General features: G+C 45.5%; 1 pseudogene; it reads left to right on the forward strand.

The window, feature by feature from the left end:
• Positions 1–39742: 39742 nt before the first annotated feature.
• On the forward strand, positions 39743–116188 carry LOC138489412 (zinc finger protein 420-like; annotated as a pseudogene).
• The last annotated feature ends 17198 nt before the right edge of the window (positions 116189–133386 follow it).

Genomic DNA, 133386 nt, shown 5'->3' on the forward strand with positions numbered 1-133386 from the left:
TCCTGCTTAAGTGTGAATGAGTAAGGACTAGGGGTGACTGGTCTTGATGAATGGACTGGGCTTTAAGCACCCCCAGTATACGTTGAAACACGTGTAGGGTAACTAGGTGGTCAGACGTTGATGTATTCCCCTGGGTGTTTTGTGGGCCTTTCTGCTTAAGTGTGAATGAGTAAGGACTAGAGGTGACTGGTCTTGATGAATGGACTGGGCTTTAGGCACCCCCAGTATACGTTGAAACACATGTAGGCTAACTAGGTGGTCAAGAGTTGATGTATTCCCCTGGGTGTTTTGTGGGCCTTCCTGCTTAAGTGTGAATGAGTAAGGACTAGGGGTGACTGGTCTTGATGAATTGACTGGGCTTTAAGCACCCCCAGTATACGTTGAAACACGTGTAGGGTAACTAGGTGGTCAGACGTTGATGTATTCCCCTGGGTGTTTTGTGGGCCTTCCTGCTTAAGTGTGAATGAGTAAGGACTAGGGGTGACTGGTCTTGATGAATGGACTGGGCTTTAAGCACCCCCAGTATACGTTGAAACACGTGTAGGGTAACTAGGTGGTCAGAAGTTGATGTATTCCCCTGGGTGTTTTGTGGGCCTTCCTGCTTAAGTGTGAATGAGTAAGGACTAGGGGTGACTGGTCTTGATGAATGGACTGGGCTTTAACAAAACAGTAAATATTTTCCCCCCAAAAACTTGCCATTGTGACAAAATCATGGTGAATTCTGAACCATTGTTTTGTTAATGAAATGCATGTATTATTTCTGTTACAGAAATTGATGTATAAATGTATAGTCTTGTGAACCTAGAATTAAATATTCTTTGATAACTGTAACAAGACTAAGAGGCGTCTATCGTGTTCTTAAAATATGTTTACAGATGTCTATTCTTGTGGTGAAAATAGTTTTAAAACTACTGTTAGATTAGTGGTCATCTACCACAGTGGTTAGTTTGTTCATTTTTTCCAGCTATGAGAGACATGGGACTCATTACGAGGTATGCGGTAAGGGGTTAACAGCGCCAGTAAAGATGCCGGAGCCGTTAACCCCTCACCGCCCCATTACGAGGTCTGGTTGCAGGACCCGCCAAGGACGCCTGGTTTTACCATCCGCGAGCAAACCAGGATGCTAACAACGAGCCCGTCATTAACAAGCCCGTTGTTAGCATCATCCCCATTCCCATTGAGCCCTATGGGGGCTGAAATGGGGGTGTACCGGGTCCGGGTTCCCTGAATGGGGAAATACCGGGCCCTCCAAGGTTGGAATGGCCCGGTATTTCCCCATACAGGGAACCCGGACCCGGTACCCGGAATGGAGATAGCCATGCCGCAAAAAGCAGCATGGTTACCTCCTTCCTCGTAATGAGGCCCACACGGTTGGTTTGTTCATTTTTTCCAGCTATGAGAGACATGGGACTCATTACGAGGTATGCGGTAAGGGGTTAACAGCGCCAGTAAAGATGCCGGAGCCGTTAACCCCTCACCGCCCCATTACGAGGTCTGGTTGCAGGACCCGCTAAGGACGCCTGGTTTTACCAGACGTGCATACCGCCATCCGCGAGCAAACCAGGATGCTAACAACGAGCCCGTCATTAACAAGCCCGTTGTTAGCATCATCCCCATTCCCATTGAGCCCTATGGGGGCTGAAATGGGGGTGTACCGGGTCCGGGTTCCCTGAATGGGGAAATACCGGGCCCTCCAAGGTTGGAATGGCCCGGTATTTCCCCATACAGGGAACCCGGACCCGGTACCCGGAATGGAGATAGCCATGCCGCAAAAAGCAGCATGGTTACCTCCTTCCTCGTAATGAGGCCCACACGGTTGGTTTGTTCATTTTTTCCAGCTATGAGAGACATAGACATGTTACCATCTATGGCGCCTTATTGCAAGACAACACAGACCCCCAGTCCTCTTCTGGATCAGTGCAAGATCCTGCACGTGCAAAGCTTATATCCACACCCCAAGCTGGCAGGAGGAAAACGACTTATTATTATTATTATTATTATTATTATTATTATTATTATTATTATTATTATTATTATTATTATTAATAAAAATAATAATAATAATAATAATGATTATTATTATTATTATTATTATTATTATCGTTATTATTATTATCATTATTATTATTATCATCATCATTATTATCATCATCATTATTATTATTATTATCATTATCATTATTATTATCATTATTATTATTATCATCATTATTATCATCATCATTATTATCATCATCATTATTATTATTATTATCATTATCATTATTATTATCATTATTATTATTATTATTATTATCATCATTATTATCATCATTATTATCATCATCATTATTATTATTATTATCATTATCATTATTATTATCATCATTATTATCATCATTATTATTATCATCATTATTATTATTATTATTATTTGTATTATTATGTTTTGTATGTGGTTTATTCAAACCTTTACAGCCATAGAAAAAGAGCACATCATAAAAACACACAATGTTAAAAGCAAATACAACATTGATTCATAAAAAACATTTGAATTATTAATGCATTACTAAGAATTTGAACAATTCTTAATAATTTGTGGTTAGGGAGCCCTTGCTGTATCATCTGGCAATTCCCCGAGATGTTATGAAAAGCTGCCACCGCTAAAGCTTCGGAAGGCAGTATTCTATACAAACATCTGTTCCAGTGTTCCTTCGCGTCCAATCAACTGGACACCCCTAATACTTTATTAAAGTATGATACTCTACTTTTGGAGTGCATGGCTGGACATTCCATAAACAAGTGTCTAGCAGATTCAAGGACCTCTGCGTTCATACAGAACCTGCAAGCAGATTCTGATAGATCGATCAGCCCCATCTTTAGAAGTAGCTCCTTCCAGCGCAGATGCATTATGCGAGAGCAATAATACAAGTTTGGAAACAATAATAAATAAGGTGCAGTCGTGCCCCTGGTTTTGTACTCGTGGGATAGGTGCTGGAGGGATGGATCCATGGAACAAATCAATGGGATTAGTCCAGTCCTGTTTGTGTAGCGCTTCTTTGACTTTCGTCGGTCTTAATGCCAATGAATCCGTACCAATTTCAAGATCGCTTTAAAGAGATTCACAGTAAGTTCTCAGTAGAACAAAATTTGCTTCAGAATACAAGGTATCAGTGCCAGAAGTAACAATCTTTTGATATAGAGACAAGGTCAGCCACTGAACCTGAACCTTAAGAGATAAGAGCCTGAGCTCGTATCTCATTGCAGCCACTGGCACCACATTAGGAACTTTTCAGTCCACGTCTCCACATCCTGCCCCTGATCGTATCCAACCAAGAATGCAGTTAGGTGGGCCAAAGCTTCGGACCATATATTCATTTAGGGATAACCTTTCCCTCCTAGAATTTAGTGGTTGCCTTTATTGAAATCATTGTTAGTTGATTAGTCCGGTTCTGCGCTTTTAAAGTGAGCATTGCCTGTATATCCCTCAATGAGGGATAGGCTGTAATATGGCTTACCAAATATGTTAGGCTAGGTGTACTGCCTTCTGACTGATTTTGGAGCTGCCGCAAGCAGAACCCTGGTTTCCTGCCCTGCGATAGCCCCAGGAGTTTTGTTTTAGAAGGGTTCATTATCAAACCATTTTCTTTCGCATTGGTAAAGAAAGCGCAAAGGAGCCTCTGCATTCCAATCCTGCAGCCATCAGCGAGGAGGAAATCATCCCCATGGGCCATCCACAATGTTTTCATTGACCCAAATTTTGGAGCAATGAGAGCAGCTGGATTCAAGGTATCCTCTATGTCAGAGACGTAGAGATTAAAAGGCAGGAAGCTAGAACGCATCCCTGCCTTAGTCCCGAGTCAGTACTTATACTAGAGAGATCCTCAGCTTGGTTCAAATGGACATAGATTCACGGGTTTTCATGGAGGCCAATGATCAGCCGAAGGAGACCCCATTTCTCTAGTTTTAAAAAGTATCTGCCTCGGACAACCCTGTGAAAAGCCGCCAAGAGGTCTGTGTGTGACAACTGCGCCACTGATGTTCGTTGAGTGCCCTCTGTGGAAACTGGTTTTGAATCTATCCAATCTCCCCGTCGACGTAGCCCAGTACTCCAACTGTCATAGCAGGACTGCTGAAAATGTTTTACTTTCCGCGTCTAGGAGTGCAATTGGCCTATAATTGTTGGGGTCCAGCTTGTCCCCTTTCTTATAAATTGGGTCCACATAGGAAGATCTCCATGACTCTGGGAAGCACTCTGTGTCTATCACACTGGAAAATAGGAGAGAGAGAATCATTGCCCAAGTACTGGGATCTTTCTTTGGGACATCATTTGTAAGGCCATTCTGACCGGGTGCCCCCAAAGCCTTCGACTTCTTTATCAAGCCACAAATTGTTTCGGGATAGAGGTTTGGAATATGGTTACCACATTCAATTTCCACTTAGACTCTCTTTATCTCAACAGGAAATAGAGGGTTTCTACAATACAGTTCCTCAAAGTGCTTTACCCACACTTTCTTTGAGACTGCGTTCAGTTGACCAAGAGGTTGGGGGGGTGTCAGTGAGTTCACTGTAGCCCAGAAAGATCAGGCATCTATTTCAATCAAGATCTTAAGCATTATTTCTGCATCCCCCTGTAAAAGGGCAGCTCTATAATTTCTGCCAAAGTTCTTATAATTTTGCTTTAATAGTTTACATTTCCAACTTTTCACTGCTTGGTCTTCTGAACTGTGCTCTATAGCCCTAATCGCCCTTCTCCTAATAACTAGATTTTCATTGTACTAATGGGCATGGTTTTCCTTTCTTTTCCTCCCTTAGACTGAGCTATGAACTATGAACTATGAACTATGAACTATGAACTATGAACTATGAACTATGAACTATGAACTAAGATATTATGCATACAGTTAGCAATTGTTTGTTTGAAATTGCACCAGTCAAACAGTCTAGTTTCCATTCATATGTGGTGGTTTTCAAAAGATTGAACAGGTCTCTATTTAGTTTATATACGGCCCTAGGCGGTCATCTCAGCCTATTCCCCCCACCATTCAGATCAAGATTAGTTAGATCACTATTCACTATGTGCGAATTTACTATACTGTAATACAAACTTTGCGCTCATCATACTGCAGTCGCTCCAATTGTTATCTAATATAGATAGATCTGAACAGGCCCAGAATAATACATTGTCGATAAAAACATAGTTGAGTGTAGAATGGGTGTTTCTTCTGTGCCAAGTAGGAGTTTGTTTACCCAGATTCACATCAACATGGCTACGCATATGTATTCCCAACAATGTAGCTACCCATTTAAGGCCTGCTAGGGCTTTTGGGTTTGATGGGATGGATTGGGGGGTTACTTCCCATAGGTCATCACCGGGGAAAGTGTCTGGCCAGTCAGCAACCAAAACCTGCCCACTCTCGTTGAAAATCTTCCATTCAATTACACATTCTTGAATGTACTGCAAGAAGACATCCAAATCAGCCACGCCCTTATGCCAATAGATGTTGATCAAGAGCAATGAAAGTGAAGGATCATTGCTAAGTAGCTGAATGGCCAAGATCCCGTAAGAGAGGTTGGGTATTGCGGCCGCTTTCAGGCCATGACCAGTCTGGATTGCCGAAATTAACCCACTTGCTGGTCTACGAGTCCCACTTGTTTTAGCTGCTTGTTGAAATACCTCGTAGCTGTCCAGTACTGGGTGGCTGACTAACCATGTCTATTGTAAAAATATGCATCATTTTCTTTAAGGCGTACCCAGGCTTCTATGTTTTTGCACACATGAGGAGACCCTTGCCAATCCTTACTTCTAAATACAAATAGTTTCGGAAACAATTTTATGCAAAAGAAAGATGTTCAAGCAATGATATGTCAGGATATTTAAGCCATTGACTTCCCTTCCCCACGTTTTTAGCACGGGACAAGGTTGCACCCAAGTTTAGCACGGTCTCTGGCTTCCCTAGCACAAGGATGCAGTTAAAAAACCTCCACATCAGGCCCTTCTGTGCCAAAGTCTCTTTGCCATTCAAAGTCTCTTATTTCAGAGGGCCTGATGCAACATGACAAACATTCAAGTGTATTTCTTCTTAGGATTTCACACATACAACTTCTCAGGTGATATACTGTTCACCCCGGGAACCCCTCAGCCAGGCTCAGACCCACTTTGACACAAATCTTCAATTGGTCTCCCTCCGCCGGGCTCGGAAATATTTCACATGTACAATTTCGCAGGTGATTTACTGTTCACACTGGGTCCCCCTCTGCTGAGCTCGGACCAAATGTATCTACTTTATCAAAATTGAAGACATTCGACTGTATGGAGGATTTTACTGGACCCGTCGCAGAACCACTTCGATTTACAATGACTCGTTCTCTTCTTGATATAACCTTTTCTTACTTTCACTTGTCAATTCTCAGCTGGATACCTTACAGAGACTTACGACAGAGCGCTCACGTGGTACTGGACCACTCTTTCAAATGTATTGTATCTTGCTTTTAAAGTTCAATCACTCATTAGCAGTTCAACTTTACATATGTCTCTTATCACAAGCGTTTTAACAATGTTCATTGCAGCGCTCGCCATACAATGTTGCTGCTTGCAACCTCGGCTTCAACATGGACCGGTCTTGTATCGTTCTCCCAAACTCACTGGCTGTGTTGATTTCACTGATGCTGATTTGTTCTTGGAGCCAAGGACAGTACCAAGGCGGCTGGCACTTCTCCCTGCCTTGATTATTGACGCAGAAGGGCTCCGTTTACATCCGGCACACAATGCAGGATTCTTCAGCGTGGTTTCCTGGTCTTACACTTTCTATTCTCGAGGTTTCGGGAAAGTAACGCTTCCTTGTCGAAAAGGTCAAGGGAACGTCAATCTTTGAGATCCCCTTCTGTTTTGCCATCTTTTCTCTCTCGTTCAGCTGCTATCCTAAAACATAGGTTTCCTGGTGTGCTTTGCCTCACTGAGAGTGTGCTCTCGTGCTCCACCTTTTATCCGTGTGGGGAAGCTTAATGGAAGTCAGGTGTGTGTGATGGCCAGTAATTGTCTGAACTCGCCTAACCATTGTATTGGGACATGTCAGGTATACTGCTCGGGTGTTAGTCTGTTTTCTCCCGTAGCGGGCTGTCTGAGAAAGTTTTTGTGTAGTAAAAGGGGTAGGTGGTAGAGTTCCTAAATATCCTACCTGGTAGGATGGGGTAAAGATATTATAGGGAAGGGGATACCACGTCTCACCATCCTGCATCCAACTCCAGCGCCCGAAGACCCCTCACCCAGGTGATCCTCCCGCACAGATCCACCCCCAGGGACTGGATCCAAAAGCGATGGCTGTGTCCTGGCCACCTGGATGACAGATCCCGAGGACGAGTGGGTGAGGCACCTTCTGGTTTCTCACAGGAAGAAGAGATGAACAGAAGAAGGGGACTCAAAGATGACAAGATAGATTATTTAATAGGAGTATCATCCCGATCGAAGCACAAGAACGAGTTGAGGAAGAAAGAGGGTCACAATTGCCCCACAGGAAGCTGCAAGCGATACCAAGAATACAGACATGGGCTGACAAGCATGATGCAGAAAACACCGGAAAGAGGATTGGGGATTTATATAGGAGAATAAGGGTAAAGATGCATGTAGAACCAAAGAGAATGTCAAAGAATGTTCATCAAGGGAAACAGGATGTAGGTCAGATGATAGCCTCAATGATATTGAGAGGGATGATAGCCATACAAGTTGGGGCATAATGATGTCAGATGAAGAAAGGGAAGTAAACGAGAAAGCGCGAAGATAGGATGCAGGCGGCTTTTTGAAAGAATCAAGTGTAGAAAAAGGGGTGAAATTGTCATATCTAGAGGACCCTAAAGAAAGAAACAACCAACTCCATATACTGAGCTCCCACAAACACCATCACACAGCGCAGGGGATGTATCCCTACCTTATGTAAGCAGGTTGAGGTCACTACCAGGATGGCAACAAATGGGTGAAACTAGCCACTCTTGGAAAACAAGAAGTGTACGTGGGTATGATTATGGATTGTGGGTTTCACAATTCCCATTATTAGAGAAAGGAGGAGGGCGACCACAATATATTCCGTGGGCACAAATGGATAAGGATAATTTGAAAAGTAAATTACCTAGTTTGACTTCAGGTGCAGGGAATTGGATTTATGAGCTCGAGAGAATGATATCAGGAATGACGTTATCTATAGGTGACGCAAAAGCCTTGTTAGCAGCCATCCTGGGAAAGAGGGCTGATGACATTTGAAAGTGAGCAGGATATGCAGGTGTTAGTGCACAAAACACAACACACGATGGAGCACCATTTAATAATTGCAGAGCAGATGTAGGGTGTGTGCTCAGGGTACAATATCCCAATAAATCAGACATGGCTGTGATTATAAGAGAGGACGAAGACCCTGTTGCTTTTATTCTAGATATTCAAACGCAATGGCATCTACAGACAAGAGAGCCTTGGGACACAACGGTGGCATTATTTTACCAAATTTTATGTCGTGGAATGCCTGAGCAAAGACAAATGAAGAGACTGGGATGGTAGCAAAGCCATGGTCAGAAATCCAATTGACTATCATGCATCATTTCCGATTGTTACAGGAGAATAAGAAGAAAGCCGAGAGAAGAGAGCAGGAGGAAGCAAAGTTAGTCCAGAAAAAATTGTCAAAATTTGCCATAGAGGGAGCAGTATTGGCGAGTGGTGAAGGTGAGACGATACATGAGATTTGACCAGCGCAGCAAAGCAATTTAGTATATCCTATGGATCAGAGTGAGTATAACATTTGGCCAAGAGGAAGACAGAATGGACTTGGGGAGGATGAGATGGATTACATAACCCACAGGCGGGAGGAGGATTTAATGGCGGACAGCTGCCACAATGTTGAAATTGTGGAAATATAGGACACATAGCAAAAACATGTAGAAGTAGAAAGGGTATGCAGCAAAATGGGCAAGCTCCGAGAGGAGAACCACATGTGTATTATGCCCAGGATCACTCACAGAATCAGGCATGTGCGCTGCAACCACAACAAACACTGCAAGCTCCATTACAAATGCAATTTCCACAAGGGCAATCACAGCAAGTGCCTATGAAAGCACAACAGATACAAACCCAGCAGACACTTACGCAAAAGGCCATGGTACCACAATGGAACAGGAATACAGGAGTATTTCAAGCACCCACACCTAGACTAGGGAGTGGGACCGTGGTGGGAGGAAATGCTTTTGCAGGTACAGGGATGAATTATATCCACAATAAGACAGCTCACAGGGTGACCTGATGTGTTCAGTACTATCAGTGACACCATACCCCCAAGAGGAACCAAAGGTCAAGGTGACAATAGGAGGCAAGACATTTTTGTTTCTCGTAGACACTGGAGCAGCTTGCCCCTGTGTCCACAAAGGAAGATACCCAAAGTCAGGCATTGCCATGAATGCACAGGGATGTCCTAGGGCGATGAGCTTATTTCCTTTTACATATCAATTACCAATCTCTATGGGAGAACATGACATGACTATGCCATAATTATATTCTCGGCAGACGCCAGTTAACATATTAGGACATGACTTGATGACAAAACTTAACATGACAATTGGCCTCATTAGGAGTTTGGAGGTAGCCATGCTGTTCTTACCGGCATGGCTCCCCCCAAACTTGGTACCGGGTCCGGGTCCCAAAAATAGGGAATTACCGGGCCATGCCGACTTTAGTGGGCACGGTAATTCCCATTCTCAGGACCCGGACCCGGTACATCCCCATTCCCATTCGAGCCCCCATAGGGCTCAATAGGAAAGGGGAGGATGCTAATAACGGACCCGTTAATGGTGGGTCCGTTGTTAGCATCCTGGTCTGCTTGCGGGTGCCGGTATGCACATCTGGCCAGACCACACGTGCAGTCCCGCACCTGCGAGCAGACCTCGTAATGAGACCGTAGAGTGATAACGGTGCCGTCAGCTCTACCGGCGCCGTTATCACTCTACTGCCTGGGTCGTAATGAGGCCCAATCTCTTTTACTGATGACGGGATAGTGTGCTTCACTCCAGGGATACATTACATGAATTTGAAACAGTTTATATTGGCCTTTACAGGCCTGAAGGCATTGCAAGGAGTACCTTTAAATCCAGAAGTATTCTTGTATGGAGTGACTGTTTTACTATCGTGGTTACCCAAGTTGGTAGGTAACATATTGAGAATACCTGTAAAGTTTTTGTTTAGGTCATAAATACCTATGGATGATGAAGAAGGACCAGTGATTCCCCTACAGCTAGAGGCAGCAGTGGTAAGAAAGGAGAGGGTGGTGTCCATGGAACAGATGACGAGGGGATGGAGAGAAGTGATAGCCCTCAGTGAAGGATATAGATTGACAGACGTGACAGATGAAGAGCTTTTTAGGGATGATTATTCAGATGATGAATTTGTGTTTTCATAAGTCTCACTTATTGGATCAAAGTGGAGAATAGAGAAATACTGCAAAGAATGGCGATGGTAAAAAAGAAACCGTCATTTTTTCAGGTAGATTTGGAGAAAGTGCCAAGCCTTCTATGGAATACCGATCCATACGATGTTGGTGTATTGAAAAGAATAGGAGAAGTTCAAATTAAGCTTAAACCAGGAGCAATTTTGCCACAAGCAAAATAATATCCCATGTCCAGAGAAGCGGATGAGGGTACATTTGAGACCATTTCCACTTTAATGAAGCAAGGAATATTGTTGCCATCTGAGTCCCCATGTAACACGACTGTGTATCCAGTGAAGGAATCGACTGGGGGATGTAGAGATTTATTCAGGATCTTCGCCCCCTAAACAATATTGTTGAAGCAGAGTTCCCTTTAATTCAAAATCCTGCTACAATATTATGTAATATCACATCCAAGGCCACATACTTTACAGTTATAGATTTAAAAAAGAACACAGATGAAAAGAGGGTCTCAAAAAGCCAAATTGCGCTCTAACTGGTGTTTGTCAAAAAAGAGACAACACAGAGTGGTTGTGGTATTCCAAATGCAAGGTAACCAGTTTATTGAACTAGACTGGTGAAAAACCAAGATCAAAAGCTAAGCTCTCACTCCAACATTCTCTAATGTTTGAACAGACAGCAGGAGTTTATATATTACAAATGAGCCATTGTGATGTCACAGCTATGAAAACATAACACTCCTGGTAATTGGCTCCCTCTACTAAGCTACATATGGAATCCTATCTGTGTACAACTACGGATTGGACAATCGTTAACTAAAATCCACCCATGGACCTTCCCCTAAAAAGTGCTACCTCATCATATCTGGAAATTAATTGGTAGGCCAGAAAATTACTTCTGCAGTGAAAAAAGAAACTTGTACTTTATCGGTCAGGATGTGGTCACACTATCCATGAACTGGCTGCATGATGACACATTTATGTAGGTGAGAGAGCGAGAGAGACAAGATCATCGCCTTATTTTAATTAAATCAAATAGCCCATGTTACCTCCCATGCCATGAGTCGCCGAGGCTCAAGGCCTTGTTCGCAATCCGTGATCGCCATCCTGCTCTTGACATATTTATGAATAAATATTTTGTGAGTCATCCTGCTTTTACCCTGCTAAGATCTTATTGCTGTAATTAGTTGTTATTTCTTTAGTCACTTCTTGCTCCTTCTGTCACACCTAGCCGACTGCAGAAACATTAATCTGCCAACTTCTAACTTTCTGGGATGCCTAGTTCATCCCATAAACTTGAAACAGTTTGCCATGTCTTTGCAACTCATTTTATCTGACAGCTGACCGCACACAATCATTTCTTGTTACTGAAGGCCTTGGGATGTTGACATTGCTTTTAATGTAGCTACCATCTAGCTGGCTACAGCATTTCCCCTGAATTAACTGTATTTGTTGGAGAGTGCTTAACTGTGCTTTTCTTAAAGCAGCTGTGCTCAATTCTCTGCTGCTGGTGCAATTTAAAATGGCAACTTCTGTTCCTCTGCAGGACACATTTGTTCTGCATTTATTTGTTGCCTACCGACGTCTGGTGCATGCCTGGCACATAACATTTCTACATATGGGTACGTTGAGACTCATCCCTACCTATAGAAATGCTGCCCTAATAGTGATGTGAGTCCCTCATCCTTGGTACACGCTTACCTGTCGTCTAGTCTATTCTATTTAAAAAGACACAGTCATTGTGCAAGCTAATGCCTCCTCTGTCCCTATTTTTGTAGCGAAACTAACTATTCTTTGTACCAGCTGCATTTCCAGGTGATGTTAAGGTGCAGCTTCAAATGTCTTCTTTCTGATTTTGTAATTCTGTGTTTTCTGGGGAAGGCAGGGGGGCACCTGCTCTCTAGCCAACAATTGCCCCACTACACATTCTTTTCAATTCCCCTTCCTGAGGACTCACAAGATTTTACCTCATTTTTTTGCCTGAAACGTACTCGTTTGCCCCAGTGGTACTGTAAGTCCCCCTCAATCTTTAATAGGGACCTCCAGATGGATCTGGGCAATGTTCAGCTCGAAAGTGCAATTATTCAGTACATGAATGACATTTTAGTGTGCATTGAGACAGAAGAAAGATGCAGGGAAGACTCAGTTCGACTCATGACTGTACTAGCAGAGAAAAGATACAAAGTGGATAAAGAAAAGCTACAATATTGTCTGGAAGAGGTCCAGTATATAGGACAATGAATCTCTCCAGAAGGGAGAAAAGTGACACCTGAAAGAGCAGAAGCAATAATGGAGACTTTAGAACCTAAAACAGTGAGGGAAATGCAACAGTTTTTAGGCCTATGTGATTATTGTAGGGCCTGGGTTTTCGATTACAGTACATATATTTAACCACTTTTAAAACGACTTAAACAAGCACAGGTGGACAAGAGTAAAATAACATGGACAGATGAAAGGACTGAAGGTTTTGAGGAATTAATAAAGGAGACCAGTACAGCCCCTGTGTTAGGGATTCCAGATTATCATGAATAGTTTACTTATTTTCCCATTGAAATGGAGAAGTAATGTCAACAGTTAGTTCTCACGCAGAAAATTACTTTAGGAAATGGATACAAACCATTGGCCTACTACAGTGGGATTTTGGATCCAGTTATGAAAGGGCATTATCTTTGTGAACAATCTTGAGCTGCTGCTGCATTTTAAATTGAAAAAGCTTCAAGTATTACCATGGGGTTCCCAGTAACATTGTTTGTTGAGCATGCATTATTTGCTGTTTTAGAAAAGCCCAAAAGTACATTGACTACACAAAGAGCATTAGGTTATGAGGTTATTATTTCGAACCCTGCGATCAGAATTATTAGGTGCAGAATAGTGAATCCAGCGACATTTATAGCAGAACCAATGGTGGAGGATGATTATGTACATGATTGCACAACATATCATTTTATCATGATATTCCAAGTGTTAAAGAAAAAGCCCTCAGAGAGGTGTGGGGGATTTCTCTATAGTGATGGTTCTTCAAAAATGGATCAAATAACTGGCAGAAGGTATAGTGGATCAGCAGTAGTAAAGCTGAACTTAGAGGGTGAATTTGAAGTAATCAAATGCGTGAGATTGCACTCGCATTGTTCAGCCCAGGCTGCAGAATTAGTGGAGCTCATCGCCGCCCTCCAAAGACACGAGGATGAGGAAGGGACAATGTACTCTGAGTCTGCCTATGTGGTGTCAACTGTACACACAGGTCTGTCACAGTGGAGGAGGAGGGTCTTCCTCTGTGCAGACGGTACTCCAGTGCAACATGCAGCACTATTGGATAAGCTTATTGAGGTGTTAAGGCTCCCATTGGATATCGATGTTGTGAAATGCGCAGCACACACTAAAAGAACAGACGCCATTTCTCATGGAAACAAAGCCACAAATTTAGAAGCCAAAAAGGCAGCATATTTTTCAAATATTTCTGATTTTGAAATAAAGAGTGCTAAACGGATGACAGGGTGGTGCATGCTGGTAAAAAAGTGCTTTAACATGCTGTATATTGTTAAATTGATTGAGATACAACGCCAAGCCTAACAGGAAGAGCAAGACCTGTGGAGAAAGCTGAGGTGTTCTTTATCCCCTACTAAGGCAATTTGGAGCTAAGATAGCACTGGAAAGTCAGTTATGCCTCTAGCATAATTGAAGGTGGCACTGGAGCAGCTTCACCACCCAGCGCAAATGAATCAAGAGAGTCTTGCTGCTACAATTCCAGAAACTTGGTTTTCACCAAATTTATTAGAACATGTGGCACTGTTTATTGTGAATTGCATCGTGTGCCAGATATGTATTGAAGGGTACACTTTGCGAACAGTCAGATTAGCAATCCCTAGACCCAATGGCCCATTCAATAGCCCTCTGAAAGGGATTTTCCCATTTACCTGCATTGGCCCTGCTGTTTGTGGTCTTTTTGTAGATGGCTGCCCTCTTTTCAGGCCTCAGGAAGCATCCTCGGGCCTGAGCCTGGTCCCCCTACTTTGGCTGCCTCCTTCCACATTAGCCAACCAGTGTAACCGGGAGGTGGGAGCCGGCCCATCCACCAAAGGCCCACATCGAAGGCCCTGTCTGCTCCCTGCCTGTTGCCTGGTCGGGCCTGGGAGGTCTACCTGCACCTCTCACTAGCGCATTGGGGCTGGCACTCCTACACTCCTTTGAGAAGCTGGAACTAGCGTGACACTTTCACTTCACTGCACCATGGGTTAGTCACCTCTACCTATAAATGCTCCTACCCTTCTGGCTGTCCCACCCTCATTCCATCTCACCTGGACCCCCACTCTTATTGCCTCCAGCTGTGCCCTGTGTCTGTACTGTGGTTCACCTTTTTGCTAAATTTCAAATCTAGCTGTGCCCTGTGGCTGTACTGTGTTTCACCTTTTTGCTAAATTTCAAATCTAGCTATGGCCTGTGACTGTACTGTGTTTCACACTTTATGATGATTTTGATTTTGGCTGTGCCCAGTGACTGCATTGTGCTACTCTGTCCTGCTGTTCCTGCCCTGTTCTGCCTCTACTGATGCACCACCCTCGCGCTCTCCCCTAGTGTTCCTACCCCCTCTGCACTTTTCCAAACTTCCTTCCCACCCCCTATCTCTCCTCTTCCCCCTCCTCCACATCTCCTAAGGCGCTCTCTGTTTCTCCTATCTTCTCTAAATGTTTCTCCATTGACTATCCTACCCTTCTCACTAAGTCTGGTAGGAAGAAGTCCAAAAAGGATATCTTGGTGTATAACCAGGTCTCCCTATCGCCGATACCTACAACAGTGCATCCTCCAGACAGACCTTCACCGACATCCTCTTTTTCATTCCTTCACCAGACTGATGGACTCCTCAGATGGTCTCTATGCTCTCTCCTTTCTCTTCTTCTCCCTTTAATGGCACCATCCTGGTCCAAGGCCCTCAGGCCAACCATCTCCTCTTTGATTAGATGCTTCCTGTGCCTCATCAACTTCCTTCCTTCTCCTGCTGTGCCTTCACTCTCTTCTCCGGCTTCCTTGCCTCCCACCTCTGCCTCCTCCTTGGCTACCTGTTACGCTCACCTGGTCTCTGCGGAGGCGTTGGGGCATGGTTGCAGCCCTCCCTGAACTTGAATCACCCCCTTCAGGCCTCTCCCTCAGTAGAAAAACTGTGTGCGGTGGTACGTGGTGATACTGCTCCTGCGTGGAGATAACAGTGTGTGCGTGCGCCAATCTGTTATTGTTGTACCTCTCAAACCCTTCACCCCAAAGTACGGTTTCTGTGAGCATACGCTGGCCCATAAAGCTCACCTGTGAATTATGGAAGATAAGCTCTCCGTCCTGCTACTTCTGGCAGGGGCGCGTCAAATGGGATCTAGTTCCTTCACTGATCCCTGCTAAGGATTAGTCCAGTCCAGCTGCGACTATGCTTCTCCTTATGATTGGTAGGTCTTTTTTGAGCTCTTGTGATGCTGTTCGTTCTGTTTAATGTCTTCATATGTTGCTTCTATTTATGCCCGCAATAATGTCTCTCTTCTGTTTTCTTCCCTTAGATGGAAATGCAGCCTCAATGCAGCTGTGAGACGCGAGACGCGTCCGGATGGAAGATGGATGCTACTGCAATGTTCAACAGCAGGTAAGTGATGGTTTAAGGAAAAGCGCAAAGTATGGCGAAGTCAACCTTAAACTGATTTTTCGATGTCTAACCTTGTCTTCTGTTTTTCCTTGCAGGCGCTGCTGTCGACGATGGAGCGTGTTGTGCTGCGGTGCCAAGATGAAGATTTAGGCGTTCCGGAAAGTGTAAAGATGAATACTTGGTTCGCCAAAGAGATGTACAGGTAAGAACAGCTTCCCCCAGTTGGTAAGTATGCTGGCAGGAAGCAGCATGTCCAAAAAGCAGGATCTTCAAAGGTAAGTCTGACCTCAGGCGACGGTGAGCGTTACGTTGCTTGCAAGTGAAGAATAACGCGAAGCGTCTGTCTTGAGGATCGGGGCAGCTTATATAGCTGAGATCGTGGGCACGCCCATTAGGGCCGGCTTAGCAGCCACACCCTGCCACTCCGAGAGAGTGAGCACGTGCGACGGCTATCCATTAGCAGCTACACCCAAGAATACACTTGGGGCTGCTTAATGGATGGAATGTTCAAGGTTAATGCATCCTGCTTAATGGATGGAATGTTCAAGGTTAATACATCTGAAGTGCTATGTCCATAATAAAAGATTTTAGGTGTTACATGGATGTTCTTGTTTACTTTTGTTCATGAGCCTGGTGCCAAAGGTGCCAGGACAGTGTCCACCCAGGTCCCCTGTGCATGCGACCCCTGCATGCCTGTGCCCCTGACTCCATGACCATGACACTACCTTGCCCTCTCCTCCTTCCTCTTCTGCCACCTTCGGGCTCCTTCTACACCTCCACAGGACGTACCTCTGATTTGTACACCTCCCCATAAGTCTTTCAAGGTTTGCAACCTTCTCCATTTTTCCATTCTCAACACATCACTCAGCTAACACTCCTCTGACTTCTGCTGCCTCCTGGAAGAACTCAACATCAATGTCTTCAGTCTATCCGAGACATGGTTCACGACCAGCTCTGTCACAAACTTTGACACTCTCCTCCCTGATGGCTACAAGATCCTCTCTGTGCCCGGATGCAACTGTCCTGGAGGGGTGTAGCCTTGATCTTCCCGGAGTGGATTCCTGCCTCTGTGATTCCTATGCAGGCCTACTCCTCCTTCAAATGACTTGTCTGCAGGCTTTCTCTCTCTCCTGTCCACTCTCTCACCATTGCTACTATGTATTGGCCACCTGGTCACACTACCTCTTTCCTCTCTGAGTGGGCTGACCTCTCCTCCTACCTTCTGTCCTTGACTACTCAACTCCTCCTCCTTGGACACCTCAACATCCACCTGGATGCTCCCTGTCCCTCCTCTGGACTCTTTTGCGACCTCTGCGACCCTCTCTCTCTTTCTATTCTTCCCTCTGGCCTGACTCACTCTGCATGGCACACTCTGGATGTTCTCATCTCCTCTGACCTCCCCCTCTATAACCCTCTCACCACTCCTCTCTCCTGGAGCGATCACTCTCTCCTTTCCTCCCATCTCTCCCTCTCTACCTCCCAGGCCTAGCCAGCTCCAGCGCTGTCACCTACGTTCTCTGTCATCTTGTGCATCCTCTGACAAACTGGCCTGCCACCCGCTTCAAAGGCGATACTGGCTCTCTGTCCGCACTAAGAAGAGAGTCCACATCCAAGCCTGCATCTCTGCGGCATCTAACAACTCGGCCCTACTCTTTAGAATCTGCAAGGAACTGGCCAATCCTGCTGCAGTCTCTACTTCTCCTGTCCCCTCCCAGTCCCTCTGCATGGCTCTGGCTTCTCATTTCATCTCTAAAACCAAGGACACCCTGTCCACCCTCTCGTCCTCTCCTCCTCTTCCCACTTCACTCTCCACTGCCTACGGTCCCCCTTCAGCTGCCTCTCCTCCCTCTTTCTCTTCCGTTCTTCTGTTCTCCCCAGACAAGATTTCTAGACAAGTCTGATCTATGAAGTCTCGTCAAAAAAGGTTCCTCCCTGTTCATCCAAAACCTTCAAGGTCCACATTGACAGCCTCGCTCCTGCCCTGGCCGACTTCTGCAACCACTCCTTCACCTCTAGAGCATTCCCCTCCCCCCTGAAGCACTCTCTTGTGCACCCTCTTCTCAAGAAACCCTCAGCCGACCCCTCCTGCCCAGCTAACTATTGCCCGATCTCTAACACTCCTTTCCGGGGCAAACTCCTGGAAAAGTTGGCCATCTCCCAGCTTAACCTACACACTGATTCTGTTGTTTGTCTCCAGGGCCATCAGTCTGGCTTCAGAGCAGCCAAAATCATGGAAACTGCTCTCCTGAACATCCGTGAAGACCTGCTCTCCAACCTTGATTCTAATCTCCCCTCTGTTCTCATCCTACTCGATCTCTCTTCTGCCTTTGACACGGTCAACCATGCCATCCTGCTCAACTGCTTCTGTGATACTGTGATAACCTGGGTATCACAGATCAGGCCCTGGCCTGGCTGACCTTTTTCCTCATCTATCGACCTTCTCAGGTCCAACGTGGGTCCTTCCTTTTTATCTATCTCACTCTCCACCTGTGGTGTTCCCCAGGGGTCTTACCTCTCTCCCTGGCTTTTCAACCAATAACTGGGATCCCTTGCCCACCGCATTGCTACTCTCTGCTCCAACTTTCAGTGCAATGTGGATGACACTCAGCTCGATTTCAGGCTCCCCTCTGCCACCTCTTCTCCCTCTCTCATCTGTGACTGCCTGTCTGCAATCCAAGAGTTGTGTGCCACCAACGACCTCTGCCTTAATGTCAGCAATACAGAGATCCTCCTCATTGGCACTCCTGCACCTTCCTTTCCTGTCACTCTATGGCCGGCCTCCCTTGGCCCTCTTCCTGCTCCTACCTGTGAGGCTAAGAACCTCAGTGTCATCTTCGACTCTATGCTTTACTTTTCTACACATATCTCTGATGTTGCTAAGAAGTAAAACTACCAACTGCAAATCTTCAGAGGAATTCTTCCTTTCCTCACCTTCCCCCAGAACCTCACTGTCTCTAGAGCTCTGGTTCTCCCTAGGCTGGACTACTGCAACAGCCTCTTTCTAAATCTGCCTGCTAATACTCTCCGCCATCTGCAACTTATCCAGAACATGACTGCGAGAGTTGTCCTTGGCCTCAAACCAAGGGATGGTATCTCTCCAGCCCTGAAATCTCTTCATTGGCTCCATGTGGCTGCAAGGATTAAGTTCAAGACCCTCTGCATTGTCCACAAGGTCTTCTGGGGCCTGGGGCCGCATTTCCTTCAACTCTCCCTTCGAAAATACCTTACTACTCAAGCTCTTCGCTCCTCCACCTCCACCTCCCTTATGGTTAGTCGCTTCACCAAGCAGCGACTTGGTGGTATATCTCTTTCTTCAGCAGGGGCCTCCCTCTGGAACAGCCTCCCTGCCTCTCTGAAACTTGAGGAACACCATCTTCGGTTCCGAAAGCACCTCAAGACCTTCATCTTTGCTTTGTTTGTTTGTTTGTTTTATTTATATTGTGCACCTGACCCGCAGGTATCTGGGTGCATTTGTAAGAAGGAACAAGTCTCGAGTTACATATATCGACAACAGCAAACGGTCTTAATACAATAGCTAAATGCAGAACAAGACAACAAGCATAGTGACAGTTCGGGCAAGATCAACAGTATTCATATAGCAGACAAAGTAACGGAGGCAGTCAATGGTCATTTGACACTATCCATTTTTTGAAGTTAGTCCTAAAGTTAAGGAAAGTCTGATTCATCCGAAAGTGTGTTGGGAGGGCATTCCAACATTGGGCAGCCTGAACAGGAAAACTGGTGCCTCCAGCCTTTTTCATACTGAATCTAGTGACTATGATGCAGTTTGAGTTAGCCGATCTGGTAGGTCGTGACAAGGATTTCTGTGTGATTTTATCACTTAGATATTGTGGGGTAGCATTGTTCAGATATTTATGTGCGATGGAGGCAATTTTGAGCTGGGTTCTGTACTTGATAGATAGCCACTTGAAGTTTCTTCTCACTTCAGAAATGTGGTGGTTCCTCGGGATGCTTAGTGCCATTCTTAATGCGTTATTTTGCAAGATATGCAATTTCTTCAGATCCTGTTTATTAGCGCCTGCATAAAGGGCATTACAGTAATCATGTTTGTCCGAGATTAAAGCCCCTGCTAGTGTGATGCAGCTATTGTTAGACAGGAACGGTTTACAAGCCCAGATCAACTTGCACGTATATGCTGTAGCTGATGCTGTAGCATTAACTTGTTTCCCTGAATTCAAAGTTGAATCCAGAAAGAAACCTAAGGTTTTCTTCTCCTTGGCGTCTTTGATGACAGTTCTGTCTATGATGAAAGACATATATTGACATACAAGTTTGCTAATGTTGGTTGGGGCACCTAGGATCAAGATCTCAGTTTTGTTGTCATTCAGGCAGAGGCCATGTGTGGCCATCCATGCCTGAATGACTGAGAACATGTTATTGACTAGAGCCAAGTCTAAGTCGTAATCACCCGTCAGGGGTAGGAGTATCTGAGTATCATCTGCATAATGAGTGTAGGTGATACCCAGATGGTCCAGAACGTCAAACAGCAGCTTTGTAAATATGTTGTACATGGTTGGTGAGACACATGAACCTTGTGGTACGCCACAAGTAAAGGGCGAAGGATCGGTAGCGGCCGAAGGAAAAAAGACTCTCATAGTCCTGTTGTTAAGGAAGGATTGGATCAAGTTAGTAGCTTTTTTAGAGAAGTTGGCGGCAGTGGACAGATGATTGCAAAGCACTTCATGGTCCACCAGGTCAAACACTGCTGATAAGTCCAAAAGGAGCGGTAGGGTGCATTGTCTGTTGTGTTTTAGGGGTCAATTTGCGTTTTTAAATCAATCAAGGCAGTTTCTGGACCATAGAGAGGTCTGAAGCCCGATTGGCATAGTCCTAATAAATTGTTAGACTCTAAGCATGACTGAATTTGGATATATGCAGCTTTGCCAATTATTTTAAGCAGGAATGGGACAGTAGTTATGGGCCTGTAGTTCGTAGGAAGAGTTGGGTCCAGTGAGGCCTTCTTTAGCAATGGCAACACCCAGGCGTCCTTAAGGTTGTTTGGGACATTGGAGTTATGGAAGGAGGCATTTATTAGTTTAGTGATGAATGGTGCTGGATCCTTGGCAGCCTCTTTGATAATTTGTGCTGGGCATCTCGAGGGTTTAAGTGAGGCAATGATCGTTGCCACCTCTTGTGTAGTGACTTGAGAGAATTCAAATTGTGGCAGGGAGTTCTGGGCACATTTCTGTGGGTTGTCCTTAGTAATTTATTTTGTGAGATTGCATCTCTTTGCCGCCATTTTTTTTTGTAGAGAAGTAATTTTGTTAGATAAGGCATTTTGGATGTTAGTACACCATACTTTGTCCTTTGTGCACACGTCCTTTGATGGGATCAGAGTTTCCAATTCCCTCAGGATCACAAAGAGTTCCTTGGTACTGGGACCAGCTTTGTAAATCCTATTGTTGTACATTTCACGTTTAGTTTGTAAAATTTATGTTTTGTATTTAGTGGATACTTTGGTCAGATTTCATTTGTTTTCTTTAGATGGCAAGTTTTTCCACAAGACGTCCATTTTTCTATTCTCAGCTCGGAGGAATTTAAGCTGAAGTATAAACCAAGAATAGAGATGAGCTCTAGCTTTAGCTTTGTGTAATTTGACAGGGGCAATAGTATCTAAAGCTTGAGTAATGGAAGAGTTACAGAGGTCTACTAATGCAGTCGGGTGTAAGGACTCTGGTGCAGCATTCAGTTCAGGGATCAGGAGAGGCATGACATTATCCACTGTGATATCTCTCTTGTTCCTAGTTGTGAGTGGTGGGGCCATTGGCATATTTTTGACTAGTAGGCGTGTGGCCGAGGTGTGTTGAAGGAGACTAAATAGTGGTCAGTCCATGACTGGGGTTCAACAGATGTAATTTCTGTTTCTCAGTTTAAGTCTGCGACCCAATCTAGTATTCTACCTTTCTCATGGGTGGGCTGGTTGACTCTTTGCCTGAGGCCTAGTTCGGTAAGGGTCTCAGAGAGAGTATTGGCTGGTTGGTCGTTGGGGTCACTGAAACCTAGATTGGAGTATTTGTGAATTAGGTTTAGTATCTGACAGTAAGGTCATGATGTCTTCCTCAAAGCAATCGATAGGCCCTGGAGGTCTATAAATTAGGTGAATGGTTAGCGTGCTAGAGTTAGAGGTGGCAAGTTTGGCGGTGAGTATTTCACATGATTTTACCGTGGGGGGACTACCAATTCTAAGACCTAAGTTGGATTTTGAAATCAGGGCAATACCGCCTCCTTTTAAGGTTAATCTGTTAGATCTAATGACGGTATATTTGTCAGGTATGGCCAGTGATAGTGACGTCCAGCTGCGGCATGTAACCATGTCTCTGGTATGTTAAGGAAATCTAGGTCTCTGGACCTGAGTAGGTCGGCTATGTCTATAGCACGAGCGACCATAGATCTAGCGTTTATTAAGGCACCTTTGATCTGATGGCTGGTGATCAGTGGGTGGGTCGATGATTCTGTTTTGAAGTTTTGCCTTGTTCTTTTTTTTGTTAGCCTTAAGGCTAATGTTAAGGGTCGTCCTCTGTGGGCAACTCCGGTTGTGCACCATATTAGGTTGGGTTTGGGTACGTAGCTCGTGGAGCCTAGTTAGTCTAGAGCAGAGTCTGTTATTTCTCACTAAGGTGAGGCAAGGTATATTAGTTTTGATCGGATCCAAGGTAATCTTAGGGTTAAATGAGGCCATGGGGTTGGTGTTCTGATTCATTAGAGATTCTGATAGGGGGGAGTTGAAAGACAGGTTCAGCTTAGGTAGGAACCTGGTAGGTTTGATAGGTTGAGGTAGGCTATTCTGCTGGAGCTGGGGGAGGAACGACATAGGTTTGATTCCCATGTGAGTCTCAGCTAGATTAGTCATGGTCCAGTATTGCCGGGTAGTGTGATTAGAGTGTATAGTACTTTCTAAAGTTGCAGGCCGTGAGATGTACACTAAATATGCCAGCAGGTAGGTAGTGGCATACATATTGTTGAGAGGATTCATAGAGAATGGTTATGGATGAAGGGATCTCTATGCTGGCAGTATAATTGATACTGCGCCAGGTTCCAGACAAGTGGTGGCATACAGTCAGAGGCAATGCTGAGGGGCTTGCGGCAAAGGACTGAAATACATATACTAGCAGCAAATGTTAGCAGGTATGGCCAGTGGCATGACAGGGGCAGCTGACCTTAACCAAGGGAGGTCTTGGAACGTGCAGAAACAGCAACACAAGTAGCTTACTTGGGTGTACTTAGGCTAGGCAAAGCAATATATAGTCACACCATACATAGTGTTGGGATGCAGTGCTGGGCACTATGAGTGCATGGCGTGTTGTAATACAATAGAAAAAAATAGTGCTCAATTGTGTTGGCACAGCATAGTAAGACAACAGGGGCGATAACGTGCCTGCCGCTGTAGCATAGGAGCATATAGGTAAAAATTAGTCCTATTGCTGGTTGTGCAAAGGACCGAGGCAGGCAGTCGTGTAAGCAATGTCTGCAAGACCAAATATTAATTTCATAGGATGTTACAGCAGTATGTACAGTATATGATCAGTCATACTTTCGGTAGTGGTAGTGCCACACAATAGGGCCGGGACAAAGACAGTGATTTCTGGTAAAATGTCTTAAGTATGTAGTCTTGAGATAGTAGCATTAGTCTAGGGAAAGGGTAGGTCAGTATAAGGCAGGAGTAGAGACATACCTTGTAGAACGTAGTGGCAGAGAAAGTAGTCATGCGCCCAGGATGTGAAGAGGGGCAAACAGGGCCTTTATCTGGCCTTCGTCGTGGCTGGCTCCTCCACCTGGAGCCTTGATATGGTGCTGCATCGTGCCCCTCATTTTGAGACCAGGCAATCTAATAAGATGCATATGGGGACACGGTCCTGCTTGCAAAAAGCAGGAAAATGGGTGTAGGTGTCTGGCAAGCCCAGGTGGGCCCCCAGGAGGCTTCAAGAGCGCAAGGCTTCACCGGAGATTGGTTGCTGCAGATGTCCTAAGATCAGGTGCTAAGAGATTCCAGAGATAGTGGGCCAGTGTTAGGGAGAATTCTCTGCTTAGGCTGAATTTCCTAACCTAGTGAGTCCCCCAGCAGCTTTGCTGGATTTCTGGGGTTTATTTTTTTCTCCTGCCAAGAGTGAGACTCTTTTACCCTCACTCTTGGACATGTTTTTGGTATGTTACTTTGATTCTCCTTGTGTTGAATGGGCTATGGGGTGTTTTACTCCATAGGCCCTCATGTGTTTTTGTAATGTGGGTTACACAGCACCTTCAGTGTAGTAACCCAGGGGTGTCCTAGGGACCCCCCAACATAGACTCCATACCCTGGGACTGACTACTGTCTCCCAGGGCATGTAAGGTCACCATTGACTTTGCTAGTCACAAATCCTGAACAGAACCAGTACAAACCATCATATTGTGGACGTACTGGCCGGGGCAATTCGATTGCCCCGGGGTCTGTTAGTCGAGGGGGCACGTCTCCGTCCCCCCTGATCGAGTTTTGGCTGGTGGCAGTGGAAACTACTTTTTATATTCGACCGCGAATATTTCCCTATGGGATCTCCCATTGTTTTAGGCTACTACCTTTATTTATTTAATTACGGTAGCCTCGAACACCGCTGGTTTATTTATTTAATATTTATTCTCCGGTTGGGAATTTTTGCCAGAACTCGGTTTTAAAATGGCGTTTGTGTTCGCCTCTGTAACTCTAACCCGAAGTTGAGCCCTTTGTTCCACTTTTGGCGGGCTTCTCCACAGAAGCCCTCCAAAGTGGTGCCACTATGTCTGGGTCCACAGGATGTGCGGGGAGGGGGATTAGGCACCCTGGACAGAGTTGCCTTGCCAACTCATGTCGCACTCTAGTGTGATTTGCCCAAGTGGTGAGCCGCCCGGCTCACCACTTAGCATGTTTGAGTGACAGCTAGGCTGGGTGAATGGGGGTTTCTGCATAAAAGCAGGGCTTTTGGGGTTAGAACTTCAGTAGTCGCCACAGGACCTGAAAATCCGACGAGGGAGAAGCTGAGCCGACGAACCACGACGACACCACCGGTGGAGCCCTGCTGAACCGACTCACCACTTCCCAACGACAGAGGAGATCTCCCTGCTGGAGAGTCTTCTTCCCTTGACTGGTGGGGACAACCAGTTTTCCTTCTTTCTTCACATCCCTGGACGTCTCGAGGTCGAATTGCCCGTGCCTCGCACCCCGGCAACCGGATAGCCCTTGACCCCTGAACCGCGAATAAAAGGACTGCTCCTTTTAATCTGGGAAACTCCGCGGCTGGTTTCTTCCCTGGCAGTGCAACGGACTCCTGCTCTCCTCCACGACGAGATCGTCTCCTCCTCTAGACGAAGCACTGACTTGCACCTGCTGCCAGGAACAACTGCCACCGCTGGACCCTTGTTACCACTTTTAAGGTACCGCGTCCGCCAGGCGTCCCTTTCTAAAGATTGCTACAAGGTAATAATAATCCCTTAACCTTCTGGACTGGGCTGCCGCCTTGACCTCTAACTGGTCCCTTTCTATTGATCCAACTCTCCCTGAACTAAGTTTGAGACTTTTTGTGCACTTTTAAACCGTGTGATCTTGGACACATTTTGGACCGGAGCCTCTTAAAGTGGGTCCGGCCACTTGAACATTGACTTTTCGGTTATAACCTGCCTTTCTCTCCTCCTGTGTTCCTCAAAGAGTGTTGGGATCTGTTTCTATCTTTGCTGTGCCTTTTTCTCCCTTTTTTACCTAAGATATTAGAGTGCCATCTATGTTAAGCGCTCACCGCTGTCTGAAAATAAGTGGGGCTTTACTTTAGACTTGTCTAATACTTTTTAAAAGGGAGTGTATATCTTTTAGTGACCGTGTTTTTGAACTGCTTAACCCTTAGTGCCTGTGTGTTTATTAGATGTGCTTTTAAATAAATAATTATATCTCTTTTACACCAAGCTCTGGTCAGTGTTTGCTTGTTCGACTGTGTTTATTTGACCTATTGTGAATACTCTGTATACTGCCTAACTCTTCTTGAGGGAAGTCTGACTGCTCAGCCACAGCTACCAAGTGAATCTGTGTGGTACAGACTGCTACCAAGTGGGTTTACTGCCAAACACCTGTAGTCCTAAATCTTTTGCAGTGTTCCCAGAGGGAACTGCACAGGTTTCTGCCTAACAGCCGTCAGCTCCACATGGCAGTAGGGGCTCCAGAGGCTGGTGGGGGCTCCTGCCCTCGCCACCACAAGATGAAGGCGCTTCTGGGTGAGACAGGCAAACAGGGCCTGTATCTGGCCTTCGTCGTGGCCGTCTCTTCCACCTGCCGGTGGATGCTGCTAAAATTATTCTAATCGGTTGCTAAGCAGCTGACGAGGTGGAGCCTCGATATGGCACCGCATCGCATCTGACATTTTGAGAACAGGCAATCTAATAAGATGCAGATGGGGACACGATCCTGCTTGCGGAAATGGGTGTAGGTGTCTGGCAAGCCCAGGTGGGCGCCCAGGGTGCTTCAAGAGCACAAGGCCTCACTGCAGCTTGGTTGCTGCAGATCTCCTAAGATCAGGTGCTAAGAGATTCCGGAGATAGCGGGCAACGCGGCTTGTTGCAGTCGGCTTCATTTGACAATAGGGGCTCCAGAGGCTGGTGGGTGCTCCTGCGCTCGCCACCACGTGATGAAGGGTCCTTCTGCTTCTGCCTTCTCTCTTCCTCTCCCTTGCTGATCTCTGTCTGTTGCTGCACTGGGCACCTGGCTACTCTCTGAATTTGGGCGCAGATCCCTGCCTACCCATCTGCATACCCGCACTGCCTCCTGGCAACCCCTGCACTTGGATCTGTATCTGCATCCCTACAGCCCCCTTACATGCACTTTTTAGACACCCGTTGTCTGCGCTTAATTCTTGCACTTGCCTGCTGGCCGTACTACCTGTTGTTTATTTTGATCACATGTTCAGCACTTTCCACTCCTCCCCCACCCCTTGCACTTCCCCCTTCCCTCTCCCCTGCCCTTGTGTGTTCTCAATGTCACTGGGCCTAGTAAGATCGCTGTCTTGTCCTCCGTTGTACCCCTCCCTTGCCTCATCAGGCCTTGAAACACTTGTGTATGGGTGCTCTGTAAATACAATATCATATCATATAATTTGAGCATCAACATATATATTATATAGACATGCTACAGACATGCAACAGCTACAGATATATGCTGGTCATGGTATGCCCTTTTTCTAGATGGATCAAGACAGGTCCATGTTAGGCAGAATCCTGTGCAGTTCCCTTAGGGAGCACTGCAAAAGATTTAGGACTACAGGAGTAAGCAGTAAACCCAATTGGTAGCAGTCTGTACCACCCAGATTTACCTGGTAGCTGTGGCTGAGCAGTCAGACCTCTCTCAAGAAGGGTTAAGCAGTATATAGAGTATACACAATAGGGCCAAAAGTACAGTAGAGCAAACAAACACTGACCAGAGCTTTGTATAAAAGTATAGAGTTATTTATTAAAAACACACTTTAGGCAATACACTAGCACTCTCAATCAAAAGCAAGTTAAAACACAGTCAAGTAAAGTATATACACCTCCCTAGATAACAATTAGACAAGTCAGGGTTAAAGCACTACTATTTGTTAAGACAGAGTGAGCGCTTAACCTAGATGGCACTCCAATAGTTTAGGTTAAAAAGGGAGAGAAAAGGCAGAGCATAGAATAACACAGTTCCCAACACTTTTAAGAGTTCAGAGCAAGGGAAGAAAGGCAGGTTATACTGTAGAGCCATAGTTCATAGGCCAGGCCCACTTTAAATGGAGCAAAGCGAAATGTGCCCAGGATCACACGGTTTAAAGTGCACTAAAAGTCTTTGCAGAATGTTCAAAAGAGGTTGGGGTGATTCAAATGATATAGTTAGAGGTCTGGAGCCAACCCAGTATAGAAGTCAAGGATTTAAGGGTCACCTTGAGCAATCTGTAGAAAGGGAGGCCAGGCAGGACACAGTACACTAAATGGGAAAGAAGCTCCAGCGGAGGCAGTTGTTCCTGGCAGTGGTTGCAGTTCATTGTTTCAGCCAGGGGAAGAGAGGATCTTGTAGAGGAGGAAGTTTGGAGTTGTTGCACTGCACAGGGATGAAACCAGCCGCGGAGTTCCCGATTACAAGGTGCGATCCTTTTATTCACGGTCAAAAGTGGTGAGATTGGCTATCCGGCCACCGGGTTGCTTGGCACGGGCAATTTGACCAAGAGACATCTTTGGAAGCGAAAAAGGCCGAACTGGTTGGTCCTACCAGCTCAAAGGAACAAGACTCTCCAGCAGAAGATCTTCTCTTGTCGTTGGGAAAGTGGCGAGATGGTTTACAGCAAGGCTCCACCGGTGGTGTCGTCGTTATAGATGGCTCAGCTTCTTCCCTCTTCGGATTCTTAGGTCCTGTGGCGACTTATGAAGTTCCAGTCCCAAAGGCCCTGCTTTTATGCAGCAAAACCCCCATTCATCAGCCTAGCTGTCAATCACACATGCTAAGTGGTGAGCCGGGCGGCTCACCACTGAGCCAATCAGAGTAGAGTGCAACTTGGGTTGCCAAGGCAACGCAGTTCAGGGTGCCTATTCCCCCCTCCACCCCTCCTGTGAAACCCAGACAGAGTGGCACCACTTGGAGGGCTTCTGTGGAGAAGCCCGCCAAAATTGTGGAACAAAGGGCTCGACCTTGGTCAGAGTTACAGAGACGGACACAAACGCCATTTTGGAACCGAGTTCTGGCAAAAAGACCCAACCGGGGAATTAATATTAAATAAATAAACCGGCAGTATCTTTAACATTGCACCAAAAAGTGGTGCGTTTAAAATCAATGGGAAAATCCCAAAGAGAAATATTTTGTGTGGTAACCACTGCCACCAGCCAGAAACTCGACAAGGGGGCTTGACAGTTCCCCCTTGAAAACAGACCCAGGGGCAATCGAATTACCCCTACCCAGTACTTCCACAATATGATGGTTTGTACTGGTTCTGTTCATAATTTTGGACTAGTAAAGCCAATGGTGACTTTACATGCCCTGGGAGACAGTAGTCAGTCCCAGGGTATGGAGTCTATGTTTGGGAGTCACAATGACACCCCTGTGTTACTGCACTGAGGGTGCTGTGTAACACACATACCAAAAACACATGAAACCCTATGGAGTAAAAGACCCCATAGCCCATAAAACACATTCACAGTCACAGGACACTCTCAAATCATGTCTAAAAGTGGGAGTAAAAGAGTCTCACTCTTGGCAGGAGAAAACAAGAAAATCCAGCAAAGCTGCTGGGGGACTCACTAGGTTTGGGAAATCAGCCTTATAAGAGAATTCTCCCTAACAGTCCATGCACGCACCCTGATGCGACATGCTGTGCGAAGTTTCTTATGCGTGAGATGTTTCCAAGACGGGGTGTGTGCAAGATTATGGTGGTCTGACAATGGACTACATTTTGTAAATGAATTATTCGAGCATGTCACTCTTTTATTAGGGATACAGAACAAGTTATCTTCTGCCTATCACCAACAGGTGAATGGGATTTGTGAACATTTGAATAGATTTCTTAAAGAGATGATAGCCAACATTACATTAAAATTACATTAAAGAAGGGGTGGTTACATTCCTTATCTCTTGCGCTATTTACGCTGAAAAATCAGCCTAGCTCAGATCACCACTTAACTCCTCATGAGTTGGCGACTGGACGTGGAATGAGAACACCTCTTGCTCCTCCGGCTAGGGTAGAAACTGATGCCCACAGTGTAGGGAAGACATTAGGTGATGAAATTCATGATTACCTAGCAACAATGACTGCACGTGTTTGTTTCATGTCGCAACAGCTCAAGAACCAGATGACCAAGAACAAGGATAAAGAATTCATGGCGTACAAAAACACATTAAATTAAGGATCAACATTTTCTAAAATGAATAAGGAATTAATGGACTTACAGTTATCCTGAAACTTTTTTTGATAGGTTCAGCAAATAATTTGTTAATGTACCTGATTCAAAGACCAGGAGCAACACTGCATCTTCTATGTTGCCAATTGAAATAGCATTACACACCTTCTTGTGTGCTGTTTTCACCTACATATTACAGTTTTACCCAGCTTTGAATAGAAGACACATGAACATAGTGACATTCTTTGGCAACCCTAAAAATAACAATAATATTTTCTGAATTATTGGGCAGTCGTTTTGCAGTTTTTGATGTAAAGGGGGATTTACAAAACGGGATAACAAAGTTACATATTGAATCAAAACAAAATGGGAAGGTTTCAGCGTGTGAGTATCTCACTGCCATCAAGAAAATCTGAGTTTTTCTGGAATAATAATTAGACTTTTCTTATGTATTATGATGTTACTGTTTTTCTTTATAATCATGGCATTTTAGACACATAATAGTTAAAAATGCAGATACAGTGGGTAATAATGAAACATTTCTCATGATCCCTAACAAAAGCACGAGCAGCATTTTTCCTGATTTTATTTTCCTGACTTTACTAATCAATTGTTGGACTTAAAAGGGATGCTGGTCATGAAAATCATGAAAATATAAATACATATCTTGATAATTTGGTTAATTTAAAGAATAATTTATGGTATCAGCACATCAAGGAGGTGGGGGAGAGAACGTCATATGAATGTGTATGAAAACTTCTACGTATGTTCCCTCATCCCCTATGCAATGAACACAGCAAGAACATTTATTGCAAAAGAAATGCTTGCACATGAGCAGCGTGCACAACCATAGGGCGATTCGAAGTAAAATGGGCAACTCTACGATGGCGATCAAGGAGAACATTTCCATATGAAGATACCTATGTACAAACACAAAGGATGGAAAAAAGGAATGGGGCAAAAGATTAACTGGCACCTAGTTTGCCGGTCCGACAGGACTTGTAATGTCCAGGTGGCATTGGTAAGCTAGGTACCGGTAAAATGTCACAAGTCTGGCAGCAACCCACCGGTAGCACCGGCCGGGTTACTGTTGGACTCGTAATGAGGACCATAGCCTTTACGTCACTGCCAGGGGTCCTGATGTCCTGTTAGACGATCATCCTCTGGCGGTACCTCTACTCCATGGGGGGCCTGAACACCTGTCCTCTTTGCTGCTGCAGATAAACTGAAACAACTCTTTGATGAACTTTCCTGTTATCAGAAATGAACGTCAGGAGTACAATGCAGTGCGCACTTCCACGGAATGTGATGAATATGATGAAATGCACATCTGTGACACGCTGGGGTGAAGCAAGCAACTGTTTGTAAGAGTGCAGATGTATGGCTCCGACACAGTGGTGACGGTTCTATGTTCTTTCATCATGAGGCATTTTTCTGATTGCTTTTTAAACGTGTACAAACCTCCATCCACCACCTATTTTAACTATTCCCAACCCTTATCTGCCCTTCCCCACCCCCCAAAAAATGTCAATAACCTTTTTTGTTATTTTGTACATGTTTAAAATGCACCCGCAAAAATTGCTGGCGATGAAGGGACGTTATACCGTGGCGACATAGTGGTTGTCAAAAGCCTGCATAGGCCGACGGCGCAGTGTGATGCAGGACCACAGGAGATGCTGACCGTTGATGCGTAGCATGTTGCGCTACGTTCATGCATCAGATTCTTTAAGAACCGAGGAACGGCCCCTTTGCAACAAAGCTTGTGTAGGCCAAGGGCGCAGTGTTGTGAGATGCATGACCGCAGGAGATGGAGGTCGCTGATACATAGCACGTTATGATAAGTCCAAGCATCAGATCGTTTAAGAACCAAGGACCAAACCCTCTGTGGTAAAGCCTTCGTAGACCAAGGGTGCAGTGTTGTGCAATGCAGGACCGCAGGAGATTCTGGCCATTGATACGTAGCATGTTGCGCTACATCCACGCATCAGTTCCTTTGTGAACCGAGGACCGGACCCTCTGCAGCAAAGCCTGCGTAGGCTAAGGGTGTGGTGTTGTGAGATGCAGGACCACAGGAGACACTGGCCATTGATACGTAGCATGTTGCACTATGTCCATGCTTCAAATCCTTTAAGAACCACGGACCCGACCCACTGCGGTAAAGCTCGCGTAGGTCAAGTGTGGGGTGTTTGTGACATAGGACCACAGGAGATGCTGGCCATTGATACGTAGCATGTTGTGCTATGTCCATGCATCAGATCTCTTACAGACCGAGGACAAGACCCTCTGTGGCAAAGACCATGTAGGCCAAGGCGCAGTGTTGTGCAACACAGGACCGCAGGAGACGCTGGCCGTTGATGAATAGCACATTGCGCTGCGTCCATGAATTAGATCCTTTAAGAACTGAGTACCGGACCCTCTGCGGAAAAGTCTGCATAGGCCAGGGGCGTGGTGTCTTTCCATGCAGGTGTTTGGCGACAAAGGGGGTGCAACCCAGATTGTGAGTGCACAGCACAGTCATCAACCATCAGCGACCACAAGTAAGAAAGGTGCGGTAGGGGGAACAACCACTACTGTTCTTTACTAAACTACTCTGACTTAGCACGTACTTCCAATTAAATGCCTGAACACTCTTTACGTGCACCCATTAGGCTTTCCTTTCCCACAGTTAGCCTCACATTGTGTTCCCGCTGTCTCTCTTCATTTTCTCCCTCTAGGTGTGACCTTCCCGGTTGTACCCTACACTCTGCCTTTGTCGTGCTCTGTTGTGCTCTTTAGGCCTTTTTCTCTCCTCTAGGTTCTTCAGTATTGTTGGGGTCAACTAGGCTCTATCTGCACTCTAGGTCTTTTTCCCTCTCTAGGTTCCTACCTCTGTGTTACTGTTGGTTTACTGTTGTGCTATTCTGGCCCATCCAGCACTCCGGGCTGGGACTACACCTTTGTAGTCCTTGCCATCTTCACACTTACTCAGAGCACTGCTGCCCTGATTGCACTTCTCCTTACCCTTTCCCTGCACTTCTCCCATCACCCTCTCCCCTGCACTTCTGGCTTGCATTTGCACGATCTGAATGTCACAAGGCCTAGTAAGATTGTTTGTCTTGTCATCCCTCTGTCTCCCCTCTCTTGTCTTGTCGTGCCTAGAAACACTTGTGTAGAGGTGCGTTACAAATACCAAATCATATATTATTGAGTGATAAAATTAAAAGAAACCCCTATTTTGCCCTTAGTCTAAGAGGGGTTTCGCAGCCTCAATAAAACTAAAGGGTCTGTCAGAATGTCCAAGAACTAAGAAGAGTCCACCGTCCTGTGTCAGAAGCCTATTTCCTACCCTTACAATGACAACTAAACTAAAAGGGGTTTGCTTTCCTCTTGGTCCAGAAGAAGCAGTCTCTTCTTCTGGACAGGCACAGTTCCATATATGAGAGAACTGGTTCCGGGAGGGAGTGGCTCCCTTCCCCAGGTCGACGTCTCTTTCCAAATAGGTCAAAGCAAAATTCCAATTTGGGAAAAAGAATGTTCAAAGTCAGCTTCTTGCACTGCCGAGAGAATGCCTCCCTTCTCTTGGCCTTTCACAATGTCCAGACACACACCAGAGGGTCTGGTTCCCTTCCCCTGGTTCTCTCTCAGGTTTGCAATGCCAAGAGTATGGCTCTCCTCTCTTGGCCTTTCACAATTTATCAATACACCACCAGGGGGAATGACTCCCTTCCACTGGCCTTTCCCATAGTGCTCCAGCAAAACCCTGGCTCACTATCCTACCAGGTCTTGCTCTGCATGACCCACCTTCAGGTGAGCAGGTATGCGCCCCAGACCTGTAGTTCCCCTTTTTGAGAATCTGGCATTCACAGTGCACTAACCTCCCAGGTACTGCCACAAGGACGATACCTTTGGACACAACTTGATTTCATATGTCGGTCCAAGATGCATTACCTTTACGTAACACCTTTCGGAAAATGAACTCCATAGTGTTTAAGGAGAGAAAGCAAACAACTATACCCAATGTGATGTGACCAACGACTGACCTGTAAAAGGTCCCTTAAATGCCTGTTATACCTTATATGGCTTTAAAAGAATGTCCGTGTACGTCATGGTGTTCACAATATACAAGGAGCATCACGTGACGCGTGCCAGTTAGAGCACGAGCAGACGCTGATAGTAAAACAAACCTGTACCAGTGTCTTTTTTGACCCCCATGCATTATTGTTCAGCAACATGTGCCTGGGGCCGTGAACCACAGACCCCCAGCTTTTGCAACATTGGCGATGAGGGGGAGGATTTCTGTCACCTGCTGAGGTTCTGACGCTGAAGAGCCCTGCTAAGCGCAGCCCGCAAAGTGGTGTGACACACACACACACACGATGAGCCCACAGCCCAACGGTGTCTGACTCAGATCTGGAGGCATGCCGTTATAGCCATGCATCCTAGACACTGTACAATAAGACTCCTTGTACTGCACTTGGGTTGGGCAGATTTCTGTGATGCAGGTTGCAGCTCCTCAAGGGAGTGCTTGTGTGCCTTGCAGGGGTTGTATGAAAGGAAAAAGGAAAGAAAAACTCAGAATAGCCAAGCAATTCCTAAAGGTGTTTGTTAAGTGGACTCTTGTGCTGTAAGAAGTACTCCAGAGCCACAGGTAGGGACAAGCTTCTTTACTAGGTTCCGGGTTACAAGTAGAAGGTACAAGAAGGACACATAGGAAGACATCCACCGGCCTCCACTCTCACTGGCAGCTCACTCTGACTGAATGTCATGGAACACACAGGGCACTCACACCACAACATTCCACAGCTAACATTCCACCAGGCATTCCATCAAGCAAGCATCCATACAGGGCCAGAGCAAAGAGACACAGGACATATCAGTGTGCTTCCGAGGAAGCCTGGCTGGTCACACACCATGAACTCGCTAGTCTCAGGGTCATCTCCCTTAATTGGTTAATGCCCACTTGATGTTGTACGAAGAGTGTGACGATTGTGCAGCATTACAAGAAGTGTGTCATTACATGGTGTGTCAAGAATGAAGAAGGGGGTGCTTCTGGCCAAGCAATGGCACCCAAACAGGGGTCTTTGGCCCCTTTGATGGAGTTTGACCTTCTGGGTGCACCATACAGCCAAGGGCCAAGAATGGCTGTCTGTGTGGAGCGCCTAGTGATGCATTTTGAGGCCATGGAAGGGATGAATGATAGTGCTGAGCAGCCCCCCACCCTTCGTATTCAGCATGTCCTGCTGTGCACGGGATCTTCAAGGCATTGAAACCCATGACAACTCATATCAAGCTGTGAAAGTGGGGCTGAGTAACTAATTCAGTCACATGGTTCATGTGGAGATGCTTAGCATTATGAAGGGGAGATGTTGGATGTGTTTCATGCGCACTTGAGACAACTTGCCTTCACTTGTGCTCCTCTGAACAAAGAGGATGAAATACGTGCGTGAATAATTCAAGGCTGCTACTCAATAAAATGACGCAAACAAATCTTACAGGTATCAGTCTAATAAGAATACTTGGGATTGGCAGATCCCATGGACTGGCGGAGGTGACAGCGTTCTTATTGCAGCTATACCCTGCCTCATACTGAGGAGTGCCCAGGTGAAAGAACACACAAAGCGTGCAGAGCTCAGCTGCCACCACCTCCCTCACGAGGAAGGGTCAACAATGACAACCTTTCCCAATAAGGAAGCAAAAGGTTGCACAGCTGGAATCATCATGACAAGAAGGTGACACGAAATGTACGGATGAAGATGGCGATGTTTCTTCATATCCACTCTTCTGGGAGCAGGACATAAAACACTAATAAAATACTAATATCAGCCCAGATGTGTAGCACACATTCAAGACACACGTACTCCTGTTTGTGTTAACTCTGGTGTATCTGTCAACAGAGTGTCTAATAGAAGCATTTGCTAAGCCCTACCCAGACAAGTATAGGGCACAAAATAAAGTAACTTAGATAATGTAATGCTTATATGCTTATTTAAAAAATGTCAAGTAAATATTTGAAGCTGCCTATTGAAACCAAAAAAGTGGTGGGTGGAAGGTTTTGAATTAATCTGAACCACTGGCATTGCTCTGGGCAAGATTCCACACTACACTCTTTTAGCCTGTCTGCACCATTGCAAAAGGGTTCCAGCAATATGCATATCAGTCAGGTACTGCTACCAATCGGCATGGGTAGTTGTTTAAAAAATGTATTCGCTTTGATTCCAATGTAGAGTCAAGATGAGAGGCATTCTGGGAACACCCGTGAACATTAGATTTCAGGGTTAAAGAGAAGCCCATTTCTGAGCACAATATGCATTTGCTGGAGTCATGGAAAGACAGCTTGTTTATATGTTCAGACAAAGCTTGTTTTGCATTATTTTAGCAGCCGAGAGCAAGGTCTGCTGGCTTCTCATGAGAAACCGGAAATCATTAATATATTCAGTCGAGTCCAGTAGCTGCAACGGCCACGCAGCTGTGGGGTTCTACTGACCGTAAACATCTCTGGAAAAATACCAGATTACATATTGAGGGAAAGACATCACACAGAGAACGAGCAAGTCACTTTTGACTTTTCACTTAGAACTCCGGCTGGGCTGACCGAAGCAGACGTGCTTCCTTCAGCCTGTTCCCGTTGTCGAGTGACTCTCTCTCCTACCCTGGTGGTTTCCAGGGAAGACTTGGCAGAGATTAAAAATGTTAGAGAAATGCTAACATTGATGTATTCCTGCTTTATTTCTATTAGTATTTTGCTGTGCTAATCTTAATTGCAATAATAAAGATCTCAGGTCTATTGAAAAATCTACATGAAGTGTGAATGAATTCTTGTGTCTCAAGAAAAGGCACATTGCCTTCCAGTCTTTTTTTAAGTGCAGAGGGGAACCCCTTAAGTAAAAAAGATATCTTTAATCTACTGAGAAAAAGGAAGGCAAAACAGTAGTATATCTAAGTGGCAACACGCTCGTCTTGGAAGCAAGATGACGCAGAGGAACACGGGTACGAATCCCGGATCCGCGCTTAGATACCTCTTTGGTATTAAGCACGTTATAAAAAAACAATTATAATTATAATGGGAGCAGGCTTGCCTGACCCGCTAGGCCAGGTCCCCTCTGCACGGAAACACAAGCAACCCTCTGCATGTTTTGGCCTTGTTGGACTTCCTCAGTGAGTGTAATGAGTCCCCCCTCCTGGGAGCTTGGTATCGCCGAGGGCTTGTGCTGTCATTAATCACGTGACTTAAACAATAAAGGCAATGAGCGGCATTCCGCTCTTCAGTCTTCGAGTATGCAACCATGGTGTCCCGTGTCTTTATTGTGCAGCACCAAGCTGGTGCTGCGTAGCTGACAGAGGGCCTGCCCTGCAGGGTCCTTCACCATGACAGTGCCTCTGCAGGGCAACGTTGTCCTCAATGGCTGCCAGCCATGTCTGTAGAGCCCCTGACGGGCAACTCTACCCTTGTTAGCCGGTGCCCCTGCTGGGCAACACCGGCATCATCTGGCATTGCAGGCTTGGGTGCCCCCAGGCCTTGGAGGAGCCTGTGTGCCCACAGGTGGATGGGGTGCCCCCAGTCCTGAGCTGTCTGCTGGGTGTACCCTGCCTGGATGTTATGTAGGGTGCTCCCGACATATGCAGGGTGATCCCTGTATCTCAACACGCTGCGTGACCGCAGCCCATGCTCCGCTGGGTGCCCCCAGTATGTCAGCTGGGTGCCCCCAGCCTTGGCTGCCAGCCATGTCTGTAGATCCCCTGCCGGGCAACTCTACCATTGGGAGCCGGTGACTCTGCCGGGCAAAACTAGCGTCATCTGGCATTGCAGGCCTGGGTGCCCCCAGGCCTGGGAGGAGCCCGTGTGCCCACAGGTGGACTGGGTGTCCCCAGCCTGGATGTTATGTCGGGTGCTCCCGACATTTGCAGGGTGATCCCTGTATCTCAACACGCTGCGTAACTGCAGCCCATGGTCCGCTGGGTGCCCCCAGTATGTCGGTTGGTTGCCACCAGCCTTGGTCTGCCTGGCCTGGGTGCCCCCAGGCCAGGACATAACAGTGAGGTGCAGCTTTGTTCACTATGGCATAGCTCTCAACACATCCGCTTTTGGCCGGTGTCACCCGCCTTGAAAGCAGATGAATCACCCGCCAAGTCCCTCATACGCCCATTCACTTCTATGGGCCCCTCTCCCGCCCAAAAGAAAATTTGGTGTTTTCACCCGCCTTGGTGACAAAAAAGGTTGGGAGCTATGCCTATGTCACAGTGAGCAAGGGACCCACGTCTGGGCATACCCTCTCTCACATAGCGAGACCAACTGCTTATCAACTGCCTATTATCAAATCCTATGTAAGGAAGCAGTTAATAAGACTGTGGGCCTCATTACAAGTGAGGCGGTAAGGGGTTAACGGCACTGGTAAAGGTGCCGGCGCCGTTAACCCCCTACCGCCTCATTACGAGGTTCCCTCACAGGACCCGCTCTGGACGTCTGGTCAGACCAGACGTCCTTTGCGGGTCCCGCGAGGGGACTAGCATGCTAACAACGGGCCCGTTGTTAGCATGCTCCCCATTCCAATTGAGCCCTATGGGGGCTCAAATGGGAATGGGGATGGTCCGGGTTCCCTGAATGGGGAAATACCAGGCCCTCCAACGTCGGAAAGGCCCGGTATTTCCCCATTCAGGGACCACAGACCCGGACCCGAGTTTGGAGGCAGCCATGCCCTTATTAAGGGCATGGCTGCCTCCAAACTCGTAATGAGGCCCTGTATGATTTTATAATTTAATACACATTGGGCCTCATTACAAGCATGGCGGTCCGGGAACTACGGTACCGGTAAGCATGCCGGTACCGTAGTTCCCGGACTGCCATACTACGTGCTCTGCTTGCGGGTGCCATGGTTTCAACCGCCAGGTTTTTCCTGGCGAGTGTAACGGCACCCGTGAGCAGAGCAAGTTGGATGCACCGGCACAACTCTGTATGTGCCGGTGCATCCGACCTCCCCATCCCGATTCAGACCTATGGGGCAGAATGGGGATCGGGAGGCCCTTAATTCCGGCACCCGCAAATAGGCAATTACCGGGTCCGCCAAGCTCGGCATGACCCGGTTCTTGCTCATTCGTGGGTGCTGGAAAAAATGCAACTCCGGCATAAGGGCACGGCTACCGCCAGAGTTGTAATGAGGCCCATTTTGTAAGTGTTTAATACATGCTAAGGAATAACATACCTCTCAACTCACATACTTTTTTGTGCGTGTCACCCGCCACTTAGGCAGCTCCCTCACCCTCCAAGCTCCCTACACGCCCATAGGAATCAATGGGCTTTCGCCCGGGGGTCTTCACCCACCCAAGGGCCATACAAGTTGGAGAGCTATGGAATAAACAGTCAGTGAGCATTGTATGAGCAGCTTCCTGATGCTTAAAGAATACATTAACTGCTCGTAGGAGGGAAATGCTTAGAACTGCTTGGGAACTGTTACTCAAACATCACACCTGCACCTGCCCGAGGAGTTCTTGGTTAGAGATAAGCAGCATGTCTCTTTGCCCAGGAGAGAGAGCGCAAGAAAAAGAGAAAGAAGGAGAAAGAAAGCGAGAGAAAGAGAAGCAGAGGGGGAGAGAGAGAAAGAGAGCAAAAGGGAGAGGGGTGAGAAAAAGAGAGAAAGAGAGAGAGAGGAAGCGAAATAGCCGGCCCGTAAAAGCGGCATTTAACCGATATCTGACCAATGAGATCACTCTCACTCTTTCTCAGAGTGGTTCCTGAGGGGTCACAGGGGCGTGGGGTGCTCTGGGAGCCATTAACATGGGCTTGATGGAGCTTCTGTAGGGCCAGTCTCTGCGCATGCTCTGGAGAGTAGTGTCTCTTGATCTTGTGATTAGTGTCTCTTGTTCTGCGCAGCCTCAGTGCAGTCCTGGGACCCTCCACATCATGGGTCTCCCAGGACGCTCCTCTCTTCCTTAGTGGGTTTGCTCTGAATCCTGCAAGAGGTCCCTGCAGAGTAATCCATTCAGGATCTCTAGGAGGGAATCCAACCAATATCACTGGAGAGGAATCCACCCAAGATCACTGGAGGGGAATCCACCCAAGATCACTGGAGGGGAATCCACCCCAGATCACTGGAGAGGACTCCATCCCAGATCACTGGAGGGGAATCCACCCAAGATCACTGGAGAGGAATCCACCCAAGACCACTGGAGGGGAATCCACCCAAGATCACTGGAGGGGAATCCACCCCAGATCACTGGAGAGGACTCCATCCCAGATCACTGGGGATAAATCCACCCAAGATCACTGGAGAGGAATCCACCCAAGATCACTGGTGAGGAATCCATCCCATATCACTGAAGAGGAATCCATCCCAGATCACTGGAGATAAATCCGCTTAAGGTCACTGGAGAAGAATCTACCCAGGATCAATGGATAGAAATCCACCCAAGCTCACTCCACCCAAGATCACTGGAGGGGAATCCACCCAAGATCACTCTGGAGAAATGGCTGGGAAAGAGCCAGATGAGGTGAGTTGCCTCCAGGGTTGTTTCTTTAGGGACAGGGGCCATTGCTGCCAACTGGACCCATGTCATGGGGCTCATCTTCAGCCATCCCAGGCATTTTAGCCAACAATGTGGCATTCTGGGAGTTGTAGTTTCAGGTGTCACGTTAATTACCGTCCTTTACGTGTTAATATTCCCAACCTGCAGCGTGATGTTGTCTAGACAAACGGGACAGGCTGAGGGGCCCTTTATGAAATGGGGCCTGTTTCCAGGTGTGCAGCACGTATAATTGTATTTATGGAAGAGGAAGCTGAGTGCTTATATCAGAAACACGGTGCATAAATTATAAGGTTGGTGAGTGGAGCAATGGTCTAACAGGGCACTTTACAATGGCAGTGAATAGTGAGCAGGAAATGATGGAGGTGGCACAGGAGGAAAATACAAGTGGACAACCTGGGCAAGGGGCATTATAGATTGCCAGTACACCATGAACATTATTTATTCTTACTTCTCCTTGCCCACCGCATCGCCGCTCTCTGCCCCCACTTCCAGTGCTATGCGGACGATACCCAGCTCATTTTCAGGCTACCCTCGGCCTCCTCCTCTCCTTCCCTCATCTCCGACTGTCTGTCTGCTATCCAGGAATGGAAGCACGGAAACTGCTCTCCTGAACATCCGTGAGGACCTGCTCCTTAACCTCGATTCCAACACTCCCTGTGTTCTCATTCTGCTCGATCTCTCCTCTGCCTTTGACACTGTCAACCATGCCATCCTGCTCAACCGTCTCTGTGATAACCTGGGTATCACTGGTCAGGCTCTGGCATGGCTGACCTCTTTCCTTTCCGGTCGACCCTCCCAGGTCCAAATGGGCTCCTTCCTCTCTGACATCTTTTTCTCCACCTGTGGTGTCCCCCAGGGATCCAACCTCTCTCCCTGGCTTTTCAACCAGTATCTGGCACTCCTTGCCCACCGCATTGCCGCTCTCTGCCCCCACTTCCAGTGCTATGCGGACGATACCCAGCTCATTTTCAGGCTACCCTCGGCCTCCTCCTCTCCTTCCCTCATCTCCGACTGTCTGTCTGCTATCCAGGAATGGTGTGCTGCCAATGACCTCTGCCTTAACGCCAGTAAGACTGAGATTCTACTCATCGGCACACCCACTCCCTCCTTCCCTGCAGCTCTCTGGCCGGCCTCCCTTGGCCCCCTTCCCGCCCCTACCTGCAAGGCTAAAAACCTCGGGGTCATCTTCGACTCCACACTCTCCTTCTCTCCCCATATATCTGACGTCTCTAAGAAGTCACACTACCAGCTGCACCTCCTCAGAGGTATTCTTCCCTTCCTCTCCTTCCCCCAGAAGCTCACTGTCTCCCGAGCCCTGGTTCTCTCAAGGCTGGACTACTGTAACAGCCTCTATCTTAATCTGCCTGCCTCCACTCTCCGCCCTCTGCAACTTATCCAGAACAGAACTGCGAGACTTGTCCTTGGCCTCAAGCCCAGGGACCGTATCTCTCCAGGACTGAAATCTCTTCACTGGCTCCCAGTGGCTGCGAGGATTAAGTTCAAAACCCTCTGCATTGTCCACAAGGCCTTCTGGGGCCTGGGGCCTAAATACCTTCAACTCTCTCTTCCTAAATATCTTCCTTCACGAGCCCTTCGCTCATCCGTCTCCAACTCCCTCATGGTCAGCCGCTTCTCGAAGCAACGAGCTGGGGGTAGATCTCTCTCCGCAGCAGGGGCCTCCCTCTGGAACAGCCTTCCTGCCTCCCTGAAACTTGAGGAGAACCATCTCCGGTTCCGGAAGTACCTCAAACCCTTCCTCTTCGCTTCTGCCTTCTCTCTCCCTCTCCCCTGCTAAACCTGCTTAACTCCCCACTGAATTCTGCACTAAACCTGCATCTGGGCCACTCTCAGCGACCTCGGTCCAGGGCCCAGCCACTCTCCACTTGCACTGCCTCCCTGGCTCCCCCTGCACTGTGGGACTGTCACTGTATCCCTACAGCCCCCCTTCCCAGCACTTCTCAGCACTTGCTCTGCACTTACCTCGCACTTGCCACCAGCTGGCCCTTTTTATTTATTATTTATTATTTTATTACGCTACTTACCTTGTACTGCACTTCCCCCCCACCTCCTCCCCCTGCACTTTCTCCTTTTCCCCTTACCTCTGCACTTGCGCGATCTGAATGACACCTGGCCTAGTAGGTTCGTTTGTCTGTCTTCCCCTTGTTTCCCTCCCTCCCTGCCTCGTCGCGCCTTGAAACACTTGTGTATAGGCGCGTTACAAATACCATATCATATCATATCATATCATTATAATCTCCTGTAATTGAAGGTGAAGTTGGGGATTAATAGGGAGGGATGATGGTACTGAAGCAAACCTACATGTCTCCTGCAGCTCAGGTGAGTCTCCAGAAACAAAACACTGTCTCCCAGCCTCTGCTATTGGCTTTAATAATGACAATAAATGCACTGTCTGGCAACCACACCCTCAGGCGTTCTGCAGGGCAGCACCAAGGAGATGGGTGGGGGGTGCTGTGCTGAGCACTGCACATGCCACATTTCTCTGCTGGCAGCGACCCTCACATATGGCACTCCAGCAGTCCTCCAAAAGTAGGTTCATCATTCCCAATAAAACCAAAATCTAAGCCTCTTTTGTCCAGCAACATTGTAACACATTAACTGTGTGTGCATTCTCATCTTAAGCGTATCATTCTCTGAGGATTTCTGTGCATGTACAGATCCCCAAATGCACACGCATAAATAGCCTGAGACCCGGCCTATCCTCTTCTAGAATTCTGTGGGTCTCTCAAACATAGCGAGGCCCTCTTAACATGGGAGAAGAAACGCGAGAAGGATGGCTACCCCAACTGAGTAGCAGATGCCAAAGCCAGGTACCAGCAAAGCCAAACTCTGAGGCTCTCTGAATGAGAGATTATGGCTCAGGGCTATAAACACCTAAATGTATGGGTGAGCGTCTGGAAAAATGAAATGCACACCAAGTCCATTGTGTGTTATGTACGTGGCGGTTCAAGCATAAACCCTCATATTACAGAGATACTTGACAAAGAGAAAGCTCTGTAGTCATTCATATGTTCTCGAAATTCCCTTTATTTTTTTGTAAAGCAGCAAGGATCCCTCATTAGTGCCATTTGTCCCATTACCCATTCTAAGATCAGTATTTACAGTACAATGGGAGTGTACAGGACTGTGCATCTTACAGTGAGATTCTCATATCAGAATATATTGTTTGTGTTTTGGTTTGCAGCAAACCTTACACAGATTACAAAAAAATAAATAACAATACATACACAATTCATTGCAATCCATTCAAAGCAAATATATCTATGATTTAGAAAGAGAAATCATCTATATCATCATCATCAACGTTTATAAAAAATCTATAAACCGAAATAAAAAACAACATTGGGGGTCATGAATGATAAAGTGACCGTAGACCAGGGAAGGAAGGCAACTCCATTGCCATCGAGGAAGTTGGCCCATACAGACCCAGCCCCGGCTCCATTAATTTATGTGAGAAAATCCAGAACATCGCAAGGGAAAAATAAAGTCACCAAAACAAAAGTCTAGACCCGCGGGCAGTCAGGGCAAGCCGAAAGTAAAGGTGAATACCCAAGAAACATCAAAAGTACTGGAAAAGATACCTACCGAAAAAGCCCTATTAAAAATGAATCTGCCATCAAACTAAACGGGAGATTCCAGACCGACTAAAAGAACCTACAGAAAAATCAAACCCAAGGGCCAGCTTCTTTCTGAAAGTCTGAAACTTTTCTTTCTGAAAAAGAAATTACATGCGGAGGAGTCATCTACGGGATCAGCCCACGAAATTTCAGACACCGAGCTTCTAGAGGGTGCACGTGAGGCTTTGGATACCGAGATACAAGCTCCGCCTCAACTGCCAAGTGTCGAAGCAACTGATAAAACCCCTCGAAGGAACGATAGTAACAGCTCACCTAGAAATGGCCCAGGGACGTCTATGGTGGGATCGGGAGGGAAATAACTAATCTCAAATGAGAATCCGATGTAATTAGAATCTTGTTGCCAAGTAAAATACCAAGGGACACAGTGCTGGGAATACCGTACCACATGAACAGTACGACAATTACGTTTAGAGAGAGGGGGAGATCGCATGGAGCTGGAATGACCATCGAGGATGAACTAATGGAGTCCAGAGGGTTAAATCCACCACAAATGAGATCACTAGAAATAGATACCCCCAGATGAAAGTCTAGAGAGCCACATCATCAACCGCGTAGGAGTCATGACCCCCCGGAATGTCCACCAAAATAGGAGAGAGAAGATCGCATGACTCCCAGGAATCAAGACCGAACGACGCAGCAAGGAAAACAGATCTAATGTCAATTATGTCTACGGTCACAATCGCCCTGGCCCCCTTCTCAAAATTGTACAAAGCTAAAGTACACCCCCCTTTTTGACTTTATCAGAGAAAAGGAAAAAGATCACAGAAAGGCCCTGAGCATCTCCCAGAACTTAAAGTCCAGTCAGTCTCTCGAAGTACAGCAAAGAGGGTCATCAGAGAACAAAAAGGACTTAGATAGAAAAGAGAATAGGAAAGATCGGATCCCACAAACTCAGACTACATCGGTAGAGAGGAACAGGCCCTCACCAGATAACAGGAAAAGGAGGTCTAAAACTGAGGCAGAGGAAGTGAGAAGAGCAAAGGAGAGAAAAACCTCCAAAAGAGCATAGAGATAAACAGACCCATCGAAAAAGCTCTACCTTAGATCGGAAAGATCAAAGACATAATTGCACATTTAAATTAGAATGTCTGCTGGAGAAACAAGGAGCACCGTAATGCAGATCCTTCACTCTGTTCCATATTTATGACAAATACAGTCGGAAGATATAAGGATTGTCGAATTTGGAATAAAACATCGAACAGACATCGTATACCTACACATACCTTCACCAATTGCCAAAGGAATGTTGAGAGATGCTATAGAGAATCTACGCACTGTAGGCTTTGATCTTACGCTTTGTGAATGAACAGACTGCAAAGAGGCAGAGAGAAAAAGAGTCACAACGCCAAGTTAAAAAGAGAGCGAGCCATTCAAGAGAAAAAAAGAGCTTGCCAGTTCCAACAGAAAACCTATCTAAGACTCCGCCCAAATATAGTGACCCATTGCAAGTTGCCAAGAAGCCATGTGGTCCAAGCACCAGTATAAAGGTCATCTTTGAAGTAGACAACACGAAAAATTGACCCTCGGCGAACGATGAAGAATCTGAACTGGAATGCAAAGGGTTACAGGGGGAGGACTGGTCCTGGATAAAAGAAGCACTATCAGGGGCACAAGAATAGCCATCCTGGAAGAAGTTCTATGAGGAAGTGACAACTCAAAAGTTGTTTTACCTTCAGAAACACACTTAAATCAAGGCATAATCATGGCATCATAGAGCATCAGGGGATTTACCCACCTGACGAGACCTAGCGATGTGAACTTGTGAGCATATGACATCCTACGCCTACAAGAAACTTGGCTGTTGAAGACCCCTCATTTGGATGGTTTTCGTGTAATCACAGCCAATGCTGCAAAAGGTGAAAAAGGCCATCCTTCCTCATGTCTAGTGATAGCCTTAAGATCAGGATCCGTCATGAACACGCGAAAGACCCTGCACTCAGACCTTTACTGCCTGGCTACCCTTGTGGATTGGCAAAACACCCCAGAAAACAGCAGTGAAAGCAGAAGTCAAAAGATGGCTATAATTACTTGCTACTGGAACCCTCAGGCTGTGACAGAAGCTAACTTCCTCGAACTAATTACAACTACAATTGAAGCTGTCCTGCTAAATAATATCGATGCACATATAATAATCTGTGGTGACCTTAACACTATCTGCCCATTGACTAGGAAGAGAGGAAACAATCAAAGGTCAAATTCAACAGCTCTGAAAAGGGGTAAATCATGAACAAGACTAATGAAAACCAGAGATCTACATCAAATGAAACTGAAAGAGGGAAGGGAGAAAGAGGTTGTTCCAACTTGGGAACGAGGGGATCAAATGGCTGACCTAGATTATATCATTGTCTCTACCGAACTACTCCCGTATATTCGAGGCTATAAAGTCATCAGAACAGCAAACAGTGACCACAACTTATTGAGCATGACTCTTAGTTTGGAAACATCACCTTGTAATCAACATATGAAGGCTGCGGTAGCAGTGAATAACGGGTGGAACCGATTGAGACTCAAGTCAAAAGACCAAGTAGCCCTAACAAAAGTCTACACCAAGGGAAAGGAAGGAGACGGAAAGCCATGGAGGACGATCGATTTTAGACCGCTCTTAGAACCCTTCAGTACCAAGAAGTTGGGAAACAACACAATAAAAGAAACTGGCTGTCACAGTTACGATCCTACTCTGGTGGAAAAAAGGAGATCAATGAGACATCTGAAGAGAATGGCAGCTGGGTCTAATCATCCTGACCTCAAGGCTCAAGTCCTTAAAGCAATTCAAGAGAATAAATCCTGGATTATCTCCTATAGGCACAATCTACTCCAACAAGACTCGGAAAATATGTTAAGAACTCTAAGCGGAAAAAAGTCTGAGGACTTTCATTAAAACACAGAGATAGGTCTGCAACGAGACGCAACAAAACTGCCTGAGTAACCAAGCCTGGAAAGAGTACTTCCTATCTCTGTATCATGGGTCTATATAAAAAACCCTGCCACGGATTCCCTGATACGAAGATAAACTGTGGGATTGTGAATACGAGGTGATAGATATCCGAGAGAAGATAAAAAAACTCAACAGATCAAGAGCCCTTAGTCCTTACGGACTCACCAACCTAATGCTATTAGAACACCCAGAGGAATGGTCGATCTTCATACAAGCAGTCTTCAAGAACATTTCAATACAAAGGAAAATTCTGGACCCATTGAAGCTAGCCACAATAGTTTCCATCTACAAAAAAGGGTGATAAGACCAACCCACAGAATTCTAGACCTATCGCATTACTTGACGTGATAGGAAAACATTTTGGGTCCTTTTTATTGGCGAAATGTGTGGACTGGACAATGGCGGCAGACACAATAGATCCTTTCCAAACTGGATTTGTTAATTCAGTTGGAACCTCGGTAAGCATCATGCTACTCATCATACGCAAAAGCAAATCACATCAAGGAAGGGGGGGATATTTATCGCGTTTGTGTCCCTTGACCAAGCCTTTGATTGAGTGAACCGTAAACTGCTAGGGGCAAAATTGGAGGAAAGACAATGCCCTAGTGAGTTAATGGAGCCTCTAATTGCCCTCCACACTGACACACAGATCAGAGTTCACCTAAATTGTGCAGGACTACTCTCCTCCGCTATCCCTACATCACAAGGGGTAAAGCAGGGGTGTCCCTTGGCTCTGTCTATTTACAACTTCTTTAAATCGGATATTCAGGAATTTGATCCTGAGCTGAGAACCTTTCCACCAACAATCGGGGAGAAGAAGATCACGCAAATGCTAAATGCAGACAACCTCCGTTTAATCAACCAGACCAAAATAGGTCTACAAAGGCAGTTGGACAGTTTACAGCGATATGTTAACCTCAACCAGCTCGAGATTAACCAATCAAAAACAAAAATAATGTGCTTCCAGCAACACACTTCTGAAAAAGATCCCTTTACTTGGACGTTGGGGACAAATGCAATAGAAAAGGTAGAGATATTCAAGTACTTGGGAATTACGGTAAACAACAGCTGTGCCGAGATTCCGCTGCAAGAATCTCTTTTGGACAGAGCAAAGACACTGGCCACGAAAGCCAAGCTTATGGACATGAAATGTGGGTGCTTCTCTTTGGTAGCAGCATTACATTTATAAGGGAAAGGTGGTGCCCTCACTTACATATGGCATGGAGGCAACTCTGGCCATACCTGAGAAGATATGGCCGAGTCTGGAGGCCATTATCTGGAAAAGGATTCTTAACTTTGCCGAAGTCAACTCCCATGGCAATAATTAGCAGAGAACTGAGTATTACATCTCTTCACGCATTTGTCAAATGGAAAAGGCTGGCCCTTTTTCGTAAAATCATTCTGCTGAATCCCCTGCTGGTACTGAGGATCATAAACCAAGAGATAATGAAAGGATTCTCATACCAGCTGACGCAATGGGTCAGCAACAACAAAAAGAAATTGGACAATCTAGGTTGCTCAGAAGACGATTTAAGAACGAACCCCTTGAGAGTGAAAAGAACATTTCTAGAGCTGGACTGGATAACTACCTTAGATAGGGCTGAAGGCTGCAAACTCGTTAGAGACATACCAACTGTACACACAAAGCTGAACCAAGTATGTCCATACCTCTTGAAGTTTCCAAATAGATCACATAGAGAAACATTCATGCAAATAGGTTTCAATTTGATGGAAACAAATGAGATTAAGGCAATCCGAGGCACGAACCAATCCAACCTGTGCAGGTTCTGTTTGGATCCAGCAAAAGAAGAAACAATCCGACACGATTATGAGCTGCCCAGGCCTGATTGACCTGGTGTACTCCCCAGCCAAGAATCCCTGGTTTGCTTCTCTGCCAGGTTTCCTTTCCCCCCTGATGAGATCCAATGGTCTGCTCTGATTACATGAGACGAAATGTTTGTCAGATTCCGATTAATAATTACATCCATAGGAATTCCAGGTTGGTGTTAGGGCTTGGCCCACTCTGAAGTGGACTTTACGTATATTGCAATCTTCTGTTTCATATGAGTAATACAGTGTAATTGCGCCAATTTTGCTGATTGTTTGACCGAGAGTTGGAGGATTTACCTCCAGCATTTTTCTCAAGGTAAATACTCAACTCCAGGACTCTACTTGTAATATGGCAGAGCGGGAAAAGTGGCGGTAATTCCAGGACCCTTCCTGTAATATGGCAGAGCGGGACCAGGACCCTACCTGTAATATGGCGGAGCGGGGCCAGGACCCTACCTGTAATATGGCGGAGCGGGACCAAGACCCTACCTGTAATATGGCAGAGCGGGAAAAGTGGCGGTAATTCACTCATATTGGTTTTGTCATGGTGTATGATAAATAAAGGGGAGTCTGCACGCCGGAACTCAATGCTGCAGAGGCAAGGGCTAAGCCCCCTTACAACAGTGTAGTGTGAGCCATGCTTCTACCTTGGTTGAATGATATCATGGCTGAAGGTTAAGGTTGTGTCCCGGGTACAGCCTACCTCTGTGGCAGAGAGTGGCCTGTGACATGAGCAACATGGAGATCAGAGAAGTGAGGGACGAGCGGCGCATTGGTGCCTAGCGCATAGAGTAGAACACAGATGGAGCACTGGACTGAAATGCTGTTTACTGCACAGGCAAGCTGCAACTCTGGAAGTGCTTGGAAGAAAGACTACCAGCAAACATAGCAAAATGGAGGACTTCTGTTTATTGTATTGGGCATGTGCAAAGGAGTGTTCTTCTGGAAGGGCACACGATCAGTTCTGTGGAGAGCTCTCTCCATGCACATTCCAATCATTGAGGCGCTGATTCATGATGCAGTCACTTTCTCAGCCTTCATCATGGAGCAGCCCTTCTGCATATCATGGCATCGTCCTTCTGTGACCTGGTCCTCTTCATCATGGATCAGCCCTACTGCATATCATGGCATCGTCCTTCTATGCATTGGTCCTCTTCGTCATGGAGCAGCCCTTCTGCATATCATGGCATCATCCTTCTGTGCATTGTTCTTCATCATGGAGCAGCTCTTCTGCATATCATTGCATTGTCCTTCTGTGAGCTGGTCCTCTTCATCCTGGAGCAGCCCTTCTGTCTAGGTCCCTTCGCTCTTCCTTTTGCACGGTCTTGTCCTGGCTTCCTCCCTTTGCCTTTCCCCCTTTCCTTCCCCTGTTACTTGCCGCTTGCTAGGTGGCTCCCTCTCTCTCCTTCGCCTTTGCTGTCCGCTTACTGGCTCATCCCTTGGGCTGGTCTGTACTGTTTCCACGGCTGCTTTTCAGAGTCTCATACTGCGGTTCTCAGAGTCTCAAGCTGCGGTTCTCCCCTTGCTTGGCCCCTCCTCTGTGGGCTCTCATTCAGTCCTGTGATTCTCCGGCTACCTTGTCACTCCTTGCTATTTTGGACTTCCAGCGGATCTCTTCCTGTGGACTACATCCTCAGGGGTTTTTCTGCCTTCACAGGATTTTCCCCTAAATGGCTACCTCGGGGAAGGGCCCACTAGCTTTCCAGTGCACAAGGCAGGCATAGTGGATTCCCTTTGAGGTAGGCCGTATCTCTTCAAGAAGAAAAGATCCTCAAGAAAGAAGAAAGGGAGAAACAAGGAGCCTACCTCAAGTCAAGAAGATTCAGGTTAGGAAAAGGGACGACACTGACAGCATTGACATACTGGGCCTTTGTGCTTCATGGTCATCCTAGGTGTTGGGAAGTTAAGAGTGGAGGCATGTCAGAAGTCCTCTCGCCAGGAGATACCTTGGAGGCACTCCCTGTTGGGTTAGTGACGGAGCTTTGCAGGGTGTAGTTCGGGAGATGGGAAGTGGATGGCAGGGGTTAGGATACTGCATTGAAGAGGTTATTGGGTGGCTGTTCCTTCAAGCACACAAGCTGGTATCCTTCTCCCTGGGTATTCGGTTTCCTACAGCACTCTGCAGAAAATACAACCAGCTTTGAGACGGTGTCCAGGTGGCTTACGAGTTGATTGGTCCAACCAACTCAGGGGAAGAAGTCGTCCTTGAAGGTGCTTCTCTGTCGATGAGAACTTGGAGATTCGGACCTGCAGCAGGGTTTCACCGGGCAAACCAACGGTCCAGGAGTTGCAGCAATCGTCTTCGTTCAGCTCGTCTTCGGTTCTTTCGTTCCAGTGATCGACTCTGCCTTCCCGCAGGGTCCATGGCGATATTTTTGTATCGCTATATTTTTGCAGGGATATTAACACATGGAACCCCCTTCTGCATATGGTGGCATCATCCTTCTGTGACATGGTCCTCTTCATCGTGGAGCAGCCCTTCTGCATATCATAGCATTGTCCTTCTGTGCACTGTTCCTCATCATCATTGAGCAGCCCTTATCATGGCATTGTCCTTCTGTGCACTGTTCCTCATCATCATTGAGCAGCCCTTATCATGGCATTGTCCTTCTGTGCACTGTTCCTCATCATCATTGAGCAGCCCTTATCATAGCATTGTCCTTCTGTGCACTGTTCCTCATCATCATTGAGCAGCCCTTATCATGGCATTGTCCTTCTGTGACCTAGTCCTCTTCATCATGGAGCAGCTCTTCTGCATATGGTGGCATTGTCCTTCTGTGACCTAGTCCTCTACATCATAGAAAAGCTCTTCTGCATATGGTGGCATCTTCCTTCTGTGAGCTGGTCCTCTTCATCATGGAGCAGCCCTTCTGCATATCATAGCATTGTCCTTCTGTGCACTGTTCCTCGTCATCATTGGGCAGCCCTTATCATGGCATTGTCCTTCTGTGATCTAGTCCTCTTCATCCTGGAGCAGCTCTTCTGCATATGGTGGCATCGTCCTTCTGTGAGGTGGTCCTCTTCATCATGGAACAGCTCTTCTGCATATGGTGGCATCGTCCTTCTGTGAGCTGTTCTTCATCATGGAGCAGCCCTTCTGCATATGGTGGCATCGTCCTTCTGTGAGCTGGTCCTCTTCATCCTGGAGCAGCTCTTCTGCATATGGTGGCATCGTCCTTCTGTGAGGTGGTCCTCTTCATCATGGAACAGCTCTTCTGCATATGGTGGCATCGTCCTTCTGTGAGCTGTTCTTCATCATGGAGCAGCCCTTCTGCATATGGTGGCATCGTCCTTCTGTGAGCTAGTCCTCTTCATCATGGAGCTGTTCTTCAGCATATGGTGGCATTGTCCTTCTGTGAGCTGGTCCTCTTCATCCTTCAGCAGCCCTTCTGCATATGATGGCATTGTCCTTCTGTCAGCTGGTCCTCTTCATCATAGAGCAGCCCTTCTGCATATGGTGGCATCTTCCTTCTGTGAGCTGGTCCTCTTCATCATGGAGCAGCCCTTCTGCATATGGTGGCATCGTCCTTCTGTGCGCTGGTCCTCTTCATCATGGAGCAGCCCTTCTGCATATGGTGGCATCATCCTTCTGTGAGCTGGTCTTCATCATGGAGCACCCCTTCTGCATATGGTGGCATTGTCCTTCTGTGAGCTGGTCCTCTTCATCATGGAGCAGCCCTTCTGCATATCATGGCATCGTCCTTCTGTGAACTGGTCCTCTTCATCATGGAGCAGCTCTTCTGCATATGGTGGCATCGTCCTTCTGTGAGGTGGTCCTCTTCATCATGGAACAGCTCTTCTGCATATGGTGGCATCGTCCTTCTGTGAGCTGTTCCTCTTCATCATGGACCAGTCCTTCTGCATATCATGGCATTGTCCTTCTGTGAGCTGGTCCTCTTCATCCCAGACCTGCCCTTCTGCATTTTGTACTGTTGAAGTTCCATGTGTTGAAAGTTCCCACCTTGGCCTTCTACTGAGCTAAATATGGGAATACACATGTGTAAGTTGTTCTTAAAACACCCTTTACTGTTTATGGTCTCCATCTACCACGAGCAGTGGTTCTTATAGGTTAGAAAGAGCATTCACCCTGAGCCCTAGACCACAGACCTCTATGTGCTATTGCTTATTTCCCTCTAAATACCCAAATGAAATACAGTGATCGACAGTGGAGCCTTTGAAATCATCCTTAGATTAGCCTGAGCAAATGCACTGTGGCATGTTGGCAAACTCCCAGGAACCTGTCTATCCCCCCTTATCAAATCTGTTCACATCAAGTGCTTTAAAGCAGTGCCCTTATTACATGGCCTGCGGTATGCGCCCAAGACTCTAGGCCCTGGCCACAACCACCGCAACATAACACACTCATGCAAGCAAATATTTTGACTGTGGTATGTGGGCTGCATAGGGGGTATGTTTTCAAAAGTTTGTGTAGGGATTGCTAGTAGTGTAATAGTGTTTATAGGATAGTGGACATGATGTTTGGTAGTTGGTTTGTTGGATTGTGTTCAAAATGTTGGTACCTAAGACTCTAGGCATTTTGGGTTGTAGTTAGTGGTCAGGGGTTCGTTTGCATGGGTGTGTTATGTTGTGGTGGTTGTGAATTTATTGTATACTTATTGTTTGCTTTGTTGAGGCTGTATGCAGAGTTTGGCCAGGCCATGCAGTCAAGACTGTAGGCCTTGGCTACAACCACTGCAGCATAAGACACCCATGCAAGCAAACATTTTGGGTTGTGGTCTATGGTCAGGTGGGAGAAGGCCGTGATGTGATCCCGGTGTCCGCGGTCACCGTAGTTGTCCACGGATATACTAAACACTGGCCACACTCCTGGGTATTTTACTATGCTCTGATGTATTGGTTTTGGGTAGTTAGTAGAGTAGTGGGTGAAGAGGGTATGTATTGAAGAATTTGTGCATTGGGTGTCATTTTTGTTTTAGAATGTTAATTGAAGTGGATAGGTTTTGAGGTGGTTGTGTTATGTTTTTGGGTTGTGGTCAGTTGGCAGGTGTTTGCTTGCATGGGTGTGTTATGCTGCGGTGGTTGTGTCAGGGCCTAGAGTTTTGGGTGCCTGGCCGAAGACCTTCGGCCAGGCACCCAAGACTTTAGACCCTGGCAACAACCACCGCAGCATAACACACCCAAGCAAACATTTTGACTGTGGTATGTGGGCTGCATAGGGGGTATGTTTTCAAAGGTTTGTGTAGTGTTTGCCAGTAGTGTAATAGTGTTTATAGCATAGTGGACATGATGTGTGGTAATTTGGTTTGTTGGATTGTGTTCAGAATGTTGGTACCTAAGACTTTAGGCATTTTGGGTGGTAGTTAGCGGTCAGGTGTTCGTTTGCACGAGTGTGTTATGTTGCAGTGGTTGTGACTTTATTGTATACTTATTGTTTGCTTTGTTGAGGCTGTATGCAGAGTTTGGCCAGGCCATGCAGTCAAGACTGTAGACCTTGGCTATAACCACTGCAGCATAAGATACCCATGCAAGCAAACATTTTGGGTTGTGGTCTTTGGTCAGGTGTTTGCTTGCAAGGGTGTGTTATGTTGCAGTGTTTGTGACTCCAATTATTATATACTTACTGTTTGCTTTGTAGAGGCTGTATGCAGTTTTTTCATGACATGGGAAATTGGATCAGACATTGTTTTTTCATTCTCTGTGATGAAAGAAAATATCACATTAGTCTAGGTAGTTTGTCATGAGTTATTGCATTGCATAGTAGACATTTCTGTACTTTGTCAACCCTCATAGTTAGTACTCAAACCACTGTACTGTGCTATTTGCTCAGTTCCTGTGTGTGTTCGTAAAATCATTGGGTCTGTAGGAAAAAAAATCAATGCAGGATTTTAAAAAAGCTCTCTACGTTATGGCACAATATTTTTCTGTGGTTGATTTTAATAGGAGGGGCTTCCAAGACGCTAACATGTATCGGAAGCTAGGCGAGCGCTTCATTGGTTACCAGTGGAGTCAGGAATCAAGTTCAGAACCCTGGTGATAACCTTTAAATGTAGAACGCAAATGATGCTGCTTTATCTTCAGTGCTACATTAAAGGTGAAGTAAATACAAGATTGTTAAGATCAGGATCTCAAAATCTTCTTGAGCAACTCAGACCAAGAACTGCCAAGGCAGAGAACGGCGCTTTTGTTTTCAAAGCGCCTTGTGTGTGGAACCAATTACCAGACCACCTGCGTAAACACAAACTCCTTGCAACATTCAAGAAAGAGCTTAAAACCTTTCTTTTTGCATAAGATCAGCTCTAGGGGTAGTGCCGTTGTATGCCTTACCCCTTTTAGCCAGATCCTAGATAAGCTTTAATTGGTCTTCAGAAGAGTAAGCTGCGTTCACAGGTAGCCATAATTGTCTTGTGTGTCCTCTCCTTCTGTTTAGCACCATCATGCCTGCGGGCCCATAGTTGCGCTATATAAATACCATGTAATGTAATGTAATGTAATGTAATAGGTGCATGGTTTTTGGTTTGGAAGTGGTGATAGTATTGTTGCAATTAGATACCAGTTGGCATATACTAATTTTTTATTTCTTGTTGCATTTTAGCAGTATTCATTTATCTGTTTGGTTGTTGCAGAATTTTGGGGCAGTTAGATACCTGTTTGCGTATTCTAACTGTTGTTGGTTTTGAAGTTGTTGAGGGTATTTTTATACGTAAGAAGTGTTGCAGGGCTTCCTTAGAAAAATGTATATTGCCATTTTCTGGTTATAGTTAGATACCAGTTGGCGTATTCTAACTGTTTATAGTTTTTCACTGTTAGATAGATGTTGTCTTATTCTATTATTTTATGGATTTAAAGGTCATTGAGGGCATTTTGTAGATGTTTATATTCAGATTAGTGAATACATTTTGGTTTTAAGAATATTAAGTTAGCGTTTACAAGATTTGCTGGTAATATCTGCTTTAGAGCAATGGAAGTATCATCACATTTAAACCATCCACAATTCTTCTTTATATATGCAGTGTAGTGACCTCTATTGGTTGTGGCTCCTGTGTGGTAGATTATGCCTACTGTTGTGAAGGTTTTCTTACCAAGTGGTACTTGTCCATGTGTGAATTCAGTCAGCTTGCAGTTGTTTTTGGTACCATCTGCATTGTAACACAAAAGCATTACTATTACGTATTCACCATGTGACTGTATTTGTAAGGTGGAACGATTATCGGAATTGCAAGTAGTACATAATCTGCCATTGTTTGCATTGTGTACAAGTTGCTGTAATGGAATGGATTCACAGTTAGGTATGGATACATACATGAAGCGTTCATTAGGGGCGTGTTCCTGTGCAACATGGCTGCAGTGTATGACATCTGGAAGATTTCATTTATAGGTATGTTTTTGTTTTCCAGAACTTGTAGTAAGTAAATTAGACATTCTTGTGGATCTTCTTGTGTGTTTATAGTGAATCTGACCATTCCAGCACAGTAGCCCAATTCCTGCCTTATTCCAGAAACACTGTAAGTGTTGTCAGGATTGTTGGTTGCATTTCTGTGAAGGACTAACATCTGCAAACATAATTGGTCCATACCGTTTAAGTAAATGTTTTCCTACAATTGGTGGTAATTGGAGTAGAATATTGATTGCTACATTTGCATAGCAATTTACACGAGTTGTATTTGAAAATTTGAATGGACCAGACAGTTCTGTGTCTAAGTCATTTGTTGGGAGTGCGCTTTGTTTCTTTGAAGAGGTAGTTGGTTTTGTTTGTGCAGTAGATCCTTCTTTGGTTGTGGTCATTGATGAAGTATTAGCTTCTTTTAATTTCTTTGGAGGTATTGTTGTGAGATCCTGTATAATTTGAGTATGAACTAGTTTTCTTTAAAAAAAAATGTGTTTTTTGAGGAACAGGATAGGTTTTGAGATGGGGTGTGTAGAGTGCACGTAGTCTATTGTATTCTACAATGCAAGGAATATCATTGTTTCCTTTACTTGCATCAAAGTTGACTAGAAATAGTCCTTCAAGTGTATGTAGGCGTGATAGTGCTATATAGCTCATGCCTTCTTTAAACACTGTGCTGTCAATATATCAATGATTGATCTAGGGTAAGACCTTGTGATTTATGCATGGTGACTGCGTATGCTATAGATAGAGAACATTTTTCTCTGTGTACATACATGTCTTTGAAAAGAAGGAATCGGGCTGTTGAGCGTCCTATCCTTTTAACTTCTGACAAACATCAAAAGCACAAGATGCCCTCGTAAGCAAGAGTGTTCCTGAGACAACCCAGGGCAAAAAGATGTGCTCAACGGGCAGAGAGAGTCCTAGTAAAATCAAGGTTCAAACATCAAACTTCGGTATGCAAACGGATCTTATATTTCCATTACCCGCAGCTTCCGACAATCAAAAAAGCACACCGGTCTCTACAAACATCAAGATTGCTCCAATATTTCTAAAACAAAATTTACATAAAGAACCAAGAAAGGAACTTAGCGGGGAGACCAAGCAAGCACTCATAAAAATGGCCCCTATTTTTCTGAAACCGTCAGGCAAAAAAGCTCCTGCATTACAAGAAAAAAATACACTTCCCGTGTCAGCCATCAAAGATGTGACATCACCAAGCTTCTCATTCAATGAAGTTGTCTGCTGGAACGGGTCCGGGAAATTTAAAAACCTGGAAAGGTTTCCTCAAAATGGAGAAAGAGAGAAAAACGAACAAAAACAACAAACCCCTATGGTAGGAAAAGAGGAAGTAGCGGCATCAAACTTTACAATCCCAAGGTTGTGGCTTAGACTAGAGAATCAGAGTACAAGGACATCACTATGCAGATCTGTCCTATTGTCAGAAATTCAAAAGAATTACAATCTCTTTCTTTTTGACTCAGAGGACATTGAATATTTAGCCTTCCCATTCAGGGAGGACAAATTCTTCGTGGAGATAGCTCTCACCTCAAGAAAGGCACAACAGGCGCTTATCAATAATAAAGATGATCTGGCTAAAGAAGGGCTCTGGGTTTATGAATCAGAGGAAGAAGGAATATCTGGAAATTACCGGTGGTATAACCAGACCGTAGAGGAACCTGCACCCACTGCTGTGGGTACTGCCGGAACTACTAGAGGGCTCCAAAGCAACGCAACAAGTGGCCGCAGATTAAAAGACGATCTGATAACTAAACTCCCAGAAATCATCTCGCAAATCCTCCAGAAACTGGGCGAGGAACAGAACAGTCTTTAGTCAGAGAGGCCTCAGATTAGTCTCCTGGAACACCAGAGGCCCAAGCTTTTTGAAGAAAAAGCAACTCAAAAACGACCTCTTAGAGCGCAATGATATCTTATTATTCCAGGAGACATGGTTAGCTAACTCTATCGAGATAGAGGGCTTCACAGTGCAAAACCTCATGGCCTCTCAAAAAGCCAAAGGAAGACCAGCAGGAGGAATGTTAATAGCAACCAAAAATTCCGCCATTAAAAATGTGGTCACGCTATGTAATAACCCAGTGGGCATTCAGGCCAGTAAAGCAGAGATAAGACAGAATGATGGCCAGGCCAATCTCATTTTGGTAAACATCTATTGGAACCCAGCCATTTCCAAACTCCGAGACTTCATAGAAATTCTAAATGAACTCTTCTCTAGGGTCAAGATGAATCACATAGGAGCACAGATTGTTGTAGCAGGGGACCTGAACACAGATCTCATTAGTGTAGGAAATAGGAAAATCAGTTTACCTAAACACAGTACCACACAGAAAGGTAAACAATGGTGGGACTTCTTCCAATCATGGGATCTCGACATGATATCTATAGACGATAGCAGTACGGACAACCCCGGACCAACATGGCGGCAGGGAAGGTTGCAATCAATTATAGACTACATTTTCGCTTCATCATCACTTACCCTGCACCAACATCATCTCACCTTAGATTGGGAAGGGGGAAGTGATCACGCGAGGATGGAACTCTACTTTCCTGAAATTCAGTGCTCTGCAAACCCACGCATCAGACAGGACCTGGAGGGCTCTAAAGGGAAATTGAAAGTACTCAAGTACAAACATGGGGGGGGAAATTTGAATGATCAGCTAGCAATAATTCATCCCTCAATAGTGGCCGAAAAGTGTCATCCAGAAAAATTCGGAAAGTTCATATGGTCCACTTGCCGACCAAGTGAAGTACAAATAGTGGGGAAACAGACACATCTCCATCACTTCGACGAGGAAACTTTCAAAAGAAAAAGAAGTCTGCGACAAACACTGCGAAGTATAAGACAGACCAGAGCAGAAGATCCTTTAGGCTGTATTCAAAAACTTAAAAAAACCAAACAAATTTATAGAAACTGGTCTAAGAATCACAAACATTTAAAAATCCAAGAGGATGGGGAGAAAATGCTTGCGCTTCTCAGTACAAATAATTGCAGAAACTTTTGGGCAGCTCTAAATCAACTTGAAACTGGCCAAAACAGTGCTCTTTGCAACTTAGTGTCGGAACACAAGTGGGTAGAACATCTGGCCAAGAACTTCGATGCAACAGGCTCAAGAGACATTAACATCAGCAACATCATCTGGTCTCTGGATTTTACCGAAGATGACATTGAAGAACTTATAACATCATCCTCTACCTCGAAAGCCGCAGGTCCGAACGGCCTCACATATCAGGTGTTAAAAAATCAGCCAAAACTTTGGTCAAAACTGCTATTCCATCTCTTTCAAGGAATATTGAGGGAAAAAACTTTTCCACCATCGTGGAAGAATGCAGTGATGATTCCATTCTTCAAAGGGGGTGATAGGCTAAGTCCAACATGCTATCGACCCATAGCCCTCTTGGACATTGACAGCAAAATATTCATGAGAATATTAATGAGGGAACTTTCTCTTTGGGTGGACTCAAATGAGATTCTCCCCCCGCACCAAACAGGTTTCAGGAAGGGTCTTTCTACCAGCCTTAATGGCCTTACACTGAACCTGTTGAGCGAAAGCTCGAATGAGAAAGAAGGCTCGCCGCTGTATGGGGCATGGGTAGACCTGTCCAAGGCATTTGACCTGGTGGACAGATCACTCCTCTGGCAGAAACTGAACAAACGGGGAATCCCAGCCCCCCTGCTGGCTATGCTCGTCGAACTACATAAAAATACTACGATCAGAGTGAGGCTGGATGACGCCGGCAACCTTTCAGAAGCAATCCAGGTCCTTAAAGGGGTTCGACAAGGATGCTTGGGTGCACCACTGCTTTTCAACCTTTTTCTATCAGACATAGGAGACTTTCTGGCCTCGGCGTCGCTTATCTGTCCCAGGATTAACAGCAGAAGACTTCACTGGCTGGCCTATGCGGATGATCTTGTTCTTTTGGATGGATCAGCATTAGGACTGCAGCATCTTTTATCCAAACTCGATGAATATGCCAAGTTAAATGGCTTAATAATCAACCCACTAAAATCCAAAGTCCTGATCTTCAAACATCCAAGAAAAAAGGTAACATCAAGGATCTGGGTGTTGGACAACGATGAAATCCCCCGAGTAGATGAGCTCATATACCTGGGATACGAAGTCTTAGCCCATCCAACTGTAAATAAGGTGAATTCATCCATTCTCAACAAGACCTCGAAAATCATTGCGCAAATGAAAAACTTAAACGGAAAATTCTGTAAATTTTCACTGTTACCACTCAAGAAATTCTATGTAGGCAAAGTAGTTCCTGTCCTCCTCTACGGATTGGAGGCAAAACCTTTGCTGTGGAACTATGATTGGAACAAAATTGAGGGCCTCATTTGGAAATCATCCATTTGGCTACCAATGTGCACATCGTCAGTCAGTCTGAGGTTCGAACTAGGCTTGACCTCATTGAGCTGCTATGCAGAGTGGAAACTTCTCTCACTCTACCGTAATATAATCACAGCCAGTAAGGCCACTCTCTTTTTCGACATAAACCAACATCTAAAGAAAGCAAAATCAAATCAGCTATCGAGCCTAGAAGAGAAGATCGGACAGATTCTGCATAAGCTTGATTTAACAACAGAAATCCTTCTACAAAACCCCTCGAAAGTAAAATAAAATCTAAAAATGGCTGACTGGATCAACACAATCACAAGAGTTAGAAACCTAAAATCACCGAACTCCTTCCTGATAGTAGACAGGAAACTTGGAACCATGCCACGTTACCTGGAAAAATTCCCAGATCGCGAGATAAGGAACAGCTTTCTCAGACTACGTCTGAATTTAGCCTACACAGGAGAAATTCTGGCTCAAAGAAACCAGGGAGAGAAGGCAATAAAATTCTGCGAAATCTGCCAAACTTCGAACCTCCAAACCTTGAAACATCTACTGTTGGAGTGCGAAGGCACATGGGCCATAAGAGTGTCTTTTCTGAGGAGATTCGTCAGCAGAGAAGAGAGCCTAATTCAAGATGCATTCTGGAACAGACTGATCTCCGGCCAGGAAATCATGCTCACTGCAGCGATAGTAAAAGTATCAGAGGAACTTACTATTCTAACAAAGTATCAAAAGATGACACAGCCTACTGAGCTTCCTGGCCGACACTCACTGGCCTCTCAGTAATCTAGTTATTCCCTGGTTTCCGAGAACCGTTCGTGATTTTATCTAAGGAAATGCACTATTCTTTTGTAAAGGTTTTCTTTTAAAACCAAAAACAAATAAATAAAAAAAAAAATAAAAAAAAAAATAAATTTTTTTAACTTCTGACAGTTTGTCTAAGTGAATATTGACAAACTGAATGTTGTCACGTGGGTATGTTTGAAAGCCAACAAATGTACCAAGTGCTCCATCAACTAGTCCTTGCTCCACGTCAAGGTGACGTTTGAGTATTATTCTACAGTTTAAAGATATATATATATTTTTAAAAAGGTAACAAGTATCTTTTAATTGTGTATACATGAGCAGATATAGTGGCGAGCAAAAAAAAAACATTCCACAGATTCAATGAAGTATCGTGTTTTGAGGGCAATCCTCTTCATCAGAAGCCAACATTGAGCTGTTGATAGTTGATGATGAATAACAAGAAAAAAACAGAAGGAAAAGATAACAATAAATAAACAGTTGTATGCTGCCAACTGAATATTATGCTGAATCTCGACACATTTAGAGTCTAAGGTAAGTAATCGATGTTATCAATGTAATAGAGTACATAAAATCCGATTGAATTGGAATAGTATTGGGGTAAACGCTTAGCAGATTACATACAGGAGAAGGTTAAGAACCCTTTGAGTCACTTACAAACAATTCACAGGATTACATTAAAGATAATTTTAATATTTTCTCCACACCAGCTGTATTAGAGATAGAGTTTTCTAAGCTATTTAGTCATGCTGTGGCTTGTTCACACATGGGTAGTGTCATACCGTGCACGTCCAGTTTGTCTGTGGAGCAAATTTGAACTATTGGTTGCATTTCATTTTTCAAAATTGTTTCATTGAATTGTGCACAGTTTGTAAGAGTTGGCATCAAGGACATACAGTTTACATTTTTGTGTGCTGATTGTTCCATGACATCAGTAGCACATGAGTTATGGCTGCAGAGTGCATGGATGTGCCTGGTATTTAATATAGATTGTGCTTCTTTAGATAGTACACCAACTCTAATCATTTTAAAATGTTGGCGTAGGTGAGGTCTGCAGATTGACACATGTTTTCAGTTAATTTTTTTGTATTGGAAATGTTGCCAAAGATTGACATTTCCTATGCTGAGTTTTACGGCATAGTTTGTGCCCTAAGATTTTAAAAATAGGTTCACCTTTAACTGGTGTTAATTGAAGAAGATCTCCGAAAACAATCATGTGTTTTCCTCCAAAGAGTTCTTCGTAGTCTGTTTTGATGACCTCTTGTAATCAGAGGTGAATCAAAGCTAACGTTAGGTTGGAAACCATGCTCACCTCATCTATTAGCAGCATTTTCATTTATTTCAAAACTCTGCGTAGTTCCATTGCAGCTTCTGAAGAACGTTTGTAGTAGTCTGATTTGTTTTGGTGTTCTACTGGAAGCAGTAGTAATCGGTGTAAAATGACACCACCTATGTTTTAGGCAGCTAATCCTGTGGGGGCAGTTACAACAGCTGACAGTGTGTTGTTTGTCAATTGTTGGAGGAACTTGCTGATGATTTTTATTAAGAATGTTTTACATGAACCAGCTTGCCCACTCACGTAGAACAATATAGGTCTGTAGTCTCGACAGGTACAATTTTTAGTTTTGTGCTGCATACCATGTTCAATTTGTTTTGTTATTTTTAGGAAAATGCTACGCTTCTCATTGTTTAGTTATAATTTCAGTAGAGCAAAGTCTTCTGCAGATTGCTTGTTCATACTGACACACAGGGTTTTCTACTTCAGTCAAGGCTAATTTTGCCTCATTTGCTATGAGTGGCTGTCCAAGTGGTTCTTGGCTACCTGTTAGAGAAGGTAGACTGCTGTCAGGAGTGTCTACATTTAGTTGTGCCTGGAGTTTTTCTTCTTGTTGCTGTTCATTGTCTAACATTGTTTTTTACTACGTAATGTTTATGGGCCTCATTACACGGAAGGCGGTAAGTGTTAACGGTCACCGGTAATGGTAGCGGTGACCGTTAACCCTTACCGCCTTACTACGAGGTCCCTTTGCGGCTTGGTACTTTAACACCTGCTTTTTGCAGGTGTTAAAAACCAGCCCGCAAAGGGACCTTGGTGCTCATTACGGCACCGCAAGTTGCGGTACCGTAATTAGCGCCTTCCCCATTCCCATTATGCCCTATGGGGCAAAAATGGGAATGGGGAAGGGCAATGGTGGAAGGGGGAATTACCGCCCCACCAACCTTGGAATAGGGCGGTAATTCCCCTTTCCACCAAGGCAGTGCCGGTATTTTACCGGCATGAACCATGGCGCTAATAGCGCCATGGTTCACCGCCTACCGTGTAATGAGGCCCTATGTCTGTTATAGTAGTCATCTTCATAGGAGTCATGGGTATATAATACATCTTCGTTTCTCCATGGTTTAAAAGGTCGTAGTAGGGACATGTAATACAGTTCTTTATGTTGAGGAGTTTTTAATGACAATTTCATATGATCAATTAAGCTTGGTTTGGTAAGTTTCACTAGCTGCCTTCACAATGTTCCACTCTGTATCTTCCTTTCTTCTCATCTGGTTCAGTATTATTTTTGTATGTGAAATTTTGGGCTACGTGGTATAGACACATGGGGCCTCATTACGAGGTCGGCGGTAAGGGGTTAACGACAACGGTAAGGGTGCTGTTGCCGTTAACCCCTTACCGCTGCATTACGAGGTCCCTTAGCGGGTCTTGCTAATGGCGCCCTTAGCTGGAGCCGCTAAGGGTGCAGGGAGCTAATAACGTGCCCACTATTAGCAGGCCCGTTATTAGCTCCATCCCCATTCCCATTGAGCCCTATGGGGGCTCGAATAGGAATGGGCAATGGTTCTCAGAATGGGGACTTACCGGGTACTCCAAGGTTGGAATGACCCGGTAAGTCCCTATTCCGAGAACCCGACCCGGAATGCAGTAAGGGGGTAGCCATGGTGCTAATAGCACCATGCCTACCTCCAACCTCGTAATGAGGCCCATGGTTTCCAGAGCAGTCCTCCTGTTTGGGTAGTATGTTTTCAAAATGTCTTGGGATCATTTTTGGCTATTTTTTCTATGTCTTCATATGATTTGAGAACTCTTTTTCTCTGGATGCAGCAGGGCCTAGGCTAAGCCATACTATGTTTTCAGATTTTCCATACAATGCAGTACCGGTTAAATGGTCTGTGGCTTCGTAGCAGCCACATTCTGTATGGGAGAGCATTTTTATGCCTAAGCTGTACAATTTCTGTGACTGTGTTTTGTCAGATGATATGTCGTCCCAGAGGTCTTTGAGCTCTGTTTTTTCTGCTTTGGTTAAGTAGGCTGTGACATATCATGCAAGTGGAATTGTCTGCAATGTACTGCACATCCATGTTCACATTCCATCGGAGGGCAATGATTGCATTGTAATCATTGATGTACTTTGATCCTCCTGTTCTTTTTATGAAGTATGTGTTCTTAGGTGATTACCTTTGTCACTCTGTCTAACTGAAGACGTGAAGTTGTTCACTTGACCTGTTGTTGAAACTGGTCTAGGGAAACCAAAGCAGCATTTACTGTAGTATTTCCCTTTGTTTTTATATTTGCGCCGACAATACTTCCCACACTTGTGTCTTTGAAATTGTAAGATGTGTGCATGTGGGTCACTATGTGTAATTTGTGAAGGGATTTCAGATGTGACATATTTCTGAATGAACTGCAAAACAGTGGCATCCCTCTCCTGACCAAATGTAGGAGCATCTTTAATCCATAAAATCATGTGGATGTGTAGTGCTCCTCTGGCTTGGTATTCTTTTCTCCAAAAGAAGTGCTGCACTTCTCTGGGGGGAGGTACTGTTTTATTACAAATGAAGTGTAGCATAGCAATAACGCGATTATGGAAATATCTTGATACATTTACAGGATCTAGAGAGTAGAGTTCTCCTGGTGTTTTTATATCTATATTTGTTTTGTTTTTGTTTGCTTTGCGTAGGAAATCGTGCAAATCTTCCCATGCATATTGTGCACAACTTAATGTCACAAACTATGTGGGTGGGCCAAGGTTTATTATCATACAGCATACACCTGCATGACGTCGGAAGCAGTATTCCATTGTACCACGCATGTTTGCTAAAGAATTTAAAATGCTTGACAGTAACACTTCATCTTTTTCTTGCATGTTTTGAGTAATTGCATAGCTGACATATTTTGAAAATTGGTATCTGTTTTCAATTTGTGTGCAACTCTGTAGCATAGAGTTGCTAGTTCACTTTCAAAGAGAAGGTGGAATATGTATTCCATGTTTTATCTGAATCTTGGGTCTTCAGAATACATTTGTAAAGAGCAGTATTTTGATGCTGTTATTTGTGTGGGTCTTTCATCGTACCTTCCTCCTTTTCCAGTAGGAAAGAGGAGAGGAAAGGCTTGTGCTTCTACACTTTTTTCCCTTATGCTGATTGGAGATCATTTGGCTTGCCGCGTTTGGTAAGTTTCCAGTGCATCATCTATGGTGCCTTTAGAGTGCAATGGGTGAATTGTATAGTGGTCTAAAATATTGTATTCTGTCGTAGGATCTAGAAGTTCAAATTAGCCAGTTCCTGATGAGTCTTGAATTATTTCGGTGGTTTCACTCAGGTTTTCTTCAATGTCTATTTATTTGTAGTATTCATTGTTGTCTTTTAGATATTGCAGGGATTCTCTAACTTTATGTAAGTCCACTAGTTGCTGCCAATTCTTGTAAACTTTTGTAGGTACGCTATTTACTAGGATAATCAAAGATTGATCTATTGGCTGTCGCACTCCCAGAGTGTGTACATTTTCTTTGAGATCTAATGGCAAATTAACTACTTTGTCACAAATGCCTTTTAGTAATTCAGAGGGAGGTTGTTTTGCAGTTTTTGGTTGAAGGAGTATTAATGCTTGAAATGGGTGCACTGTTTGAATTATAATGCTCTCATACAAGTTAAGTTGTTGCAGTGGTTTTGGTAGTGGGAATAATTCCAAGTTATTAGTGATAGCACGTGAAGGTAGCTGGTTGTTGTCAAGTTTTGCAGTGCAGTATCTGCAAAGTATTGAGGGGTTAGTCATTTCGTATTTTTTTCTGCTATAAGATAGAGAGCTAATTGGAACCACTTGGAATCTTCATTGTCGTCTATTTTGTACATCATGTCTACAGTGTTTGTGCTATTTTTATAAAAAATCCTGCAGCAACGCACACACACATGGTTTGGTACTTCAGCAGATGCGCTTTTAAACACTAGTATTTCTTTTTTGTATGTGTGTAGTAGAAGGTTCCCCCCTGTAAAGTTGTTGTAAGGATGTTCTAAAGATATTAAGCCTCATTACACAGTAGGCGGTAAGGAATTACTGGCACCGGTAAGGGCACCGGTGCCGGTAATCCCTTACCGCCCTACTACGAGGTCCCTTAGCGGGTCCCATCCTTCGCGCATGGTCTGACCAAGTGTTAAGGACGGGACCCGTTATGGGACCTCAGAGCTAATAACGGTACCGCAAATAGCGATACTGTTATTAGCTCCTTCCCCATTCCCATTGAGCCCTATGGGGGCTCAAATGGGAATGAGGAATGGTGCCCGGAATAGGGACTTACCGGGTCCTCCAGGTCGGAATGACCCAGTACGTCCCTATTCCGGGAACACGGACCCGGAATGCGGTAAGGGGGTAGCCATGGCGCTAAAAGCGCCATGGCTACCGCCAACCGTGTAATGAGGCCCATTGAATTTTGTAAGTGGCTTTCACTTCCAAAATATTTTCTCTGGATGTGCTCTATTTCTTCGAGTAGGTCTTTGGCTGCACCATGTAGTAGAATGTTATTTAAAGTGGCCAGTGCTAAGCAGGACTTTTGGCATAGTAGAGTTCATGAATGAGATTCCTTACAGATGAATGGTGTGTTCCTATCGTTTTGATTTTGTTGAAGGTGCTTTTGCAAATAGGTCCCGAAATGCAGGCTAATGAATGTCCTTGTAGTCCTGTGTATTTGCGCACTGGACAGGAGTCCATAGTTTGTAATAGTTTTATTTTCAATTTGTCTTTGCCTTTCACATGCTGATTGAGGAACTGGCGTAAAAATGTGAAAGGTTTTTTGCCTATGTTACACTGTTATTCTAGAAAATACCCTACCCTAGCATAGACGGTATATTATGTTGGCCGAAAACCAACTGCATCACATGTCTAGCATCGTCAGTACAGAATCGCCAGCATAACCATAGAACGTCCATTTTGTAACAATAGAATTCGCCATTTTGCAATTTTGCTTTTTCTTGCTCTTCTGTTCTAATGCTGTGCTAAAAGTGAATTCTATTTCGTTCTGCTCATGCACAGAGCAAGGCCACAAGTTCCATGCCAAGAGACTAGCCCAGACAGCCTCAACAGCAACACACTGTTCTTCCTCCCTCTCAAGTCCTTGGAAGTAAGCAGAAAGGCATTTAATCACCAAGCAGGTGCCAGCTAGTCTCGCTGCTGAAATGGCAGAAACTGTAGAAATAGAGTTAATGGCTTGAATTATACTCTCTTTCACGGCCACCCCTTCCTGGGCACCTTTAGATTGAGCCAACCTCTAGCTCACAAATAGAAACCAAGAGGTAGTGAAGCTTGGAATTTGTCCCTCCTACGAACACAGATTGCTTGCAGAACAAGAGCACTATGTTCTTGGTAACAAAGAATAGTGTCTGAACCTTCGCAGCTTGCAACTGTTGCTGAATACATGTCTTTAAGGGTGTCATATTCATCATAATTGTCAATCATCAAACCTTTTCTAAAAGAAGATACATTATGGGCAGTTTTTGATGTGTCACTACTGATAGTATGATGGTTTTTTTGTATATATGTAACTGTTGTAAAATGCTCTCTCTCTTACCGCCTTACTACGAGGTCCCTTTGCAGGTTGGGGGATTTAACGCCTGTTTTTTGCAGGCGTTAAAAACCAACCCGCAAAGGGACCCAGGGAGCTAATTACGGTACCGCAATTTGCTGTACCGTAATTAGCGCCTTCCCCATTCCCATTGAGCCCTATGGGGCAAAAATGGGAATGGGGAAGGGCAATGGTGGATTTACCGCCCCGCCAACCTTGGAATGGGGCGGTAATTCCCCTTTCCGCCAAGGCGGTGCCAGTATTTTACCGGCATGAACCATGGCGCTAGTAGCGCCATGGTTCTCCGCCATCCGTGTAATGAGGCCCTTAGCGCCTGATTACGAGGTCCCTTTGCGGGACCCAACCTTAATGGCTGGTAAAGCCAGCCGTTAAAGTAGGGACCCGCAAAGGGATATTGGTGCTAAGTATGGTACCGCAATTTGCGGTACCGTACTTAGCGCCTTCCCCATTCCCATTGAGCCCTATGGGGCCAAAATGGGAATGGGGAAGGGCCATGGAGGAAGGGGGAATTACCGCCCCGCCAACCTTGTAATGGGGTGGTAATTCCCCCTTTCTCTATGGCGGATACCGGCATGGACCATGGTGCTACTAGCACCATGGTCCTCCGCCTGGGTCGTAATGAGGCCCAGTGTTACATTTTCTAGTGTATCCTACTAAAGAATGTGTATAACTATAGGAATTAATGTAGTGTACTTACCAGTTTGTTTTTCAGTTTTGCTGTTACTGCTTTGTAGGAGTGCTGTTGATATTTGCTTTGCAGTTTCTGTATAAAGCATCAGTGAGGTAATTCTGTTGGAGGCATATGTTCTTTTTTTGGTATGTTCCATTATGTTTCATATGCTATGTAATTGGACTGTTGGTGTCTTTCATATACAGTTTGTACTTCTTATTTATTTTTTAATGTAATTTATGTATGCTGCTCTTTGAACATGTTCAGTGTGTTTGTTGTATGATACAACAATGTAAGATGCCCCCTGAGCTTTTGGACTGTGTTGATGTTGACCTAGTCCGTCCGCGGACATTTGCACAGTCCGCGGACATTCCAACCACTAGCATGGCACAGGGGGTTCAGTGCATGATCAAGTATGTAGTTCATCACACATCTTCAGATGACCCCTGACACTTTTTTGTCAACATTACATTCACAACCCCTTGTAGGGACTTCCTATGAAAAGTAAATAGAAATGTGATGTCATCAGTGATGTCATCAATGATATTTGTGATGTCATCTTTGATGTCATGGGTGTTATTCTTAGCAGTGCACGGTGGTGACGTGAGTTATGATTGCTTAGCTTACCATAACTGGTGAATTTCAGGGGGGTTTTGGTTTTACTTGTAACCATAACGTCCCTTTAACAATGTTTTTTCATTGAATTGCATAGGTTTTTATTAGTGCAACTTAACCATAACGTCCCTTTAGCAAAGTTTTTTCATTGATATATATTATGTATGGCCTGAAGCAAGATGGCCATCACAGCAGTTGCAAGGGGAGCAGTTCTGTCCTCATGGTTCAGTGTGGTGAGTGTTCTCTTCTCCTCTGTCTTTGCCCTCCTCTTAACCCTTTTTCTTGCACACATAAACGTTCCTCTATTCATTATATTATAGTCAGATTTCCTTTCCCCGCTCATTGGAGAGGTTGGGGCAAGCACATGTGATCACTGCAGCTGCTTCTCGGCTCCTTCGCAAGCACCTTCACACAGAAGGTGTCCTGCTGACACTCTTGATCTGGGACTTTAGGTGAAAGGCACTTCTTGGGTTGTCAGGTGGATGAACTAAGAGGGCCTTTGTACTTCATGGTCATCCTAGGTGTTCGGAGGTTAAGAGTGGAGGAGTGTCAGAAGTCCTCTCCCCTGGACATACCTTGGAGATACTCCCAGTGGGGTTAATGAGGGAGCTTTGCAGGGTCTTGTTCGGGAGATGGAAAGTGGATTGCTGGAGTTTCCAGAGCGGTTGGATACTGAATTAAAATGGTTCCTGCTTGGGCTGGGGGTTGAGTGGTTGTGGGTTTCATGCTTCTGGGGATGTCTCTGTAGAGTGAGGTTGGGGTGTCTCTCCAATGTCCCATGGTGATTCGGCTGGCAGGGTGCTTGATGAGGTTGGGATCTTTGTTCTCAAGGGTGGGGGGTATTTTACCTATTGCTTCCCCACATTATGCCTTGATATTTGCCCTTGCATACATTCCTCCTCCCTACATCTTTTCTGTACTATGCGGGACCCATTGGGGGATGGTCAGGCAAGAGGAGATAGTCTTACTTATTTGACTGCAGCTCTGTGTGCCACTGATCTCCTCCCAGTATAGGATCTGCAAGGCTCATCCATTTATTATATTCATAGACATCCATGCTCTGCAGTATGGACTTGTTTTGTTGGAACCCTTTTGAAGCTTCATCCAACTCAGTATTTTGGTGATCTTGTGAGGGGTCACCTTCCAAAGTACTTGGGATTCTCCCGTAAACCTGATAGGTTTCACAATTACCTCCACATCATTTGTCCAATTTGCAATAGTTTCTCAATGTACCCTCTTCCTGCCCTTAGGCTTGTGATTCTCTCTACTTTAATGTATTCCTACTCTCTCCCCTTCTATCCTTACGTCTACATCTTCCCTGGTGGCTCTCACCAGCAATCTGAATTTGTTCTGTACTTCACATAACACTGTGTAGGTCTTCCCCATTTACACACAGCTGGTCACTCAGGTCAGTTGACCTTTTCAGAATTTCCTCCTGGGTCCAACTCGACACTTGATTGGTTTTGGATCTTCGTCTTACTACCATGACACCCGTCCTTTCCACGTCCCCCTATTTTCCACAGAAACCCTCTTCTTCCTCCAGCAGGCTTTACCAGAGAGTGTTGATACCTCTTTCCTATGTTTACAATTCCTTATTCATGCATTCATGCAACAGGGTGGTCTGGTTACTGTCTGTCTAGTGTGAGAAACCAGAAGGTGTCTCACCCGCTAGCCCCCAGAGATCTGTCATCCAGCTGGCCAGGACTCGGCCATCGCTTTTGGATCCAGTTATTGGGGGTGGACCAGTGCGGGAGGATCACCTGGGTGAGGGGTATTCGGGGGGGCGGGAGTGGTCCACTGGATGGCGAGACACGGTATCCCTCCCTTGTAATACCTTTACCCCATCTTCCAGGTAAGATACGTTGGAACCTTACCCCCACCCCCGTTCCCTTCTCTAACACTTTCACATCGACAGCCCACTCTGGGAAAAAACAGACTCAGACCGGAGCAGTGGATCTGACATGTCCCGCTACTATGGTCAGGCACGGTCAGGAAATTACTGACAATCACTGACACCTGACTTCCATTAAACTTCCCCACACAGATAAAAGAGCACACTCTGAGCGAGGCAAAGCCCCCAAAGGAACATCAGTTTCGAGTCAGCTGCTGAGCGAGGGGAGAAAGACGGCAAACCAAGAAGGGCTTATAAGAAGGAAATGACCCTTGATCTTTCCGGCAAGACGCTGTTACTTTCAAGAGACCTTTGAGGCAGAACGTGTAAGCCCTGGAAACCAGGCTGAAGAATCTTGAATTGTGTGTTTGAGATATCAAAGGCCCTCCTGCATAACTGACCAAGGCGGGGAGGAGAAGCAGCAGCCGCCGTGGTATCATCCCTGTCACTCACTTCTTCATCGGAGAGCCACAGAGGAACAGGATCCGTCTGTCCCTTCACACCATCTGGACCTGCGCACTCGATGAGAGAGGCAAGCGGTCTGCATCTCACACTTGTGAGGGAAATTCAAATATTTTTTTTATATAATTCGTCATCCCCGCCTGTGGGAGAGAATTGGAATAGCATAATGCTATGTTTGAAATCTTGGAATACCCGAGGTAATATCCACCTATTCACAAATCCTGTATGTATGAAAACTCTGAGAAAGGCGAACTGTATTTGTCTGCAAGAGACATGGCTAACCTCAGCACCCACTCTGGATGGCTATAGTGTTTTTATCCAATTGACTAGAGATGGGACGGGGGGCCTTTTGACTGCCGTAGATATTTCCCTCGGCCTCAGTGGGGTGGAATTGCGAACTTGCCCTTTGGTGTATTGGGGGTTAACTGTACTGGACGAGTGGATGGAAAACCACCCAGAAGGCAGGGTTATAGTCATGGGAGATCTAAATGCAAATTGGGGGAATTTGAAATGACTGGTGGGGGTATTTCAGCGAAGGAAGTGGCTGGTCAGAAATGGATTAAAAAACTTGGGAGGTAGGGGTCTTTTTCCACTGAATCAGGGAATGCTAGTAGTTGGCATACTTGGCACAGAGGGGATAGTTCCTCTCTGATCGATTTATATTTTTGAACTCATGCCTGTCATTTGAAATACTTAAAAATGATTGGAGCGACCACTGTGTTCTCACGGCACAATTTAATTGGGTTCTTAATATTAGAAAACGTGGGCAAAAATGTATTTTAGTGCCCCAGGTAGGGCGGAATGCTGTTAAGTGGACTGAACCTAAGATTTGTGCCTTGAACTGTGAAATACATCATGCATTGAGTCGTTCAACCTATGATTGGAAGCTCCAAAATTTGAATGCAGTCAAGTTACAGTCGTTTGTGGGTCAAATGACTGATAAAATCGCTTTGGGAATGTGAACAAATGGTTTTTGCCAAGATAGGCATGCCCATTGTTATAATTCCGATGTAGCATCTGCAAAAAAGATGTTAAGAAGAACAATAAAGCATATTCAGAGTACTAATCAGGATGAGGCAGTGTGCAGAAAGTTCATAAGGAAGGTTAAAGGCATGGTCTAGTAAAAATGTTTATTGTCCCTACGGGTCGGCCATGTTTTTTTAAGCCTAAGTGGCTCGATTTTAGAAAACTTTCCTATGGACCTTACCCGAGTTTTCGTCCATTGATCGCACGCGAAAACAAGCACCAGGGAGCCGCCATTTTCTGATAATCCTATCTTTTCCCCGATCGCCCTGGCTGACCTGCTTTTGTGGCACTAATTCAATTCCCCCGCCCCTGAGCCTGACATTATCAAAACATTCATATTCCCCGCCTCTCCCCGTGACGTTACTGTGCTGCGTAGGCAAACGCGCCCAGTCGTCTTCTGCGCGACTCCACACAGAACCCGGAAACCAACACAGATCAACTCACAACACAGCGGGCCACAATTCGGAATATGAAACTGTACTTTAAAATGAAACAGCAACACGGTACTTTTGGTAAAGTACATTTATTTGACATTAAATGTTTAGAGAATATTCAGCAATTGACATATGAACTCCGAAAGCCATTTATTTTCTTTTATCTGTATCCGCAATAACTGTTCCGTTTCATCTTGAGTCACGTGCTGTTCCTTTATGGTACACAGGGTGTTCATTTTCGTAAAAAGAATCACTTTGGAAGCACGGTGAACCGCAAGGCTGTTCCATCAACTAGGCACTAGTCCAGCATAAAGGTTGATATGTTGCTTCTAGCCACTAGTACAGCGTAAGGGCATGTGGGCCCTTGGCGATCGTCCCATAATATGGTGATCGTGCTCCAGTTGTTGACACGAAGCTGCAGGTGTCTGCTGAAGAATCCATCCGCTGGTGTCTCAAACAGGTGGCAGTGGCAGAAAGGGATCAAATACCTGTTATGAAAACAAAAAAATGATAATTAGTCTCGCTAGCCGAACTTCATTAATATTACTCATTTTATTTATTACGGCCGATCAGAAACTATTTGCTTGCAAGGATAGTTCAATGGAGTATGTTCAGCTCTAAAATCAATGCGAAAAGTAACGAGATAAATCGAGGCCAACACACAATGATAAACGACAGTTAGTCTACATGCGTGAGGAATGATATGATATATGATATGGCATTTGTAACGCGCCTATACTCAAGTGTTTCTAGGCGTGACGAAGCAGGTGGGGAACAAGGGCAGACAGACAACGATCCTACTAGGCCAGGTATCTTTCTGATCGCGCATGGGGAAGGGCTGTACATGGTTAGTTGAATACAAATTAAATAATAGGGCCAGCTGGTGGCAAGTGCAAGGTAAATGCCGGGAGAAGGGGCTGAAGGATACAGAGACAGTCCCGTAGTGCAGGTAGGCAGTGCAGGGAAAAGTGGCTGGGCCAAGGACCGAGATCGGTGAGACCAGTGGACCTGCATGCCCATGTGCCCACTACGAACAGTTTTACTTGCTTTTCCTAGCTCTTCATTCATTCATTTATTCATGCTTCCATTCATTAAATCTTCATTCCGGTATAAAAGCGTGTAAAGATTTACTTACATTATATTTGAAATTTCCATTGTGTCTCTTCGTAATGCAGTCTGTAAAACGGACCGTGCTCTTGACAACGATTTTTCGTATACTGACCTAAAATGAAACTCGGTCTAGTTTCTGAATTTTCTGCCTTATCGTCTCTTACGTTACTGCGCACTCCTTTCCAAATGTAGTTCTTTCGGCATGGTCCCTGTCTCAAGGTCAAAAAACAATAGACCCTTATACTTCCAGTGCGACTTGTGGGCCTCATCTGGGCGCTGTCCTTCGCATTCTTTATTTGCAACATCACGTAGTATAGGCATCTGTGAGAACTTGAAGTTTAGAATCCGTCTATGTAGTGCGCCTCAATGTGCAAATGCGAACTGGCTTCTCTCCCAAATGCCACGGCCCGCTTGGCTGGCGCGTTCTAAGTGCCCCAATTTTGTCCCCGTTGTCTGCGAGCTTTGCAGTCCAAATTGAGACATTTAATTTTTGGCAGAAGGTCAGGGAAAGTATAAAGTACCACAGGAGTTGAGTTAAAAGTGAGATTTATTGTTTGTTTGTTTGTTTTAATATTTGCAATACGCAAGCCTCCCCTCCGTTAATAGTGCCCAGCATTTACATTTACATGAGATGAGACATGAGAAAAATATATACATACACATATGTGAGGTGAGTAGAGAGAATTCAAAGATGACACCCAGCTTGTTCGCCACCCATGATGGTGAAGGTAGGGGTTAGGTTTACAGGTACACTGTACAATAACATTTATTTACAAAAAGACAATCGTATTGCAATTATTTAAACCGGGATTTGTACTTCACAATCAGCTGTGCTTCGGGTGGGCATGGCACAGTCGCAATGTTCGGTGGCAATGGATCACTGCTCTGCACAGAAACGTCCAAAAATCCATATCTGTGCTTCTCTAACACAGCAACAATAAGGCCTTTCACAAAGTCGAACTGCATTTCATCATAGACTGGTTTGATCACCCATTGCTTACTTTGTTTTGAAAACACCTTAGTGTAGCGAGGCATCCTTACTTTACCCCTAGTCCTAGATTGTTCACGTCCGACATTGCTGTTATGGGCCAAGACCGCTAGTAGAGTGCGATGTTTCATGCCCCGAAAGCTAAAATGCAAGCGCTTTGGCCTGTACTTTAGGCACATATTGTGGAACACCTCCAAATCTCCTGTGTGACAGAATTCTGTCAGTCCTCTCAAATCTCTTGATAGAGTTTTGTCGAAAACAATCTTCTCAATGTCTTTGTGTGTCGGTGAAGATGGAATCAACCACTTCTTCTTCTGTGCCTCCTCTGGGGACAAAGGGCCATGTTCACATTGGTGGAAATGTTCATTTGCTGTCCAGCGGTGAACGTTGGTACAGTGGTGCATCAGTGACTGCCATTTTTCAAGTAGTATTTCCACTGACCCCTCACAAGTTTTTGAGCTCCACCAAAGATGGTTGGTGATAGAATGTGACCACTGCAAAATACTTTCAAAACCTTTTTTTTCCCTGCAGCCGAGATTTTCTTATTGATTGATTTAGCAAGATGCCATACGTCAAATTGATGTTTAATATGTGGGAACTGCTCTCTCATTGTCTTGGCAATTGAAACGTGTCTATCCGTGGCTATGAGGTCGATGTGCATTCCCCTCGATTGTAGATATTCCACTGATTTTATAAAACCTAGTTTCTCCATGGCCACTGAGGATGTACATTGTGTTACCTGCACGACCACCGAACTCACAATTTTCTTACTATCCATGTCCTGAAAGTGGTAGGTGCAGTACTTGGCAGAAATCCAGGGCTGTCGCACTGTCCATCGCCGGCTAGCCTGAATCGTTTGCCTTCGAATGTACTTGCTAGAGACAATTGTTCAATTTTCCATGCATCACTAATGGCCGGAAACAGATAATCACGTTGGTATGTGTAGTACAGCGCTTCAGAAATGAAATGGAGCCCCACAAACTGAAAGAAAGCCTCTAACTTTCTAAAACTGGAGCCACTAAAAAGTGATGCAGCTGCACACAGTAGATTGCCTGCTGGCAGTTTCCCCAGCATCGGTTGTGCAGACCATGAGAACCTATGATTTAATCTACAGGCGGCATTTATTTTGACGTTACTGCCTTTTATTTGACGAGTCACATTAATCAATGGCTTCCCACATACTTTCCCTCTAATGGAATGAACACATTTCAGCATACTTATAATTTCCATCAAACAACTGTCGAATACAATGTATTTGCTCTCTTTCATTAGACTGTCATCCTGCGTCAACGTTGTTTCGGCCTTTGACGTTGTGGAGATTTCAACACATTGGTAAGTAATATCGCTGATATCAAGTTCTGATGCGTCTATGGATGCTGCGGCTGGTTCATTCTCTGTCATTTCAACATCTATTACTTCGACATTGATGGGAGAACACAACAATGTCGACAGGTTTTTTGGTGGCAAATTTTTGGCGGGTGTAGATTGTGTAAATTGATCTGCAACTACTTCAGAGCTATCTTCAATACATTCAATAACATCTTCTTGTTGTGGTGCGGTCGCACTGTAGCTATGGTCCAATGCAACTTTGCTGTAGTCTCCAAAAACAATTAATTCATGTTCTGGCCATTGGACATGAGCATCTCGAGCCTGAACACGCCTCGCCTCAATTAATAGTTCCTCCATAGTGTACACGGTCTGGCAAGCCACATCTCTCATTCGCTTCACTGTCTGTGTGTGTATAGTTCTGACACCCACGGGTAACTGGAGGAGAGATTGGAAAAGGGATGTTCAGTTTAAACACAAGATGGAGTGTAGTAGAATTGACTGGAAAAAAACATAAAATAGTCCCCAGCACAAACATTTTTTTAAAGTTATGAACTGTTTGTAACTAACTTTTTTTTTCTTTGCAACTTTTTTGAATGGACCTTCAACATCTGCACGCTGTAGCTCTGATTCGTTTCCGCATGTCCTCCCTTTCTCTTGCGCTGCAACGACTATATTTTCTGTATCCGCATAGACAGCACGGAATGAGGCTCCATCGTCTCCCTGAAACATAGTACTTTCATTACTATGTATCAAAATATTGTTAGCATAAAACACACGTGAGGACGAACACACAGGTACATCTCAATAGCCAAATACGATTTAAACATTGTGTGCAACAATCAAACGACAAGTATTCGACCAGTGATGATCTATTTCGATGGAACTGTCAGTATCCATACCTCTGGCTCTGCATGGACTGCCATGAATGGTTGTATTGGAGAGGAGGCATCCGCATCTCTCTGAAACACAGTACTTGCATTAGTATGCTTTTTTTCAATATTGGAAACACAACACACACTTGGGGTCGACGGCACAGGTACATATAAAGAGATAACCGCAAATGATGCATTGTCCAAAAGAATCAAGGAAAATCCAAATATGATCACATTTCATCGACTTATTTCAACGATTCCTTTACATCTGGATCATCTAAATGAGATGTTCTGATTGTGGTGGAAGCTCCGTCGTCTCCCTGAAACACAGTACTTGGATTAGTATGGTTTTCAATATTGGAAACATAACACACACTTGGGGTCGAACGCACAGGTACATATAAAGAGATAACCGCAAATGATGCATTGTCCAAAAGAATCAAGGAAAATCCAAATAGGATCACATTTCATCGACTTATTTCAACGATTCCTTTACATCTGCATCATCTAAATGAGATGTTGTGATTGTGGTGGAAGCTTCGTCGTCTCCCTGAAACACAGCACTTGCGTTAATAGGGAAGAAAGTATAGCAAATGAAATCACGTTATATGATCACGCATGATGGAGCTGTCATTATCCATACCTCGTGCTGCTGAAGAATATCTATGGATGTTGCAAATGTAGTGCGCACTTCCGAAAGCTGTTGCACCGATTCGTATACTTGAATGTCAGGCTCTGCATCAAGTGCAGGGGTTGACGCTCCATTAACTGCCTGAAACATAGCACTTGCATTAGTGAGGATTACAATTGTGAAAACATAACACAGACCTGGGGTCGACAGCACAGGTACATATCAACGGCTAACCACGAATGAAACATTGTGTAGAACAATCAAACGACAAGAATTCCAGCTCTGATGATGACGCTCGATGGAGCTGTCAGTATCCATACCTCCTGATGTTGAAAAACATCTAGAAATGTTGTAGATGTGGCGGACGCTTCAGCATCTTCCTGAAAGACAGTACTTGCATTAGTATGGATAACACTAATTATAACTGAAAACAAACAGCAGTGGACGATAACTAAGGTGTATATCAATTGGAAAGCAGTAACCAAACATTCGGTAAAATAATTACACGATAGAATAAAACTATTACTTAACATGCATAAAACAAGTATGTAGCGGATTAGCCTAGTAAGATTACCTGATACGCGCTAGAAGTGGTTGATAACTGCAACCACGTCAAGGATGCAGAATGTTCTTGCTTCAGATCCAAGGGATAGTCAAGAAGTTGTAAAGGTCAATTAATGATTGATAATGAAATGCCAATATTAAAAATAGCCATGTAAGCCGACACAATCCTTGAAAAATGCTCAATACAGCACAGTTCCCTGTCCCCATATATATATATATACATTGCGTTTGTGGGTTATGCAATCGAAAAAGAATATATTGATAAATGTCAATATTCAAAAAACTATACACTCATATCAATATCGAAATTATTACAAGGGATAGAACACCTACAATAGCTATTAATCCATTCGGCTACACACTACCGCAAGGCCGAATGCTAAATCCGGACACTTGACTCACCGGTGGCGGAATGTGGACGAATAGAGTGGGAATAGCGTTTTCGCGCAATTTCCGTGTCGTTCGCCATTTATTCTTCTTTGTTACCCAAGAAGTTGTGTACATGTCCAAGGGAAAGTGCCGGCTGCAGATGCGGTATCGATCACCCCTCTTGTCCTCTAAGACTTGTTGGACTCTACTTTCCAGCTCATCCAGTGGATATCCGCAATGTCTGACACATTCTCTTATTCGATCAACAGTTTTCGGGAATACATGCATTGTAGTTCCTTCAGATTTCGCATGGGTCTTCGAAGGGCAAACGCTAATCGAACAGGCAGGCATTGTTGATAAATCTGAAAAGTAAATATTGACATTATTATACAATCTTCAAGAGTAAAGATTTGATACAAAAGTAAATGAATCATACAATGATCAATGCAAGGTTTGTTTTGGTAGCAGGAACTATACCAGTTCATTATGTGCTGCTTAGTATTTGCATAAGTTGCAGAAATGTATAATTGATGTGACTGAAATCTGAACATGTGACTCGTCCCTTGGATGTTTTGTCTTACACGAGAAGGAAACATGCTTACATTATAGACTGGACCCCCGAAGGATGCAATTCAATCACAATAGTTACAGATGAAAATAAATAGATCTATTGATAGCATAGCAATGGAAACTCAAGTCAATACCAATGAGACCAATGAACATAGCACTATTTTGTACTCTACTGGAAAATAGATAGAAATTTAAAAATCTGCGAAATATGACCAGGATACATGGCCTTACCTTGACCAACAAACAGTTGGATTCAGCAAGCAGAGCAGTATGTTGCGGGAGAATAGGTGGATGGCCACAGGTAGCGCACTGATGGGTATGCTCGAAGCGGTCACAGAAGTTCACGGATAGCACGACGACGAGCAGATTAGCACAGATCTCAGTGGTTCCCAGGTAGCACGTTCAAGAGTTGACTTGCAAAGCACAAAGATGTTCTCTTGAGACATATCGAGTGGTTTTTAAAGTATTAGAAACTGGGGTGTGTTTGTGAATGAATGACGTATGTATGTCGTGGTATTAGGGGGGCGGCCTGCTTGAAGGGGAGGCCTGCCTGGAGACACGGGGTCTGAGGAGGCCATGTGACCGATGGCCCCTTGGCGTGGGACACCTTTTGAAGTGTACATGCAGTTTGGCACCTTGGCCTTTCACGCCCCTGACAGCCCCCCATGCCAGCGCTCATCCCCGGGTGTGAACCGCCTTTGATAGAGGGGGGTGGGATGGATGGGCCTGGGGCGTGCAGATAAGGCACAGGAAGACTGCTGAATGGAGACACACTTATGTGGATTGCAGGGGGGCGGCCTGCCTCAGGGGAGGCCTGCCTGGAGACACGGGGTCTGAGGAGGCCATGTGACCGATGGCCCCTTGGCGTGAGACACCTTTTGAAGTTTACATGTAGTTTGGCACCTTGGCCGTTCGCGCCCGTCACAGCCCCCCATGCCAGCGCGCATCCACCAGCGCGAACCGCCTTTGATACAAGGGGGTGGGATGGCTGGGCCTGGGGCGTGCAGATAAGGCAAAGGAAGACTGCTGAATGGAGACACACTTATGTGGATTGCAGGGGGGCGGCCTGCCTTAGGGGAGGCCTGCCTGGAGACACGGGGTCTGAGGAGGCCATGTGACCGATGGCCCCATGGCGTGGGACACCTTTTGAAGTGTACATGTAGTTTGGCACCTTGGACGTTCGTGCCCGTCACAGCCCCCCATGCCAGCGCGCATCAGTATATCGTTGCTTATCATTAACAAATGCCACATACCGGAGATTCTTGTGAGCACAGACCCACACTTCAACCGGTGTATTATAGTGGTCAAGACTGTATAATCCAATGGTAAATGTTAGTATAGATATATGTGTGACTTTTATAGAGACATAACCTACTGAAAGACTTTCAACAAGTGTGTTTTAGTGCATGCATTATCGAGAATATGTTATGTTAGCTTAGATAGATAGTGACCACCCTGCTTCACAGCAACCAGACCTTCACCCATTCGGAGCACAGATGTCTGACGTCCATCCTTGAATGGAGACACACTTGATTCATTTAAAAAATCGAGGCAACCGTTGTTAAAATATATGTGGTGTTTTATTTTGTATCTTATTTTCATGACACAAAAATACAAGACTTTAAAGATTATACAGGTCAGGTTGCAGCACAGCGAGAGAAAATCCCCTGTACTGACCGCTGTCACTCGGGAACATTTCTCTAATGGCACGAACGGCACAGGCGGGTATCACTCTTCGAACACGGTGTCCAAGCCTCCTGTGAAGCCACCATGTAAAGGAACGATAGGCCACCAGCCTGTACCACCTGTGAAAAGGAATGAAACGAACTGTTTTTAAATTGTCAATGACAATTCTTGTAACTAATGGCATTTTACACGGACAAATGCTATCTAGACAATGCACACCATTCAACGACTTACATGCGTTACAATGATATGTAGATGTAATTTTGGATATAGTAGAAGACCATGAAATAGAAGTGGCATGACAAGCAGAGTATACTTACTCGTTACTCGGATTACGAGGACGAACAGTTGCTCGAAGTTCGTGCATAAGCACCATCATTATTCTCAACACGGCCCGTGTGAGGCAGGCTGCCCTGAAGTCTGGCAGCTCGGTGATGCATTGCGGTCGTGGCTCGACTTCCGAAATGTAGGCCAGGCATCCCGAGTTTTCTCGGCAGCAGCAGTTCTCGTCCTCGGTTGGCATTAGCTCGCACCAATTGCATGTGCACCAGGTGGAGACGCCGTCCATTCGACTAGGCCCAGGCTCTTCATCTGTTGATTCGTCCTGCCAACTGCCATCCGAATCCCCATCGTTTTCGCGTGCTTCCCTTTCCAATAGTTCCTCCTCGGTATACTCGGGCTCGTACATGTAGGGCATTATTGTAGCCATTGTGTGTTAAACAAAGTAAAATAATTTATAGCGGTGGTACTGGTATCTGTTCACACGGGCTACAAGCGGTGAAGGTAGCTGACCAGAGCACTGAAACGAGTCACAGAATACTGAAAGTAACACAGAGAGAGGAATGGAATCGAAAATCGGCTGCTGTGTGTTGTGAAACGGTCTGTTTATACTTATTGAAGAGAGAGGCATCCTGCCATTTCCATGGCGACATGTCATTAGCTGAAGCGCAGCGAATGTTGACACGAGACGTGCTTTGGCGTTGGGAAATGGGCGGTACGAGTCTGCTGATGACAGGCTCAGGGGTGGGGGAATTGATTTAGTGCCACAAAAGCAGGTCAGCCAGGGCGATCGGGGAAAAGATAGGATTATCAGAAAATGGCAGCTCTCTGGTGCTTGTTTTCGTGTGCGTTCAATGGACGAAAACTCGGGTAAGGTCCATAGGAAAGTTTTCTAAAATCGAGCCACTTAGGCTTAAAAAAACATGGCCGACCCGTAGGAACAATAACATGTTTTACTAGACCATGCCTTTAAGCAATCATACAAGAATTATTGTAAGTTTATTAAATCTGTAATGCTTCAGAACGACTCAGAAAAGATGCTTGGAACTCTAATCTCTGCAAATACAAGTGCAGTTTGGTATTTGGTCAATGGGCAGGACCCAAACTATACTGAAGGGGCCCCTGAGGGACCCTCGAATGTGGAAACAAGGCACAATCACCACACACGAATGGATACGCCAGACACGAGGTTCTGTTCCCAAATCTAGGGTTTATTGCAATACAAATAGTCCCAGTTGGCCAAATGATCCCACGCCTCGCGACGTGTGTCTGACAGACCTCGGGGGACATAAGAGAGCGAGAAACGTACATCAGTTGCATATATACAATTCGGACACCTTACAATCAGCAATGACACAGTAATGACATATTTAATGCCACCCCCAATTCATTTCCCTTTGCATTAGAGGCGATGAATGACCAGGGTGACGATTATGACACTTTCGACCACCATATTATATAACGGTTTGCAATCTCACATTTTGCAGACACTATTCTTTATTTAAGAGAACATAGCACTTCTGTTTACGTGGACAAGGTGCGCGTAGGAGACTGGCACATACCAGACCTCCCTATCTCCTAGTTTCGATTCTCGCTCTAGAGGTCAGCCCACTCTCCGGGGCCTCACTGGGCTCGGAAAGGGGGGCCGTAAAGAAGAGCATAATTCAACTCTTTAAATGCTAGTTTCATACATTGCTATTCTTTCAGGAGACTCGTTGGCATCCGCGTACTGATTAAATGCCTTGCTCCCTGTCTTCAAGGATATGTGAGGGAGGGAATCGGGCATTTCTGTCTAGCTCCCAAGTGTAATGTTTCAACATGTTTCTTAGCCTTGGACCATTGAAGCGAAATAATATTTACAGCAAAGCAGTTTTACATGAGGCAAAATAGCAACGTTAAAGAGAACAGAGAGAGAAAACAAAATGGCGATTCTGGTCATATTAAAATGGCCCCACTCTAGTTGAACTAATAGCTATGTAATAACAAATGAGTATATATTCTTAAAGGAGAGTTCCGGGACTTTTTTTTTACTGTCCCTACGGTTCGGCCATGTGTTTTTAAGCATAACTCGGTAGATCGTGGAAAACTTTCCTATGGACCTTACCCGACTTTTCGTCCATTAACGCACTCGAAATCAGCCGCCATTTTATGATAATCCTATCACTTGCCGCATCGCCCTGGCTCACCTGCTTTTGCGGCACTAAATCAAATCCCCCGCCCCCGAGGCTGACATCAGCAGACGCGTACCGCCCATTTCCCAACGCCAAAGCACGTTTCGTGTCAACAATCGCTGCGCCTCAGCTAATGAAGTGTCGCCATGGAAACGGCAGGACGCCTCTTTCCTCAATAAGTATAAACACACCGTTTCACAACACACAGCAGCAGATTTTCGATTCCATTACTCTCGCTGTGTTACTTTGAGTATTCTGTGACTCGTTTCTGTGCTCTGGTCAAATACCTTCGTTGATTGTAGCCCGTGTGAACAGATACCAGTACCACCGCTATAAATTATTTTACTTTCTTTACCACACAATGGCTACAATAATGCCGTATATGTACGAGCCCGAGTACACCGAGGAAGAACTACTGGAAAGGCAAGCACGCGAAAACGATGGGGATTCGGACGGCAGTTGGGAGGACCAGTCAACGGATGAAGAGCCTGGACCATGTCGCATGGACGGCGTCTCCACCTGGTGCACGTGCAATCGTTGCGAGCTAATGCCAACTGAGGAGGAGAACTGCTGCTGCCGTGAAAATTCCGGGTGCTTGGCCTACATTTCGGAAGGCGAGCCAAGTCCGCAATGCATCACCGAGCTGCCAGAGTTCAGGGAAGCCTGCCTCTCACGGACAGTGTTGAGGATGATGATGGTGCTTATGCACGAACTTTGCGGCACTGTTCGTCCGCGTAATCCGAGTAACGAGTAAGTATACTCTGGTTGTGATGTCAGTGATGCCACTACTATTTCATGGTCGTCTCCCACATATAAAACTACATCTACATATCATTGGAATGCATGTAAATTGGTTCCATGTTGTGCATTTTCTAGATAGAATTTTTTTCAAAGCAGAATGACATTTTTGTACCTGAATCGACAGTGATAAGAAAGTTGTCATTTTAATACAGTTTGCATCTTTCATTTTCACAGGTGGTACAGGCTGGTGGCCTATCGTTGCTTCACTTGGTGGCTTCACGGGAGGCTCGGACACCGCGTTCGGAGAGTAATACCTGCCTGTGCGGTACTTGCCATTAGACAACATTTCCCCAGCGACAGTGGACAATACCGCGGCTTTTCCCGGGATGTGCTGCAACCGCAACTTTACAATGTGTAATGTTTATTATTTATGTTCAATTGAAATTAAGATCTAAAATAAAACCCAACATATATTTTAACAATGGTTGTTTTGATTTTTTAAATGAATCTAGTGTGTCTCCATTGAATAGTCTTCCTGTGCCTTGTCTTGTCACACCACATGTCTCCGGCCAGCATCCTCCCTCACGCTGGCCACCCACCTTCAATCCACATAACCGTTGAACCCATATGCAGCAGACATACATATGTTATTTTGCGGGTTGGCATCAAGCCTCCCGGCCTTGCCTCCTCCCCCAAAAATACTTACCACACCACTTTGTTCAGGGTCTCCAGGGTGAACTGCACCCATATATTCTCCTGGGAGGCTGAGGTATTATAAACTCACCCCCCTGCCTTCCATGTACTAGATCCTGCAGCCTGCCTCTTACATGCAGTTAGATGGCCTCTCCTTGGTGAGGCCCTGCGGCAAACGAGTCTTGTCTGCACGACCACCGCCCCAATCCACCCCCCCGCCCTATCAAAGGCAGTTCGCACCGGGGTACTTGCGCTGGCAAGTGGAGCTGTCAGGGAGCGATAAAGGCCAAGAGGTGCCAAAGACCATGTACACTTCAAAGTGGTCTATAGAGCATGGGTTGTTGTTCCCATGTCTACCTCCAGACCCTGTGTCTCCTGCCAAGCATCCCCCCTCACGCTGGACGTCCCCCTGCAATCCACATAAGTGTGTCTCCATTCACGAGTCTTCCTGTGTCTTGTCTGCACGACCACTGCCCCAATCCACCCCCCCGCCCTATCAAAGGCAGTTCGCACCGGGGTACTTGCGCTGGCAAGTGGAGCTGTCAGGGAGCGATAAAGGCCAAGAGGTGCCAAAGACCATGTACACTTCAAAGTGGTCTATAGAGCATGGGTTGTTGTTCCCATGTCTACCTCCAGACCCCGTGTCTCCTGCCAAGCATCCCCCCTCACGCTGGACGGCCCCCTGCAATCCACATAAGTGTGTCTCCATTCACGAGTCTTCCTGTGTCTTGTCTGCACGACCACTGCCCCAATCCACCCCCCCGCCCTATCAAAGGCAGTTCGCACCGGGGTACTTGCGCTGGCAAGTGGAGCTGTCAGGGAGCGATAAAGGCCAAGAGGTGCCAAAGACCATGTACACTTCAAAGTGGTCTATAGAGCATCAGTTGTTGTTCCCATGTCTACCTCCAGACCCCGTGTCTCCTGCCAAGCATCCCCCCTCACGCTGGACGGCCCCATGCAAACCGCATAATGCCACGACATATACACGTCATTCATTCACAAACACACCCCTGTTTCGAATTCTTTATAACCCACTTCATATTTCTAATGAGAACTACTTTGCGCTTTGCTAGTCAACCCGTGAAGGTGCTGGTTATCTGCTCTTCGTCTCTGTGAACTTCCGTGACCACTTCGAGGAAACTCGTCAGTTTGCAACCTGTGAACTGCTCCCTGTTCTACGACAAGAAACTACTCTGATCCCTGCATCTAACTGTTTGTTCGTCAAGGTAAGGCCATGTACCATAATCATTTTGTGTGCAATTTCTTTTCGTTCAAGACAGTACATGCAAGTAACTAGTCACATGTTCTGAGTTTAGTCAAATTATTTTTCAATTTTTTTAAAGTTATTCAAATACTTATCCGCATGTGAATAACGTGTATAGTTCCAAGAACCAAAACGAACCTTGCGTTGAACCTTTTATGTGTCATTTAATTTTTTAACACATTGGTATTCATAGAGAATTGTTGATCTTTACTTTTCAGAACTTTCCACAATGCCTGCCTGTTCCATTGGCGGTTGCCCTTCGAAGACCCATAATAAATCTGAAGGTATTATAATGCATGTTTTCCCTAAGACAATAGATCAGATAAGACAATGGGTCCGATATTGCGGATATCCACCATCTGAGCTTGAAAGTAGAGTCCTAGAAGTCTTTGCGGACAAGAGGGGTGATCGATACCGCATCTGCAGCAGGCACTTTAGCTCAGACATGTACTCCACATCATTGCTAATAAAGAAGAAAACACCGCGAGCGAGGCGAAAATTGCTCTCAACCGCTATTCCCACTCTATTCGTCCACATCCCTCCACTGGTGAGTCAAGTTTATGTATTTATCTCTCGGCCTTGCGGTAGTGTGTAGCATTAGCTAACAATAATTTCCCCATTTATGTATCCACTCAATATGAAGGCGGAAGATTCTCCATCCGTGTCGTTATTGCAGTCATCAGCCACTTCAAGCGCCTATCGGGTAATCTTACTTGGCTATTCTGCCACTGACTTGTTTTAGGCATGTAAATCAATAGTTTTAATTTATCGTGTAATTATTTTACCTAATGGTACACCCTTGTACTCGTCCTCTAGTCTTTGTTTTCAGTTATAATTATTGTTATCCAAAATAATGCAAGTACTGTCTTTCAGGGAGATGCTGAGGAGTCCAACGTATTGACGACTACCGTTGATGTCACTCAGATGCTCGAGGTACGTTTCAGGACAGTTCCATCGATGGAGATCATCAGATCTTGCATTCTTGTAGCGTGATTGTTACACACAATGTTTCTTTCGTTTTTAGCCATTGATATGTCCTTCTGTCGTCGCCCTCCTATGTGTCTTCTTTTTTCAATATTGTGTTCATTACTAATGAAAGTCCTATGTTTCAGGGAGTCGATGGAGCATTAGTCCAAGAAGAAGGGGGAGCGTGCAGTTACGGGTCGGCGCAACAGCTTGCAGAAGTGTGCACCGCAGTTACATCGTCCCTTGATGTTCTTATGCATTTCGAGGTATGGATACTGACAGCTCGATCAAGCGAGATCATATGACGTGATTACATCCGCTATACTTCCTTCTTTATTAACGCAAGTACTATGTTTCAGGGAGATGACGGAGCTTCTTCTACAAGAACATCACCCCTAGTAGTTGATGCAGATTTCTGGGTGGTGACACTTCCAACGATCGAGCAAATCGAATCATATTTAGATATCCATTATTTATTTTAGACAACTGATCATTTGTGCAGGTCTATTTAGATGAGCCGTTCACGCCTGCACAAACTTTCTGTTCTTTTTATCAAAATAGAAAACCATACTAATGCAATTACTGTGTTTCAGGGAGTCACTGAAGCATCATCTTCAATAATATCATCAATGGAAGTCTATGAGGAGCCCGAGGTATGGATCTTGACAGTTCCATCTAACTAGATCAACAATGCGTGAATAATTGTCGTTTGAATGTTCTACACAAAGCGTTCATTCGTGTTTTGCTATTGAGATGTACGTGGGTATTGGTCCCCAAGTACATTTTGTGTTTTCGATATTATTATACATACTAATGAAAGTTCTATGTTTCAGGGAGTCCATGGAGCGTCAGTGCGTGATGGATGTGCTTATCAGGAAAACATAGTCGTTGCAGCGCAAGAGGAAGTGGAGACATGCACACACGAGTCGGAGCAACAGCGTCCTGATGTTGAAGTTCGAGGCAAGAAAGTTTCAAAGAAAAGAAAGCAAAAGAAGGTTAGTGTCCTGGTCACTATATTATGTTGTTTTTCACTGTTAATAGTTCAATACTGTAAGTTGTGTTTAAACTGAACACCCCTTTTCCAATCTGTCCTCTAGTTGCGAGTGGGTGTACGAACTAGATCTACACAGACAGTGAAGCGAACGAGAGATGTTGCTTGTCAAACCTTTTGGCAGGGACTTGAGACTGGAGAAGCATCGTGCCAATGGGAAGAATATGAAGTGATTGACAACGGAGCTATACCACCACCAGCCATTGATAGTGAATGTCCTCCTGGTAGTTCGGATGCAGTCGGAGATCAATTCACAGAATCCACACCCGCAAAAACTAAGACGGCGAGAAAGTTGAAGAAATTGTTTTATTCACCCATCGCCGGAGAAGGAACAGATGTTGCAATGGAAGAGAATGAAGTAGACGACAATGAAACACCATCAATATCACTGAACATAGCGGAAGACGATATCAGAGATTCTACCTTTCATGTGAGTGACATGTCCTCAACGTTACAGGCCGAACCAGCTGGGATGCAGAGTGACAGTATAAGGAAAGAGGCCAAATTCATTGTATTCGATAGTTGTTTGATTGATATTATTATTCGGATTAAATGTGGGCATTTGGTAGGTGGGGAAGTATGTGGGGAGCCATTGATTAATGTGACTCGTGCAATTCGAGGCACTAACCTTAAAATACATGCCACCTGTACAAAATATCATCCTTTCACATGGTCTGCACAACCTATGCTGGGACAACTGCCAGCAGGCAATCTACTTTGTGCAGCGGCTGCACTTTTTAGTGGTTCAAGTTTTAAAAAATTAGAGTCTTTCTTTCAGTTTGTGGGAATCCATTTCATTGCGAAAACTCAGTTCTACAAATACCAAACCGATTCTCTATTTCCAGCCATTAGCGAAGCTTGGAGAATGGAAAAAATGTCTATTGATAGTACATTCGCGGGCAAACGGTTCAGGCTAGCCGGTGATGGACAGTGCGACAGCCCAGGATTTTCAGCCAAGTACTGCACCTACCACTTTCAGGACATGGAAAGTAAGAAAATTGTGAGTTCGGTGGTCGTGCAGGTGTCACAAAGTACATCCTCAGTGGCCATGGAGAAAGTTGGCTTTGTAGCATCATTGCAAGAACTACAATCGCGGGGAATGGTGATCGACCTGATAGCCACGGACAGACACGTTTCAATTGCCAAGACAATGAGAGAACAGTACAAAAATATAAATCACCAATTTGACGTTTGGCATCTTGCAAAATCAATCAATAAAAAATTGTCGGCTGCAGGTAAAAAAAAAGAATTGCAAGGTATTTCACAGTGGTCCAAGTCAATCAGCAACCATCTTTGGTGGAGCTCAAAAACATGTGGAGGGTCGTTGGAAATTCTACTGGAAAAATGGCGGTCAGTAATGCCACACTGTACAAATGTTCACCGATGGAACACGAACCAACATTTCCACAATTGTGAACATGGCCATTTGTCCACAGAGGAGGCACGGAAGAAGAAGTGGTTGATTCCTTCATCACCCACTCACAAAGCCATTGAAAAGATTGTATTTGATAAAACTATAACAAAAGCTTTGAGGGGACTCACGGAATTCTGCCACACAGGAGATTTGGAGGTGTTCCACAATATGTGCCTAAAGTACAGGCCAAAACGATTGCATTTTGGCATGGAGGGCATGATAAATCGGACTCTTTTAGCGGTCTTGGCACATAACCATAATGTTGGCCGTCAACAAAGTAGGACGACCGGAACTTTAGGGACGCTTCGCTACAATAAGGCCTTCACTAAAAGAAGTAAACAATGGGTGATCAAACCAGTGTTTGAGGATATGCAATATGAGTTTATTGAGAAACTTATTGTTGACGTCCTAGATAGGCACATAAATGGAGCTGTGAACGAACCTGTGCAGGGGACAACTGCATTGCCACCCAACATTGCATCTGTTCCATGTCCACCTAAAGAAGAACTCATTGAGAAATACACATCACGGTTTAAATGATTGTAATTTGATTGTCTGTTCTCTCAAGTCTCCTCATGTCGCAGGCCCATTGAATATGTGTATCTATGTATTGTGTAAATAAAAGTGATTGCTCAGTGTACATGCAATGTGTCTCTCCACCCTTGTTCATTTGCGCATTAAATTAAACCAAACAGTAATATAAATCATTTTTCAATAAATATAGAATCTCTCCGTATTTATGGTTCTGTGTGGCTGCAAAGCACGCAGACAAAATGCAAAGATGGAGTGTAAATTTCAAGTCCTGTGAGAATGCCTTACACTGAATGTAGCTAACTTGGAATGTGTGCTCGTTCGAAGTGAAGGTCAGCTGCTTTGATTTTTTCTCGGGTGCCAGAATGGCCCACGACTCAGAATAAGGTTCTATTGTATTTTGACCTTGACAGGCCTGGACCACGTAAGAAACGATAATGAATATAATTTCAGAAACGAAAGCCATTTCATGTTCGTTCATTAGAAGAAATAACGTCGGCATAGAAGGAGTGGTATTTCGGGGCTGCCCTACGCACAGACGCAATGGAAAATGCAAATATAATGTAAGTAACTCTTTAGATGAGTTTATACCGCAATTTAATTACTATACAGTTGCTTTAAAGACGGGTTAAGTTGTACTTGTTCGTTCTATGTGGCATGTTGTTTTGTACCGCGCACTATCTTGGGGAGAACCGTCTACTTGCCCCCCTTCCCGCCCCTACCTGCAAGGCTAAAAACCTCGGGGTCATCTTCGACTCCACACTCTCCTTCTCTCCTCATATATCTGACGTCTCTAAGAAGTCACACTACCAGCTGCACCTCCTCAGAGGTATTCTTCCCTTCCTCTCCTTCCCCCAGAAGCTCACTGTCTCCCGAGCCCTGGTTCTCTCTAGGCTGGACTACTGTAATAGCCTCTATCTTAATCTGCCTGCCTCCACTCTCCGCCCTCTGCAACTTATCCAGAACAGAACTGCGAGACTTGTCCTTGGCCTCAAGCGGGCCCTTTTTATTTATTATTTATTATTTATTATTTTATTACGCTACTTACCTTGTACTGCACTTCCCCCCCACCTCCTCTCCTTGCACTTTCTCCTTTTCCCCTTACCTCTGCACTTGCGCGATCTGAATGACACCTGGCCTAGTAGGATCGTTTGTCTGTCTTCCCCTTGTTCCCCTCCCTCCCTGCCTCGTCGCGCCTTGAAACACTTGTGTATAGGCGCGTTACAAATACCATATCATATCATATCATACTTTTACGGAAGCACCTCAAAACCTTTGCTTCTGCTTTCTCTCTCCCTCTCCCCTGCTACAACTGGTCCACTGTCTGCGATCTCGGTCCTGGGCCCTTCCACTCTCCACCTGCACTCCCTGTCAACCCCTGCACTGGGGGACTGTCTCAGTATCCTACAGCCCCCCTTGACGTTTAAAACCCAGTTGCACTGTCCTAGCTATGAAATAATTTCCAGACCTAATATATAAAATGAATAATTTTAATAAAGATCTGATGGTGAGACTAATTTCCTTTTTTTATGTTTTTCAAATAGATACATCGTCCATTATTGTCTGTGTCACGAGTACCAGACACCGGCGGATGGCTTCTATAATCGCCAGTTGCTTCTCCGCGTGAACAACGTTAGCACCCTGACCATTTTGTGGGACGATCGCCAAGTACAAGTATGCCCTTACGCGGTACTAATGGGTAGATGCAACATACAGACCGTTGTGGTGCCCTAGTGCCTCGTTGTTGGAATAGCCATGCGATTATCAGTGCGACCGAAGAGCTTATTTTATCGTAAACCAACACCATGTCTACTGCACACGAACATCGCTTGCCTCAAGACGAAATATTTTGGATCGAGAGCAAATAAAAATTCATTTATCTAAGACCCTGTGTACAGCAAAGGAACATCGTGTGCCTCGAAACGAACTTTTCGGAACGTGAACAAATAAAAATGCAAATCGCTGAATATTCTCAAAACATTTGATGTCCAATAAATGTACTTTGCCAAATGTACAATCTTGCCGTTTGCTTTTAAACCACTGTTTCATATTCCGAATTGTGGCGCTGTATTGTGAGATGATCTAAGACCCTGTGTACAGCAAAGGAACATCGTGTGCCTCGAAACGAACTTTTCGGAACGTGAACAAATAAAAATGCAAATCGCTGAATATTCTCAAAACATTTGATGTCAAATAAATTTACTTTACCAAATTTACAATCTTGCGGTTTAATTTAAAAGTACAGTTTCATATTCCCAATTGTGGCGCGCTGTGTTGTTTGAGCTCATCTGTGTTGATTTCCTGGTTCTGTGTGGAGTCGCGTATAAGACGCCTGGGCGCGTTTGCCTACGCAGCTCAGTCACGTCACGGATAGAGGCGGGGAATATGAATGTTTTGATCAAGTCTGTTTCAGGGGCGGGGGATTTGATTTAGTGCCGCAAAAGCAGGTGAGCCAGGGCGATGCGGCAAGTGATAGGATTATCATAAAATGGCGGCTGATTTCGAGTGCGTTAATGGACGAAAAGTCGGGTAAGGTCCATAGGAAAGTTTTCCACGATCTACCGAGTTATGCTTAAAAACACATGGCCGAACCGTAGGGACAATAAAAAAAAAGTCCCGGAACTCTCCTTTAACACTATTAAATGAGGCGATTGATCTTCGGCCAATCAATTATCCTGCATTTCCTTCCATTCAAGGGGTGCTTAGTTTTTCTGGACTGACAATACAACTTGCCAGTCAAACTCAATTTCAGAAAAAGATTGGGTCGAATATTTGGAGAGCAGATTTGGGAAATCATTGATGGACCCACCATTGGTTTTGGACTTGACTAGAGAGGTTAGGTGGAACACAAAAATTGAGCTAGAAACCATCTCAAAACTAATTACCAGATGTAAGCGCTCTAGGGCTCCAGGCCCAAATGGCCTAACAAATAATACATTTAAGGAAGATCCTAATTCTTGGGCCCAGTTGTTGCGCGTGGAGTTCAGCGATAATTTGTCCTCAGGGATGACCCCTGTATCCCGGAACACAGCACATATTGTACCACTCTTCAAGTGCGGCAGCACGACTGATCCGGCAAATTATCGTCCGATTTCTTTAATTGATGCGGATTGTAAGATCTTCTCATCTTTACTGTTGTCACACTTGGAGGAGTGGGCTCTTAGGAGCCACCCGCTGGCCCAATTCCAGACAGGGTTTAGAAGGGGTCATTCGACCAATATCAACAGCCTGGCCCTGAAGTGTGTACAAGAGGCGGCATGGTCAATAGCGGGCGGTTGCACGTATATGGCTTCAATCGACCTGACTGCCGCGTTTGACCGAGTTGACCGGGGCAGGTTGTGGTTAAAATATGCTGTTTGGGACCTACCTGTAGGGCTTTTGAGATTAATCTGTGGGGTCTATGAGAACTGTGGGGTTCGGGACCGTTTGAACCAAGAAGGAGATTTATCAAGGAGAATTAGATCCTATCAGGGGGTCAGACAGGGTTGCACTCTGGCACCCTTGCTGTTCAACCAATACTTTTCAGATATAGCCATCTCACTTGCCAAAGAAGGACTGCTGGACCCTAAAATCGGCAAGGAAAAAAATTATCTGGTTAGCATATGCTGATGATCTGTTGATCTTTGACAACACCAAGGTGGGGTTGCAACGGTCTTTAAGAAATTTTGAAGTTTATGCTAAAACCAACGGTCTACTAATTAATCCCTCCAAAACTCGAATTCTGTCCTTTAGAAAAGCAAGGGGTAAGCCATCAGGCTTTATTGGTAAGTTGGTGGAGACTCCTAGACTCCTTTGAAATTGGTTGAGTCTGTGCTGTATTTGGGGTTTAACATCTCAGCCTACCCGGGCTCTAAGCCTCTAACAGAATCTATATTAGACAAGGCAAAATTGTTAGAAACACAGGTGGTCAGGATTGACAGAAAGTTTGGTAAATTTTCTCTCAAGCCTGCTTTGATATTCTATGAGAGGAAAATTATACCCAAACTGATCTATGGCCTGGAACTGGCTCCAGAGAGAGTGAGCGAGTCACTTAATCACATTGAGGGCCGTATTTGTAGAAGATTGTTATGAAACTGGCGTGCTAAACACATTGTATCACCTACTAGATAGAAACCTAGATCACTCGAGTACATTGACTTCCTTAAGGGATCGATCAGAGGCCATCTTAGAAAAGATTGGAATGACAACTGAGTCATTGATCTGCAATCCTATGTATGTAAAACATGCACTATTCAATTTTGATTGGTGTGAAACTGTAGATACATTTCATTCTTATCCTTCACCGGTGCACTTGAACCACGAACATAGAGCCAGTGGATCGGCCTCGAAGGTTATTCTGCAATTTCCAGATAGATTATATCGAGGTATTGTTCTCAGAGCTAGATGGAATGTCCTTCCCACTAGAGATGTCTTGGTCAGAAGAGGGGGGATCCCCGTGGATATGGCTGGATGCAGGTTCTGCCTGGCCAAGGAGGAGTCTTTAAAACATTTGGTTATGGAATGTGTGATTCTTCTATCTGGAACCCCTAAAACTCAACTATATTATGTTTGAGGATGAGTGGGCATGGAAAAGATGTTTAAATATCCAAGCCACTCATGAGGGCTTGGCCCTATCCGGATTCATTAAAAGCTTAAATTTATAAACTTATAACATCATATAGCTACATTTGTTATGCCAGGATTATGAAATTGTTTATGTAAATGTTTGAGCACAAAGAAGATTACATTTTTTATCTTGTCTTTTTTGTCGGTATAGTAGTTTATGTATAATGTGAAAACATTCTTTTTCGCTGTGTTCTTCTTTTAAATTATTGTTTTAAATAGTGTTTAAATGATTGTTTTTTGATGTTTTTGTAAATGTTTGAATAAACCATATACAAATAAAATAATAATAATAATAATTCGTCATATGTGTGGTTTTTAATGCAGAATTGCAATCACTGAATTGAACCCATTCTATGGGCCTCATTACAACCCAGGCGTTTAGGGTTTAACAGCGCCATCGGCGCCGTTAACCCTTAACGCCTGATTTCCATTTTAACGCCTGCTTTTAGCAGGCGTTAAAATGCAAGGCGCTAACCCGCCTTGGTGCTAATTACGGCACCGTAATTTACGGTGCCGTAATTAGCGCCTTCCCCACTCCCATTATGCCCTATGGGGCAAAAATGGGAATGGGGAAGGGTAAATGGGGAATGGGGATTTACCGCCCCACTCACCTTGGAAAGGGGCAGTAAATCCGCCATCCACCATGGTGTAAACAGAGTTTACACCATGGTGGTAAAGTAGGGAACTTACCGCCTGGGTTGTAATGAGGCCCTATGTGTCTCAGAAGCATCTCTCGCATAGGATTAAGATGTAACGCTCACCTGACTCCCACGGAGGCGCTGGCCTGGTTCGCGCTGCTGTGACCTCTTCTAAGGTGATGCGCAGGGTTCGGAAGACGGACTGGACCGGGCCCCCAAATCTGGCTTGTCTGGCTCGCAGAAGTATCCTTCTGTAGGCGAAAATAGGGGATTAACTGTCTGCGGGGTAACGCAATCAGCCTCCCACTTTCCCCTCTCACCCTCTTCGAAACCCTTCTGTGATTCCTCGTAGCGTCTCACCTTAGGGTCTGGAAGGACGAGCTCTCCATCCTGCTTCTGATGCAGGGGCGCGTTGGTATCCAGTTACTTCACTGGATTTTCGGATTGGTGAGAACCAAACTCGCTTGGCTTCCAGGTACGTTTTTTGATAAGAGGTTCCCCTTGTGTCCATGCATTAATGTACTAATGCTAGTGTCTTTTTCCCCATAGGGGCCGGGGTACGGAATGCCGGGGAACAGGCACCGACCCGAGATGAGAGGTGAAATCCTTGTAGAAATCAGGTAAGTCTTTAATGAGCGTTTTTTGGTAATGTCTTTTCATTCGCTCATTAACGCTGCTGTCTCTTTTCCCCTTAGGGGCCGGGGTCCGGAAATACCAGGATGCGGGCGGACCCGAAATGAAGAGGGAAAGAATCAACAAGTAAGTCTTAATATGGAGATTTAGCTTTCCTTATTCCCTTCTCTCTCTCACCTTTTGTTCTGGTCTTTTTCTCCCTAGGCGCTGGGGCATGACTGTGAATCCGGATGATCGCTGCTGAACATGGAGGCGCCCTGTAAAGGTGAGTGGAATGCGGCGCTGCAGCGATCGACGCGATGAGCTTTTAAATAAAAGTCTTCCTTTTCAGGATTGTCTGCGAGATGTCTCCGGGATGCGGATTTAGCAAGTAAGGACTTTTCCTTCTTCTGTTCTCTTCTTCTCTTCCTTTGCAGGTGATCCAGGATGCTGGCAGGCGTGGCAGAAGTCAGGATGCAGGAGCAGACACGGTGAGCGTCCAGCTGCTAGATGCAGAACAACGCGAAGCACGTGTGGCTGTTCGGGTGGGGTTTAAATAGCCTTGGAAGAAGTTCCAGGTATGTATCCTTCCTCCAATCAGGTATGTATCCTTCCCCGGCCACGCCCGGATGGTAAATTAGTCCCACAGCTAAAGTAGTTCCTTTCAGGCCTCAAGGAGGCCGGGATCCTGCAGCATGGTCTGCATCAGGTAAGTGCACCCAAGCACTTCCATATTGAGCCTGGCCCCTATGGCGCCAGGACTGATGTCTTTTATGAGCCTGGCGCCATAGGTGCCAGGACACTGTCCAAAGGGTCCCTATATGGGGTTGCTGGGTCCTTCCTTGGGGACTGGATGTCCGCTTTCGGGGATGCAGGGCTTGAACCGGCTCCCCGGGAGCGGGCATCATGACATAAGATCCCTGCTCTACACGAAGCATCAGGCTGCCCACCACCTCGAGGCCCTTCCAAGATGGCTGCTCGCATCAGGCCATAGTATTCCGACACCCCTCTGTTCTACCTAGCTGCATCATGCAGTGGCATTGGCCAGGGCTGCCCTCATACATCCAATGACAACACCGGCAGGCTTTAGCTGGCTCCCTACACCAAAGGCCCCTATCTAAGGCCCTGTATGTGCCTGTCCAGGACTTGCTGGGCATGCAGCGCCTCTTCTTGTTACTGCTGGCAAAGAGCGTGTAAAGACTGGAGGGGGGTATCTGTACTCCTTCCCTCTATATGGTAGAGTAGAAGCACAGAGAACCCCAGCCAAAATTTTGTATAGGGTAGCAAAGGACGAGCAATCCAAGCTTAAGCTCTCAGGAGGTGATGCAGGCTGGTTCTTAATTTCAGTGGAGTCCCCAAGCCCCCAACAAAGGAATGTTCACACACTATGTTATGTGATAACACAGTTATTTATATAAATAAGGTTCAACATATATACCCAATCAATAATTATCTTTGTGCTTTGGCAAATCTTATATGTTAAATAGTTACAATGTCTATGGGCCTCATTACACGTTAGGCGGTAAGGGTTTACCAGAACCGGTAAGGCACCGGTACCGGTAAGCCCTTACCACCTTACTACGAGTTCCCTTTGCGGGACCCGACTTTAACGGCTGGTTTTACCAGCCGTTAAAGTAGGGCACCGCAAAGGGACCTCTGAGCTAATTACGGTACCGCAATTTGCGGTACCGTAATTAGCACCTTCCCCATTCCCATTATGCCCTATGGGGGCAAAAATGGGAATGGGGAAGAGCCTTGGTGAATGGGGAATTACCGGCCCCGCTCACCTTGGAGTAGGGCGGTAATTCCGCCATCCACCAAGGCGGACACCTTAAAATACTGGTGGCAACCATGGCGCTAATAGCGCCATGGTTACCGCCTAATGTGTAATGAGGCCCTATGTGGTACCACAGCTAACTCTTGACTTCTTTAAAATGCACCAACTGCTGGCAGTCTCAATGGCATACAAGTCAAATAGCAACGGGAATCAACATCAGACATAGGAAGGAAGAGAAGTTAGGATAAACAATGGCAGAATAGTACTTTTGCTACTACGTCACAGTTCTGTTTGAGGATCCCCACCACCTGGTCAACCTGTAAATAAAGTGTATCAACACTCCCCGTCCATATATGTCTAAAATAGTCTACTACCCCAATGTACCTGAGTTTAGCAGAGTTTCTGCGACGGTTCATCGACGGATCCCTCATGGGTGAACTCCCTTCAAAACAGGAGCCACAGCCGCTGATAGTCCTCAAAGAAATATGAACACTATCATCTAGATAGCAGCTTCGACCTTTGCGGTGCTCATTGACAATCAGTCGTGGACGTCCTGTGAAGGCAAGGCGTGCGGTGCACCTTGAGGACAAGAGTTTGTTGCCGCAAAGATGACTCGATGAAGAACGTAGGCCCGACAGCAGGCGTCGGATGTCGGCATTGATGATCGGGACTCGACTACGGCTGGCTTTTGGATCTTCATTGGTCTTTGTGGACTTCGGGTGTCGGGAAACCCACCGGCGGATTCTCCTCAGTTAGTTGACGACCTCGACTTTCTTCCGGCGGGACAAAGCGGTCAGCGGTGATGGCAAAGGAGTTCTTTGTTTCAAATTTCTTAGGCAAAGGTGGAGCATTGCGGCTCCGGTCGTCGGCAGCTCAGCGTCAAGCTGTCCCTGCTTCTGGGCAACCTGACTTGATGGCTTCTAGTGGTCACGGCGGTCCTCCGGACCCTGGTCGACGATAATGAACTTCGATGTCCGGGTGCTTCACTTCAGAATTCCTCAGGGGACCCTGTCTCCAGTAGGCGGCAGCCTTTTGGGACTGACTTCCATTGTGCCTTGGTGAAGATTAGTTTTGGCATAAGCATGCCATATAGGAATCTATGTGCTCTTGAATTATAGGTAAGAAACGTTAGAACTCAGGCACTGCGGGCAACGTCACACATGACTTGCCCAGGATCACCCAATGAAATGGTTGCTGAAGAAGTGGCCAACCTGGGGTTAAAGACTCCAAAGGCGAAGCAAGAATTTAGCTACAGCGTCCTACTTTTCTTCAGCACCAACCAGTTGTGTACATCACCTGATTTCTATATAGGCCAGTCTGACTCCACACAACCAATACCTGCATTAGGGTCGGGCAGCCGCATGGACTCTCGCTCCCACATGGATGGCCGCCGTTATGTATCTGTGAATTCTTAAAAGACCTTATCTTTTAACAGTGTTTGAATAACATTCGTTTCTACAAGCAGGAAAATAGTGTTTCAGGAAGAAAGGAAGGTCAAAGCACTTTGCCTGTGTCACTTGCTAATACCACTGTTAAATATAGACGGAAACATGTTATCTTAATTATTGATGATGATAACTAATGACCAGATTAAACACAACATGTTTTTAAAAAGGCTACAGGGATTTGCACACTTTGTAGATTTATTTCCATCAAACACAACATCTCTACTGTAAGGAACTCATGGTGACAACAAGTAAGACAGACACAAATGATCACAGTTCCACAGTGTTTATTTGAACAATGAAAGGTGTATGCAGGTTGGAAAAATGCCTAATCTGATCTAAATCTAAGATGGGGACAAACACCGACCATAAAATTAAAATAAGGCGGTCCTATTGGCGTTGTGTCAAACTAAAAGACCTATACTAAGCAAACAAATTGCCAATTCCTTACGCTAGATACAAAAGGGTGTATGATAAGTTTCAAGAAAGAAATAAGTGTTCTCAAATAATAAGTCAGGAGGCGGTAGCCTGGGTCTCCCTTCCCCACGGTTAACGCACCGGCTAAGGCTGGAGCTTGGAGCTTGTAGCACAGTACGGTCTCTAGCTTCTAGTTCTTTGATGGCCAAGTCTTGTTTCTTTAGAAAGTCACTTCCCCTTGCGGGCCAGAGGTGTTAGAAAACGACAAATGTTCCTTTAACAAATGATAGTTCTCTTGGGTGATATTGGGTCACCTCTGGGTCCCCCTCTTCCAGGGCCGACACTTATTAGCTCTAAGCTACGGTTCACACAGGGTGTTTTTTTCCACCCTCGAGCCCCCCTCTTCTGGGGCTGAACCTTCTTATTCTGTAACTCTGTTTTCTTCTGTTTAAACTTTGGGTGATAGCTCTCCTATCTGCCAGCACTTGGGTGACGACTTCGCCATCCGATTTCCCTCGGTTGGGCTCGGACCTCTCTCTACTGTCAGTGTTTGAGTATTAGCTTCACCACAAATCTCCCTTGTCCGGGCTCAGACCCTTCTTGGATTTTTGCCTCCCCTTTCTGGGTTTTCTATAGCTTTCTCCTCTATGTAGCGGGATCCAATTCCCTTACTTTTTTAATGTATGTTCACACAGTTCGGTAGACACCCCTCTTCTGGGTTCCCCTTTGTCATAAATCTGTTTCTCTGGATTTTTAGACTTCATCCCTTCTCTTGGGCATCCCTCCTTCGGACACACTATTGCCTTTGTGGTGCTTTCAAATTGGTTCAAAGGTTCACAGGATTTACATCCCTTTCTTTCATTCACCATGCAGGATTCACTTCCCTTACTTCTAGTCAACTTCCGAATCAAAGTCTTTTGAATGTACGGGGCGTTTGCTGAAGACCACTTTGCTTCCTTTGGCAGCCTTTTCTTTGGCCTTTTGGCTTCCGTAGTTCTCTTCTAGAGGGGTGCCACCAGAGTCTCTCGAGGTAGCACTCATGTGGTGCCTGCTTCCCTGTTTTGCTGTTCTCCCCTTAAACCTCTTTTTACAGTTCATATACAGTTTTTTGCCATATGCCTCAATCTTGCCACTTTGTGATCTTTACTCAACACAGCCCAGTTCTTATCGGTTCTCCCCTGACTCACCGGCTGTGCTGAACCTCTTGGCTTTTGGCGTCTTCAGAGTCAAGGCCAGTAGAACGGGCATGGTAGTTTCCCTCGCTCCTGCTTGTGCTATTGTTCACGGTCTCATCATTGAAGGTTCTGCAAGACTTTGACGAAAAGGGGCAGGATTACTTACGGCCTCGCCACCCTCTCACTTCCTACTGCCCTTCTCCTTTTTTTTTAACTGCTGCTTGGTAGCTGTCTCGTCATGATGTCTGCTATGCTCGGCTTTCTTGCCTTGCTCATACTGCCCACTCCTGCTCCACCTTTTATCTGTGTGGGGAAAGGGAAGGGCCGTCAGGTGTGTGTGATTTGAGTCAATTGCCTGACTTTGCCTGACCCTCAGTACGGGACATGTCAGGTACATAGGTTTAGCATTAGTTTGCAGTTTTGAGTGTGAAACAGTATTCATGTAACAGAAGGGGGGGTTTGGAGTTCCAGAGTATCCTAAGGGACGGGATAGGGACTGTTGGTGAAATGAGCAAGAGTGACCGGGATGTAAAACTGAACAGAAGGGATTGTGAAATAAACAAGGGAAATTATGGGAAGTGTAGTATGTTACCTGAGCAGGTTGGGAATATGGGAAATAATAATTGGAGGGACATGAAAAAGAATGATGGGAAATCTAGAAACAAGGATTCGAAGAAGGATGGTTTTCTGAAGGCGGCGGGGTGAGTGATGGATTCATCAGAGGCAGAGGGGATTCTTTAAAAGGAAGCTTATTGAATGGAAGGGAGGTCGAGTTGATGTATCCCACACACTCTTCAGGGACCTCGTCTTCCTCATCCCTTTCTCCGATGTAAGACTGTGTCTCACCTGGGTCAATCTCCCAAGCATAACATCGGGTTCCCCTATTCAGGTGATCTCCCCCACTGGTCCACCCCCAGGAACTGGATCCAGCAGCAATGGCCGTGTCCTGGCCAGCTGGATAAGGGAATCCCGGGGTCTTACTGGGAGAATACCCTCAGGTTTCTCAAACTACTCCATGATTTATATGTCCCCAAACTAGGCAGATGGAGCGTTGAGTAGGATGGAGGACAGGGAGCTCTGCATTAGGCCATATTTGGGGTTCAGTCTTAAGTTTCATTGTGTCCTTAAACAGTTTTTCCTCATCTCCTAAAGCAATGCTCGGAAAGAAACAGCCGAGTTTGTGGAGAGATTTAGAGTAGCTCACATGGATGTTATCAGTAGTAAGTAGTAGTACACCCAAAAGGCATAAATCATGCCCTTTGGGTGTACTAATACGTACTACTTTAAAAGTACAGTAGTAGCCTAAATGAAATGTTTAAGGCATACATCAATTTAGATTCTGGTATTTGGGTATATCTTCCATTTATGATGGAGAAAACAAGATACAAATGGTTATTTATTGATTTCTTTATCAATATTTCCAGTTGGTTTATCATGTGATTTGTGTTCTCCTGTATCATGTGAAAGTCAATCAGATCTACAAAACTGAGTAGTATTTTAAGCGGGTGGAAACATTTCATGTTGCATGCTACTAGCCAGCCATTGTAATTCACTTGCCACCTTAATTCTACACATGCACAGAGAGTACACCATTGTTAACTCGCCAAGAGTCAATTATCAGAAGCCAATGGGCTAGTGTAGTGTGACGGTGACTCAGTGAGTGCACATTCTGAGCACTGATTTTAAGTATTGAAAGTCAAACATTCAGAACTAATTGCACCTTCCTGCAAGAGCAGGGAGATATCGTGAATGTGGTTTAGTCTAAGTGCTGAATCCAGGCTGAAATCCCAGCTATATACCACTTAATAGAAACACCTAAAAAGCTAAGGAGGGTAACATGTTCGTTTCCACTTCACTTTCCTTCATCCTTGTATATCTTTTAAGGTAATCCGGGCTGAAGGGGGAGGAGTCTTGTGAAGGGGCGGAGTCTGTTAAATGGGGCAGAGTAAATCAGGGGCGCAAGCACTTTGTTGGGCCTAGGTCAGCTGAAATCCTAAATACGCCACTGCACAGACGACATAACATTACTATTGGGGAGCTATCAGTCATGGGGTATATTCCGTCTCCAGGTACCTAATGGCATCATACACTCGAGCTCCGCTTTCATTGTCTATCAGAATTCCCTCAGAACCTCTAGGTGGAATATAGTCCCATAGTCAATAGCTACTCATTGATAATTCTATTTTTCCCCTATGCATCAAACAATGAAAGTGAAATGCATGCCAGGTCTCATCTGTTCATGTTTGGGGGGCAACTACCACTAGATTTGTACTCAATATTGTACATGTAAGTCTGTGTAGTATTCTGCCAATAAATACATGTTTTCCATATCTCTCTCCTGATTGGTGAAGGCTCAGAAGTGTGGCTTCTCACAGGATCACCCAATGAGTTTGTGAGCGGGTTGGAAAATAAGGATTAACAGCTCTGTGGTGGATCTATTGATTTGTAGGCTGTACGATGACATAAAATAATATGATGGTGAAGCAGTGTATGTTTTGTGAGCAATGAAAAAAAACAGCAGTGAATGGAGAGCAATTGTGGTCGTAGGAGTCTCTTTACTGTTTCTACTGGGATTGGAGTAGGAGGAGGATTGAAAAACACTGACACTGCACAGAGCGCAGCGGTGTGAAGCAGTGTGTTTTGTGAGCAATGAGAAATGAGCAGTGAATGGAGAGCAATCTTGGTTGGAGCAGTCGCTTTACTGTTTCTATTGGCAGTGTAGGAGGATGAGCATTGAAAATACTGACATTGCGTGGAGCGCAGCGGTGTGAAGCAGTGTGTTTTGTGTTTGGTTTGAGGAGAAAGGTCCCAAGGCATAAAGGACCTTGGTCGGACATCTGCACAGTAAGGTAAGAGCGGCAAGCTGCACCTGGCTGTGATTTACCTATGCACCCATAGCTGTGACCGCATAGAGCAACACCAGTGGAAATCTCTAGAATCGATCAGACTGAACTCCAAACTTATTTCTAATAAATCCAGAGAAGTCATGTATTGTTTGGGTGGTGACTGCAGATTTTAGACGTTTGAACCGCCTAACAGGACCCACCGGCATTTGGAGCAGCATAGAATCAGGCACTGGAATATGAGGGGGGGGGGCGACTCAAGTAAATTACATGTCCCAAAGTATGGTATGCTCTCAGTCCGCAGCTGAAATGGAACATACGGCAGAGGGAGGTCTTGGGGAAAATATGAATGAATGAATGAATGAATGAATATGGAGCGAATGGTGGGGCAACGTGATCCACTTCCCTGACCTCCTTGTCATACCCCAAGGGCTGGTTGCCGGCACCACAGAGACATTCCCCTCTGGTGCAAGGGATGGACGTAGCCCAGTCGGGAGAAACCATTGAAAAATAGTGCAGGATAATGTTCACAATAAAAGAAAGAAATGTTTACCAATTGATAACTCAGGATGTTACGGCCGGGGTTTCCCTTCCCCATGTTTTAACCACGGGACAAGGTGGGACTCTGGAACACAGCACACTTCCTGGCCTCTCCGGCACAAGCTTACAGTTCCTTTCAATAATACTAGGGCCTTTTGCAGCCAAGCCTCTTTTACCCAAAGCCTCTTGCTTCAGAGGGACTGTTGAGCGCAAACAACAAACAAAAATTTCCTTTAATGAATCTTCACATTGGGCGATTACTCTTCGCCTTTGGATCCCCCTCAGTTGGGCTTCAATCCCTCTCTCAGCGCTATCCTCACTACAGCCTTTCAGTCAAAGTATAACATTCAACAAGTCTCAATGGGCCTCATTAAGGGTCGGGCAGTAACCCTGCCGGTGCCGCCGGACCCGTAACATGTTATCGGCACGTAACAGCACTGTGGGACTCTATGGGAGAGGGGACACGGAAGCATGGGCACCATTAGCAACAGTGCCAGTGCTTGCATGAAGAGTCTGCCTACCATGGCCACAGCACCCAGCAGGGTCTGACCTGTTGGGCACAGCACCCACAGCAGGCAGACACGTAGTTTGCCAGTCCAGTGACAAGGGTGCCAGTGAGCTTACTTACCAGCTATCAGTGTGGGAGGCCCCTGTGCACCGTTGACACCTGTTACACCACACGCTAGCTGGATTTACCAGTCTTTTCGATTCTCCTTTCAGAGGTTTTGTGGGGCTGACTTGAAAAGGGCAAGGGCAAATCCCTCCTCGTCATCTTTTCAGGTCACGCCACCTTTCTCCTCTGCTTGACCTGCCGGTCTGGAATAGCTGTTTTCTCATGCGTTCCACCTTGCTCAAAATGTACTCTCGTGCTCCACCTTTTATCCCTGTGGGGAAGGGAAAGGGCAGTCAGGTGTGTGTAAATATCGGCAATTGCCTAACTTTGCCTGACCCTTGTGATGGGTCATGTCAGCCTGACAGCTCTGATGTTAGTCCATTGTTTGTCATGGTGTGAGGAAGTGTTTGTGTTGAAAAAGGCGGGTAGAGCTTATAAGTATCCTTCAGGGTAGGATCGGAAAAAGGTATGAGGAAGGGGGTACCACGTCTCACCCTTCGGTGTCACACTTCCACTCCCTGAAGACCCCTCATCCAGGTGACCCTCCCCCACTGGTCCACCCCCAGGAACTGGATCCAATAGCGCTGACCACCTGGATGACAGATCTCCAGGAACTAACGAGTGAGACACCTTCAGGTTTGTCACAGAAAGGAGCACAGTTTGGAAATGGCCAATACAGGAATGACCAATGAACGATTGAACTTGATTTTCACCTGGATCAGAGAGTAAGATCCTGACAGAGCAGACACCAGCTCCTGAGCCAACTAGAGAGTTGACTGTAGCTCCTAAATTCACATCAGTTCCTATTAGATGTCTGACGAAAGAAACGGGAAGTGGTCGAGTGGCAAGAGTATTGGAGCAGGTAAACACACCCTCAATAGAATTATCAGACATGGACATGTTAGAAATGATTGTTTCCTAGATGGACTGCTGTAGAATCCATGTGGCAAACAGCAGTTGCGTACTATGTCCACCCCGCCTGTACTTGATTCCCACCTGTCATTAAAAAGAGATGCTTTACAGATCTACGGACTCCTCCAATATCCTATCCTAACGTCTCGCAACTGGCAGATTCAAACGATGGGGTGAGGCCAGCTCCCCTAAGAAGAGACCAAATGACGAGAGAAAAAACCATCACCACTGAGGACTTTCAGTAAAAAAGGAGGGACAAGGAAAGGAGTCTACAGGAAATGAACCATGGCCCTCCCATAAATGCAAATAAGTTAAGAAGGTCGTATTCAAACCCCAAAACATCGGCGGGGAAAAATCACGGAGAAGCAAGAGAAACAAATAGTCAGAGACACACAGGGAGAGTACCAGATCTAATGAACCCTAGCTCAAATTCTAATACAGATCTAACATCTTCAGACTTGACTACGTTGAAGAAAAATAATATACGAACCAGAGCAAGTTATATTACTAAGAACAGAAGATCAGAGAAAGACAACAGTGGAAATGCACCCACTTTTCAGTTACAATGTAATTTGATGTCCGCTCTTAGTATATCCCTCTCGCCCCTTCCTAACATGGTATGAGTCTATCAATGACAACTACAAGGATCAAGCTACACTTTTGGCTATGACTCATTCAAAATTAATTCATATTAAATCTTTTCTAAACGATATACAAAACAGACTAGCGGAGGCAGAAAATACCTTGCAACAACTCCTCGGTGACAATATGAGGGAAGTGGGAGCTAATAAATAACTTCAGCTCAAAGCTGGAAAAGAGATTCTGAAATGGGAGAAAGAATCATCAAAAAAGGGTACTCCAGAGGTGGCAAAAATGTCTAGAGCAACTAGTACTAAAGGTGTTCCAAAAGTATCAACTGACATTAATGAGGTGATCATCGAAGTAGAGGATGAGTCACATGCTGAACCAAAGCAGGTCGCACAACTTCCATCAACACAACTGAGAGAAGAATCAGAAAATGAGACACACCCAGCGGAACATTTGGCAATGAAAGAAAGTGACCAGGAGACGACGTCTGAGCCAGTTATAACTTACAAAGTAGACCTTATAGAAGTGGAGGATGATCCAGTTGGTGAAAACGAGGAACAGAGAGATAACACTAACTATGAAATCGTCTATTCCTAAAAAAAAAGAGGAAACAACTGGCAAAAAACAGAGATGGGGTTCAATCTAAGCAACACCAAAAATAGTTGCAAACTAAGAAATCTTGCTGATTAAATGGAGCTCCATATTTCATCCGGAACTTAAAGATTCACCTGACCGAACAGGCACCGGAGAAACCAAAGCCAAAGAAAAATAAATCACTGGAACAATCGGTGAACGGAGTAACTAGTCTAAAGGATTTGGAGGACCCTCCATCTGACAATAGTAGGGGAGGGTTGACCCCTCAAGATGAGGTCCTGTTAGATCTCTCAGTCTATGGAACGGAAGAGGATAACGACGAGCCTCGAACCGCTCCCAACGTAGCTGAGGTGGAAACAAATTCAACCCAAGAAAACTCACCATAAACCCAGGAAGCTAACGTGAACACACTGCCACCCATAAAGGACACCCCAGCAGGTGAATTCTTGACTTTAGAAGAAAGAAGACACAAATTGATAGCCTGTGTGGGAAACAGAGACTTCTTTACATCACTGAAACACAACACTTGCAAGGGGAGAAGATCTGAGAAAGTAGTTTGCGAGAGAATGACAAAAACAAATCCGGGAACTATCAACAATTGGATCTGAGATATAAGAGAACCTATAAGAAAAAGACCCCAGAATGTCAAGAAAGACACAGAGATGACTAATATAAAACTAAAATTGACAACATGCTGGCTTTTTATAAGGTCTTTCTGGATAGAATATTGACAGTACGTGATGGTTTGAGACTAAACAGAACAAACCTACTGAGACTCTTCCAACACACTAGCAACTTAAGAGACATAGGGCCTCATTACACGGACGGCGGTGACCATGGCGCTACTAGCGCCATGGTTGCCGCCGGTATTTTACTGAGTCCACCATGGTGAATGGCGGAATTACCGCCCTATTCCAAGGTGTGTGGGGGCGGTAATTCCCCATTCACCATGGCACTTCCCCATTCACATTTTTGCCCCCATAGGGCTCAGTGGGAATGGGGAAGGAGCAAATAACGGTACCGCTATTAGCAGTACCATTATTTGCAATGTAGTCCTTCAGCGGGTCCCGTCCTTAACATTTGGTCTGACCACACGTTAAGGACGGGACCCACCGAGGGACCTCGTAGTACGGCGGTAAGGGATTACCGGCACCAGTGCCCTTTTTGGTGCCGGTAATCCCTTACCGCCGTCCGTGTAATGAGGCCCATAATATCAGAAGAGTTTCCCAGAATCAAAAAACTAGAACAAGTCTGCGTGTATTTAATATCTAAAATTATTTATCATCACCTATTGGATTCGGCAGAGGCTTTATGGCCTCTGGGTTTCGACATAAGAGAGAGTAGAAACTCTGATTGGTCAAAAGATGAAGATTCAGTCAAGGCTAGCCCAAGACTAATGACCAACGTGGTGGATAAAGAACACCACCACAGGAAATCACAGGATTGTGCAGAACTGGAGGACAGGGCAACTAAAGTCTCTCCAACCCTAAATAAAGACAGTTTGGGGAATAAGTTGCCCCTAAGGATCACCTTTAACCGGAAAGTTGAGCTAGAGAGGACAATAGTAAAGACAGCCCTAAAAAAAAAACGTTTCAGAGCAAATTAGCTGAGGATGGATGACAAAGAGCCTAAATTCGAATACAATCCAGTAATGCTCTAGCGCCACTACAGGAGCACTGGTGACATTAGGATCCTGGAACACAAGAAGACACAAGCATCTACATAATTCTGATCAAGGAAAACTTGTATAATGTGACATTTTGTGTTTCCAGGAAACCTGCTTTCGACTGCACCAATAGTGGAGGGCTTCAACCTCTTTGTGAATCCGGCTAAGAGGGGGTTAAAGGAAGTCCGTACTCAGGTTTACTAACTTTGGTAAAAAAAGGGACAGGGCCTGAAGATAACAAAATCTAGAAATCCAAACCCTTACATGCCAACAACTTGGCTGGAAATAGATTCCCAAGGAGATAACCCTGACCATACTTTGATAGTCAATAATTTGTATTGGCATTTGAACCCAAACAGCATGGAAAGATTTTTTTTTTTTTATTAGTATGGTAAAGAGATTGATTGATAGATTCAGGGTGAGCCTGCAAGAAACCTTAGTAATCCTGTGTGGGGACCTCAATATGAATTGTATAGGTGTAACTACACAAACTGCAGATATGGACTGGGGGACCAAAGGGGAAGGGAATAAAAAACTAATGCTGGAATCTGGTTGAGGGAATTGTAAAAATGAGACTTCCATATGCTAAACGATAACACGGTGGGGGGCATACCAGCAGCTTTTACAAGGGGAAGGGACAGTCAAAATTGCATCGTAGACTACTGATTTGCGTCTGCCAATGACATAGCATGGATAAAATCAATGAATATAATATGATATGATATGATAGGTTATTTATAAAGCGCTTAATACCCAGAGGTTTCTAAGCATGGACCTGGGGATCGAACCTGTGTTGCTCCTTGTCGCCTTGCTTCCAAGGCGAGCACGTTGCCCCTGAGCTATCCTCCGGAGACATGGACAATGGAGAACAGAGATCACGATTTAGTACAGTTAATACTGGGTCTACCCATAGGTGGGAAGTTAGAGCTCTGGGATCATGAAGTTGAGGTCAGCCAAGGTAGAGGATGACTCTGGCTAAATCAGATGACAATGATCACCCTCAATGATCGATATGTGTTAGCCCTGCAAAACGAGAATATTGGTTGTGATTACATGCCACTGCTGAGGGATTAGTGGGAGGTCTAAGTGGGAGGGTTGACACCCCATTTTAAACCAAGGCACTAGTACAATCATGAAGTTATAAGGAAAAAAAGGAATTTAATAGAGACAGAAGAATATTGAGGAGCTGAGGCGGTGGAAAGTGTCACTTTATTTTTTTTAAAAAAAAGAATAAAGCAGTATACAAACTGGATGGGAGCCAACAAGAGGAAATTGTTGCAGCAAGATGCGGAGAGCATGAGGATCATGGCAGCTAACAACACTAGGAGCTTATGGCATGTGTTAAATGAGGTGGTTGGCTCACAGTCGGCACTCCAAGGAATGGCTGTCCGGGAGGAGGCTTCGGTCGCTTTTTATGGAACTTTACTGGGTAAGACAGAGGCAAAGGAGCTCCATCAGAGGTACAAGATCGGAGAAGTAGAGTGGAACCTGGATATAACAAAGGACAAAGTACTTGGGCTGATAAAAAGAGCCAGCAACTCCAGAGCCCCGGGCCCAAATGGACTCTCGATCTAAATCTTTAACCAGCCAGCGGAAGAGTGGGAATCCTTCTGCATGAATCTGTTTGGGGAGATCATGATCAGGCGCAGGGTGCCCGTTTCAAGGAAAACGGAAGTGATAGTACCAATATTCAGGAAGGGGGATAGGATGGATCCAGAGAGCTATCACGCTATCACTCTTCTTGATGTCTTGGGGAAGGTTTTTGCAATCCTTATCCTGGTTAGATTGAAGCGCTGGGTAATGGATTCTGGGTATTACAACGTGAGACAGACAGGATTTGTGCAGTAAGTGGGGTGTAGCCTGAATTTGTTTCTGTTGAACATCCTTAAGGTTAGAGCCATACAAAAGCAACAGAAAATGTATATTGCTTTTATTGAATTTGCAAAATCATTCGATAGAATGGATCGAGAGTCACTCTGGACCAAAATTATAGCGTGGGATTTCCCGAAAGATCTTCTGGCACCAATAAGAGCATTATACTCAAACACATCTATCCAGATTAGATTAACCCAGAAGGGTCTTTTATCCAGAGAAATCCCCACAGCAAGCGGTCTGAAACAGGGCTGCCCACTCGCGCCAGAGTTGTTCAACTTGTTTATATCAGATCTAACGGCAACAATGGAGGCTAGCGGTGCATTTCCACCAAAAATCAATGGAGAGCTTGTAGGCTGGATGTTATATGCGGACGATCTGGTCGCTCTGGATCAAACGCTGATCAGACTGCAAAGAAAACTAGGCACCCTCAGATCTATGTAAACAAGAACGGTCTAAAAATAAATACATCAATATCAAAGATATTGGTTCTGGAAAACCGTAAGGGCGGTGAAAGTAATCTATTCACCTGGTTACTGGGGAACGAAAGGGTGGACATCCCAAAAAAGGCTAGATATCTGGGAAGCCTAGATGACAACCCACGCAAATTGGAACTGAATGCTAGAGATGAAAAATGTGGCTACACAAGGACTTAGTATACATAATAAGTCTGGTAAATTCTCACTAGTACTGGAGCTGAAATTCTATAAGCAACATGTTATCCCCATTATAGCATACAGAGCAGAAGCCTTGTTATGCTTGCCATGGACAATCTGGCCAACGCTGGAAGACTTGTTCTGGAAAAAAGTACTCCACCTGCCCAGAGGAATACCAATACCAATAATAAGACATGAGCTAGGGCTCCTTTCAATATACGTCATAGTGGCTTCGAAGTCCCTATTGCTATACCGAACACTAATGATCGTGAAAACTCCCCTGCGTTTCAAGATACTGAAACCCAAACAAAATGGGAACAAGTGGGATGGAGTCATAGAACTTTGGCGAGAGCGCTGTGCCACAATACTGTGTGAGGCCGGCATCAATGAAGCACTGCTGTGGTCCAACCTGGACGCAGCTAAAAATAAAATATGGGAGTGGGATTGCATCTCTACTGAAGCGCTCAAATCCAGGTTTAAACTCTTTGCACATCTTGGCAAGGAACCAAAGGCTTTGAACACACTGCATAGATACCTACTTTGTCCCAGTCCGAAACATTGGGCCTCATTACAAGTTTGCTGGTCCGGTAACTTTGTTACCGGTAAGCTTGCCGGTACCGTAGTTACCGGAACGGCAAATTACGAGTTCGGCACCCACGAGCAGAGCATGTCGGATGCACCGGCACCATTCACGAATGGTGTTGGTGCATCCAGTTTCCCCATTCCCATTGAGCCCTATCAGATTCAAATGGGAATGGGGAAGAATATTTTCAGGCGCCCAGGAATGGGTGATTACCGGGTCCGGCAAGGCCATTATGACCCGGTAATTGCCCATTCCTGGGCGCCGGAAAAACATTTATTTCAGCGGTAGCCGTGCCTGTAGTACAGACACAGGTACCCCCAGGGTCATAATGACCCCCATTGTGCCATTGTTATGAGATTTAGGATGAATTTACTACACACGAGATCCTCAAAACTCATAATCGTGCTGAGAGAAATGTAGACTTTGTAAAACCCACAAACAAACACTGATACATATGACACTCTACTGCCCTGCAATAACAAAACTGAGAACACACTTCTTGGGGGAGTTTGTACAAGAATTACCCTCTAGAAGCACATCAGAATGGTGGGATCCTTTGTGCTGGGGGAATAATGTTAAACTGATCTTTGCATTAACAAAGTTTATCAAATAAATATTTAAATTGTTTTAAATCAATGAGACCTTAAGCAGAGAGGGACTTTTTAAGCTGAAGTGTTTTTATATTTTGTTTTGTGAAAAGGTTAAACATGAAGTATAATGTAATATAGAATGTATTCTTATGTTCACCTTCACAGTGTTTTAAAGTATAGATTTCCCATCTCTCTTTTTCTCTTTTTTTTCCCTTACTTCATTACTTTAGATTTCTCTCTGTTTCTCTTATTTTCATTTCTTTCTGCTTTCCCCTTCTCGGATTGCTTTAGAGTGTCTGTTTATAATTAACAGTGGCTTGACCTTTTAATTGTACTACTCTGGTGCATAAACTAAATGGTAAAAAATTATAAAAATAATAAAGGGTACCTCTGCGTCTTTCAACAGAGAACAAGCAGCCATCAGAGGATGCATGCTGGGGAGAGGTCCTATGAGTGCACGGAATGTGATATGCACTTTAATCCGACATCAAAGCTGAGAATACATCAGAGATCCCACACAGGGGAAAGATCTGTCAAGTGGTCAGAGTGTGAGAAAAAATTCACTTATAGCTCAAATGTGCAGCAGCATCAGAGGATGCATACTGGGGTGAGACCATACCAGTGCTCCGAGTGTGGGAAAAGCTTTACACGGAGATCAAATCTGCACCAGCATCAGAAGATCCATACTGGGGAGCGACCCTACCAGTGCTCAGAGTGTGGGAAAAGCTTCACTCAGAGCTCACATCTGCACATGCATCAAAGGATCCATACTGGGGAGCGACCATACCAGTGTACGGAATGTGAGAAAAGCTTTACTCTGAGCTCACATCTGCAGCAGCATCAGAGGATCCATACTGGAGTGCGACCATACCAGTGTACAGAGTGTGAGAAAAGTTTTACTCTGAGCTCACATCTGCAGCAGCATCACCGGATCCATACTGGGGAGCGACCCTACCAGTGTACAGAGTGTGAGAAAAGCTTCACTCTGAGCTCACATCTGCAAATTCATCAAAGGATTCATACAGGAGAAAAGCCCTATCAATGCACAGAATGCAAGAAAAGCTTCAGTAGCCCCTCCAATCTGAGCAGTCATCAAAGGATCCATACAGGAGAGAAGCCCTACCAGTGCTCAGAGTGTGAGAAGAGCTACACTAAGTGCTCACATCTCCTGCAGCATCAGAGGATCCATACTCGGGGGCGACCCTACCAGTGTACAGAGTGTGTGAAAAGCTTCACTCAGAGCTCATATCTGCAGCAGCATCAGAAGATCCATACTGGGGGCAACCATACCAATGTACAGAGTGTGTGAAAAGCTTCACTCAGAGCTCATATATGCAGCAGCATCAGAGGATCCATACTGGGGGGCGACCATACCAGTGTACAGAGTGTGTGAAAAGCTTCACTCAGAGATCACATATGCACCTGCATCAAATGATTCATACAGGAGAGAAGCCCTATCAATGCACAGAATGCAAGACAAGCTTCAGTGACCCCTCAGCCCTGAACAGCCATCAAAGGATCCATACAGGAGGGAAGCCCTATGGGTGTGCATAATATGGTAAGCACTTTAATCTTGCATCAAGCCTACGACACCTCAGAGATCCCACACTGGAGGGAAACCCTACAAGTGTAAACAGTGTGAGAAAATCCACACTCAGAGCTTAAGTCTGTGCACGCATCAAAGGGTCCATTCCCGGGCAAGCCCTATCAATGCGCAGAATGTAAGCAAATCTTCAGTGACCCCTACGCCCTGAGCAAGCATCGAAGAATCCATAGAGGAGGGAATCCCTATGAGTGCAAGAACAGCTTCAGTGACCGTTGAAATCTGAGAGAACATTAAAGGATCCATACAGGTCAGAAGCCCTGTGGGTGTGTAGAATGTGGTAAGCACTTTTATCATGCCTCAAACCTGACGACATAAGAGATCCCACACTGGACTGAAACCCTAATAGTGTACGGAGTGTGAGCGGAGCTTCACTCGCCAATTAACTCTGACTAGCCATACAAAGGTACATACTGGGAAGCGACCATACCAGTGTTCAGAATGTGTGAAGAACTTCACTCATAGATCGAGTCTGAGCCAGCATCAGAGGATCCATACAGGAGAGAAGCCGTATGAGTGCACAGAGTGCAAGAAAAGCATCTATGACTTCTCAGCCATGAACAACGATCAAACAATACATACTGGGGTGAAGCCCTATGGGTGTACAGGATATGATAGTGATGTGGTATGATAGTTTTTTTATATAGCTCCTATACACAATGTGTTTCAATGCGCTCCAAGGCAAGGGAGGGAACAAGGGAAAATAAAATGGGTCTCATTACAAGTTTGCCGGTCCGGTAATTACGGTACCAGTAAGCTTGCCAGTACCGTAATTACCGGACCGGCAAACTACGAGTTCTGCTTGCAGGTGCCTTTTCGCCCTCTAGGTCTCATTCGGCGGGAGTACCGGCACCCGCGAGCAGAGCATGTCGGATGCACCGGCACCATTCACGAATGGTGCCGGTGCATCCGGCTTCCCCATTCCCATTGAGCCCTATGGGGCTCAATGGGAATGGGGAGCAATGCATTCCGGCGCCTGGCAATGGGGAAATACAGGGTCTGCCAGGGTTGTAATGGCCCTGCATTTCCCCATTGCCAGGTGCCAGAAAAATTCGTAAGTTTGGTGGCAGCTTGTCGGTTTTACTGGCAAGGCTACCGCCAAACTTGTAATGAGGTCCAATGACATTCTTACAGGCCATTAACAGTGAAGTTAACTATCATACTCGGCCTGATGAAGACCTAGATAAGGAAGGGAGGGAGAGAGTGAGAAGGAAATGGAAACAGATAGGCAACTACCGTACTAGGCCTGACAACATTTCTAGTAGAGCCAGAGAAAACAAAAGGCGAGGGAGAGGGGTGCAGAAAGGGAGAGGAGGGACAAAACAAGTGACTATCGTACTAGGCCTGATGACATTTCAGATAGAGCTGGGGGGTTCAAGCAAGTGTAGGGGGGAGGAGAGAGACAAGGTTGCTATCATACTAGGTCCAGGGACAGTTCGGATAGAGTAAGTGCATAGAAGAATGTAAGGGGAGGAGGGGAGGAGATAGGAAAAGGGAGAGGAGGAGAGAACAGAGAGTAAGCAGTCACAAAGAGTGGAGAAGTAGGAGGGGAGAGCGAAAACAATTGCAGATCTCAGTAGTAACACATCATGTTGCAAGCCAGGATACAAGATGAAGATGAGAACAGCTTTCCGGAAAGCCCTGAAGACCACCCTGTTCTAACGCGTCTGTCCTTGTTGAGCTCGCAGCTTCCCTACCAGCGCCATGATGCCTCTGGGCGACCGTGCGCTTTACAAATATTTTAAAAAAACAACAAAAAAAAAACAGCATGATTCAGGGCCAACGTGAGTACAAGATGCAAAGGAAGTCCAGCATGAGAGTTGAGAAAGGGTGACGCACCGTGAATCAACGAAGTCAATAAAAGTCAAATCCAGCACTGGCAACAAGACAGTGATGGTGAAACCAGAATGTATCAGGACAGACTCCTGCGGAAGTAGGCTGGAGGTGGGGTAGCAGGGTAGAAGAATCAGGCAAAACAGGCAACACTTGTGTGGGAGAAGGGGGGCGCAAGGGAACATCACGGGGGCAGCAGTGGGGGTGTGGATGGCCTGTGGGGACAGAGGGAGTAAACACATGTTGGTGCATGCTTACGTGCTGTGTAAGCAAGAGTTTGGGCCCTGAGTCCTCCTTGTCCAAACAGGCACAAACAGGAATTGCCCTTTTCTTCAACTGCCGTTTGCTTTGGACGCCCAGGCGAGAGACGGCCTTGATCTAAGAGTTAAGAGCAGAAAGAAAGAGGCAAGGCTATGAAGGTGGGCGGGGCTTAGGCCAGGTGACCTAGACCCACTTGCACCTGCTCCCCATCTGCAAAGGAAAAGAGGCCAGAGGGCTCCTTAAGTAGGGAACAAAGAGCAGCAACCAGGAAGGCACCAGGTGGGCGGGCCTAGGCCAGGTTACCTAGACCCACTTGCACCTGCTCCCAATCTGCAAATGAAAAGAGGCTGGATGGCTCCTTAAGTAGGGAAAAAAGAGCGGCAACCAGGAAGGCACCAGGTGGGCAGGGCTTGCTAAGTGGGAAAAAGAGCAGCAACCATGAAGGCACCAGGTGGGCGGGGCCTATGTCAGGTGACCTAGACCCACTTGCACTTGCTCCCATCTGCAAAGGAAAAGAGGCCGGAGGGCTCCTTAAGTAGGGAACAAAGAACAGCACCCAGGAAGGCACCAGGTGGGCGGGCCTAGGCCAGGTGACCTAGACCCACTTGCACCTGCTCCCAATCTGCAAATGAAAAGAGGCTGGATGGCTCCTTAAGTAGGGAAAAAAGAGCGGCAACCAGGAAGGCACCAGGTGGGCAGGGCTTGCTAAGTGGGAAAAAGAGCAGCAACCATGAAGGCACCAGGTGGGTGGGGCCTATGTCAGGTGACCTAGACCCACTTGCACTTGCTCCCATCTGCAAAGGAAAAGAGACCGGAGGGCTCCTTAAGTAGGGAACAAAGAGCAGCACCCAGGAAGGCACCAGGTGGGCGGGCCTAGGCCAGGTGACCTAGACCCACTTGCACCTTCTCCCAATCTGCAAATGAAAAGAGGCTGGATGGCTCCTTAAGTAGGGAAAAAAGAGCGGCAACCAGGAAGGCACCAGGTGGGCAGGACTTGCTAAGTGGGAAAAAGAGCAGCAACCATGAAGGCACCAGGTGGGCGGGGCCTATGTCAGGTGACCTAGACCCACTTGCACTTGCTCCCATCTGCAAAGGAAAAGAGGCCGGAGGGCTCCTTAGCTAGGGGAAAAAGTGTTGCAACCAAGAAGGCACCAGATGGGTGGGGCTTGCTAAGTGGGGAAAAAGAGCAGCATGTAGTAAGCACTTTAATTGTGCATCAAACCTAATGACTTATCAGAGATCCCACATTGGAGGGAAACCCTACCAGTGTACAGAGTGTGAGAAGAGCTTAACTCAGAATGCATATATTTGCAGGCATCCTAGGTGCCATACTCAAGACTGACTATACTAGTGTACAGAGATAGAGAAGCTTCATTCATATAGGTGAAAGCCATGTGCATGTTGGACAAGGACTTCCATGACAACGGTACATTATTTATTGTAAATAAAATCAAGAGATATTTTGCAAAGAGAAACGTGTATATCTCTAACAGGTCCACAAGTGCTCCATCTGAAGGCTAGAGGGTATCCCAACAAAATATCCCCACCAAAAATGTTTGTCTCGCCATAGGCGATATTATTGGGGGGGATAATTTATGGGAGCGGGGGTTGCGGGGGTGTCCCCCGCACATTTTTAAATAATGCAGGGGTTGCGGGGGTGTCCCCCGCAGGGTCCATGGGTCAATATTGCCGCAAAAATATGGCAATATTTTTGCAGGGAAATTAACACATGGAACCGGCTAGAGGTGATATAGGGGCCAAAAAGTGGAATTCCAATCCAACCACTGTTCATTTCCTGATGATAATCTGATCTTCTGGGAATCTTGGAATTCCTGCATAAGCAGCCCTGCTGCGCTCTCCTGTTGTCCAAGCACTCAGCGCCAGGATACCCTTTGGGTGAATGTTGCATATTATAAATATGTTGCACAGAAATAATTCATAGGTTAAGCACCCACACAGAGAATGTTTATTTATAACCTGGATGGTTCATGCACCATTCCCATTATGATAGCTCAGTATGTTGCCCGACTGCTTCAGAAATTTAGAGGCCGGATATCGAGCCCATGCCAAAGCTTGAGGCCAAGGGCAAGGCAGTCTGCGGGCGTCCGCCACCTCAACAGTGTCCGGCACTGCCACTTTCCTGTTCTGTTAGCCCCGCTTACCCTGCTTCAAAGACGCTAGCTATCGAGCCCTTGGCGAAGCCCGGGGACAAGGGTTAGGCAGTCCACCTCCACTGTAACCCGTCCTGCTGCTTTGCTGTTCTGTTGGCCTTGCCCAACCTGCTCCAAAGAACACTGCATATCAAGCCATTGGTGAAGCCCGGGGACAGGGGTAAGGCAGTCTGCCGCCTCCACAGGATCCCGTGTGGCCATTTTTCTGTTCTGTTGGCTCAATCCACCCTGCTCCAAAGAACACTGCATATCAAGCCCTCAGTGAAACAAGGGTGAGGCAGTCCGCAACCCTGCAAAGGGCTGCAAGCCTGTGAGCCTGTATGTTTTCTATACATCCCGTTAAAAGTACTCTGAAGTCCATTTTTTAAAAACTATTCTTCTTGCCATCTTGACCCAGCTACAGATTTGTAGTGTGATCTGAGACCTGCTCCATCAATCACAAGTGACTTTTAACTTGTAATATATGTGTGAATTTGCAGTACAATCATTTTATCACATCTTTACCATCTCTAATGATGTGGGACTGGCCTATGGTGTGCATCTGCTTTTATTTAAAGATTTGACATCATTAGGAGCAGCACGGGGAGAGACTAAAGCTGCCCCTTAAGTCAGTCAGGCATGCCCCACTGACTAGGTTCCATATTTTATGATACTCTTTACATTTTACTTCAAAGAGGATGTTGAATCATCAAGTTTCACCACACATTTCACCTGTCAGTGGCTCACACAAAGTGGCCTGCCTGGTTGCACCCTTAACAGAGGTACACCTATGAATACATTAGATTGAGGGCCCCTTGGACACTATTAATGGTGCAGCTGCAGCACCTGTATCAGACCTCCCTTCTTCAGATAAGCAGTCAGAAACACCAAAGGGGACAACATGCAAGAAATCTGTGAAAACCCACCAAACCAAATTATCTTTTTCTAAATCTAAACCATGTAAAGATACAACCCAATGACATAATTCTAAGATTGCAATCCTATTATGACCCCAAGCGGAGGTGTAATTATGTCCTTCCAATTGAGATACATTGCACCAGATAGGGTCCAGAGATTGTCCAATAATCAACTATCAACTGACCAATCAGAGGCGGAAGTCTCCTTGCAGGTCCCTTTTGTTATTTCTGAAGGAATTGTAATTTCCAATTGCTTTGACCCACTAACTAATTTGGTCACGGAGCAGTGACCTGGCATAGCAGACCCTATTCCAGAAAATACTGTTGCCAGCCCTATTTTGAACCATAATGAACACAATGAAAATCAAGTCCCAGACCCCTCTCGTTCAGCACACAGTGGGGGGCTTATTCCAATTGCTTTATGTTCCTGGCTGAAATAAGAGGTTTCCGATAATCTATTGGTTATTTTAAAAAAAGAGTTTGCCATAATCAAGCAAGATCTGTGAAACCTAACTACTTTGATGAATGCACCTGTGGGTCGGCCACCAGCCAGGATCGCTGTAGCTACCCATTTACTGCTGACTAATGAAATGCCTGCTTCTAACGGAATCCCATTTTCCAGGGGATTGAAAATCACATTAAAAGCCATCCATCCCCAAACATGGGCCATATTCCACCTAAAAATTAAGTGGTAAAAGGCCCCAAAGCCTCAGATGATGTGCCTCATACTGCCGTGGGGATTGGCTATCGGCCCTGGGGAGATTGTATACCAAGTTTAGAAAAGACATACACCCCTATTATTAATACTTCCTGATTATAACCATAGTGGAGGGGTATTATACATGACCAATGTAACGGAATAAGTATCAGGAAAACTGGAGTGGAAAGACAGTCTCATCAATAAATGTATCGATCGACTACTCCATCAGAAACACTGATTGCCAATTGTGAGAGATGATGCTATTGAAGCTAGGAGTTTACATGCCCCAGTGGAAGGTGGCCAATATTATATCACAATTACTCTCTGTGATGAGGAACTTGCATAGGGGCTTCTAACAATTGACCTCCACACTATTCCTTCAGCAGGCCGTCACATTGAGAGGAGAGGTCGATCCCCAGTTGATTTAATCCATCAGGAAGCCGCTAACAACCCTTGCCCAACCCAGAACCAATACCTTCAACATTGCATGAATCAGTGTTTGGCATTCCCTTCCCCACTTGCCCAACCCAGAACCGATACCCTTCAACATTGTATGAATAAGTGCGTGACATGCCCCTCCCTGCTTGCCAGTTTTTTCTAATACTATTGAATGAACACAAGAGAGGGATCTTATGCAGGAGCTGAGTTTGGTGTCTTGGAACACAGCTGGCCTCCCCAAACATCTGCACGACCTCGATTGGGTTGATTTCATTAGATCTTTAGACTTAATATGTTTCCAGGAAACATGGACCTGTAGCCCTCTATATTTGGAGGGTAATATGTGTTTCACAGTTCCGCAGTTTGTCCCTCTCATAAGACAGGATCGCCAAGCGGAGGCTATGTATGTGGGTTAGTGTAAAACTGAATGCTCACGTAAAATGTATCGATACAGGTTCACCAGATATAGAAGGTCTATTTATTGAAATCCCAGGAGCTGATACTTTTTTGCTATTCAGCATCTATAATGGTAACAGACCTGTGGCGTAAATGGTATGATGACATTGCATAACTTGGTAGCCAATTGGGAGGGTGATAACAATTTTGTTAATTGTGGGAGATCTAAACCTTCAGTGAACCCTTACATGAAATGTTTGTTCCTATTGAGGAGGTCTTTATTTGGGACTCTCCTCCCCCAACTCCACCAAAGCTAAGGAAACCCTATAAATTTGCCTTACAGACTGCCCAGCTTTTTAATAATTTGGGTATTAGGGCATGTAATGGGTGACTATATGGCGATATACCACCTGAACCTACTTATCATAACGCCAGGACCTTTAGCGATACGGATTATATACTAATTGGTGTAAGAAACGGGAAGCCTGCAAAGTCATTAGAAATTGTCCAAAGAGGTGGAAGTGGTCACTACCCCATGAATATAACCCTAGGCAAAGACCTGGCAGATGTATATTGTTTGAGGCGGCCCCACATGTTACGTCCCTCAATGAATAATAAGCGTTTAAGATGGGAAGACTGCGACCTCAAGAATATTATTCTGTTGATCTTTCATAAATTGATCCCCATTTTCTTAATTATTTCTAACTCTCAACATTCTGGTCCTAATATCATTTGGTGTTCATATGAAAGGGTCACTTCTAGTCTTGCTCCCTTTTTTACCAAAAATCATCAAGCAGTGTCCTCAATCCAACTGGAGAGGGAGTCCTGGTAAGAGTAGAATTGAATGAAGCAAATAAATGAACTAATTGCAGCACTCAAATCTGAAATCGCGTGGATACTGATGCAGTAATTGGTAAGTGTAACGCTCACCTGATTCCCGTAGAGGCGCCGGTCTTGACTGGGCGTATACCGTATCTTCAAAGGTGATATGTAACACACGGCTGGCTCTTTGGGCTGGACCTCTGTGCACTGTATGTCTGACTTGAAGGGTAAGATGTCTTAGGTAAGTGAACGCCGTGCTCTCCATCTGCCTCGGGGCAGGGTGCTGTAACCAGTTTCTTCACTGGATAAGGGGAGCAGGCCTCTTGACTTCAGAGGACTGCTGTCCGTTGTTTACTGCACGAACGGTAAGTTTCGAGTAATTCTAATGTCTTTAAAGTTTTTAGTAATAATGTCTCTTGTTTTGCAGGGTTCCGGTGATGGCGGATGACGGGTTGAAGTGAGTTGAAGATGGAGCCCGTGTGATGAATAGAAGTGCTTGGAAGCACGTAAGTAAGCGCTTGTTGCCTGCTTCACGATGCGCTCTAACTGTCTTTTTATTTTGCAGGTACAAGTTCGGAGCGGCTGCAGGGTGCCGGAATACCCACTGGGTTAGATGTGGAAAGGAGTAATGGCACGTGAGTATTAAAGTTCCCCAATGTCTTTAAACGCACCTTGTTTTGTCTTTCAGATGCGGGATGCAGCGCCGAAGGCCTCCGGAGCGTGCGAAGAGTTGGTAAGCTTTTGTCTTTCAGATGCCGGAATGCAGTGTGAAGACCTCCGGAGCGCACGAAGAGTAGGTAAGCCTTTGTCTTTCAGATGCCGGAATGCAGTGCGAGGCGTTGGTGACAGCCGATGGACCAGGTAAGTGAAGAGCTTTCACTGAAGACCGTAATGCTAACCTGTTCTTTCTTGTCTTTATAGGTGTTGCTGTAGACTGGATTCAGGATGGTAAGCCTTTTTCCTTAGGCCCAGGATCTGATGCAGAAGACACGATGAGCGTTCTGCTGCAGAGGATGCAGAACAACGCAAAGCAAGATTCATCCATCGGGTGTGGTTTAAATAGCCTCCTGTAGTGCTTAGGTGTCTCCTTCCACAGCCACGCCTAGGTAAGAAAAGAGTTCCTGCTTTCCAGAAGAGTTCCAGTGTTCTGAACCTAGGGAGTGGCTCCTGCCCCACCCAACAGGAAAAGTAGTTCCAAACAGAAGAGGATCAGAGGCTCAACTGGCAGGCAAGTAAGCAGCATGGTCTGCTGCAGGTAAGTCCACCCAAGCATTATGAGCCCGGCGCTTCCAGCGCTGGGACTGGGCATATTTATGAGCCTGGTGCCACTGGCGCCAGGACTGGGTCCAAAAGGTCCCAATTGGGACTGGTTGGCACTCGGAACCTGGGTATGGATCTGCTTCCAAGGGAGTTGGGAAAACCCTGACCTTTTGGAAGCAGAGATCATGACAGTAAGGGTGTGAGACAAGGGTGTATTCTAGCCTCCACTTTGTTTAATGTGTTCCTCTGGGGAGGAAGGATAGCGCAGGGGCAACGCGTTCTCTATGTGGTAGCAATGGACAAGCAATCAAGGCTTATGCTCTCAGGAGGTGATGCAGGCTAGTTCTTAAGTACAGTGTAGTCCCCAAGCCCCCAACAAAGCAATGTCCACACACTATGTTAGTGATAACATAGTTCTTTATATAAATAAGGTTCAGAATATATACAAAATCAATAACACAGCTTTGGAAATACAATATGATAAATGTAAAATGTCTATCTGGTACCACATTTAACTCTTGACTCCATTAAAATGCACCAACTACTGACAGTCTCAATGGCATACAAATCAAATAGTAAAGTGAATCAACAATAGGGATATGGGGATGAAATCAAGTTGTGTTAAACAAATGGCAGAATACTTTGTCCAGTTACCCTGACACAGTTCTGTGTGACGATCCCCCCACCCGGGCAACCTGTAAATAAAGTATATTGACAAGCCCAGGCCATGTATGTTTAAAATAGTCGTGTTTCCTCCTAATAATGTTCCACTACCTGATGTACCTTGTTTAGCAGAGCTTTATCTACGGCTCGGCAACAGATTCCTCGTGAACAAAATCCCTTTAAAGCAGGAGCCACTGTCGGCGAGATGCCATGAAGAAAATGTGAACACCATCGTCGGGACAGTAACTTTGGTTTTTGCGGTGCTTGTTGATGATCGTTCGTGGATGTCCTGCGTTGACTTGGCGTGCAGTGCACCTCAATGACGGGAGTTCATTGCCGCAAAGTAGAGTCAATGAAGAACGTAGCCCAGCAAGGGCTTCGGGTCGTCGGCATTGGCGTTGGTAATTGGGAATCGACCACGGCTGGCTTTCGGATCTTCATCGGCATGTTTGTGGACTTCGGGTGGCGGGAAACCCACTGACGGATTCTCCTTGGTTCGTTAGAGACCTTGACTTTCTCTGGCAGGACAAAGTGGTCGACGAGGCTGCAAGGGAGTCCTTGATTTCAAAGTGTCTTAGGCAATGGAATGTTGTGGCTCCGGTCGATGAGGTTACAGTGGTCCTCCGAACCTCGGTCGACAGGGGCGGTCATTGGCGGTGATGGTAGTCGATGTCCTGGCGCTTTACTTCAGATTCCTCAGCAGTCCCCATCTCCGGTCGGCAGCCTTTCGAGAACTGACTTCCAGGCAGCCTTGGTGAAGGTTAGCTGTGCACGATGGTCTCTTGTAGCTCAGAAAAAGGTCTCCTAACCAGGTCCTCTGTTGGATCAGTTCTTGGAGACACGACAGCTTTCAGATTGTGTCGAAGGACAGCAGCAGCAAAGCCTTCTTCTTCCAGCTGGGCTTCAAGGTTAAGCATCAAGTTTCAACTTCAGCTTCTGGACAATTTCCATCAGTGAGAGGTCCCCAGATATACTGTTCTGTCTCTCATTCACACTGCTGAGCCAAGCTCAGGCAGCCAATCATTCTGAAGGACATTCAGACAGGCAGCCAATCAGGCTCACGGTGCATTTAGGCCATTCACTTCCATCCAGACACTCACAACAAGGAATGTGGATTGGGACAAACACCCAGCCTTTCAGCACACTACACTGTATTCATACCAGGTTTGTGCCAGGGCTGTCTCATTCATTGTGTTACACACCAGAAACCAGACACCCATAACATGAAATGTATATTGGTTACACACTCCATTCACCCAGGTCCCACCCCAAGGAAGGTGTACCCACAACATACAGTCATTGGGGAAACTGCAGCCAGTCGGGTCTGGTCTTCCCCACAATACCACATATGGAACTTCCACCCAACAGCCAGTCAGGGGAATGGACAGAGGCAGGGCTTCCCAGGACTTTGGGAAAACAACGTAACAGATAATAGAAAACAAGAGGCCACAGGGGCTATCTCGTCTATCAGGAATCAACTGATTCCTATGACAGGGCATGGATATACCGATATGGAGGATACTCAGAGCACCTGTCAAATTCAGCATGAATCTGCCACCAGCCCATACCCTGCTCTGTGGCCACACACAGGTGCCCAAAAACATACACTAGGGGTACAGGGTTGTATCCTCACCGATGGGTGCCATAAGGGTATCCCAAGGGTCTGTTCACCACAACCAAAAAGAGGAAGAGCTGCACTGCCAGGAGTCCCACATGGACTCCTGTGTTAATGTTAATGTTAAACGATATTTGAACCGCCAGTTTTCCCCTGGAGCTCTGGCGGATCTGAAAAAAACAGGAAAGGGGGGTGAGTTAGTGGGAATAAGCTGGAAAAGTGCAAGAGAGCAGTGATGTGCTGTTGGCAGTCTCACCCCAGTTAACACCTTTGTCTGGACTTGCGGTGTTTTCTGGTCAGTAGCCGCCATGTACTGTTGTGCGAGTCTATGTGTGGTTTGTTTTGTTGTTGCAGTGTAGTGAAGTTTGTGCAGATTGTTGTATTTATAGGTTTGTGGTTGTGTTTGATTAGAGTTTGAGAGGTGTTTGCCGGGATAAAGTTGTTAGTGGATTGGTTAATTGGCATAGCTAACATTCACATTTCCAACCTAGTGTGGGACCTGCTAACATCCACACCTCTGTCGAGGTGTGGCACATGCTAACATTCACAGCCCAATCCAGGTGTGGCATCTACCACCATCCACAATCCCATCCAAGTGCGGCACATGCTTTCATGCACACTATCGTCCAAGTGTGGCCCATGCCGACATTCACAATCCTATGTAGATGCGACGCATGCCAATGTCTAATATTCCATCTTGGTGTGGGACATGCTAACATGTGGCATTGGTAATATTCCCAACGCAGTCTATATGTTGCAATGGCTAGTATTTACTATTCTATCTAGATGTGGCACTGGCCTCTGTTCACAATCCTGTCTAAATATGATGCAGGCCAACATTCACTACTCTATCCAAGTGTGGCACTTGCCATCATTCACAATTCTGTGCATGGCTAATGTTCACAATTCAATCTAAATGTGGTATTTGCTAGCATGCACAATTCTATCTAGAAGCAACGCCGCCCAATGTTCACGATTACATCTAGGTGTGGCATTTGGTAACATGCACAGTTCTATCTATATGTTTTACTGGCTAACATTCACAATTCTATCTAGATGTGACACAGGCTAATGTTCACAATTCTAACTAAATGTGATATTTGCTATCATTCACAATTCTGTCTGGGTCCGGCGCAGGCTAATTTCCACAATTCTATCTAAATGTGGTACTAGTTAACATGCACAATTCTATCTAGAAGCGACGGAGGCTAATGTTCTCAGTTCTATCTAAATGTGGTACTTGCTAACATGCACAATCCTATCTAAATGTGGTACTAACTAACATTCACAATTCTATATAGATGCGACACAGGCTAATGTTTACAATTACATTTAGGTGTGGCGCATGCTGACATCTACAACTCCATCTAAGTGCGGCACTTGCTAGCATTCACAGTTCAGGGGTAGGTTAATGTAGAGTGGCAGGACTATCTGTAGTAGAGTAATTGCTCTACTCCCCACCCATGCCACACTTACTTTGGTGGTTGGTGATGGTTTACGACTGGCCATTGGCTTCCCCTGCAGACACCTGCTGACACAGATGTTTCCAATACAGGTATAGGTGCAGTTCTAAGCCAGCTGGATGAGAAAGGCAGGGAACACCCCATCTTCTTCATCATTAGAAAACTGAAGGAACCGATTTGATGTGCAGAAAACAACATAGAACACACATGCAAAAGGAGTACAGGGCACGGACAGGGAGGGCCTGTCCCTCCAATGCATTTCCAGCATCACAGTCCCTTTCTTTGATTACCTCGGAATCAGGTTTGGATGAAACATGAATTATCAAAACCATATTGATAAAGCCAACCTGATCCTAAGGAAAAGGAGCAGTGCAATTGTGACCTATTCCAAATCTTACGGTAAAAATATTCTCCTCTCAGCATTAATAATCTATCAAATGCAGACCCCACCCACCAGTGGTGATGTACGGTGCAGAATTGTGGTGGCACTGAAACATCTCTAGACTGAGCGTGATTGAAAAATGTTATAAAAAGCTGTTCACAGTTATTCCCCCAGCATGCTAAATATCCCACTACATCTAGAACATGGGCTACCATCTTTTGGCGTTCATATCCAAATGAAACCAGTGCTCTACTGGGTACGCATTTGGACCAGCAATCCACTTTTGATTAAATGTAGGGAAGCCCTGCTAGATCTGCTCAGGAACCAAAGGGATCACTTACACCGGGTACATCTGGGGGAGTTATGGATAAATCCCTCTGTGATCACCCTGAAATGTAGATGAACTGGCATCAAAGGACATGTAGAGTGGTCCATGGGGAAGAACAGTAACAAGTGTATGACACTGTCAGCAGACTATTCTTACTTACATTTGAAAAAAGCTTATCTGTGCTTCAAAAAGTCTTTATACATAAAATCGTGATTGGCCACTTTGCCAATGGCCTTGTCTAAGTCTTGTTGGAATAAGCAACAGTCAGATTGATAAATTGAAGAACTACATTCCATCCTGCCCTCTATGTTCCAGAACTTTCTTTGTGCTCCAGATTCCCAGCTTTGCCCGGGAGGGAATGGGAGGCGCCCCTCCCCATATTTGGATGTCTCTTCCTTTTGCCATCAGAATATCAAGAACCACTTTCCTTTTCAGAAGGCCTTCAGTACTTAGCTTTTCCACTCCAAATGGACATATTGACATGCGTTTCTTTAAGTCTCCAGTTCTGAGAGACCTATGGGTATTAGAGCGATCTATAAAACCCCTCTCAAATGACAAATGATACTCCTACTACTATCCACTAATTGCACGCATACCTAGTAGCAGCTGGCCAGATGTGTATCCCAAAAGCATGGAAGCACGACTTGTGAGTAACTGCTGCAAGAGCTGGATCCATGCTTCAAAAACTGAAAATTCATATTGTAGAACATCTTGATTGCCATTAAAATGCTATTAATAATTTAGTCTTTACAACTGGCACCAAAAATGGAAACCCAGAGAGAGACAGAGATGGATGAACAGAGAAGGTGAAAAAAGGACTGCGAGTTAGAAAGCAGACAGAGTAAAAGAGAAGAGCACTGGGGAGTGAAAGGGAAGTGGGAGGGCATAGTGAATGGAGCAGTGAAAGAAAGGAGTCCCTCATGATACACAACCACCTCAGGTCAATGGGCTGTGTTCGTGCTGGTAGAGAGACTCCCAGAGCTCCCTTTGATTTGCATTGTTTAATTGTGCTCCATACCCTGACCTGCAAATACTACAGATAGCTCAAGCAATACAATGTCACATGTGAGCCGTGAGCAGCACATTCAGTCTATATACACGTATAGTGGAATGTATATTAACAAGACAGAAGACCAGTCAATTTAAGGTTCAGGTGTTGAACAGACAAGGTTTTATTCCACCTCTTGCGAAAGAGAGCGGACAGCATCACACCCAGAGCCCATACACTCGTTTTACCTGTTCTGCCCAGATTCAGCTCCCCTCATACTCCTCCAGACCCTTGACTCGCAATCTCTATAGGCCAATGGGCGCATCACTTCCCACCTCACAAAACAATAGACCCCCTTGTTACCAAGGTGTAGAACACTATCTATTCCTATCATTTTCTATACATACCCCATGAGATAGTACTTCCTGTTGAAGATATCACATGTACTTTCAGTCTTGTCCTCCTGAGGCGAGGGGCGTACCGCCCTCTGTCGCATATCCGCCCCGAAAGAGAGCCTCATTGTCGGAGCTGGATGGAACTGGCATAGTCCACACATGTCGGCTGGTTGTCCCATACCCTGGGCATCTAACGTCTAAAAAGGTCTGAGTGCAGCAATGTCATTGCTCGTGATACACTAGCGTGTTTGTGCAAGTATTGCCAAACCCAACTCACCCAGGTAACATCCATCGACCACAGTCCGCTTGGATTTAATAAAAGGTAACAAACATGCGGGCAATATATGGGCGGGGTAAAGGCATCCCCCAAAGAGGGGTATACAATATCGGTCACTCAATACCCCTCCCAATATATTCATGTGCCCCCCACAGCCAACTAGGCATTTATAATGATGCCATTTCCCGAATCAATATCGCTAAAGGAGGGGGCACGTTGACATGTGTAATCGGTACAAAAATGCGAAGAAACAAACAACGCAGAGAATGTATGTGTCTGTTTGACAGCCACCATGCATGGTAAGTATGTAGTGGTGGAAAAATAGTGGTCAATTTGCCAGTTGTTGTTTTTGTAGTTCATGATTTCTAGGCCCACACCTATGGGGAAAGCAGAACACATCCGAGAAAGCCAACAGCTGTTAACTGGAAAGCCAGGATTGGATGGAGGTGTTTCATGTATGTCATGTGACCAACCAGTACGTAAAGCATGGGTGCACAACATACGGCCCGCGGGCCAGTTGTGGCCTGCCATGCCCTTTTGACCGGCCCGCGAGGCACAAAGACTTTCCTAATGGAGGGCGGCCCGCGGCCACCCTCCATTAGGAAAGTCTTTGTTGTCTTCCGGGCCAGTGAAAACAATGGCCCTCATTGGCTCAGCACACACACGCACCACGTCGCTCCTACGAGCCACGTAATGCGTGTGTGCTGCACCAATGGAGGGCCAGCACTACGGCTGGCGTGGTCCATAAAGCTTGATGCCGGAAGGCATTTCAGCCTTGGACCACGCCAGCCGTAGTACGATTCCAGCGTTCCAGCTTACCTACCGCTTACCTGCCTTCCTGTGTGTGTGTGTGTGTGTGTTGTGTGTGTGTGTGTGTGTGTGTGTGTGTGTAGGGGGGTGTCGGATGTGTATGAATGTTTGTATTTGAATGTATTTTGAGTGTATGTTGAGATGCAGGGGTGGGGTGTGTGTCGGATGTGTATGAATGTTTGTATTTGAATGTATTTTGTGTGTATGTTGAGATGCGGGGGTGGGGGGATGTGTCGGATGTGTATGAATGTTTGTGTTTGAATGTATTTTGTGTGTATGTTGAGATGCGGGGGTGGGGGGGTGTGCCGGATGTGTATGAATGTTTGTGTATGAATGTATTTTGTGTGTATGTTGAGATGCGGGGGTGGGGGGGGTGTCGGATGTGTATGAATGTTTGTATTTGAATGTATTTTGTGTGTATGCTGAGATGCGGGGGTGGGGGGTGTGTCGGATGTGTATGAATGTTTGTATTTGAATGTATTTTGTGTTTATGTTGAGATGTGGGGGTGTGTGTGAATGTTTGTATTTGAATGTATTTTGTGTGTATGTTGAGATGTGGGGGGGTGTGTGAACGTTTGTATTTGAATGTATTTTGTGTGTATGTTGAGATGCGGGGGTGGGGCGTGTCGGATGTGTGTCGGATGTGTATGAATGTTTTGATTTGAATGTTTTTTGTGTGCTGAGTTGTGGGTGGGGGGTTGGAGTTGGGGGGTTTGGGGGGTTCGGGTCTTTATGGGTGCATGTTTGTGTGTGTGCTGATTTGGGGGGTGGGGGGTTCGGGTCTGTATGGGTGCATGTTTGTGTGTGTTTGCTGAGTTGGGGGGTGGGGGTTTGGGTCTGTATGGGTGCATGTTTGTGTGTGTGTGCTGAGTTGGGGGTGGGGGTTCGGGTCTGTATGGGTGCTTGTTTGAGAGTTTGCTGATTTGGGGCGGTGGGGGGTTCGGGTCTGTATGGGTGCATGTTTGTGTGTGTGCTGAGCTGGGGGGTGGGGGGTTCGGGTCTGTATGGGTGCATGCTTGAGTGTGTGTGTGCTGAGTTGTGGGTGGGGGTTTGGAGTTGGGGGGGTTGGGGGGTTCGGGTCTTTATGGGTGCATGTTTGTGTGTGTGCTGATTTGGGGGGTGGGGGGTTCGGGTCTGTATGGGTGCATGTTTGTGTGTGTGCTGAGTTGGGAGGTGGGGGTTCGGGTCTGTATGGGTGCATGCTTGAGTGTGTGCTGAGTTGGGGTGGGGGGTTTGGAGTTGGGGGGGTGGGGGGTTCGGGTCTTTTTTGTCTGTATGGGTGCATGTTTGTGTGTGTGCTGAGTTGGGGGGTGGGGGTTCGGGTCTGTATGGGTGCATGTTTGTGTGTGTGCTGAGTTGGGGGGTGGGGGTTCGGGTCTGTATGGGTGCATGCTTGAGTGTGTGCTGAGTTGGGGGTGGGGGGTTTGGAGTTGGGGGGGTGGGGGGTTTGGGTCTTTATGGGTGCATGTTTGTGTGTGTGCTGATTTGGGGGGTGGGGGGTTCGGGTCTGTATGGGTGCATGTTTGTGTGTGTGCTGAGTTGGGGGTGGGGGTTTGGAGTTGGGGGGGTGGGGGGTTCGGGTCTTTATGGGTGCATGTTTGTGTGTGTGCGGAGGTGGGGGTGGGGGGTTCGGGTCTGTATGGGTGCATGTTTGTGTGCTGAGTTGGGGGTGGGGGGTTCGGGTCTGTATGGGTGCATGCTTGTGTGTGTGCTGAGTTGGGGGGTGGGGGGTTCGGGTCTGTATGGGTGCATGCTTGAGAGTGTGTGTGCTGAGTTGGGGGGTGGGGGGTTGGGGGGTGGGGGTTCGGGTCTTTATGGGTGCATGTTTGTGTGTGTGCTGAGTTGGGGGTGGGGGTTCCGGTCTGTATTGGTGCATGTTTGTGTGTGTGCTGAGTTGGGGGGTTTGGTTGGGGGTGAGGGGGCAATGGGGTGGGGGGTTTGGTTGGGGTGAGGAGGCCATGGGGCATAGTGTTTGGTTGGGGGTGAGGAGGCCATGGGGCATAGTGTTTGGTTGGGGGTGAGGGACATATGGGGCATAGTGTTTGGTTGAGGGTGAGGGGGCCATGGGGCATAGTGTTTGGTTGGGGGTGAGGGGGACATGGGGCATAGTGTTTGGTTGAGGGTGAGGGGGCCATGGGGCATAGTGTTTGGTTGGGGGTGAGGGGGCCATGGGGCATAATGTTTGGTTGGGGTGAGGGGGCCATGGGGATAGTGTTTGGTTGGGGGTAAGGGGGCCCTGGGGCATAGTGTTTGGTTGGGGGTGAGGGTGCCATGGGGCATAGTGTATCTAGGGTCAATAAAATATATATGTTAATTAAACAGGCGAGATACAATAACTAAATAGAAATAAATGATAACAATGGAAAATGTGTAGTACAAAATGTAAGTTTAAAATGCAAATAAAAATCGTTACCCCTCAAAAACATTCTTTTTCCATGTGTTTAGTACAAATTGGGGGTTTAAAAAGCCTCCTGCCACGCCCCGCCTACCACCCCGCCCACATTTACTTTTCGGCCCACTATAGCCCTCATGTAAGGTACTTTCGGCCCTCTGTCAAAATCAGTTGTGCACCCCTGACGTAAAGCTTTGTTAATATATCGTCTACTCTCTGTTGTTCTTTTAGGCCAATTCAGGAGTGATCGACTTCCCCCGTCTTGGCCCCCATTGCCTTGGGAACATGCTCATTTTCATCCTGCATTCATGAGGGGAAAAGGAAACTTCACTTTTGAGTAAGAAACCAAAAGTGCTTGAGCTTAAATACCACAGCACCATTTAATAAACACAAGCTGTGCGGGGTGCACGTTCAGTCTGCGCGGACTGTGAAATTTGAATTTTAATGAACCACACTTCAGGGGCGGGTCACAATGGGAGACAACGATGCAATTGGCTGAGGCTGAATAGAGCATACCAGCATTCCGGAAGGGAAACGGTTTCATGAAAAAAGTAATTAAAAGTGTATCGAATTGGACATGCAAAGAGGTCTCTTCAAATACAATTAAAAAAAAAAATCCTCACTATGTTACACAATGTTATAGATTTGACACTCATGCTAACAGGAACATCGCCTCCCCCTTTTTATTTTTTTTACACCCGTAGGACTTTTATTTTTTATGTTTACCGTTTATGAAGAATTTTAGTGTCTTGGTTTTTTGTGCCATCTAAACAGTGGCGTAGGTGCACATCACCGTTTTATTTTTTAAAAAAATATGCTCAAACACTCCTTGCTATCATACCAGCACCCAAGAAGTGCGTGCCTTTAGCGCTCTGAGCAGTGTGGCGATTTTATTTTGTTTAGAAAATACCTGCAATGTGAGCACCGGTGCACAAATGGCTCATTAGCGCTCTGTGCCGGCGCTCGCCTTTTATTAAATAGGCCCCCAGTACTGACAGAACTCCTTAGGCTTCCAACAACATATAGACAAACCTACGCATAGTAAGGGCCATATGTTGGATTGGTTTTTTCACTTAATACTAAGGCATAGC

This window comes from Ambystoma mexicanum, chromosome 9 (assembly GCF_040938575.1).
Source record: "Ambystoma mexicanum isolate Mex_15411 chromosome 9, UKY_AmexF1_1, whole genome shotgun sequence".
Lineage (NCBI taxonomy): Eukaryota > Metazoa > Chordata > Amphibia > Caudata > Ambystomatidae > Ambystoma > Ambystoma mexicanum.